This window comes from Lepidochelys olivacea (genome assembly GCF_965140295.1).
Source record: "Lepidochelys olivacea isolate rLepOli2 genome assembly, chromosome: 3".
NCBI lineage: Eukaryota > Metazoa > Chordata > Testudines > Cheloniidae > Lepidochelys > Lepidochelys olivacea.
This window is the reverse complement of record NC_140413.1, coordinates 136,033,825-136,140,773: the sequence shown is the minus strand read 5'-3', so window position 1 is coordinate 136,140,773 and position 106,949 is coordinate 136,033,825. Positions and strand designations below refer to the sequence as shown.

At 41.0% G+C, this 106,949-nt stretch overlaps 2 protein-coding genes across 6 annotated transcripts; one reads left to right on the top strand and one right to left on the bottom strand.

Moving 5' to 3' along the window:
* Window positions 1-1,012: 1,012 nt before the first annotated feature.
* On the top strand, window positions 1,013-53,628 carry HEATR1 (HEAT repeat containing 1). 3 transcript variants are annotated; one of them, XM_084623736.1, is made up of 45 exons: window positions 1,013-1,030; window positions 1,636-1,801; window positions 3,499-3,715; window positions 7,292-7,433; window positions 7,952-8,053; window positions 9,352-9,492; window positions 10,532-10,743; window positions 12,760-12,893; window positions 13,550-13,658; window positions 14,070-14,180; window positions 16,384-16,501; window positions 17,677-17,784; window positions 18,161-18,256; window positions 19,292-19,380; window positions 19,703-19,914; window positions 20,594-20,715; window positions 21,404-21,601; window positions 21,974-22,157; window positions 22,701-22,849; window positions 24,591-24,783; window positions 25,375-25,547; window positions 26,725-26,892; window positions 28,236-28,478; window positions 29,128-29,259; window positions 29,792-29,898; window positions 32,960-33,103; window positions 34,154-34,272; window positions 34,428-34,549; window positions 36,258-36,386; window positions 37,859-38,089; window positions 39,877-40,003; window positions 41,302-41,468; window positions 42,617-42,663; window positions 43,440-43,563; window positions 44,747-44,887; window positions 45,106-45,395; window positions 46,075-46,225; window positions 46,844-47,002; window positions 47,696-47,830; window positions 48,137-48,241; window positions 48,330-48,498; window positions 49,392-49,546; window positions 50,440-50,598; window positions 52,567-52,675; window positions 53,332-53,628. In XM_084623736.1, exons 2-45 carry the CDS (start codon window positions 1,660-1,662, stop codon window positions 53,418-53,420), a joined length of 6,474 nt encoding a protein of 2,157 aa, XP_084479862.1. In that variant the 5' UTR covers window positions 1,013-1,030; window positions 1,636-1,659; the 3' UTR covers window positions 53,421-53,628. The 3 variants fall into 3 exon arrangements, with proteins under 3 accessions (XP_084479862.1, XP_084479860.1, XP_084479861.1); XM_084623734.1 differs by having other exon boundaries at window positions 1,021-1,061; XM_084623735.1 differs by lacking the exon at window positions 1,013-1,030 and adding an exon at window positions 1,072-1,111.
* Window positions 53,629-55,691: 2,063 nt separating this feature from the next.
* On the bottom strand, window positions 55,692-81,192 carry LGALS8 (galectin 8). 3 transcript variants are annotated; one of them, XM_084623016.1, is made up of 10 exons: window positions 81,048-81,192; window positions 78,347-78,489; window positions 74,572-74,660; window positions 73,105-73,315; window positions 71,625-71,744; window positions 69,217-69,273; window positions 69,113-69,139; window positions 67,144-67,232; window positions 58,747-58,912; window positions 55,692-58,218 (listed from the first exon to the last, which is right to left on the bottom strand). In XM_084623016.1, the coding sequence occupies exons 2-10, from the start codon at window positions 78,383-78,385 to the stop codon at window positions 58,069-58,071; spliced, it is 948 nt and encodes a 315-aa protein (XP_084479142.1). In that variant the 5' UTR covers window positions 78,386-78,489; window positions 81,048-81,192; the 3' UTR covers window positions 55,692-58,068. The 3 variants fall into 3 exon arrangements, with proteins under 3 accessions (XP_084479142.1, XP_084479143.1, XP_084479144.1); XM_084623017.1 differs by lacking the exon at window positions 69,113-69,139; XM_084623018.1 differs by lacking the exon at window positions 69,217-69,273.
* Between the last annotated feature and the right edge of the window lie 25,757 nt (window positions 81,193-106,949).

Sequence of the window (106,949 nt, the reverse complement as noted above, 5' to 3'; positions counted from 1 at the left end):
GGTAGCATTAGTGGGCAATAAATTTGTCACGGTCTTAATTGTAGAGGAAAATAATTTCACAAAAATGTTCTCAGACTTTCAAAATTAAAAAAGTAAATCATTTCCATTGTTTGTTGAAAAATGGGTGAAAAATCAAGCAAAACATGAATTATTTGCTTTTGGGGATCAAATTTTGATTAAAAACAGAATCAAAGTTTTAAATTAATTTTTATTGGCTTTAATTTTGATTTCCCCCCTATTTCTCCCACTTTCTCACAAAACACATTCTCATTTTGGTTTTGAGTACATTATCCCTGAGTGTAACAAATAAGGGTTTTAAACTGGCCGGTGGCTTTATATTACACAGCACAGGACCTTCTGAAGCTATTTGGTAGGAAGATGGGTCATTTTTCAGCATTGCCAACCCCAAGCACTCAAAAATCAAGAGCCGTTCTTAAAATTAATGAGATTTTACATTAATAATTATTTTCAGTGGGGCTTAGAAGACCCTGCTGCTGTGCTAGGTGCTGTACAACCCCAAGGCAAAATAATGGTCCCTCTCCCAGGCAGCTTCTAAGCTTAGGAAACTGACAGATTATGGGTAGTTCTTATTTGCCCTCTGGTTTTGGGGCCTTGGGGCTTCACAGCTGCAATGGTCCCGGCACCACCACGCGAGCTGGAAGCTTGCTTCAAAACATCCCGCAGCTCCCAAACCACAGAACTGGCCGCGCTACCTCCCGCCGCTAGGGGCGCCCCGCCCCACAGCCAAGGCGGAGCAGGGACCGACGCCTGCTTACACACAGCGAACCCCCGGCAGCGCGGCTCAACCCCGCCCCATCCCACGCAGCGACTGCACGCGAGAGGCTCGAGCGCTCTGCTGTCGACTGCGGCGCGGGTCGCGCGCACTCCGAGCCAGCTCGCGGGCCCCCAGCCCCGCCCAGAGCTCGCCACTTGACTTGGGGCGCGCATGCTCAGTCTCCCAACTGGCCGTGCCGGGTTTGTTGTTGTTGTTTTTTTTGCCCCCTTCAGCGCTACCGGTTCCGGGTCAGAGGTGAGGCTGCTTGACGCACGTGGCCGCGGGGGTAGGTCGCCTCGCTTCTCTGCCTCTCAAGGCGCGTGCGGCGGGAGCTCGGTAGGGACCGGCCCTCCCCGCCCCCGCCGTGAGACGGGCAGCGCCACCCCCCCCTCCCGCCAGCTCCCGGGTGCTTGGGCGGCGGGGACCCCCCATGAGGCTCGGGCAGAGCCAGCGTCCCCCACTCCCGCCCCCCTCTCGGCCCGGCAGCGCTGGGGTGTCTGGCCCCCGCTGCATGGAAACACCCCGGGTGCTTGGGCAGAGCTTGTGCTCTGGGAAATTTTTCAGCGCGCTGGGCCCGGCGGCCGGGGGGTGATGAGTTGCTCTGTGTCGGGGTGGTGGCGAGTCACCGGGAACGCAGCAGTGTGACCATACCAGAACTTGGTATGTCCCGTCCCCGCGCTACACCCGCGTGTGCCCGCTGAACGCCTTGGTACCAACTCGCCTTCAGTCAGTTGCTCTGGTATTTTATTGTCGGTAAACTCAGGCCCTGCTGAAAACTAGGGCAGAGATCAAATGCAGTTTGTTGCAGGGTTGCTTTGTTGGTGTGTGGTGAGTTTTATTTTACTTATTTTAACATTTAGGCTTTTGCCAGAGAAATATAAAAAATGACGTCCCTCGCCCACCAGCTGAAACGGCTCGCTCTCCCTCAGAATGACCCCAGCCTTTTGTCTCGAAGTGAAGCAGCATCCTTGCTGTTTGATTGCAAGGAAGCTGCCAATATTGACAGAGACACCTTCTTTGCAATAGGTAAGTGCCACGATTGAGACACTGTCAGCTTACAGAGTAACAGCCATGTTAGTCTGTATTCACAAAAAGAAAAGGAGTACTTGTGGCACCTTAGAGACTAACCAATTTATTTGAGCATGAGCTTTCGTGAGCTACAGCTCACTTCATCGGATGCTTAAACGCCACATTTCTGTCAGAAAATGTTATGACCTTCTGTTGAGGGTAACACTATGACTGAAAGTGATTAGAGGAAAAAATTGTCCTATTTTTCTTTGTGCCTTTGAAAGCACTTCGATTTAGTTAGTTTTCTCTTTCTCTTTTATAGTCTCCCTATTTGTGTAAGTCTTTCCCACTGGAATGTAGGAGAGTAAAACTTCTTAAAATAGAAAAATGTGTTTGTAAAACCTCAGAAGTTACGAGAGAGATTCCGGGGCAAGCGTAGTACCTGAAACTACTTTTAACCTAGTTTATTAAATCGACCTCGTTTTAACATGATGATGACCTTTTAGCTTATCTCAATCTATATCTAATGTAACATAGGTATCTGTTAACTTTGAATTTAAGCACCAAGAGAATCCATGTATTTCAGTGGATCTCAAACTTTTGAACTGGTGACCCCTTTAACATAGCAAGCCTCTGAGTGAGATTTTCCCCTCCCTCTTTATAAATTAAAAACACTTTTTAATATATTTAACACCATAATAAATGCTGGGTGTAAAGCGGGGTTTGGGGTGGAGGCTGACAGCTTGCAACCCCCCCCTATAATTACCTCACCACCCCCTGAGGGGTCCCAACCACCAGCTTGCGAACCCCTGATGTATTTGAACATTTGTTTCTCTCATGTCTCCCTCTGTTGGTTGGTTTCCTTGCTTTACTTGCACCCAAAGTCACTTTGCACTTAGTTTGTAGTATTTACAAGCCTGTCTACAATAATGAAATAGTTTTTTTTTTTTTAATTTTATTATGCTGTAAAAGGAAGAACAACTCATTGGCTATATACGCTGTTCTTTGCATCATGCCTATGTATCTCATAGATCAGAAAATAATGTATTTTAGTTTAGTTCTAAAAAGTTTTTAATTTCTTATGCTTGTGTTTTGGTGAAAAGTTATGTTGTACTTTTCCCCCGCCAATTTAAAAACTGTCTAAATGCAGCAAAAGCTCCGCTCCTAGACATATTCAGTGATCGTCTGTAGAAAATTCCATTTTGGTTATTCTGCTGTGTGTTCTGTACATAGAAGACACTTAATACTTTTTACCATTGTTATAGCATTTTGCTCCTTGTAACATTCCTATAAGGCAAGAGCAATAAGTACTGATTTTACAGATGAAGAAACTGAGGCAGAGGGAGGGTATGATTTGTCCAAATTCACAGATAGAACTTTACTGTCAGAGTGGGAATTAGAATTACAGAGTTACTGGTTTCTACTCCTGTCCCCAGATCTCTAGTAAAGTATGCTTGCCTGCTTGAATTGTTGTGTCTATCTCTAGTGTGGCAAAATATACTTTGTGTAACAGTATGACATTACAGTTATGGGAGGGGGGAAAACATTTGACCATAATAGTTTAGTTTGCATGACTCATTCAATGAAAGTGATGTACAGGAGTGCAGTATGAAATAGCAGACTAATGTTGATGATTCTTCGATGGGTAGGAGAAGAATGTTTTGAGGTAGAGAACTTGTGTTGTGTTAAGCCATTTTCACCATTTTCTCTCCTAGGGTGCACTGGCCTAGAAGAGCTAATGGGGATTGATCCTTCTTTTGAGATGTTTCATTCTACTTTGTTCAGTCTCACATCAAAGGGCTTGGAACGCAGTGTTCAGACTAAAGCAGTAAATGAGCAGCTGGATGAGAATATTTCATCATTCCTGATTCATTTGTCTCCTTACTTCATGCTTAAACCAGCACAAAAGTGCTTGGAGTGGCTAATTCACAGGTAATCATATAAATCGCATGCATGTCAATAGATAAGTTTGAGACACACACCTTTTTTTTTTTTTTTTTTTGTTAGAATAGTTTGGGTGTGATTTGAACTTAGATTCCTTGAACTACAGGTTCAAATCCTGGCACAATCAACTCAGATGTTCATCTTTACTAGGCAAGATAAATTTAGTTCCTTGCAAATTAGAATATGGGTCTGTTACAAGAGAATTTAACAAGGGTCTGTATGCTCTCTGGGACTATTAAAAATTCCATGGCATTCTGTGTATGGGTTTGTCTAATTGTCCTTTACCAAAGTTTCCCAGTTCTGTGGTTGGCTCTTCTGGGACGGAGAAGCAGCTGTTACATTTTGCAGGATTTTATGAGGTGTTATACCAATAAAATAAAAACCAGCAGGATCTTATTAAAGGGGAAAAGGCAAAATGCCACATTTATTGTGTATACAGGAAGAATCATAGTAAGCAGTTAGTTATAACTGTAACATTCCATTCAATTTCATATTTGTTCACACACACACGTTCTGCAAGGTTGTTATCATAGTTACCAGCCTTAGAGTTGCTCATGCCAAGCCACTGGCCAGGTGGCCTAGACATGAGGAGGGAGCAGGGCCTTGTCAGAAGCTCATCTGATGCTCCTGGAAGTTGGTTTGCAGAATCAGACCCCAAAGTTCTCACTTTCTAGAGTCCATTTTTATAGGAATTTCTTCCTATGCCAGTCTATGGGAATTGCTTCATCATGCTGTTGCTGAATCAGTCAGCAGATGGCACAGTCCTGAAGGCTCCATGCTGCCAGATGTTATCTTGTTCTTTGGTTCTCCCGTCCTTGAGGCTGTTGGGTGGATTCCAGTCTTCCCTCCGGGGGTCCTCTGGTTATTTCCACTTGAAGCTTTCTTCAGCTCATGGACACTACATTCTTAGGCTGGCACCTCCCTGATCATTCAGTTATTATCCACACCAAGCATCCATCCACATACATCCTCTATCTCTATTTTAATCACAATTGTTAACAAAGCGAGATGAATACGACAAAAGGGCGGGGAGTCTCTGGGTGCTGTCTCTGTTGTTACAGAGTATTGCTTTGAGTCTCTCTCTGTGTGAGTAGTTTGTTGTTACAAAGAATTGCTTTGAGAACAGACTCTGTCTTAGAATGTACTAACACAATTAGCAGCTTGCAAGTTTCACTCATAGAGCGAGAGAAACCGTACCAAAAACCAAGAGATCTCTTAATTAGTAATACCCTGGAATTTAAACTATGGGGAATCAAACTCATTTGTGATTTTAATACAGAACTTCTTTAATATGATCCAACAGAGGCATTTATTTGATAACGTTCAGAATGAAAGAGGCTATGTAAAATTGATGTATTTTCAATGTAATATGTGAACTCTGTCCGGTATAGTCTAGTGTAATATATTGGTATGTGCTAAATATTTTTTAATTCCAAGGAACTGAAAAGAATGGGAGATAAAATGGACTAAATATTTTGTAATATGCTACTGTCCTTATTTACATAAGATGTTTGCAAATATAGAAAGTGGAAAATATTTAATAATACTGAAGCACGAATGGCTGTTACAAATGCATCCATTGGGTTGCAGAATTGCTCTGCCCTGTTATGCTGAAGCTCAAACCAGGTTATCATAATGATCCTCGCTGGCTTTAAAATCTTTGAAAATGAAATGTTTGTTTCCCTTTAGCAAGAGTTGTCAATTAATCACAGTTAACTCACGCGATTAACTCAAAAAATTAATCATGATCAAAAAAATTAATTGCGATTAATCGCAGTTTTAATTGCACTGTTAATAGAACACCAATTGAAATTTATTAAATATTTCTGGATTTTTTTCTACATTTTCATATACATTGTATTCTGTGTTGTAATTGAAATCAAAGTATATGTTGTTTTTTATTACAAATATTTGCACTGTAAAAATGATAAACAAATAGTATTTTTCAATTCACCTCATGCAAGTACTGTAGTGCAATCTCTTGTTGTGAAAGTGCAACTTACAAATGTAGACTTTTTTTGTTGCATGACTGCACTCAAAAACGAAACAATGTAAAACTTTAGAGCCTACAAGTCCACTCAGTCCTACTTCTTTTTCAGCCAATCGCTAAGATAAACACGTTTGTTTACATTTACAGGGGATAATGCTGCACTCTTCTTATTTACAATGTCACCAGAAAGTGAGAACAGGCATTTGCATGGCACTTTTCAGCTGGCATGGCAAGGTATTTACCTGCCAGATATGCTAAACAATTGTATTGGCCCTTCATGCTTCGGCCATCGTTCCAGAGGACATGCTTCCATGCTAATGACACTCGTTAATTAAATTTGTGACTGAACTCCTTGGGGAAGAATTGTATGTCTCCTGCTCTCTTTTACCCGCAATCTGCCATATATTTCATGTTATAGCAGTCTCGGATTATGACCCAGCATGTGTTTGTTTTAAGAACATTTTCACAGCAGATTTCACAGAATGCAAAGAAGGTACCAATATGAGATTTCTAACTGACCCGAGATTTAAGAATCTGAAGTGCCTTCCAAAATCTTAGAGGGACAAGGTGTGGCGCATGCTTTCAGAAGTCTTAAAAGAGCAACACGTTGATGCGGAAACTACAGAACCTGAACCACCAAAAAAGAAAATCAACCTTCTGCTGGTGGCATCGGACTCAGATGATGAAAATGAACATGCCTTGGTCTGCAGTGCTTTGGATTGTTATTGAGCTGAACCGTCATCAGCATGGACACATGTCCACTGAAATGGTGGTTGAAGAATGAAGGGACGTGTGAATCTTTAGCGCATCTAGTACATAAATATCTTGCAATATCGGCTACAACCGTGCTATCTGAACACCTGGTCCCACTTTCAGGTGACATTGTAAACAAGAAGTGGGCAACATTATCTCCTGCAAATGTAAACAAACTTGTTTGTCTTAGCGATTGGCTGAATAAGAAGTAGGACTGAGTGGACTTGCAGGCTCTAAAACTTTACATTGTTTTATTTTTGAATGCAGGTTTTTTGTACATCATTCTACAGTTAAGTTCAACTTTCATGATAAAGAGTGCACTACTGTACTTGTATTAGGTGAACTGAAAAATACTATTTTGTTTTTTACAGTGCAAAGATTTGTAATCAAGCATAAATATAAAGTGAGCACTGTACACTTTTTATTCTGTGTTGTAATTGAAATCAAAATATGTGAAAATATAGAAAACATCCAAATATATTTAAATAAATGGTATTCTCTTATTGTTTAATAGCGCGATTAATTGCAATTTAATTTTTTTTAGTCGCTTGACAGATCTACTTTTAACTAATTAGAGTAGAAAGACAATTTCCCTGTGAGCAGGTTATTCCATAACTGCTGAGTGCAGGGTGTCTTGCTTTTTGGACTGAGCATCTGGTCCTGGATGCTGTCGGAGACAGTATACAGGTCTAGATGCACTTCATGCCTGATTCAGCATGGCATTCTATGTTTCAGGTTTTTATTTGCAACCTGTGTTGCAAGAATAGCATGTATGGACCTCGTGCTATGAAATTTCTGATTGTGTTTGCTTTTTTCCTTAGGTTTCATATCCATCTTTACAACGAGGACAGTTTGGTTGGTTGTGTCTTGCCGTACCATGAGACTAAATTGTTTGTGAGAGTTATTCAGCTGTTAAAAATTGGAGACCCAACTCATAAATGGAATTGGTTGCATCCAATTAAGGTAAAATAGCTAAAAGATACAGTTCAGAGGATGTATGAGAAATAGAACTTAGTAAGGTCCTGGTCCTGATATTGTATCTATTATCATGCACCTCCTCCCCCCAATCCCCTGTTTGCAGCTCCATGGATGTGGGTCGTGGCTACAAGATTCTGTTGCAGCATTGGGACTACAACGTCCACATGTTGTTCCTGATCTCTCTCTTTAAAGGAGAATTCATTACAGCCCTGGTTTTGGCAAAGGAAAAAAAAATCTGCTTTTTATTATGCAGTATGTTTGCAGTCAACTTGGAAACATATAAAATTATATGTACAACTAATTGATATAAAATTAAGGGGATGAAATGAAGTCCAGTGAGAGGAAACCATTACTTGTTTCAGTTTAAATCAGGATATCTGTGATCATTTAATATGGTTTGGAGAGATGAATGAAGTTTGTGTGTGTGTTTGATTTCACTTTAGCATATTCTAATTTTATTTATATTTTTTAAATCCTTTTTCTTTTATTTTTGTCTTGGACAGAAACCAGGAGTCCCCCTTGCTAGGGGTGCTTTGATTACACACTGCTACAAAGACCTGGGTTTCATGGATTTCATTTGCAGTCTGGTGACAAAATCTGTAAAGGTTGGTAAATTGTTCTAGTTCTGCTTTCTGTCTGTGTGTCTCTTCCCCCTCCCCCCTTATGTATTTGCATCATGGTGTGCTATTTTGGCACATTCTGAATTGTGTAGCACTAAACGTACTCAATACACAGAAGCGTCTGAAAATCTTTTTTCTTTGCGCCCACTCTGATTTACAGAGATGTTAGAACCTAATAGAAATTAGTGTAATATTGTCATTGGGAACAGTATTGAAAATTCTATGGATCAGACCATTGGTCTTTCTGCTCTGGTGGTGGCCAATATCTGAGGCAAAATTGGAAAAATCCCGAGTGGGAGAGACAAAATGTGCAGTTGGCTAACTTCAGCACTGTATATACAGTGAGAGGTGAAGGGGAGAGGGCACTTTAGCTGGAGGAGGCTGGGGCAAAGGAGATTTGTTTCTTGGTTAATGCAGGAAATTGACTGGCCCAGAGTGACTCCAGAAGATTTTTACTGTAATCCTTATGGAGAAAATTGAGATGCTTTAAGTTTATTTAAAAAAAAAAAAAGAAAAAAAGCCACCTGATTCCTGTCACGCTGTTTGAAAATAATTTTTGCGCTTGGGCACCTCTTCGTAGTTGTCATGGCTATTTTAAGTTTGTGCTTTGAAATGTTAACAATAGTTTTAAATTGTGGATGTTAGACCCATTGATCTCAAGGTGGTAGAAAGAATCATAGTTTTAAATCACTGGCCCAAAAAAACCCAAAAACCTTGTAGTAATAAAATCTTAGAAGAAAGACAGATGTAGCAGTTACATTTTCTTAAAATTTTGGAATATGCCAAGATAAGCAAAATGCAAATACAGTGGATTACGCTTATTAGCAACTTCTCAGTTCCTGACAAAGAGTTGCTGTTATTTCGAAGTTGCCAATAAACGACAAAGTAGGTTTACCGGGCTGCAGCCAGGAAAGGAAGCTCTGGGGCTTGCCGAGCATCAGCCGTAGGCATGTTTGCAGAGTTGCAGCTAGGAATGGCACATCCTAGTGCTTCGTTCCCTGGCTGCAGCCCCTCAAACCTGCCTGCAGTCAGGGCCTTTCTTTCAAAAGAGTTCAGTCAGTGGCATGCCATTGCCAGTATCCAAATCTCATTAACAATAAAGTCAATGGGCCAGGATTGGTTCCTGGTGAAATGTTGCTGTTAATCAGAAGTTGTTAATATCAGAAGTGCTATTAAGCAGAATCCTGTAGTAACAGGAACTCTTAACATGAGACCTTAAATACTTTAATTATGTTTTTGATCATCATCCTAATGCCTAAGTAACTATTTCCCCTTCATTCTAGATCTTTTCTGTACATGATGGCAGCGTCTCTCAGTTGAGGGTCCTGTTTACTTTTTACGCCTCCACCATTGTGTCTGCTCTTGGTGCTGTAGAGAAGATAACAGACACTATAGTCTCCAAACTGCTCCCTTACGTACAAAAGGTACCCAGTATTTCATTCTCTTGCATGATACAGTGTGGCTTATTTTGCCAGCTAGAATCCTGTAATTAGCTTCCTAAAGGGATTTTCTCCCTGGAATAAATTAGAAAAGAGACGAGGTAAACAAAACATAGCTCACTTTTCTGTGTTCCTGTGGCTGCTTCTGCTAACTATGAAAGATGTACAATACCTGTTTACCTCACAATCCTGCATGATGGAGTAAACCTTGACCAGTTCAGGATTGCTATTGTTGGACTGTATAAGGAGCTGTGTCCGCCTGGCTTTGATCTGATATGCTTCTCGTAATACGGCACCTCAAGGCTGAGGGAGTCTGGATAACCATAGCTAAAGCCCTCCCAACTTCATTGGCCGTGAAAAACGCGTCATGGACTGTGAAATCTGGTCTTTTGTATACTTTAGTGTACAGATTTCATGGGGTAGATCAGCCTTTCTCATTCTGGGGGTCCTGACCCAAAAGAGAGAGAGATGTGGGGAGGGAGGGGGAGGTTGCAAATTTATTGTAGGGGGAGTGTGGTATTGCCACCCTTACTTCTGTGCTGCGTTCAGAGTTGGCAGTGGCAGGAGAGCAGTGGCAGCTGGCCAGGCGCCCAGCTCTGAAGGGAGCACCCTGCCAGCAGCAGCGGAGAAGTTAGGGGGCAATACCATACCTCTCCACCCTCACTTCTGCACTGCTGCCTTCTGAGCTGGGTGGCTGGAGAGTGGTGGCTGCTGACTGTGGGCCCAGCTCTGAAGGCAGTAGCGGAGAAGTAAGGGTGGCAATACCATAACATACCATCCTTCTGCGCTGCTGCTGGCGGTGGCTCTGTTTACCCGCTTTGCTACAGTGTTAATGAGCATATGTCTTTTTTTCTCTGTCTAGATTTGAAGTTTAATTAGCTCACTAAAGCTTTAACATGATGAAAAGGGGATAATGCAATTGCATTAGTGTTGGCCAAAGAGTATCCTGTACCATTATTTAGACAGACTTTTTTTAAACTTAAACTTGGCAGAAATGCACTTTGAATTCTTTCTCTCTTGGTAGGGTTTGAAATCCTCTCTAGTGGATTACAGAGCTGCAACCTACATGATCATCTGCCAGTTGGCAATGAAAGTGACAATGGAGACCTCCTTGGTGCAGTCCTTGACATTACAGATCAGCAAGAATTTGACCAAAACACCTTCTCTAGCCAGAGAAGGATTGGCCTGCCTGCTCGTTCTTCTTCAGAACCAAAAGGGAGAGGGTCTTGGGAAAAAGTAAGTATACATGAGTTGACAGATTCCCTCTTAATAGTTGAGTCCTAAATATCATTAGTTTCCATCTTTAAAAGGATTCTGTCATTACCATAGGGTGGTCACAGCACTATAGTTAAGGCTGAGACTACCATACTGTTTGACAGTCAATATTTCAAAGTGCTCTAAAATCCACCTGCGTAATCAAGATTGTTTTGAAGATTTCTGTGTCTCGTCAGGGGTAGAGTTAGTGGTACAAGTTTGAGGTCTTTTTGTCCAGGTGTTCCTCAGATATAGCTCCTCCCCAGAAATAAGCTGCTTGTAATATTCAGGTATCAATCGCAAAAGCATGAGGAGATTAGCTTGAAAACTGGCATGGCACAAGAGAGGCTAGGGTAGAGTCCATAGTGCACATTTGGGGTAACTTGGTCAGTGGTTTTCTGAGTTACAGCCCCACTAAAATGAGCTGCTTATAATATCAGGTTCTTATTTTTTGATGCAGAGTTAGAAAGAATTTTTCTTGACATGTATAGCATGGGCTGCTCCTGGGAACGGATATTGACCAGCACTAAGAACCAGTTCAAAAATATTTCTGAAGTTACTGCACTCTGGAAGCTTTATTGCTAATGCTTATTCATCTGTGAGAGCTATTGTTTCCTCAGAAACTCCTTAGAGAGTGAAACACAGAGTAATGTGTTCACATGGTGGCTTAGAGGAACAAGCACTTGAATGCCAGAGCCATTAGTTAGAATCCTCTTCTCTGGAGTTCTGCATTCGGAGTACGTTAGTGTGGTCAACCCACCTTTCCCTTGGTGTCCGGGGCCATTATGGTGCTCCTTTTGGAAGTGTTAGTGGTGTATGCAATTCTGAGGAATTTCAGCATCTACTTATCTGCCCAAGTCCTTCCCTGGGACGGTTTGGTGGGCAAGACTGTGTCCAGGATGTGAAGCCTGGGGTGGGGACAGAATGATACGGAGGAACTAGTTGCCACATTGCAGATGATAGCAGAGAGGCCAGAGCAAGAGTTCCAACCAGAAATGAATCAGTTCTCTGGTGGGATAGGTTTGCTGAACTCCTGCTGGGCACTGGGAACAGACATCCTTGGTGCTTGGCACAGGAACACAATGCTCATGCAGTATGGAAAGCTGGTAAGATGCTTAATCAATGTGTGGCACAGCACCCAGGCACTGAGGCGGGGGTGAGAATATCCACTCAGATGAATGGAGCACTTTGCAGTAGCTCAGAGCTATTGTTTCAGGTCTCATTCATTACCAAAAGGGTGTCGTCCTTCCATCTGACCACATCCCATTGAGATGAGTATGCCTCTGCAATCCTTCTGCTCCCTTTCCCCTTATATCAGCCCCAGAGGCCATGCAGAACAGTCTGCCACCCTGATCAAAACTTCGGTGTGCCACCCCCTCCTCATAGGCCTCAGGTGGCAGATTTGGCCTGGCTGCCCCAGGCAGCTGCCTAGTTCACATGTAACTAGGGAGGCCTCTGCCAACCCCCTTTTCCTCCCCCCTCCCCTGAAGTGGAGTAGAGATTCTGGGGCTCCCCTCCCTTTAGCTGGTAGATGTGCTCTTTGCAGCCCACAAGTTACCACCTTCCCTTCTGCCCTTGGATCACCTGTCCTAGCCCAACTGGGCACTGGAGGAGGGCGGAGCTAGTAGTTGAATGGTGGTGAGGTCTTCTAAGGAAGACCCACTCATCTCTCCCCAACACATACAAGTACCCCTCAATCTTTCCCTTTTCCCTACCACCACTACTTCAAGAAACAAGGGAAGTAGACTGCCCAAAAACAAGGCACAGTTATGGTTGATTGGCAGTACCTTGTACCTTTGCAGAATGTGAAATGCACCAATTCTTAAACCGGTGAAAACTGGGAAATGCATCCCCTGTAACCCTTTTTATTTTTTTCATTGAGGGTGAGCCACTTCACAATATGATGTGGACAGTTGAAAGTTCTATATAATAGAAGGTGATGGCTAAGCTATAACCCAGAGCAATATTCAGTCTTTCTTTTGGTGTTCTCCTTTGCAGGCCATTTCGTTACCTGTGTAACATTCCAGACCTGGTTACTATCCTGCATGGCATTTCAGCTGCATATGATGTCACTCCCCTTCTGCGTTACCTGCTGCCGCACCTGGTTTGCTCCATTATTGACTGCGCTACTGGTATATTAGCATGTGCCCAATGTTCTTTCTGGGTAAACCCTTGTAGCAACTTCGCTAGATAAATCAGTTTTAATTGTTCCTGATGATAGACTACTCCAAACTGTGAGGAACTGCTCGTGGTCTTCTTTCTATGAGGCTTGTGGAATAGCTTTGTTTTTTTTAAATGCAACAGCAGATTAGTGATGTGCTAGGCACCTAGATATTCATTTGCAGTGCTCCGGTGAGACTAGATCTAGTGAGAGCTAGTCTAATTTTACGAAGATCCTTGTCAAGTGCTGCACATAGAACGTCGCTTGAGAGACCATATGTAACAGTTGCCACAATTTTTACTCCAGCCATATAGTGATAATACTGAGCAGCTCGTAATATTTAATCATTGAAAGATCTATAGGAAATAAATAACCTTTATGGTCCCCAGTTTACAGGTTGGGAAGGTAAGGTACAGCACATGGTTACTTGACTTGACCAAAGGCACATAGCAGGATAGTGTTACTGATGGGGTACGTTCCAGTCTCCCATTTATGTGCTTAATCCACAAGAAACTGCTGTCTCTTTTTTTTTCTGTGGTTGTTGGTGTAATAAATGTAGAGAGTTTATTTTAAAACAACTGTTCATCTTGCTTTTAAAAAATGTCTAATTGTGTGTTTCTTCTTAAGAGGAGCATGAGGAATCTGAAGTGACAGATAACCAAATCTGTAAGAGACATCTAGAAGCCATACTTACAAGTGTAGCACTGGAAAAGGATTTAGATCGCCTTTTGGCCTGGTGAGCTAATTTCGATTATTTTCCACAATGTATGTTAACTTCAGCTACAATAGCACCTAATTTGTGACAACATAATTAGCATTGTGTCAGAATGTCTGTTACCTTCCCAGCTTTCATGGGTTCCTGACGCGCCCTGATCCTGCAGACATATTGGTGTTTGAACTCTGGGTGTTTGACTTCACTGGGATGACTCCTTTGAGCAGAGTTAAATACATGGATAAGTCTTTGTCGGCTTGGGGCCTTACAAAGAGAAATTTACTTCGGGGATGAAATTTAAACTCAGAAGAAAACCTGTATTTATAACATATGCTATGAATCACAAAAACTATTCTATTCGTCTCAATTAATAATGCTGACGATTAGTGTTGTCTTGTCTACATGTCTGTTTTATTTGTGTTTTTGTCACTTTAGTAAATTTCTTGAAGAGTTTATTTCCTATGGTGTGGAGAATGAATCTGATTCCACCAAAATGGCTGTGCTCAATAAACAACTTCTTCCTCTCATCAGACTTCTTGAAAGAAAGTAAGTTACTTTTTATTTCCTATGCATTTTGTGCAGTATGAAAGTATGGTAAGTCAACTGTGAATCAATATATTCTTCTGTTAGTAATTTGTGTTCATATGGCATTTACCTAGGGTACCTTTATCCTAATTGTGACTTCATACTTGTCACTTAGGTATGCTGAGTGATCTATGTAAGCATAATTTTGGTCTTTACAGTACATGTAATTAAAGCCAAATCTATCCTTGTACATTCCCCATCACCTTAATAACTGAGCACCTCAGCTGCTAGCCTCTCCCAGCACTCTTAAGTTATACTGAGCCTTTTCTGTTAATCATTTATACTAGTGGTTCTTTATATTCTTGACCAGCTTTATGAAAACACGATCAGATTAATACCCTTTGAAGAATTACTTGTAAGTGGATGAAGCTTTTTTTAAACAACTAACAAAATCATCCAAAGCACGGGACATGGTGGTGATGGGGGACTTCAGCTACCTAGATGTCTCTTGGAAAAAAAATTATTACCACCATAATAATACCTTGAGTATTGCTCATTGCATTCACTGACAGTGCTATTTTAAAGGTGAAATTAGCACTGTCAGTGAATGCAATGAGCAATACTCAAGGTATTATTATGGTGTATTTTTTATCCCAACTGCATCTAAAATGATAGTACCATAGAGTAACAATTATATTTTTTTTGCTCAAACATGAAAATTCAAGAATAGTCCAGAAGGAAGACAGGTAGTCCTTAAGAAAGGAGTATGAAATAAAAAAGTTCACCAACATGAAGATCCTGCATGTTCAGACATGTTCTGTTCATCATCTTCAACGCAGCTTCCTCCTGAGAAGGAACACTTCTCATGATGTTGTTTTATTTGGGCCACCAGGCCTTGTATTTCTGTGTTGTACTGTTTGCATTTTGCACACATGCCGGTCTTACCCACAGGTAGAGGAACTTCATTTAAAATATTCCCAAACTGGGTTTCTTTTATGGCTTGCTGCCATTATAGGTTTGCCCTTCTAGTGAGAGAATGGTACTGTAGATCTCAAATCAATGAAGGCTATACTCAGAAAAACCTCAAGACTTCGGGAATATGCTGCTCAAACAGTTTCACTTTTGTTTCTATTGCCTGTCCCTCCCTTCTCACATTTTCTCCAGACTTCTTCTCCTTGTCCAGATCTATTCCGCCCCCAACCGTCTTCTGTTCATTGAACTTTTTGAATCTCTGCACTTTCAGAGAGAAGTAAGGGTTTGACTTTGTGTACACAAGTTTGCAGAGGGACAGTAGGGTTGAGGTCTGTTGTTTCTCATTTCTAGGTATTTATTTACAAACATTTTTGCTATTAATAAAGTATGTTATCTCTGGAGACACAAATCCACAGTTTGAGAACTGCAAAACTAAGCATCTCTGGTGGTATCTTCTAGACTGAGTACTGAGTCCCATTGGGTAGATAGAAAGGTTAACCTAAATAATCTATACAGAAGCCCCTGGAACCCCATAAGATTGGGTCCCTTAATCTGTGAACTTTTGGAACTCATTTACAAAACCTTTTTAAACATTACATGAATATATTGTCTCATACTATAGAATTAGAATTTATAATCCCTATTCCATGTTGAGATACATTATAGCTCAAAGATATCTTAATTAAAACTATCTTTAGACAGGCTTTTTCTTCAAGAAGCATTTTATCCCAAAAATCCAATTTTATTTATTTATTTTTATTTTATTTTTGAAATTATTGATATCTATCCTGGAGAAGACTGAGAAGCGACATAACAGTTTTCAAGTACATAAAAGGTTGCTACAAGGAGGAGGGATAAAAATTGTTCATATCCTCTGAGGGTAGAACAAGATGCAGTTGTCTTATAAATTGCAGCAAGGGCAGTTTAGTTTGGCCATTAGGAAAAGTTTCCTAACTGTCAGGGTAGTTAAGCACTGGAGTGAAGTGCCATGGTAGTTTGTGGAATCTCTGTCATTGGAGATTTTAAAAAGCAGGTTAAGCAAACGGATGGTCTAGGTAATACTTAGTCATGCCTTGAGTGCAGGGGACTGGAATAGATGATCTCTCGAGGTCCATAGAATCAGTCCTATGATTCTGTGATTCAAACAAGTGTTCCAACATTCTGTATCCTCTGCATGTATTTCTGTTGTAATTGGTGCATAACTTCTATAGTAATTCTCTGTGCAGAACCTGTTTCTCTTGGTTGTTGGCAGATATCCTAAAGCCTTAGACTTGGTACTGGAAGAGTATCTGAAAGATGTTATAAATCAGAATGAGCAAGATCTTTTCCACCAATTTATCTCTCTCTCAGTGAGTGGCAGTAAATATCAGGTAGGTAAGGACCCAATTTCTGGACCTAAATCAACTCTGGTATGCTGCCTTGAAGCCAGTAGTATTATACTGGAATGTATCTGTCGTTTCTTGTCTCTCTCTCTCTCTTTTTTTTTTTCCTTGCATTGTGACTGATTTAAGTGCCATTGTGCTTGATCAAAACTGTGATAATGTCTACAATTACCAAATGTAAAGAGCAACTTGAATAAATGGCTAGTAGCTTATATTGTGCTGCTTTGGTCATGATTTTCTGCTGTGTTGTGACAAGGTCACATGTGCCCCAGTGTTACTTTGGGACATTGTCAATGTCTTGCAAGCTGGACAGAACTGTCAAAATTAGAAAAGGTGGCAGCGGAGTGATGACCATTATTCTAATCAAGGAAGGTTGTGAAGACATTTTTCATAATGTTATCGTGTTGCTTTTTACTCATTTCAAAGGCTGATGATATTCAGTGACTAGAGGAATTTAGTGACTCCAAGCTTCCTAGCATGCTGTCTCCAAAGAGAAATAAAGCCTGGGCATATCACATAACAGTGCACAGCAAAATCATTTGTACTCCACACTTTTTTTGTCAAGAAAACATTAATGTGTGGTTTTTTTTTTTTTTTTTTTACATTCTTTTATAGCTAAATTTCTTCATATTCAAAGCTGGCTACCTCCAAATCAAACATGCAAACTGGTAAAGATTATGGGCCATTAAAAGCCGTGTTTCAGACACTTTAGGCCAATTCAAGAAAAACATAGCTGCATAAATAGCGCAGATTCTATAAATGGGTGGCCAATTGATGAAATCATGGTATGTAAAATTAGGACACAGGACTCCGTGTTCAAGCAACTTCAGGGTTGCTGAGATAAGCTGCGGGCATCTGGTCTATTCGAGTTACCTTCTTAGCTGCCTCTATCTGGGTTCAGTCATTCAAGTTTTCTCAGAACCCTTAGATAAATGCAGTGTGGGCGCTTCCTTACCTTGGCAGAGTGAGAATTTAAGGCTTGTTCACACATGGACAACAAGGAGTCCGGTGGCACCTTAAAGACTAACAGATTTATTTGGGTGTAAGCTTTCATGGGTAAAAAAAAAATCACTTCTTCGGGTGCATCTGAATCGCAATTAATCGCAAAGTTTAATTGATTAATTTTCAACATACATTGAGCAACTGTGCAATGTACATTTCAGTTTCTGGAAGACTCGGATACCTCTCTGGTGCTTAGCCTGAATCATCCACAGCCACGCGTCAGAGTCTTGGCTGTTCAGCATTTGAAGGAGATCATTGAAGCATCAAAGGTTGGTACCTCTGTCTCTCATTTAAAGAAGTTAAATGATGTCTGTTATCTTCAGAGGGTCTTTTTATAGAAACTTTAACTGAAGACAAGACAAACACATTATCCTTAATGTTGTTTTCAATCAGTTCAGTTGTTGTTTCTTTAAACTTGGATCCTGTCATCCAGAGTCTGGGTTTAATTCCAGTTTACGAAGCTGCTTGTGGTCCCACAATGGAGTCTGATACTTCTGTTTCTTTCTTCCACTGGTATTAGCAGTTAACATCTCCCTAACTGAGGCTTTTATTCTCCTGTACTTGAGTTCATATGTCATGAAAGTTATACTGCCAAGAAGGCTTTGGAAACTAATGTTCCTTAACTGCTTTTCCCTCTTTGTTCAGGAGGGCTTTGACAAGTCCTTCATAGAAGAAGCCATTTTTGCACGACTTATGGATGACAACATGGAGGTTGTTATGACTGCTCTCAGTGCCTTGGAGGTAAGTCAATGTTTCCTGATAGGTCAAGTGAGATTTTAGCTATTTCTCTATATTCAGAAGCGGTCTGGAATTAATGCTTTATATTAATTGTGCCTTCCCTTCCACTGACCCCACTGGCATTGATGAGAATTTGTGTGTAGCTCTATCCTTTTAATAGGACCAAGAAGCAAAAAGCTAGCAGACTATTCCTTACTTTACATTTTTTTTTTCTCTTCTTGGAGACTACTAAACCCAGGGTACTGTGTTGATCTGGTCACTAGAACATATTTTAATCCAGAGTTCTGCTCATCCTATAAACTACTCTGTCCATTTTATGCAAATAAATAAGAGGATCCTTCAGCCCCCTCCCAGAAAAGCTCTAGGTGTTAGGAAAAGACATCTGTATCAAAGTTTTTTGGTCTTGGTAGGGATAAGCATGCATGCATTCTTTTTTTTTTTTTTTAAACACAGTTGATTAGAGACATACTTACTAAAGTCCTGCCTACTATTTCTACATCAGGCAATACTGTATGTTGTGGGAGAAGAGATCATTACATAAACTATTTTTAATTATTACATCTATTAGTATTTCTGGTAGGATTTTTCCTTGTGACAGTTGTAGAGTGGTTGATTTTAAGAAATGGTATACCAATGACCACAAAGAGAGATGAACAGAACGCATGAATGATCAGAAATAAAACTTTTTGTTAGCATGTGTTGGGTTTTTTTTATTTGCATTTAACAAATACTACATAGAGGAAAAACTTACTTCATTATGAAACATTCTGGTTGTTTCAAAATCAATGCATTTTCCATCCAGCTGTGCATTCAGACCATATTCTTCATGGATCTAGTAAACCAGAGCTTGCTAGAAGTTACTTTAATTTTCTTTTTCCTTATAATAAACATACTAGCTGATCAACATAAGTTCACTTATCAGTGTTTAATTTTTCTACTTAATATGATTGGTGATGCACTTGCTATCACAGTTTCATAGATTATCTTATATCTTGTATATTGGTCATTTAATTTTTGCATCCGTTGATTTGTTTGTAGATTTACAAGGGACAGATCAGTCCAGAAATAACTGTTTCAAGTCTGTTGACTCTATTTCAAAAAGTTGATCTTTCAAAGAACGGGAAGTGGTATGTGCCTGTGTTTCTTTTGTCTTCCCCTTTCTCCCCCCCAAGCTTTTAATATTAATGGATGGAGCTTGGGTTGTGAGGTGGTTGTTGTGGGTGGTGTGTGTCATATCTTAACTTTGGATTCCTTTAGTAGTGGTAATTTTATATTGAGAGAGATTTGAAATTACTTGATATTTTTTGTGACTTTCCTTTACTCTCTGGCTTGCTATTCAAACTCTAATTTGAATCAATAGGAAATAGAAATAATTTGGAGAAATGTTATTGGTGATGTAATCAAGTGGTGCTCCTTCAGCGTTTTTTTTTCTTTTTTCCTGCGTTCTAGGTATAAGGTTCTTGAGGGAGCAGTAAACATTTTATTCAAAGAAGAGATTCTGAATGAGAGGGAAGAGCTATTAAATCAAATAGTAATGCAGTTGCTACCATTTATGGTAATCACTAATAATAATTCAAAATCTGCAGAATGGAAAATGGCAGTTTGTCTATCAGAATCTGGCCTCTGCTCCCTACATCCTTTGTTGAAGGGCTGGCCAGAAGGTAAGCTGTTAAAAACAATTGGTTTGAGTAAAGAAAAAGTATTGGACATTAGAACTTGATACTCATATAGGTGGTAGAGAGCTGGGCCACCACTAAGAAGTTATCACCCCTAATGTGTGTCTAAAAGCTTTGGAAAGTGGGTTATGTATTCATACATTAAACTCTTGTGATTTATTTATTACTCAAATTTAAAGAAATACTTTGATCTGAAGTGGGATTTTTTTTCTTTTGTTTCATTTAACATCTATAATTGTAACTGATTTGAGGAGACTTTTTTTGGGATTTTGATTTGCCATGTTGAGGCCAAGTCATCTGGACTTTAATGATGCAAAATTCTAGTTGAATTCAGGTTTAAAAGGAACTTTAAACAATAGAGGAAACAGTGAAACGGGGGTGGCTGACATGTTGAGTAGTGGGATCTTTTTTATTTTTGAAAGAATAACATGTTCTTAGAATAAACTCTTCTGATGCAAACAGAGGAGTGGGATTAAGCAAGGGAGGTCAAGAGGCAATGCACATGGAAAGCTTCAATAGTTTGAGAGCTTAGTAAAGAAAAGCAAGGATGCTGGTGATAAGAAAATTAATTGCTTAAAGTGTTTAAATATTTCTAAATATTGTCAAGCTATCAGTGTTTTCACTTGTGATTCATGTATCCACCTTTTCTGTTTTATGGAAATAGCTTTTGAAAAAGTGATAAAATCCATCAAGTCTGCAGATTTGGTTGGTATGGCCAACCAGAGGATGATCCTGCTGTTTTCTGATAACATAACTTCAGGGGATCCTTCCTTAATGTTACAGATGGTATGTGCACAATTAAAATACATTCTTTTTAATGGTAATCCACACTTCTGTATGTACTTATAGATGATCGCTATAGCAGACAGAATGAGATTCGTGGGACCGTGAAATATGCTGTTTGTTACATTTTACAGCAACTGCTGTACATTTTATCCAACTGCTGATACAATATATTTATGGCATAGTACCAAATGTAATGATCAGAATAAATTTAATGCCCATTAACTCTCTCATAAAAAGGAAAACCTTGTATACGACACACAGAATACTACATTTAGGTGCCTTATTAGTGTAACCATAGCAAAACTATTTTATGGGCATTGTTTCCCGCAAAACATTTGCCAATCAGAGAACAAATATGTAATGAGTTTAAAGGTCTCTGTCCAGTTTGGACAGACAGATGTCCATGGGCAAATGTTCACATTGCCTATTGCAATGGCATTTTCTGTATTGATTGGTACCCTTGTTGGAGGAGAGACCAGTGACTGAATTGGCCATAGAAACTGACCTCGCACCAATAGAGGTGTTAATATCAGGTCATAATTAAGGTAGTTGATAAGGAAGTGTGGGAAAGTTTAGAACTTCTGCTGCCTGTGACATTGCTGGAGCAAGGACATAAAAAGAGCATATTGTGATGTCTCTTACACTGTTGTGGCTTTTGGGGTTTGTTTGTTTGTTTTTTTTTAAATAGGTGGAAGGTCTGATACATGTAGCTGAAAATGAATCTGACAGCATGAGGCAGAAAGTAACTGCTCACGTAATCAGCTTTGTGCTTGTCCAGTGCTGCTGTAATTCACAAATGGAAGAAAGTTATTGGTCATTGGCTCTCAGAATCTTCAGTCTTCTGGAGGGAAAAATAAGACAACTCGAAGGCAGTCATTCTGCAGAGGTAAGAATTAAGTAATTTTGTAGATGATACTCCTTTTGTTGAGAGTAAGGTCTCTTTCATAAGTAGAGTAGCAAGATCAGCAACGTTGGGATGGACAGAAAATCTTGTCTCTGTTCCTTTAAAAAAAAAAATACACTTGTCAGCATTTTCTTAAGACTGGTATTAAGACTTCTAAGGGTATGTCTTCACTTCCCGCTGGATTGGCGGGCTGCGATCGGTCCAGCGGGGATCGATCTATCGCGTCTAGTCTAGATGCGATAAATGGACCCCTGAGCGCTCTGCCGTCGACTCCTGTACTCCAGCGCCGCAAGAGGTGCAGGCAGAGTCGACGGGTTGTGTGGGTGTACATTCAAGTTATGTTTTCATTCTCAGATGATTCCTGCAAAATGGCCTATTGAGTCAGTGCCTGGAGGCTTGGTGTCAGTCGAGTTGTTGAATAAATACATAGAAAAGCTCAACTGTGGTCAGGCTGTTGATGTAGAAGATTCAGCCATGCTCATGCTTCTCTTGAAAAGCTTTGTTAGTGGCCTGAAGCCTCCCATATCCTTTATGAAAGGTAAGCTTCAGAACTCAAACCGCGAACCTTCACAGACCATGTGAAGTAAGGAAGAAAAAATTAGGTCCATGGGATTTTTTCCCCATTAAAAGTTGTTCTCCAAAACACAGACTTTGCTTTCTTATACTATTTTGTTACACTAAACAGATTTCTAGAAATTTCCTTTCTCTAGACTTGAAAACGGCCACATTTCTTAGATTCTTCAGCTGCAAAGTTGTTGGGGGAGTTGTTTCAGGGGTATGGCTATGCTACTGACTCGGGATTGGGTTGCAAAGCTATAAAATTGCAGGATAGATGATTGGGCTTTCAGCTGGAGCCCAGGCTTTGAGGCCCTGCAAAGGGGGAAGCTCTGGGAGCCCGGGCTCCAGCCTAAGCCCAAACGTTAACACTGCAATTTTACTGCCCCGAAAGCCTGAGTCAGCTGACCTGGGCTGGTCATGGCCATGCCTTACGTCCTTTTTCACAGGGTGGACATACCCTGAAGGTACTTTATACAACTAATAATGGGGTTTTTGTTTTTCTCCGCCCTGCTCATGGCCATAGATGAAATCTGGTGGAATCCTGAAAGTTTGAATGAAAAGAGCAGAGAGTATTTACACCTGTTGTTGGGGCTGTTTGACGTCATTGTCAGTGGAGCCAGTGAGGGAGCTGATGCTCTTCAGTTCAGAGCACTGCTGAGTCTTTTGTTCAAGGTATTTTTGTGTGTGTTTTTTTGTTCTTAGTGAATATTCTGAATTATTTCTTCATTAACTTGTTTTGAATCGCTACATAAAATTTAAAGAAAGCTGAGAACAATTCCAAGGGATCCTGCTTAAATATTTATTTGCTTCATGGTAACATCTGAGTGAGAATGGAAGACTGTTTAAGCACTAAGCAATGTATTTCTGTAAAAGGTTTGGTTGTGGGTTGCCTGAAGTCCATTACGATTTCTAAATATAATCTAAGACTAAATACTGTATAGTGCAATTCAGGTATTTTAACATAGCTTTTTGTGCACTAGTCTTCATTGATATACAGCAGAAAGCATTTAATAAACATCCTATAATGGTTTAAAATTTGGTCTCAAGGTCTTTTTACAGAAGATTTCATTATATGGACAGTTTTTATAGCGATTATGATTGCCTGAATGGAGAAATGTTTAACACTGCAAGGCAGATCTGCTTCAAATAGAGAAAAGTAGTTGTGCTTAACTATGTCCAGTTGTATATCTTGATAACATAACCCATGAAATCTAGTTAGCTGTTTGGTTTACCATATAACATGGTAAGAATGCATGTAGTATGTTCGGGGGGGAAAATGACCTGGGGGCCTGGCTGCAGGGTATGAGTGGGGTGCCAGAGCTTGGCTGCAGGGAGCCAATCTCCTGGGCCAGGCAGCCCCTATCCCTCCCTGGCTGCAGAGTGTCCTGTGAGCCAGCAGGTGCCAGGCCCAGCCAGGGTGTGCTCAGTGGCCAGTCTGCATGGAATGAGAAGGAGCCAAGGACGTTATAGACAGGACTGGGTGGAACTAGGTATGGGCCCACCCAAACAGTGGAGCCCCCCATAAGGAGCAGGAGCCAGGCACAGGTAGTGGAGAGGTGGGGATCGGACAGGCTTTGTGCGGGGTCACTGCCTGATCCCCTGTCCTCCCCCATTTCCTCACTGCCCCTATTGTCCGCCCAGCTCCCCCTCTCCTCCCTACCAGGGCTTCCCCCTGCCCAGCTCTCCTTTTCCACTGGGACTCAGATTTCCCAGGGCCACCTACCTCCACATACATCTTTTGTAGTGACCTCTGCTACTTAGCGCATAACCTAGTCTCCCTCCTTAGAAGAATTCTGGTTGCGCCCCTGAGGATGGTGCCAAATTGTCTTTCAGTACTTTACTCTCAAAAAAGCTGTTTGAGGTAGGGGCTGTGTTTGTACACCACTTAGCGCAGTGGGGCCTCAAACCAAATTGGGGCCTTGGGCACCACAATACTCATATTTAATAATAATTATAAGTTAGAACAGATCATTAGATGACAACCACAAATCAAACTGAAAAGATAAGGTTCCAGTTTGTATTAAAAGTACAAGAGCTTCAGAAATCCTTGTGTCAAATGACATTGATTTCAATAGTCTCTGAAAGAAAAAGTTAAAAAAAAAAAAAAGACTTCAGTTGAAGTAAAATTATAGAAAGCTCTCAGGATGGCATAAAGAATGCTGCATGCAGCAAGGGGTTAACAGCTGCCCAAAAAAGGACAGAGTCCTCAAACAAGGAATAAAAAATTCTTAATGTTAGCTTTATATTATGCTCAACACTTTTAGTCTCAATCTAAATGAAATGGGTGTTTCTGTAAATACCTTTTCAAGCTATAATAGAAAACATAAGAGAGAAAGTACTTTGCATAAAAGAATGTAAAGGTACACAGGACAAAGAGGTAACAAATAAATATATTTAACTTTTTATTTTAAAGGTACATTTAGAAGATTCAGAGGATCTGTTCAAATTCCTTTCAGTTTTATGGACCTATAACTATAACCTCTCAAATCAGCTAAACTACACAGTGAATGCGATGCTACAGACTCGAGCTTTGTATATAGGGTGTGCAATGCTTACATCACAGGCTGCCCAAAAGAAAAAACAGCTGGTATCAGCCTCTTCCCCAGGTACAGGGAAACCATATACTTCTGTCTTGCTAAGGCTTAGTCACATGTTAATAAAAAGTGATATCTGTGCTCTAGAAAAAGTGTTAAACATTCATTTTCTTGTCATGTTGTTTCTGTCTGCATTATGAGTGCTACATTTCTTGTTGAAACCATACATTTGAATTTCCTAATGTTTTTGTCTTTGACAAATCAAAACTATAACAGAGCTGTAGTGTTGTTTTCATATGTAATACTTGTGCATGCAATTGTCAAATCACCACCTGCTTTTGAAATTTGTGTCTGAGAAATCACATCATGTTTTTATGTAGAGCGTAACACAAATTTTAAACAAGAAAAGGATGCTACATAGGCTTTAGTAGTAAAACTTAAGTCCTTCATTTTTAAACAATAATATAAGCATCTTGGTGATGAAATTTATGGCCAGATTTCCACATGGCTCATATTAAAAATAGTTACTGTATATCCCTCAAGATTTTTAAGGAAAAGAGCACACCCTTTAAATATAAAGGAATCTGTTGGTATTGCTGTAGATAATAATGTAAGAATTCTAACTGCTCAGTTTTAACAAATTTTTTCCATTTTCATTTTTAGTGGTAATATCTCTGCTGATTAACTTGGGGAGTCCCGTGAGTGAAGTGCGAAGGGCTGCTCTTAATTGTCTTCGTTCCCTGACTGGAATAAAGGAGTCTCCATTTCATCCCATTCTTCATAATCTGGTACAAAAAGCGGAGGAGATCTTAACTGATCCCCTTTATGTGACTCAGGTAAGATTTTTGTTGAAGTGCATGTGAATGAAATAAATTTTCAGGGACCTACTTGGAATTCCATCTTCTCTATTGGCTAGTAGAGATCATGTTACAGACAAGATGCTTGTCTATTCTCTCCCACCCCTATTTGGTTTAGGAGACCACTCATTCTGCTTTCTTGAGTGTGAAGGGAAGAGCCATTATTGGCATTGAGAAAGTGGAAAGTCTGGTTTTGGGGAAGGAACTATCAAAATATTTGCCAGGAAAACCAGAATGCAAAAGAAATTGCAGTGGAGCTCACTTAAATACTTGAGGACTGAATAAATATGTTTAAACCACTGTTCATATAGTGAAAAATTAAATGCGACTTGAAAATCAGCATGTGTGTCTATAACAAAATTATATAATTTGCAGATAATTTGTATTTCAAAACATACTGACTTTTAAGATTGATTTTTTTTTTAAGAGATCCTCTGTTGAATAAATAGCCACATTTTCTTGGACAATAATTACTAATAAAACTAGATGTGGAAGGCAGGGCGGCAAGGCTGTTGGTGAGAAAGCTAGCATTTATTGAAAAATTTGGTGGTTCTCGCCCTGTGTCATTTTTCCCCTGGAATCCAAGGCAATTTCTGCTGGGCCATTGGGGTGGAAAAAGAGGCCACAAGCCACCAACCCTCTTCTCCAAAAGTTGCGCTTGCTTGGAGGAAAAAGGCCCAGGAACTTGTCTGTTTTCCCCTAGAGAAAGCTTGTAAAGGGAAAAGTAGACATTTGAAGCCTCTTCCCACAGTTAGCCCCCTGGATGAGAAGGATTGCAGAGAAAGGCAATCCCAACAATTTTAAAACACACACTGAGTTCACATTATTCTTTCAAGCAGTGAATGGGCTGTTTTGCTAATGTCCTGTGAACCAGCCAGATTTTGTATAGAGCAATAGATTCATAAAAGCTTGTATCTGTACAGTACACATTATTTGAACGTGGAGTGTTCATACATCTGTCATGTAAGAGAGTTTGATTTTTCTCTTTCAGTCAGAAATAAACTTAAGAAGGACTTAAAAATGAATAATATATTAAATTTACTCACATCTGCCTCACATTGCATTCACTTTAAAATGTTTCAGCTTTCTGGGGCCCTTAACTTCTGTTGGAAGGACTTGTTTTTCACTTTTTTTTTTTTTTTTTTTTATCAACTAGAGTTTGGGAAGCTTGTTTGAGGAACTGCAGACAGAAAGTAAACAGAAATCTCAGCAGAAGAAGCTGTTAGAAGCTTTGGAACACATACTTGATTGTGTACAAGACCCTGGTTGTCCATCATATGTTGCAAGAAGCTTGATGAAGATTCTTCAGCAGGTCAATGGTGAGGTGCGTGTGGGCTTTCTGGTTTTAAATTTATTTTATGGATAGGATGTAAGATTTGTTGGGCTTTTTGTTTAAATGATGGAAGTATCTTGAAATGTAGAGAACTCAAAAGATGCAGCTTTATTTAGCAACGGTAACTTTGAGTAACTGCTGACTTTATGTTCTAGTATTTTTGGCAGACATTTGGATGATACTTTAAGATGGTATGCAAATGTGACACATCTGCAAAATATAACTCAAAGATTATCACAAACATTTCCATGCTCCGGCCATGCACTTTTTCTATTGTAGGACCACTGCACCAGAGTCCTTAGGCAAATTTAAAGTCCTCCTGGCTCTGGAACAAGGTCTCAAGAACATTTTTCTAGAAAGATTTCACAGAACTGCAGTAACAAATGCTCTGTGCATGTTCAGTATTTTAAAATTAAATTTATTTTGTGTCTATTTAACTCCCTTTTAAGCAGTGAATTTGGAATTCCTTGCTTTGTACTGCTTCCGAATGCATTAGTTCACTGCATTAAAACAAGGGATGGTGATAGATGTCCGTGTGAGTTTTAATACATTATAACAGGCTATCCTATTTAAAAGGATTGTGAATGGCATACTGGATGATTGCCATTGTTGCCAGAAACTTAGGGTTTGTAGGAGCTGTAGTAATCATAAATATTCTGAAAAACCGAGCATAGATTTTATGCAGTGGTGTTGTATCCATGTCACTCCCAGAGTATTAGAGAGACAGGGTGGGTGAGCTAAATCTTTTACTTTGAGTATACGCAGAGCTCTTCAGGTCTGGAAGAAGAAGAGCTCTGTGTAAGCTCAGAAACTTCTCTCTTTCACCAACAGAAGTTGGACCAATAAAAGATATTACCTCACCCACCTTGTCTCTTTTTAATATCCTTGGATCAACACAGCTACAACAACACTGTATAAATCCAGTCTTTCTGTTTAGTCCAAGATTTTTAACGTCTAGCATAACTAATTCATAACTTTGCTAGACACTAAAAATCATGGACTGAATAGAGATACTGGATATATGGCTTATCACAGCAATCTATAACCCTCTTAACAGCCCCGTCCCCCAGCTGTCTTTACCACCCTTCCTTCTCTTCCTCCCCCGTTACTGGAGGGGTATTAATGGGCAAAGTCCCCTGCAATGCCACGTTCACATTGGAAGGCGCATCCTAGAGGTAAGGACATGCCCTGACATGTAAGTATAATAAAAAGTAACACACAGTGTGATGTCAGTGATTGATATTGCACTAAAAATGAAACTGCTCTTCTGAAAGTTTGTTAAAGCAACAGGTGATTTAAAAAAACACCCTCTTACAAATGTTCTTCACTTGTAGATGATACTGTCTCACCTGTTGCCTGCAGTAGATAGATTACTGGAGAAAGTGCTAAAGGAACCCGAGACAGTGTTGAAAGATGAAGTTGTTCTTCTGTATCTCATCCTTGGGAAATACAGTGAACATTCAGCTGCCCTCTTATGTAAGGATCAGCAGAGTCTGGATTTGTTCATCAGAAGTCTGCACATTGCAAAGGAGCTTTACAAAGGAATTCCAACTTTCCAGATCACAGCACTTGGGCAGGTAGGTATTTCTGAACAAATTTTTTCATTTTTTTTTTTTTTTTTAAATTCAAATAGCAGATGTGAGTGTTGATGAGTGAATTTAAACAGACTCTTTCAAAGTTAGAAGGCCCTAAATTCTGAATGAAACTATTTTACGTACCAGCTTCCCAGATCCAGGTAGCTCTTTTGAAGTGTTTTCAAAACAGATACCTCAAAGCTCTTTGTCTTTAAAATGTTGAAAGGTAAAAGTGTTTTTTCCCTTTTATATTTTTGTTTTGAATAAGATAAGTATCCAGGGTTGCTTGTGGCGGCGGCTGCTGCTGCTCCATTTTCTTTACTTTTCACCAGCTACTGCAGGAGCTTTACCTCAAATTTTTGTTTTTCAAGAGACAAAAAGAAAAGATATAATGTCAAGTAGTAGTAATAAGATAAGTAAGAAATAACTTTGCTTGGAATAGAAATCAACTGTTTGTTTCAAATATTGTATTACAGTCACAAAAGTGGGACAATGTGTACATAAATGTGACTGGCGTGTCTGTGTGTGTATATGTAAATCATTATATATACAGATATAAAAATAATTATATTTTCCCACGTTTCACATTTTGCCATTAAAAAGTATATCTGTTTTTGGCTTCGTATATATATATATTTTTTTAACCTTGCAGATCACTAAACCATTCTTTGCTGCAGTGCCAGATGGGAAGGTGCAACAGAAGCTACTGAGAGTTCTGTTTGATTTATTGTTAAATTGCAAAAACCCACTTTGTGCCCAGGCAATTAGCAGTGTTTTTAAAGGGGTAAGTTGCAGACTGTTGGGACTTGGGAATCTAGTCAGAATTGTTAAGATATTTGAGGTTAAATTGCAATCAATAATTATATTTATTGCTTATGAAATTCTTAACATGATAGTCATCAGAAGCCATACAAACCACATTAAAATATAATTTAATATGCATTAAAGATGCATTAAAATAGTATTCCTAAAAGGTAAGTATCACATCTGTATGAATTCATTATGTTGTAATAATGAACTTCAGAGGAAGGAGGAACAGTCCACTCTGCTTCATTTTTATTTTCTGTATGAAAAAGTAATTTGTCTAGAATCAAAAAGTGTTACTCCAAATATATTGAGAGTAACTGTTGCTTTAATAGTAATTTGTTTGTTTAATACATAGATGAAAACTCTTCTTGCATTCTGATTGACATAAGAAATGCAGTTAGGACAGGCTTTCATAGCTATTATGATGACCAAGGCCAGATAAATACTTGGGTGGGTGGATAGATGTTTGTTGCTCATATGTACTTAATTTATTTTATTTTTTGCTCTAGATTTCAGTTGATGCTGAGCAGATTAGTGTAGAGCTAGAACCTCCTGAGAAAGCCAAAGCTCTGGCTACCGTTCAGCAAACTAGGAGACAGAAAATACAGCAGCAGAGGTAATGGGCATAGAGATGTTGAAGCTACAGCGTTTGTCTGTATACATTTAGAAAACACCACTTGTTGAGAGAATGTCGTAAAATATATAGAAGGCATAGGAACTTCTCTGACTACATCGGTAAAGAAGAAAAAAATCCCAAGGACTTCAGAGTTTAAAGCCTCCCCATATTATTTAAAACAGCTGATAGAGTGCTTGATACAGAAGACCGCTATCCCTACCCAACAACCTTAAAATCATATATTGAACTTGCTGTGCACCGTCAGGCCTGAGCTTATTTTTGTGTGTCTTTACTATTAACATATATGTAAAGAAAATGCATGGGTGAGTTTTTAATGGATATTGACAAAATCTTGCCATTCAACTAAAAAGCAATTATTTTTATTTTATTTTATTTTTAGTAAAAGCTTCAGTCATATTATTTTTATAACCTCACTAAGTAAATTCTGGAGAGAGAACCTTCATTCAGTTAGTCAGTCCTTCTCTTTCTATCTCTTCCTCTGTATGCAACCACTTCATCCACTTGATTTACAGAGGGTCTTGCTCATTAAATTACTTCTTAGATTGTGTTTGTCAGAGGACAACTTATAGAAATGTATGCTGGAAGGGACCTCAAGAAGTCAGTTCCAGCCTCCTGTGCTGTGGCATGACCACGTAAACCTAGACCATCAATGACCAGTGTTTGTCTAAAGTGGTGTTAAAAACCTCCAATGACGGGGATTCTACAACCTCCCTTAAAAACCTATTCCAGAGCTTAATTACCCTTATAGTTGGAATGTTTTTCCTAATAGCTAACTTAAATCTCCCTTACTGCAGATTGTCCATTACTACATGTCCTGCCTTAAGTGTACATGGAGAACAGTTGATCACTATCCTCTTTATAACAGCCCTTAACATGTTTGAAGACTGTTATCGAGCCCCCCCTCAGTCTTTTAATAATTTGTTCTAGTATCTTTCCAGGTATCTAAGTTGGGCCGACAGGTCTATAATTCCGCTGGGTCCTCTTTGTTCCCCTTTTTAAAGATAGGTACTGTGTTTGCATCTCTCCAGTCTTCTGGGACCTCATCTGTCCCCCAAGATTTTTTAAAGATAATAGTTCTGAAATTGCGTCATGTAGTTCCTAAAGTACCCTGGGATGAATTTCATCTGTCCCTGTCAAATTGAATACATCTAATTTATCTAAATATTCTTTCCCTATTTTGGCTTATGTTCCTTCCCCCTTGTTAATATTAATTGTGTTGAGTATCTGGTTACCCTTAAACTTTAGTGAAGACTGAAGGAAAATAGGCACTGAACACCTCAGCTTTCTTGATGTCAGCTGTTATTAGCTCTCCTTCCCTTCCAAGTAGAAGACCTACACTTTTCTTCATTTCTCTCTTATTTGTAATGTTTTAAAGATCCTCTTATTGCCTTCGATGTCCTTTGCTAGGTGTAACTCTCACTTTGCACCTTAACCTTTCTGATTTTGTACCTACTTGCTTGTTCTATTCTTTGTCCTCTTCCTTTCCATTTTTGTCCATGTTTCCACTTTTTTGTAGGATTCCTCTTTGATTTTCAGGTCATTAAAGAATGGTTGATAGAGACATATTGGCCTCTTACTATTCTTCCTATCCTTTCTTCGCATTGGGTAGTTGGCAGTTGTTGTCTTTAATATTGTCTCCTTGAGGAAGCTGCCAGCTCTCCTGAACTCTTAGATTTTCCCTTAGATTTCCTTTTCCCTTAGATTTTCTTCCCAAGGGACCTTATCTGCCAGTTCTGAATTTGTTTAAGTCTTCTGTTTTGAAGTCCCTTGTCTTTTTATTTTATTGCTCTCTCTCCTTTCTTTCCTTGGAATCATGAAATCATGGGATTTCATGAAGACTTTCTCCCGAATTGGCTGCCATCTTCAGATTTGCTACCAGTTCTTCTCTGTTCATCAGAAGCAAGTCTATGGTTACTGCTTCCACTTTCTGGAACAAAAAGTTGTCCCCAGTACATTCCAAGAACTTAATTAGAAATTTTGTGTTTTGCCATATTACTTTTCCAAGAAATGTCTGAGTAAAGTGCCCCATTATTACCAGATCTTCTGTTTTGGACACTCTAGAAGTGACTCATCCCCACCTTCTCCAGATTTGTGGTCTATAGTAGACCCCTACCATGGTGTCACTCCTATTTTTTTAACCTCTTTTATCTTTACCCAGAGACTTTCAACTGGTCTGCATCCCACCTCCTTCTGGACCTTAGAACAATTGTATATATTCTTGATGTATTATGCAATACCTCCCTTTTTACCCTGCCTGTCCTTCCTGAACAGGCTACACCTCTCTGTACCAATATTCCAGTCATGAGACTTATCCCAATGTTAAGTTAATGATGCCAATTAAGTTATAGTTTAGCTTGTGCACAAATGTTTCCAGTTCTTCCTGTTTGTTCCCCATACTCTTTGCATTTGTGAATAGACATCTAAAATGTTGAGCAGATTCTCCCACTGATTTTCCTCTTGTCGCTTCTATGACCCTGCTGTAATTGTCCATGTCCTTCCCCAGCTCTCAAATATCTAATCCTCTGCTGAAGTTACCTTCTTATATCTCATCTGTGGGCTTTTGTCACCTACCCCCTTTGAACCTGTTCTAAAGCCTTCCTTACTAGTTGGAGTCAGTGCATGAAGATGCCGTGCCCCTTCTTGGTCAGGTGGACCAAGTTCAGTCAGTGCCTAGCCACCCAGAAGTTAAAATGAGACTATTGTCCATTAGCTGGATGCCCAGCGGGTCAGCATTGAGACAACTGACTAATAACAGAAAAATAATTTCAGTTGCAGGAACCCATCTTGGAATATAGAGTTGTGTTTTGGGGGTGTGTCTGTGTAGTAGGCATGCTGTAATTTTACTTTTTTTCTTTTTTTACAATTGGGTCTGTTTTTTCTTTTGATAAATCCTGAGGTTCTATTTTTGTTTGAAAGGCCATGCAAAACCTTTGCAATCTCTACCCAAGTGGTGGTGGTTTCTTTTCTAACAGTGAGCTGTGCTCAGTTCATTTTCTTTGAATGAATATATCTTAATTTTCTTGAGTTGTAATCTTTTTAGAAAACCCCAAGTTCTGGAATCAGTACCGGAAATCAGCAGTGTGAACTGGCAGAGAGTTACACTCATTCTGGAATTACTGCAGCACAAGAAGAAGATCAAGCGTCCTCAGGTGCTAGTACCTGTACTTTTTAATCTGCTGGCCAGGTAATGACACTTAATTAAAAATTAGTAAGAAACATCAGTCATTACCTGTTCTCTCCTCACTAATAGGGGATGTAAAACATTAGAGTGTGGGCTAATACCTAAACATTGTGGCAGCAACGTATCAGTGCACCCTTTGTTTTAACTCCTTTAGTCAGGAGAGCAGGACACAGGGCTGCTGTCATTATTGTATACTGTACTGTGGGTCTTTGAGAGTGGTACAACACACACAGCTTGTCAGACATGTGCTTTATTTCTGTATTAAGGGGGTTGGGAGTGCTACGGTTTCCCTAAACCCCGATTTTCTGAATGGTCATGCAGATCTCCACTGGTGGTTGTGGTGGCAGACTGACCTTGTGGTTCCTAATTCAGGGCTGCTGAAGGATGATTTACAGAAAGTAGTAATATTGCCCTTTTTAAAGCAGCCTAATGAAATTATAGCTATTCCTCTCTTGCCCCATTTCCGGATGTTTACTGGTTTTTACATATACCTCTCCCAAAGAAGTACTCAAAGCCAGATGTTACTCAAACATCTTGGCAGGTAGAGCCTTGCTGAATTGCCTGTCTGCCTTCCTGTCTTGGGACCTAATCTGTAAAAATTAAATCCCTAAATTTCCCTTTATTTTGTAACTTAAATTTTTAACAGATTTGGTGATTAGTTTTCAAACCTTCAAATTTACCTTTTACAGTCAAGGGAAGATGGATATTTCAAAGGAAAGTGGGTGATTCAGTGAGCTTTTCCTTTCAGTGACATTAAGTGTTCAAATGACATTTCAGTGCACAGTGATTATTTTCTGAGGGGCCTGTAATGAAGAAAAAGTACAAATTGTTCGTAGTTTGAAACTTCTGGCAGCTTTTGTAAAAAGAACACTGAGATAAAATAGGAAATTTCTCCACATACTGTGTAAGATTAGTGATGTTTTTATGGAAGTCTCTTTGTTTGAATATTATCTCTGGTTTGAATTTTTAAGATGTGACTAGTCCACTAGTTTATCTGAAATTTATTTTTCATCCTTCCACTTCCTACCCCTGACTACCTCCTGAATCATTTAGATGCCTGGAAACTTCAACAACAGAACAGGAAAATATGGAATATACAAAGCAGCTAATCCTAAGCTGTTTGCTAAACATCTGTCAGAAACTGTCCCCAGGTGGCAGCAGGATCCAGTCAGGTAAAAATTACAGCTTCCAGTTCGGAGCAGGAAAACTTTCCCTAGCTTTTGTACATTAGCTGCCTTTTAGGATTGCAATAATATGTCTGTTTTTAAGACTAGTGATCTTTTTTTAAAAAACAGTACTAAGCAAGATATTTTTCCCCCCTCTGCAGATATCCTTGATAAAGAGAAATTTAATGTGGAGCTGGTAGTTCAGTGTGTCAGGGTATCAGAAATGCCTCAGACACATCACCACGCGCTGCTACTGCTTGGTACTGCTGCTGGCATGTTCCCTGTAAGTTGTGTGTGAGGTTTATTAACAACTCTTCTCTTTTTTGTCTCTGGTTTTAAGAGAGGGGAAGATAGAAAGCTAAGATAGAGGGGAAGATGTAGAGGACTTCAGGAGAGAAAACTACTGAAAGAAACGGGACAAAATTAGATGTCCCTTACGTTCTTTTGAAGAGATTCCCACTCCCATTTATTTATTTAAAAACAGAAAGATACTTTGCCATGGAGTTGTTAATCACTAATTATCAAGGGTCTTATTATCCCTCCCACAGAAAAACCCTTGGGGAATGGAGAACTTATTACAAAAGGGCAATATGGTTCAGCATGACATTATCCCCCTCAGGTTAAATGGCTCACCCACCCTTCTGTTGTGTTCAGGGCCTTTTGCACCTCCTTTCCTTCTTTCTTCCCTCCATGCTATGCAGCATAGTGGAGCGTCTGGCCCAGATATGACCATGAAAGGTGGTATTAGTGTGTTTTATCTCATGCAACAGTGTAATGATTGTATTTAATAATGTTTTAAGTCTTTGAAACTGCTTCTGAAATAGGAGTTCTCTTCTGTGGGCTGAAATTTGAATATGCAACCATTGTTAAAATAAGTTACGCAAGTGGTGTTGAAAGTGTATCAATATATAGAGGCATATATTTGTTGTTCAGTCTACCAGTTGAAAAGTTGAAAAATAAAGTGCTCCTCTCCATGATTAAACTGAAATTTATTCAACAGGTAGCTTTTAATTGCTTTAGGGGAACCCAATATATAACATGAAAACAATTTTCCATCCTTCTTTAATACCGGGTCAGTGGCTGGTTTTCGTGTTTTAAATAAAGTAAATATTTGCCTGGAATATTAAATACCTTCCTAAAACATGGCATATTTATTCTGCTTGTTAAGCCTGCATGGGAAACCTGTTCACAGCTCTTATAAAACCAATAATGCACAGGCTTTAGCAAGATGGTGCCATCAGCAGTACTCAAAGAATTGTCAGAAGTTATCTTTAGAGCTTTCACAGTGCTAGGCTACATTAAACTGAAAAGTTTCAAATTGAATTTGTGTTTAAGTTCATATTGTGGTTGTGAGGTAGCCTAAAGAAGTCAGAAAACTAAAAATTAAAGCAGCTGCTCAGTCATTACCTCACATTGTGTCACCTTTGGTATTGCAGGTATTTGAAAGATAGAGGGGCAATTAGGTGTCCAACTTCCATTGAGAGTCAGTGGGAGTTGTGTACCTAATTGGCATTTGTGTCTTTGAAAATCTACTCATAGGTGATTTTGCATACCACAGTACTGCATTATCTGGATATAAGAGCATGATAGACTTAGTCTGCCTTAACTCTCAATTCCTTTTCTTTACTAATTTACTTAGATTTTTGTTTTGATGTCTAACTATTATATTCCCTTCAGCATAGTTGCTCTCTATAACTTCAAGAGACACCGTCAACTTGAAATCTAGTCAGTTCAAAAAAAAATTGAATAAAGAATTGTTTTCTAATTTCTTTCAGTTATAGTAAACTTTAAGTACTGTTTCTAAAAAAAAAAAAAAAATATTTCAGATAAAGAAAGGGTCAAAAAGCCTTAAAGTATATTGACAGGTGGGGAGGGAGAATGGAGGAAAAGCAAAACCACAAACACATACACGCCCCTTACAAAAATTAGTAGCTTTAGTATCTAAAACTGAAAACACTAACCTTTTAGTTTTTTGGGGCTTTGTTTTTCAGGACAAAGTTCTCCATAACATCATGCCCATTTTTACATTCATGGGGGCAAACGTCATGCGTCTAGATGATACTTATAGTTTCCAAATAATTAATAAGACTGTGAAGATGGTTATTCCTGCTCTTATACAGGTGAGATGTTTTCTTTCATTAGAAGCAGGAAGAAAGCTCTGAACAGTATTTTGGGTGTGGGTTTTTTTTTTTTTTTAAGGCACTAGTAAATTATTTATAGCATGTTCCTTGAGATTTCTATTGGGTATAACAGACATGACCAGCCCTAAGGTCCAATAAAAAGTAGTACTGAAAAAGCATCCTCCTTATCGAGGGAGCGGAAATGGATTTTACAGAAGGTGGAATGAAAGTGATGACTTACATAGCTGGTCTGGAGCATGTATTTTGGTGTACAGGTCTCAGTGACATACTTAAAAGCCGAGTAATGATTTGATTAAAACACCATATGTTATCAGATTGTATGACTGAATGTGGCCTGAAATGTTATAAAAATATTTTGTAACTTACTTAGCAAAGAAATATTAGGAGTATCAAATCTGGCCTTCGCTGGTTTTGTTGGACTCATATAGTATTTATTTATGGGAATGGGAATGTCATTTCTTTTCTTCTAACTCTCTTTATTTCTGGCCATTTGAGCTAAATGAATATAAACCCAAAACAAACACACACAGAGTTAGAAAAAGACGTAATAAAAGCACTTTCCCTGAATCTGCTTTCACTTGACAAGTCCCTAACATTCTTCAGTAGTCCATGGATTTTCATGAAAAACATGGGTGAGATCTCAATTTCTAAAATAAACACAAATCTCTGGTTGGAAAACCTTTCAGGCCCCCTTCATACATCATAAAGAAACAAAAAAGAGAGAACCCTTGTTTTACTTTCTCTGCATGTCACTTTTAGAGAAATCAGGCTGTTCTCCAGTACATTTTGAAAAGTAACTTGTAATTACTGACTAATTGAGCCATTATCCAATGTGAAAACAAATCTATGTATGCATATATGTGTACACATAATTATTACATATAGATAGTGGTCTGTTAGTGAGCTGATATTCTCTAGGTCCTACCAAAATTATTTTTATTAAAGTGTAAAATTTGACCAAGAATTAAAATGCATGCTGAGGGTGAGATTTTCAAAAGTGCTCATCATTGGTCTCCCTTGAAAATCTCCTGTTGACTTCATGGGCATAAATTTAGATTGTTGCTGAGTAATTTTCAAAATCCCAGTCAACTTGAGAGCAATTTAGTAAAATACTTTCCTAAAACTCAAAAGAAAATTTGACGACTGAAAACTGGTTAGAAAAACATAGTCTTTTGTTAGCCCCATTTTGCACTGGTGCAACACATCTACATTAATGGGGCTCATACACCGTTATGCCAGCGCAAACTTTTGTAATATCAATAAGCCTTACATTTTTACAGGATGAAGCCTTTAGATGTTTATCTTGTGATCATAATGTTTGGCAATGGTCTTGCTTTATGTGCCTCACAAAAACAATTCCCACCTCTTTATTTGCTTTTATGTGCATAGAAAATCCTCATTAGATTGTGCCCGTGTAGGATAATTTGTTGAACTCCCTAACCTGTTTATAGGCTGAAGATGGTGGCGCTCCAGAGGCTGCAAAGAATGTGGAGGAGGTAGTTATTAAAATCATACATGTGTTTGTGGATGCCTTGCCTCATGTGCCTGAGCACAGACGCCTTCCCATCCTGGCTCAGCTGATTGATACGTTGGGAGGGGAACGATTCCTCTGGGTTCTTCTGGTGCTCCTGTTTGAACAGCATGTGACCAAAACCGTGACTGCAGCAACCAATGGAGAAAAGGTCAGAACAATGAGGGGGTGAACTCTTTAACTGTAAAAATGTCCAGACTGAAAATAACAGCATGTTTTCGAGGTGGTGGTGGTGTAGCCTCATCATTCCCAGGATATTAGAGACAAGGTGGGTGAGATAATATCTTTCATTGGACCGTCTTCTGTTGGTGAGAGAGAGAGAAGCTTTTTAGTTTACAGTAAGCTCAAAAGTTTCTCTTTCACCAACAAAAATTGGTGCAATAAAAGATATTCCCTTACCCACCTTGTGTCTCTAGCATGTATTCCATTCAGTTGTGAGATAAGACTTTTGCCTACCCTACAAAAAAACCATCTGTGTTGCTGCCAAAACATGAGGATAATGTTTATTATGTGTATTGTGGTAACACTGAGGAACCCCATCATAGCCTGGGACCCATTGTTCTAGGTACCATACAGACATGGTATAAAAAGGTAGTCCCTGCCCCCAAATTGCTTACAGTGTAAGTAATTATGTGTTAAAATTTCTTTTTCCTTGGCTGTGTATCTTACTGAAATGAGATTCTCTGGTGTCGATTTTATTCTTCCACATAGGTGGGAATAAACCATATTATATTGCAGAAATGTATGTGTTTTTGTCGTGTAGCCAGGATCTTCATGTAAAGTGTTAAAGGGAGACTGTTAGAATAGTTTAAGCTGAAAATTCAGGGTGTGTGTTTTATTTTTTTAAAGGAGGTGGTTACATTTTTTTATAAATGGAGATTTTTCTAGTCATAGTCCCCAACCACGTTGTGACCCCAAACACAACAGCACTTTGCTATTGCAGGGTACCCGGGAAGTGAAATAGATCAGTCTAGTTTTTGTCCAGGCTGAGTGACCTACTGAAAGTATTCAAACATTATTAATGGGGAAAAGTTAGGTAGATTACAACTTTCAGTTTTAACTATCACATTCAATGTTAATAGCACAGCTGTTGTAATATTTCATAACCTATTGGGCCAAATTCAGCCCTGCCTAGGTTGCTGTGCATGTGGTACTCCAGTCTTGGCTCAGCTGGGCCCATATTATTTGCTTTGTTTGTTTTAAAGACCAGGTCAGGTTTTTGAGGAGTTTTTTTTCTCCTGTGCAAAAATCAGCAAATACAATAAGTTTCCTACTGACTACTTTTCTAATGCATTTAGAGGTTAATTCTAATATTCAGTACATGGTACCTGTCAAAAATTGGAAAAGGTTCAGTCTGTGCTGTAAAAATCATTGTCATCATCTTATTTTTGCTCTTGTTTAGCTGACATTTTTGTGGGGTTCTATTCTCATGTGCCAGTTCTGGCCATCTTTGTGGGATGGAAAAATCAAAATAATCTTTGGCTCTAGAAATCTAGTAGTTTTCTGTTGGGCTTAAAAAAGACAGATGACAACAAAAAATACCCCACCAAACTGACTAATGCAGTAGCAAAAGAGATTTGTTTTCTCTACCTCAGATAATTTTTTCAGGTGCACACTAACTGGGTTAGAGGATTTTTAATAGAATATTGTGGAGCATTTCACTATTGATCAGCTGGATCTGAAATAGTGACGTTAGTGGTAAGCCATAGTCATTACCACAGTACGGCTTTTCGATAGCCTTCAGTATGTGGAATGAGCTGTTGGTCTCTGCCCATTCACAGGGGACATGAGTCCAATACATCTTGCTGTTGTTATCATTAATAACAGTTCCAGCAACATTCCCTAGGACCGTACATTCATACACATTCAACAACAAAAGTTTTTTCTCTTATTTTTAGTTCTTGAAATAAATATTTTCTCTGTTTAATCCCTAAACAGGATGCTGTTTTGGAAACAGACGTTGAATTTTGGATTACTGTTTGTTGTGAGTTTAGTGTTCATCATCAGTTCCAGAGCTTGATGAAAATAATCCAGTACTTAACAAAACTGCCAGAGAACAAAGAAGGTAACCACAAAACGGACTTGCTCTGCAGTTGCTTGTGAATCTTAATGTTACTTCTGTTGTTCAAGGTTTTGGGCTGCAGGATTACCTTAACTGCATCTTTCCTTCTCATTCAGTTAGAACTACAGTTAAGAAGTATATACCTTTTTTGTGCCAAAAAATTTCATTTCAGAATGCTATGAATTAGCATTCAGGGCCAAATAGTACTTTTCCTTCATAGAATACAGTAAGATTCTCCAAAGTAGTTTAGCTTAAAATAAAAAGGGACCAACCATAATAATTAGTGTATAGAACATATCATGTGTAATATAGCATATGCTTGTTTGATAAGGCTGTTCTTTAAAGCAAAAAATAAAAAAATAATATATATATATATATATATAGGGACTTAACTCAATTTTAATGCATTTTTTTAAGTGCAGGTTTCTGGTGGAGGCACTCATTGAACAGTATGTCTTGATACTTTAAAAAAAAACAAAAAACAACCATTATTTAAGTGTAAGGAGTTTTCCCTTCCTTGTTGATATTTATATGACTCTCTTTTTCCAGCAAAGGGAGACTGGACAGGCCTGATAGCAACATTTCCAAATATACTCAGTCTAGAATTTTGTGACCCAACCCCTTCCCCGCCCGCCCGCCCTCCCCTTTGGTGCCATCCTATTCATGGCCCATTTCCCATATAGCTTTTTCAGAAGATGCAAAAGAAAATATAAAATATATACAATTTACAATACAGAAAGAATCAGACAAAATCTCAACATATGTATTAGAAGTTAATGAAATGGAGACGTTCCCCTCTCCTGTATTTTAGTGTCTTGCTTCTGACTTAATATAGGGATAATTCTGGGACTTTTGCAAAATGAATAGGACTAGCACAAAACTGACTGGAGTTCAGAACAGTGTTTCCGCTGTTCTGCTTGAGCCCTTGGTTTGCCTATTGTATAATGTCACTGATGATGATGAAAAAATTAACACAGTGGGGAGAGAAAACTGATGACTTTCAGATGGCATTTTGTAGGAGAATATATTGAAAAATATAGAAGACTCTCTTGAGCCTGATCCTTCCATTCTTGCACAAGCAAAACTCCTGTTGAAGTCAATGGGGATTTTGCCATTGTGAGGACTGTAGGGTTGGACCCTATATCTTAGTTACCCAAGTTGACCTCAACTACTGAACAATGCAGCACTTACTTGCCCTTTAACTGTTGCAATATTTTATTTCAGTTTTAGTAATTGGCAGTCAAAAGCTTCTTTCCTAGTCATGGCTGCAAAAATAATTTTTGTGGGGGATGTTTTATCAGATGATCCTGGACCAAAAAAATTAAGAACACGCAAGATGAAAACACAAGATGAAGAAGTGCAGCTTTTTAATGTGGAGTCTCACTCAGGCAAACAACTGCGACATTTTAAATTTTTATCTGTCTCTTTCATGGCACAGCTTTTGGCTTCTCAAAGTTTTGTGAAAAAGGTAATGCAGATTTTTTTTTTGTCAAGTGGTTTGGTTTTCTTTTCATTCTGAACACATCTGTTCTTTTAGCTTTCTGAAGTATATTTGGCTGACTGCCTTTTACACAGTTCTGAAGTCTTTTTGCAATTTATCAGTAAAAGTTTTGGGGGGTTTCTTTTGGTGGTATGTTGTTGTTTTCTTTGTTCGTTTCCTTCCCCCCTCCAGTTCTCTTACAAAGAGATTTAGCCTGCGTGATTGATCATTAGGTAAAAGACAGAGTAAATCCTGGCTACAGTGAAGTCAATGGCAAATAGTGTGATATCAATCAGTTATTGAGACTATCTGGATTCACCAGATTCCAGCATTATAATTCCAAGGTCCCTTTTATTTTGTGATTTCGAATTACATATTATAAGGTATCTTTTGAGTTATAGTGTTGGAATTTGGTGAATCCATGTAGTCTTGGAATCTGGTAAAACTCTAACTCAGAGGTAAAAAATTATACTATTAAATATTAAAGAACCAAAAAGGTTTTGTGTTTTTTAAAAAATATCAGTTATGGGGAACTGGGTGGCTCAACAGAGAAGTGATGAGATGTGAAATTTTTCACATGTAGGTCAATGATTCAAATCTAGCCCTAGTTTGTAGCATTTTTCTATCCATCTGACTGCAGTTTGGTGGCTTACATGAAATGAGTCAGTGTTCTGTCTCTTTCTTGTGGATAAGTATCTGATCACGAATCCACCATTGCAATTGGTATTAGTAGGATGGGCACTGGTAGTCTCAGCAGAGAGGCCACAGCTTGAAAGGACATGGAAACTCAACTCATCTTTTTAGAGGTGATCCCTCCATCTCTGGTTTGAAACATATTGATAGAATAGTGTTAGGCAAGCTTTCACTGCAGGTGCTAATCCTGTGCTTGCCCAGAGGACTTCAGTTACCTGAAGTGTGGTAATCCAGTGTCATTCATCAGCAATGTTACAACAATCTTTAGTTGAGTTTCTTGGGTTTCATCCTGTCATTAGTTTTTGGGGGTTTTTTATGACTAAACTACAGCTATAAAAAAATTGTAATTAAATGTTAACGTATCCTTCATGGAAGCAGCTCCAATGTGTTACTGTAATACAGTCCTAACAACTGTTTGGTTTTTTGTTTTTGTTGTTAATCAGATAGTCGAATGTGGTGGAGCTGAAGAGCTTCAGGAGTTGGAGCAGAGGTACATGTGCGCGTGCACACAAAAAAAACCCCTACAAACTTATGTCTCTGTAGTTTATTACAAGCAGGTTGTTTTTTCAGTTGATTTAGCTGTTGTCTGATTTTGGGGGGTTTTTTGTTCTTGACAAGTGAAGTGCTTTTTTAAAAATTAATTCTCTCCTCTTTGCGTGATTTCATGTATTTACTTTAATGTTTACATGAGCACGTAGCTGCCATGATAAGAGGGTCTCTAAAAATCTGAAATTATATTTGAAATTCTTCTAGCCACAACACTCGTTGCTCCTTCACTCCCAGGAAAAATCCCTTATCGATGTAAGCCCGTTTGTCAGAATGAGAGTATTACAGTCATCACAGATGTAATTTAGAAGAGCTGACTGTAGTAGATGTTTCAGTGCAGCAAAATTTAGGTTTTGGGGGGAAGGTGTAACTTGCATGGGATGACAGTAAGTAAAGAAGGGATGTGTGGCACAAGTGAAGTGCTGCACCTCTTAGACCTGTTTCCGGGCTTTCATACGTTTCCCGAGGTGTTTGGGAGACTCCTTATCCTTTGGAAAGGATGATAAATGGTTGGAGGGCTAGATGGACTCTTCTTAATATGTGCCCCCAGCCTGAACTATTTCCTAACAGGTTTTTGTATTTTAATATCTAGATCTAATGTAAATAGTTTTCTGTACAGGGTATTTTATTAACCCTCATTATTGTCTGTGAAATTTCTTGCCCTCCAGGAATAAAATCACTTTGTAAATGTTACTCATGAAAAAACGTTTCTCCATTTAGATTATTAGAAGAAGTTCTTTGCTACATAAATGTTGTGGCACACTCAGTGGAAGAAAATGCAGACAAACCAACAGCAAAGTTTTGGAGGGCTCTGCTCAATAAGTCTTATGATATGCTAGATAAAGTAAGTTTTCATTACTCCATTTGTTGGCTTTGTTTTTCCTTCTCCCTTTTTTTTTTTAACATGATTATAACATTTGTTACATTTTAATTTTTGTGAGAGAAGGTGGGTGAGGTAATATCTTTGTTGGACCAACTTCGTTGGTGAGATAGACAAGCTTTCAAGCTTACACAGAGCTGTTCTTCAGGTCTGTGTAAGCTTGAAAGCTTGTCTCTCTCACCAACAGAAGTTGGCCCAATAAAAGATAATACCTCATCCATCTTGTCTTGCAAATATCCTGGGACCATCATGGTTACAACAGCACTGCATATAACATTTTATCTTTGCAACGTTTGTATAAGGTTTTTTTGTTGGTGGTTTTATGTTACATAATTCATTAGTAAGCTTTACCAACCAATTTGGGACCTGATGCATTGTTACTTTAATTTTCTAGTGCCAGCAGTATTATTAGGCAGAGCAAACAAAGTGAAGTAAACCCAGTGATGGTTATTTTTCTGTTAAGCGTCCTGGTGGTTGGATAGAGCCATCTAGATATTGTCAGAAAGAAAATAGCCTTCTGGTGTTTTTTCTAGTTACAACTTTTAACGTGGACTTTTAGTTAGCTAATATTTCTGCAGAAGAATTTACATGAAGTGACAAGCCTTGCTATGTTTTTCAAGTCTTTTTTTTTTTTTTTTTTTTAAATCAGAAGTACAGATATCATGTTGGCTTGGTGCCCTAGCAGCAATAGTGGAGCTATGGATCAGAGTTCTCATCAGTTCTCAGGGTGAATGGTGCTGAATTTTCTTCCATTAGCGACTTAGTTGTCCCACCACTCCGAGCCAGTGTGCATGGAGCAATGTCAGAAGGATTATTTTGGTGGCGAATAATATCTAGCCAACTGCAGCCTGGAGTGGAAGAATATTGTGTAGGAATCCTCAGGGTTAAATGAGGCAGAGCAAGTAGAAGGTAGTTTATTTCCAAATTGGTGGCTAGCAGTTACGGTATGAGAATTAAACATTGTAGCAGGAACTTACTTTCTCCTTTTGCTTTCCCAAACAAAGCACTATCAGGACATGCTTTCCCTTCTTTTCTGATCCTCTCTTTGTTCTCAGGAAGTGCACATTTCTATACTTTTTGGGGGGCTTGGATGGTGCAGTACAGGAAAGAACATTTGTTTTTTTTTTTTTGTTTTTTTTTTTTACAGGCCAATGCCTTATTGCCAACACAGACATTTATCCCTGTCATTAGGGGACTGATGACCAACCAGCTGCCTTCTGTGAGACGTAAAGCAATGGATCTCTTGAACAATAAATTGCAGCAGCGCACACGTTGGCAGAAGGTCCAAGTAAGGCAAAGGGTTAAGCCCTTTCTTTTTGTTTAAACTGTTCGCACCTTTCCGCTAATGTAGAAATGAGATGTCGTGTAAGGGCAGGTGTAGAACTTTCAGATGGAAATGTGAGTTTTTGAATACCAAAATGTGGTCCGCCCACCCACATTAACTTGCAGGATCTGGACCTAGCTATGTTTTTAATTTCATATTTGTGTGTTCTTTTGTTCTCTTAGGTTTGGCAGCTCTTAGAACTAATTCCAGAGCTAATCACTATTGTCCAGCGTAAAATCAATGAGGAGGAGGAGCAAGCCATCAACAGGCAGACTGCTTTGTTCAGCCTCAAATTACTGTGCAAATGTTTTGGCACAGACCATCCAGAGCCTTTTGTGCCTGTCCTGAAAGCCACCATTGACCTGATTTCTTCAGAGAGGAAGGAAGAAAGGAATGTGATGGGAAGTGCTTTGCTGTGCATAGCTGAGGTCACCTATACGCTGAAACCACTAGCAGTACCTCAGCTTCCAAGGTATCGTCCATTTTCATAAAAGGGTTCACTGCCGCAGGAACTACGTCAGATGAAACGTATTACTAAAGGCTGGCTTAAAGGCTTGTTAAACTAATTGGCAGTCTGTATGTGCACGGTGTGCTTTGTAGAAATGGATAAAGGCCCAAGAGTCCTCCTGAGTACTTAGAGTGAGAGAACTCCGAAGCAAATGCTGCACTAATTGTGTAAGAATTGGAGATCATTTAATAATCCCAGAAGTTCTTGCAGAATCTGTCAAATGGCTATATTACCATTGTAAGCCTGACTGTATTTAAAACATAGAACCCTTGTTCAGCACAGCTGGAAAATAGCTACGATACAACTCTGTTTGGTCCTGCCTGTTCATATGGAACTCAGGCATTTAATAAAACAGCTTTTTTAAAAACACCTTAGCCTTAATAAGAATGCTCAGTTTCACAATGTAGCAGGGCCTTAAATCTAATAATCTTCACAGCTTTTTGAGAAATAAAATAGAGACGTGAATCCCAAAAGGCCGGGTTTTCAAAAATAGATTCTGCAGCTGTGCACGGAGACATTGTAGACACGAAAGTTGTGCCTGTAGTTTTATAGGCTGGATTGGGGCCTATTTGGAAAGTTGCCTCCCAGTGTGCAACTGGCAATGGATTTACTTCTCTGCGTGTTTTTACTTGATTATTTGCAGGCTGATGCCAGCGTTGCTGAAGACACTAAAAGACAAAAAGGAGCTGGTCTCTAACGAGATTTACTTGCTCAGCGCAGTGAGTGCGCTGCTGAAAGTTGTGGCAACACTGTCACACTTCCTCAGCCCCTATCTGGTGGATGCTTTGCTGCAGGTGAGCCATCGCTGTCTTGAGAGGGTGAGGGGACAAGAATGAGGAAGCTCAAATCATGGAGGTCATGCAGGATTTTGCAGTGAATTAAAATGAGAATTTGGCCATCTGGGTGGTTGGGGGAAATCTCCTGACTGCTTCTACTCAGCCTCCGCGAGTAAATGGAATGATGTAGCTGGTGTTCTCCTCCTGCAACCTTGCAGAGACTTAGCTTGCTACTTTAGGAGGTGGGGTGTGAATTTTGAGGGTTTTTCTCCTGTACCAGTAAGTTGATCAAATGTGTATATATTAATAAAAACTCCAGCTTTTATAAATAGAGTGGATGTAATGATCCTCTGCTTATTCCACTGATGAATCCCCTTTTTCAGTTTTCATGTATTGCAGGAGACAAAGTCTTATATACAAAGTTCATAAATTGTAGTGTTTAAAGTAGTAACAGACAGTAGTGCTTTTTATTTCCAAAATGCTTTGCTAATTAAACTGAGTATAAACCTTTTAAATTAAGTAGGTGATTTCTTTGTTGGTTCCTAGACCGCAATATTTTTCTGGAGGAGATGATTATGAAAACAGCTCTTGAAAGATTTGTTTTACTGGTTTTGTTGTTCTTGGATTTTCTGATAGGTCGTTCGCTTGGAAAGGATTGCAGTGGAAATGGGCCCTTCGTCCCAGCTTAATCTCCGTTTAACATCACTGAAAACTATGTTAGCTACACAGCTTGGTCCCAGAGTTCTGTTGCCAGCGATTACCAAGTGTTACAATGAACTTGCAAATGCTTGGAAGGTTATGATTTTTTTCATTCATTAGTAAAGTTAGTGGAAATGTAATTATAGTTTAAATATGCATTTTTATATTAAACCAGAAAAGTTAGAACAGGGAAGGATCCATCAGGCTCTAGAGTATTCATATGCTAGATGGCAAGTATGGAAGACAGTTCTGTTCATTAAAGCTTTCATTTATTTGCTAGGGACATACATTAGGAATTGCAGCTTTCCTCTGGGCCTTGCTACTATCTCATGCTTGGGCATTTAAAATCTGCTGCCAAGATGGGGAGGGAAAGAAAACTCTTTAAAGGGACACTGCCTATTTAAGTCAAATTGTAAACAAACACATCTTCACCTTTTATTGATAGTGCCTTAGATTACCAGAAGTCAAAGAATTTTATAAAATCCAAGTTATTTACAACCTGTCAACTTTTTTATTTCTCTTAGCTTGGGCAATGAAAATCAGGTTTAAATCAATTTTATTTTGTTTGGTCAGATGCACCTTTTGGGTTCTTAATGGTGCAAATTTTGGGTTTCTAACATTGTGAATGGGGATGTTTATTTGTTTAAAGACCATGATTTTCACCTGTATTTTTTTTAAAAATAAATTGTGGAAGGAATTCAGTTGATCTGATGATCTATGGATGTGACTTTTTTAATTATGGGGTAACAGCTGTCTCTTTTTTTTTTTTTTTTTTTTAATCTTTTACAGAACCGCCTGGGTCCCCTTATGGACATTCTTAAAGAGCACATTGCAGTTATGGAGAGAAACCAGCTCATCTCCCATCAGTCTGAGCTGACAGCATTTTTCATGAAAGCCCTGGACTTCAGAACAGAGCACTCACAGGTGGAGTACTGGCAATTCTTAAAGAGCAAGAATGGATGTGGTTTTCTACTAGATGTTAATTTTAGAAGTTCTTTACAAGAATGTGTCAGGTTGTTTCCTGCTAAATGCATTTTCTGCACTTTTGAGAATTGTGTATTCAGCTAGGAGAGAAGTGAGAGAGTGCTCCTTGTGAATAGAAAATTTTAGTTACACAAGTATCTTGGACCTAAACATAGTAGAGATTAAAGTTAGACTTTGTAAAAGGATGCTCATCAGGCTCTGAGTCTTACTGTATGGATTTTGAATTATACCTTTCACTTGTTCTAGGATGATCTGGAAGAAGTTGGTAGAACAGAGACCCATATTATTAGCTGTTTAATTAGCATGGTCATGAAGCTTTCGGAGGTTTCTTTCAGACCCCTCTTTTTCAAGGTAGGAATTTTAATATAGTCCTTTGGTATTAGCACAACTGTATTTACAACTGCGTTAATGTAGAACAAACCTCTCTCTCTCTCATCAGTTATATGATTGGTCCAAATCAGAGGTCACCTCAAAGGACAGACTGTTGACATTCTACCGGTTAGCTGATTGCATTGCAGACAAGCTCAAGGGTCTTTTCAACCTGTTTGCTGGTAATTTAGTGAAGCCTTTTGCTGATACCCTGAACCAGATTAACATCTCCAAAACTGGTAGGTCTCCAGTTACTATAGTTATCAAAGCAGGAACAGTTGAAATATGATATCACTGTAAGCTTGCTGTCTCTGCATGCCTCCCACCCTTGTCTCCTAACACGTTTTCTTCCCCCTTTTTCTTGCATCTTGCAGCAAGGTGGCTTACTCATTTGGGGGATGCAAAAAGGATGTCTTCAGTTGGGGGGTTTGGGCCAGAAGTCCAAAGAAAGGAATATTCTTCAACTAGGGGAAGTCATTCCACTCATGACGTTTCTTTTGGAGTCAGCCAAAGTTGCAGTTTGTGAGATCAGTGAAGCCTGTTTCAAGACCCTGCTCTCTTACGTTTCACTCATTGCCTCCCCTGACATGGCCATATAGAACACACCAGCCAGGCTTGGGCTCCACAACTTAGTTGATGAAATATCTGCTGCTGTTTTGTTTCATTTTCCTCTCCCCATTCAAAACTCAGGCAACCAGCAAATGCATTGGTGACAGGATGTTTCCATACTTAGGCAGCCTGTACATCAGTAGCACTGATTGTCAGGTTCTTCAGTTAATCCCTAGCACCTTTTCCCACAAGCTGTGTGCTCCCCTTCTTCCCCAGCTGTATGCCACATCCAGCAGCAACAACGTTAATCTAAGCAATAATATTCCAAACTGCAATGAGCTAAAAGGCCGTATTGAACATTGCATTTCATGTGGACTAGATTTAATCATGGGATATCCAGGCCATAGGCCATTTACTACTTACTCATTTCTTAAAAAGAATGTTGGTAACATCGACTGCTAAATAATCTCTCCTTTCATTATAGCCAGTTCCATGAACAGCTAACAATATTTCTAATTCCTGGTGTTTGCAGAGCAAGTGGCTTCTTCATGGTTTTTCCTTTCCTTCTTTTCCCCACGTGCAGATGAAGCTTTCTTTGACTCTGAGAACAGTACTGAAAAGAGCTGCTTATTGCTGCAGTTCATCCTTGACTGTTTGCACAAAATCTTCCTCTTTGATACCCAGCGTTTTGTAAGCAAAGAGAGAGCAGAAACCTTGATGGTGCCCCTAGTTGACCAGGTACTGACACGTACATTGAAAGGAGACTATTGCTGGATTATCCAAGTATTGTATTCCCATTTCGTTTAACAGGTTTATTGCTGACTATTAAATATTCAGATTATATTCCTTGTAATTTGTCATGGATTTGGCCTTCTTTGGATTAATCTCTCCCTGTTCCCATTTTATTTTCAATAATCGTATTATTATTATTATTATTATTTATTATTTATTTTAGTATTTGTCTTCAAAGTACTTCAACGCGTTACCTAAATAACCCTGCACCTCAGTTTTCTCATACTACAAAATAGAGAAATTAATACTTACCTACCTCACTGGGGTATTGGAAGGATTAAGTGACTTGCCCAAAGCTCAGGAGTTTCCAGCTCCTTCTCCTTTGCTCGGACCTTTTAAACTGCCCCATCACACAATTAGATATTCTGCAGTGCCAGCCAACACCACTCCCAAGTTGGATGGGTCATTGCTGCATGAAGAAGCTTTTTCTGTCTCCTCCCCCAACTCCTGCAGGCCAAGTACACTCCCTCTGCGGGCTCTCAGACAGCATTTATCAGTCAAAGATATGGCACCCCAAAGAATTTAAACCTGAATTTTTCATGCGCCAGTAAACAATGGTACCATTAAATCTTAAGCCCAGAAGAGGGAGTTCATAGCTGAAAGATTTTAGGGGAATCAACATTTTAAAATGTAACTTCTTAGATTTTTCATCTTTACTGGTGTTTATCTTCCTTAGTACTCTGGCCTTTGGAATCTCCCTCCATTAGGCTTTGAACTCGTGTGTTGCGAAATGTTAACCTGATGTTGCAGGGTGAGAGGGCAGCAGGATGTTTTTAAGCCTCAGTTAAACAGTTGGGCCTTTCTGTTTGACTTGCTTTGTGATCATTTTACTCCTGCAGCTAGAAAACATGCTTGGAGGAGAAGAGAACTTCCAGGAAAGAGTGACCATGCACCTGATTCCATGTATAGCTCAGTTTTCAATTGCAATGGCAGATGATTCTCTATGGAAACCACTAAACTACCAGATTCTGCTGAAGACAAGGCACACCTCACCTAAGGTATGAAGCTGGATTATCTCCAAGTTGAATATGAGTGTGTTTAAACTGCTGTGCATAGAAAGCAGATTGTGGGTTGGCTGGGTCATTGCTTGACATGAAATTTGCTCTTTATGAGATAACACACTGGTATTATTAATACAGATGGTCCTTTACTATAGTGTGAATGGAATAGCTTCAGAATGGATGCCAGAAGATAATTATGGGCAATTGTTCATCAGTCCCCAAGGACTGACCTATGTTTTAGCAGGGTTTCACTGTGTCTTCCTTTTGTTCATGTTCTACATTTATAGTATATCTAAGTGTGGCAGAATTCAATGTTTATATTTGATAATTTTAAGATATCCATGTTCGTTTTTAAGCATTTTTTCAATTTTTATCTATTTACGTTTTCACGGGGGGGGGTGTCAAGCAATTTATTTAATGACAGTAGATGTTGAGATTCAAAAAGTTAAAACCTTATAACCATTAAAACACAAATTGTCAACACCACATGTCAAAGTATACAAACCAAACTCTTAAGTTCTCAAGCAGCATTTTTCTTTCTTTGCATTTTGATTATCAAAGGAAAAAAATCTTCATGGGTTTGTTTGTGTATGGTGACATCTACATTTATGGATAAAAATCTAATCCTCCTATGCCCAAGTATATTAGGCCCTTAGGATGGTTAATGAGGAATGACAGGTTGTGAGGTCTTCAGTAAATTGATAACACCCAGCTCTATTTCTGCAAGGCTTGCTGATGGAGCAGAACAGTTGACTTACTGTCTTGTGAGTGGGATTGTGATGAGGGCGAACTGGCTAAGACTCGGCTAATTTTGATGGGTTGTGGGGAGCAACTGGAAGAATTAGGAAGTGTTAATCACAACTTCAAAAGCAAACATAGCCTATCTTTTTGAGCCTGGTGTATAATCTATGGATCTCATTGGACCCCAGACTAGTTAGGAGCCCAGCTTTTAGTACAAAGAGAGACCTTTTATTTTGTATATGAACCTGCTACACTTATTTGTCCTTTTCTTATGAAGAGACTAGCCTTCAATAATGCATTCAATTTGGGCTACACCTTGAGACCAGCTGGAGCCTAGAACTGACATAGAATGCAGCAGTCATTTTATTAAGAGGGCTAGTATTTCAAGAGCACAAACACCAGAGCTCTGTAAGCTTTGCTGGAGGGTTATAGGCTCCCTGGTGGGATTCAAGCTGTTTGTCTTGATGTTTAAGGTATGTCTACACAGACCACGGAAGTGAGCCTCCCACCCTGCGTGGACACTCAGGCCAGCGGGGATCACATTAGCGCTCTAAAAATAGTTCTATAGACAGTACTTAAGTTGCAGCTTGGGACTACACTTGACGTCCTAACTGGTTTGGGCTCTTCCTCTTAAAAGACTGGTCTCGCTCCTCCAATGATATTGTCACCATTGCAGTCGGCAAAAGTGCTGGAGCTCCACTGATGTAATGTAGAGGGAGGTGGTGGCAGTGTTCTACATGGGGTCCTTTCACTTTGCCGTTCTGTTGGTCAGAATCATTAACCGTCTGGGTGTGCTTCAGGACCCATTGGAGGTGGAAATGTTTTGAAGACTTCATGAAAGGAGTCCAGTCTATCAGCTAACTTTGAAAATTTCCTCCTCCTAACAAACCCATCCCTCCTTAATGTCTCTATTCACTTCAACCAGGCTTAATTCTTGACTAATATTCTGTCCTTTTCCCCTGCAAGATGTGACTGGCTCTAAATTTTTATGTATATGGGAGACTGAACTACATTAGCCTCTCTGGCTCCAAGTAGTTTAGTAAACTTCAGTTCCCAGAATTCACTTTATTACCCCTCTCCCCAAATAAAGGCACTGGGAGGAGAATGGAAAGGGAACTAAATTGATCTAAGACATGGAGTATTAAAAGGTATGTTTGAGAATATGCTGTATTGCTTGTTTCCCTATATAGTGGCTTAGGTTTGGTTTTGTTTTTTTTATTGTAGGTCCGATTTGCTGCTCTGCTTACTTTGGTAGAACTTGCAGGGAAACTAAAGGAGAACTACATGGTGCTGTTGCCAGAATCCATCCCTTTCTTAGCTGAGCTAATGGAAGGTAATGTCCTACAATGCTTCAGTTGACAACCAGGATATTTGGGTTGTCCATTTTGAAATACTCGTATGATACAAAACAAACTTTAACAAAGACAGTGATCGATCACTGACACATTAAAAATCCACTGTCCTGAGTGTTAACTTCTTTTTTTAAAAGAATAATCAGTGACTATGACATTGGCTAAGTACACCAATTAGTATACTGGGACTTGATACCTGAGGTGTTAATGGGACTTTTAATTTTAGTTAACAAGTGGATGCATTGTTTTAGGAGCCATAGACTAACTGATGGGAATTCACCTCTGTGCACTGGGCCTGTGCACCACTTAAGTCCCAAACAATCAGACTGTGGCACTGGTTTTAGGACAGGTTTTTATGAAGCGTTACTACATTTACCGCACTCTTGTGAGTGGTAAAACCACTTTATTTCAGAAATATTTTTGTTGCATTACCTTTTCAGCTGCAGTAATGCTCAACTAGTAAATGCTTCCCAAACACCATAAGTGCATCCCGAACACCCTGTCCAAAGGAGCATACAGTGTGAAAAGAGACACCCATGAAACGGGGTGTGGGGAGATCGTACAACATAAGAAAAGTGGTGAGGGTGGAGATAGGGCATATAGGTTAGTTACATCTTTGTTAATGTTTCCTTTTTAGATGAATGTGAAGAAGTAGAACACCAGTGCCAGAAGACAATTCAGCAACTGGAAGTTATTTTAGGAGAACCACTCCACAGCTACTTCTAAGAAACACTATTGCCTCTTTGTTGTAAAGTCTCAGTCATGAGATGTGAATGTCTGTCTCACATAAAAGAGCTAATCATATTGCCACAAAGTTACTATGTCGCTCCAATTAAGAGTAACACCTTTTTTTGTAGTAGACTGCGAAGATCTTGCCTATACGCTGTTCAGGGTCATGACAATTTCCACGGTTATTAATAAATTGAAAATATTACAGGATGGCTTTTTGACTTCTGTATACTGTAACTTGTAGAAACCGCTGTATGAATTCAGTTCAGGAAAGACAATGGGGATAAATAAACTAAAATGTGCTGCAAGGTTTTAGAAGGGACAGACTTCTGGGTTTTTTGTTTTTTTTCCTAAACTTAGTTTCTATCCTGTTAAGTTTGTACTGCAGCTTTTTAGTCATTTATGGTAAGCATTTTCTAGTAGCAGAGTCCCTGACTACAGAAGCTACATTTTTGTGAGATGTTTTCTTTACAGTAGTTAACATCACTCTTCCTTTATGCTCTATGGGATTTGAGTGTCAATTATACCAGCCTATAACCTCAAACAGTAGTTGTTAAATTAGTGTTTTCTTTGTAGCTGTTTTCTTTAAAAAGTGATTACTATAATCACCATTATGCCATAAGTCTGATATGTCACAGGGATGTGCACGTTACTAGTGATGTGAATTAGGTTCTTACAACTGTGTGTACCCATTTGTGAAAATCAGGTATTTTGTCTAGATTTGCTAGTTTAACTACCTTGGTTTCAGAATCTTTCATGAAGAATGAATGGGCAGATGTTACCTTTTCTATTCCTGTCTCTTCTTTTTAACTGTGGAAGAAAATAAGTGAAGAAGCCAGCAATACTCCATTTAAGGCTGTTGACCATAGATGACTATACAAGAATCCAACTTCAAAGGAGTTTAGAAAATAAAAACTTTATTCGCATTGCAGGATTTACACTACAGAGCGGAAGTCAAACTTACACAGGGACTTTAGGAGAAAAGTGAAGTTAACTGAAAATAATTTTTACGTAGTGCTCTTTAGATAGCTAGGCAATTGTGGTAAAAACCAACTTTTCTTAGGCTGAGGTTAAATGTTGAGTGAGGAGGCTGTTTACAGAAGCATGTTTTAGCTGGAACGTACTTTTCATTTAAAAGACTTAACAGTGAAAAGTAAATCTAAATTACATGCCAGTGTAACACTGTCTAGTGTGGGCACTTTTAAATGGGCCTGATTGAAGGATTCAGAATAGTTAGTCTGTATCCGGAAAAAGAAAAGGAGTACTTGTGGCACCTTAGAGACTAACCAATTTATTTGAGCATAAGCTTTCGTGAGCTACAGCTCACTTCATCGGATGCATGCAGTGGAAAATACAGTCGGGAGATTTATATACATAGAGAACATGAAACAATGGGTGTTACCATACACACTGTAACCAGAGTGATCAGGTAAGGTGAGCTATTACCAGCGGGGGGGGGGGGGGGGGGACGACGACGAGGACACCTTTTGTAGTGATAATCGAGGTGGGCCATTTCCAGCAGTTGACAAGAACGTCTGAGGAACAGTAGGGGGGAAAATAAACAAGGGGAAATGGAGTGGATGGGTCATTACACAAAGTAAAACTAATGACCCATCCACTCCATTTCCCCTTGTTTATTTTCCCCCCTACTGTTCCTCAGACGTTCTTGTCAACTGCTGGAAATGGCCCACCTCGATTATCACTACAAAAGGTTCTCCCCCTCCCCCCCATTGCTCTCCTGCTGGTAATAGCTCACCTTAAGTTATCACTTTGGTTGAAACAATGGGTGTTACCATACATACTGTAACCAAAGTGATAACTTAAGGTGAGCTATTACCAGCAGGAGAGCAATGGGGGGGAGGGGGAGAACCTTTTGTAGTGATAATCGAGGTGGGCCATTTCCAGCAGTTGACAAGAACGTCTGAGGAACAGTAGGGGGGAAAATAAACAAGGGGAAATGGAGTGGATGGGTCATTAGTTTTACTTTGTGTAATGACCCATCCACTCCATTTCCCCTTGTTTATTTTCCCCCCTACTGTTCCTCAGACGTTCTTGTCAACTGCTGGAAATGGCCCACCTCGATTATCACTACAAAAGGTTCTCCCCCTCCCCCCCATTGCTCTCCTGCTGGTAATAGCTCACCTTAAGTTATCACTTTGGTTACAGTATGTATGGTAACACCCATTGTTTCATGTTCTCTATGTATATAAATCTCCGCACTGTATTTTCCGCTGCATGCATCCGATGAAGTGAGCTGTAGCTCACGGAAGCTTATGCTAAAATAAATTTGTTAGTCTCTAAGGTGCCACAAGTACTCCTTTTCTTTTCACTGATTGAAGGAGAGATCACAGTTAAAGTACTCTAAGCAGAAGAAACTACAGAGTAGGTATCTATTCTTAGATCATTCCCTTTAGTACCTACCACTTAGAAACTACTCCAATAATAAAATCTGAAATACCTTATACCTCTCCCTTTTAGTGTATTTCATAAAATTACCTGGAATTTTGGCCATTGAGATTTTTTAGTAAGGTACTATTACTGAAAGCTAACTTTACTACTTCCTGGTGCTTCTAACCTTAAGCCTATAGAAAAACTTAATCACGAAATATTAGCCCACACCTTTTAAATAACAAAACTTTCGCACACCTTTTCTTCCTCATCATGCCCACTACCAGTGGACATACTAAGACAGTGAATAGATAAATTAATAATGGTGTATAAGCATAGTCAAAGATACTAGTTACATTTCATATGCTGCTTGAAGCATATGCATAATATGGCAAGGGATTGGGTTAGTTATCAAAAGATAATGAACTTGTATACACTTTAAAGACCAACATTAAATATTTAGTCATAGCTCACAAAAATTGAGATTTAATTTTTGGAAGGTCATCTTTGTTTTATACAATTTTACAGCAGTCAACTCAATTAATTCCTACGGCATCTATTATACATTTCAACTGCACTAACTGCCTGTATTTCTGTAAGTCTTGTATTTCACATTTCATATCCCACACCACAGTTGCCATCTGAAAATCATTAGCAAATAACTAGATAGGATATGAAATTATAGAAGTATTGGATCAGAACACTTCCATTTTTAACCTCATGGCCTATGTGAGAAGGGAAATGGTATCACAGACAATACCTTGTAAACTGTTATAAATGCATCATATAAAGATTTCCTCAGGGAAATGTTAATGTTGTTGGCCTCAGGGGGTCTATGTATATGCTAATCAGTATTTTTTACAAAATATTTGTTTCAGATAGCGTATTATAGTGCAACTTAGTCAATGGGGTAGTAGGTGAACACTCTTGCCTGTCAACCTCTTGAATATTGCCTCTGAGCTCAGATTTAATGCATAGCATCCATGGGTCCACACCCTTTTGAAAAACACAGATATGATTACTTCTATTCCTGAGCAACTTGAATCAAAAAAAGATAAGAGCTCTTTTTAGAATCTCTCCTATAATACTGTATCTCCAAAAATTGACAAGATAAGAGCTAGCTAAATCAACCCAAGAGAGGACAGTGTTATTTCACTTTGATCTCAGCTAAAATTACAGAATTCCACCAGAATAGCCAGGGGTTTTTTTAGGGGCTCGACTTAATGCCACTTAGCAGCAGAAGCTGACATAACTATGAGAGTCAAGGAAGTGGCTTAGAGCATCTGTGCTGCAGTGCAGTAGACAAGAAAATAAAATATCACTTGGACCCCAGGGAGGGTGTTTTGTTTTCAAAAAAATTCAGCAAAGCTGACATGCTGTTAGGTAGCTTAGGTTAGATGTTTTAGGTTTGGGGCTGAAATACCTTTTCAAGATGTAGAGCTACCACTAACGTTCACTAGTTTAATATAGCAGGGTTCTGATTCATCATAGCATTATTCCAGTTTATTCTGGTCTAATACTACTAATTTCAAGTTATATTAACATAAAAACCAGATTTCAGAGTAGCAGCCGTGTTAGTCTGTATTCGCAGAAAGAAAAGGAGTACTTGGGGCACCTTAGAGACTAACCAATTTATTTGAGCATAAGCTTTTGTGAGCTACAGCTGTAAGGTCTCTAAGGTGCCCCAAGTACTCCTTTTCTTTTTATAAAAACCAGAGTAAAGCAATGAGACTGCAGATGTGCTCTCCCTAAAATTAGAGTACATTCTTTCCTTACATAATTCCTCTTTAACATTGCATATAAACAATAAGGCTTCAAATATACTTAGAACTTGATTAGATCTCAAGAGGTTGACAGTCCATTTTCAGATACAGATCATATTTCAGTCCAGCTCTTATCAACAGACAATATTGAATTTATAGTTATTAGCATTCCATAGTACAGCCTTCTGTGTTCTAATTTACAAATTATTTTGCAATTATTCTAATACTATAAAGCAAATCTTTATATTGCTAGGTACAGTAATTGAATTCTTCATATAACAGGAGATCTATGCCTACTGAAGCAGATAAAGTGACTTTAGTTTGCCAAAATACTGAAAACTGGGGAAGATATAGTCTAATAGGATTTTGACTCCTGGGGCTCAACTTTGTGATAAACACCAATACAGAAACTTGGATAAATGGGACATGGATCTGGGCTATTCAATACCAGTTTGTACTGAGTAAAGGGCAACAGAGGGTGGAAGAATATGATGCTACAGGCTCCTCACATCCAGTAACTGAATGTCTCCAGTAACCTCCAATACGCTGATCTTTTCAAGTTGTTTAAATCGATGCTTGTAGTCCAGGATGTGCACACCATTTATAGCAACCTTGTACTGATGAACATCACAGAAAATTAACAACTGAAAGCAAGAACAGGAACACAACAGGTTTTCACTTAAGTTTTAATTTGATTAAAATGAAGACTCGGGTGGTCTAATTCAGAATCAGACAAATTCTTAACTTCCGCTCCTAAGTGTAGGACCTTACTAAAAAAAAATATATATATATATATATATATATATATTTTAGTTTAATATTAAAACTGCAAGGGAAAGAATGCAGCTTGGACATACAGAGCATAGTTTACTGAAAATATCACTTGCAACAGGTAAAGGCTAATTCAGGCACTTTCACTTGTTCAAAGGAGAAAGGGGGATTGAATAAAGTATTTTTTTCATAGCAGTAACATACTTTGAATCAATTTTAACTTTTATAGCTGCTTTTTTAGATTCAGTCCCAAACAGTTACACTCACATTTAAGAAAGTTATTGTCCCTGAATCTTAACTCCTGCTAACTACATGAGATAAAAAGGCTATCATTTAACTATTTCCATTCATTAATACACAGGCATTGTTTGTTTTTTTAATCCTAATTGATGTAACCTTACCTCAAAGTACATTCCTGGGCTGAAAGGGAAATTAGTGACATCTTTTTCCTCTTCTCCCCAGCTATCACAAAGATAGGAATTTCTCACGAAAACTTTTGTTTTCATTCGGGGATTCAGATGCAGTGCAATATCCTTTGAGTCACTTGATTTTAGATTAACAGCAAAGCTGAAAAACATTTTAAGATTACCCTTAGCAAGAGACCGCACATACATCCCAGACAGAGTGCAGCACATTTAATGAAAAATTCAGCAAATGATATACAATAATTATCTTAGAGATACACTGAGTTGTGTTGCCCGATTCATAGATAGATTCATAGACTTTAAGGTCAGAAGGGACCATTATGATAATCTAGTCTGACCTGCACAACGCAGGCCACAGAACCTCACCCACCCACTCCTGCAAAAAACCTCTCACCTATGTCTGAGCTCCTATTAGAAAAGGAGTACTTGTGGCACCTTAGAGACTAACCAATTTATGTGAGCATGAGCTTTCGTGAGCTACAGCTCACTTCATCTTAGAGACTAACTAATTTATTTGAGCATGAGGTTTTGTGAGCTACAGCTCACTTCATCTCCTACTGAAGTCCTCAAATCGTGGTTTAAAGACTTCAAGGAGCAGAGAATCCTCCAGCAAGTGGTCGGTGCCCCATGCTACAGAGGAAGGTGAAAAACCTCCAGGGCCTCTTCCAATCTGCCCTGGAGGAAAATTCCTTCCCGACCCCCAATATGGCGATCAGCTAAACCCTGAGCATATGGGCAAGATTCACCAGCCAGATACCCAGGAAAGAATTCTCTGTAGTAACTCAGATCCCACCCCATCACAGGCCATTGGGCGTGTTTACCATGAATATTTAAAGATCAATTAATTGCCAAAATCATGTTATCCCATCATACCATCTCCTCCATAAACTTATCGAGTTTAATCTTGAAGCCAGATGGGTCTTTTGGCCCCACTGCTTCCTTTGGAAGGCTAATCCAAAATTTCACTCCTCTGATGGTTAGAAACCTTCGTCTAATTTCAAGTCTAAACTTCCCAATGACCAGTTTATATCCATTTGTTCTTGTGTCCACGTAGGTACTGAGCTTAGATAATTCCTCTCCCTCTCCGGTATTTATCCCTCTGATATATTTATAGAGAGCAATTGTATCTCCCCTGATTTAGGAGGTTAATAATATACTATCCAAATTAATGGGTTTTAGGCTTGCCAATTTGTTTGATTAGAAGATAAGGTTTTTGTTCCAAAGTAGTGTTGGATCATATTAAAGAAGTTCTGTATTAAAATCACAAATGAGTTTGATTCCCCATAGTTTAAATTCCAGGGTATTACTAATTAAGAGGTCTCTTGGTTTTTGGTACGGTTTCTCTCCCTCTATGTGTGAAACTTGCAAGCTGCTAATTGTGTTAGTACATTCTAAGACAGAGTCTGTTCTCAAAGCAATTCACAGAGAGAGAGACTCAAAGCAATACTCTAACAACAGAAACAGCACCCAGAGACTCCCCGCCCTTTTGTTGTATTAACAATTGTGATTAAAATAGAGATAGAGGATGTATGTGGATGGATGCTTGGTGTGGATAATAACTGAATGATCAGGGAGGTGCCAGCCTAAGAATTCAGTGTCCATCGGCTGAAGAAGGCGTCAAGTGGAAATAACCAGAGGACCCCCCGGAGGGCAGACTGGAATCCACCCAACAGCCTCAAGAATGGGAGAACCAAAGAACAAGATAACATCTTGGAGCCGTCAGGAATGTGCTATCTGCTGATTGATTCAGCAACAGCATGATGAAGCAATTCCCATAGACTGGCATAGGAAGAAATTCCTATAAAAATAGACTCTAAAAAGTGAGAACTTTGGGGTCTGATTCTGCAAACCAACTTCCAGGAGCATCAGATGAGCATCTGACAAGGCCCTGCTCCCTCCTCATGTCCAGGCCACCTGGCCAGTGGCTTGGCATGAGCAACTCTAAGGCTGGTAACTATGATAACAACCTTGCAGAACCTGTGTGTGTGTTTGTATGAATGAATGTGTGACTAAATATGAGATTGAATGGAATGTTATAACTATAACTAACTGCTTACTATGATTCTTTCTGTATTCACAATAAATGTGGTATTTTGCCTTTTTCCCTTTAATAAGATCCTGCTGGTTTTTATTTTATTGGTACAACAGTAGGCTTTACAGAGGACCCTTGGTGGTATGACAGGAAGCTCACACTGAGACAAATATAGCCTTAAAGACTTTTTATTAAAATAAATGAAGTTTTAATTAAATGGTAAAATAATTAGAGTTACAAAGTTAAAATTGTATTACTGCTATTTAAAAGATACATATGGTATAATTAAGCTTTGATTAATATCCTTACACGCTTTTTTGATAACCTGGTGGTGAGAGAGACAGGACCAGTCTCGCCTTTGGCGGTTCAGGTTCCTTAATTCTTGAGTGAGAGGTGCAAATCTTAGAAGAAGCTAGAGCTAAGAGCTATTGAAGCTAACTTAGAGTTTATATAACTAACAAACTTAAAACCTAATAAAACTAAGAACAAAAGCTTAGGGAAACCAAGCTTAGCCTAGTCCCCTTGGAACTTAGAAAGTTTAAGAAAAACAAGTACAGGCCTTCTAGCAAGGCCCTCTTTTATAGGGCACAGGTGTCTGAACCCTCCTTTTATGCCCAAACTTTATTTTTTACCCACAAAAATGTAAGGGTACACTTACTCCATAGGCTAGTATGTTTGTACATATTGATGACATGTACACACACATTAATTACATTAGATTATACACACGTTATTTTTGTTCTCCCGGTTATTTTGGTTCTTTCCTTGTGGTGTACCTCTTAAGCTTGAGGGTATAGACTTGGAAACCCCCTATGCCATTTTACCATTATCTATCTAGGTGAAAGATCCCAGACATAGATATGCCAACTTTCCCTTAGCTCAACATACAGGATATGGCCTGTAGAGCCCTTGCATAACAGCAGAACTTTCTTTAAATATAAATCTATAAACCTATTACAATAAACCAAATCCTTAAACTATAAGAAAAGATATATATGCAAGCAAGCAGGTTAATCCTATAGGCTACAGCTGTTATGTTCATTAGGAACTTAGCAAGCATCAATGCTGTTAAATCAAAAAATACCTACCTTGACATAAATCCTAGTTGGAAAGATTGCAAATCTAGTGCCTCGATCCAGCAAGAGTCACTACACTTGTACATAATTGTTTGCTGGATTGGACCCTTACATTTTTCTCTTAGATCAGTGTTCCTTTTTCCTGCTGCTCATCTTTTATTGTGGATCATTTTTAAAAGAGTACATATACTTGTCTTCTGTCATAGTGTCCAATAGCATCACACTGAAGATTTGTTTCCTGTGACAGGAAGAATTGTTCAATGCTAAATCCAGCGGGCACATATGAGTGTCTTACATTGTTAGTAACATGATGCGTAGCATTGGTTTGATATTGTGTGTTACAAATTAAGGCTAAACTGAGACACTCCCAGTTTAGCTCCCTGTATTCATTCTCCATTCTGAAATACTCAGTTTGGTTGAAATAGTCCATGCCTAATCCTAACACAAAAGGTGAGATTATTCACCTGGAGTTCTTCAAGATATGTATCCCTATGGGTGGTCCACTTAAGGTGCGCATGCACCTCCTGCACTTTTGATCAGAGATCGTCGGTACCAGTGCCCATTAGGCCCATGTATGTGCCCTCCACGCAGCCTCATGCCCCATACTAAGGATACACAGGGCTGCGTGGGTGAACCCCCCTTGTTCCTTCTCTATCACAAAGTTCAGCAGAGGAAACTCCGAAGCAATGGGGAAGGAGGGCTCATGTGCACCTGAAGTGGGGCACCCAAAGGGGGACACATCTTAAACACCAGTTACTACACAACATAAGTAACCTCTCCTCCTTTGAGTAGTGTCCCTATGTCTGCTCCTCTGAAGGTGACTCCAGAGCAGTATTCCTGTAGGGAGAAGTGATCTTTGGAATAGAGTCTAATGCTGAAGACAAAACTTCATTGCCAACTGCAGCATCAACTCTAGAGGCATGAACCAAAGCACAGTAGTTTGAGAAAGTATGTACTGAGGTCCATGTTGCAGCTCTGCTAATTTCAGTAACTGGAACATTGAGCAATGCCATGGAAGTAGATTGAAACCTCATAGAATGGGCTAAAATTCTACAAGGAGACTGAATGTTGAGTCATAACATGAAATGATACACTCAGAGATCCATCTTGGAAGTCTGGGTGGAGACTGTGGATCCTTTGGATCTTTCTGCAATTGACACAAAGAGTGTGGGACACTTTCTGAATGGTTTAGTTCTGTCCAAATACCTTCTGACATCCGGGGTGTGGAAGGCAGCTTCCTTCCTTGTCTGATGCAGTTTTGGGGAGCGGGGGGGGGAAACAAAACAGGTGGTGAATGATCTGGTTGATAATATGAAATTCAGCCAACACTTCAGGTAAAAACTTAGGATGTGATCACAACAAGACCTTATCCTGGAAGAACACTGTAAATGGGGAAAGGTGGTTTCTGCCATTAAAGCCCCCAGTTCTCCAATCCTCCTGGCAGAAGTGTTGGTCACCAAGAAAGCTATTTTCATTGATAGGTCAAGCAACGAACTTATAGTTAGTGGTTCAAAGCAGCGTTTTATAAGGCATAAGGACAAGGTTCAAGTCTCATATAGGAGTATGTTTTCTAATTTGTGGGAAAAGATTCGTCCGACCTCAGCAAGCAATCTTGACAGAGTGAACAAAAACCAAAAAGCCTTCGACCAGTAAATGAAAGGCTGTCATAGCCACCAAGTGTACCTTGAAAGAACTTTCTCCCAGCAGGCAGCTGACCCACCAGGAAATATCTGTACCTACTGTGGTTGGATCTGTGGCATCTCAGGACCCATATGTAAATCTGTGTTACCGATCATCCTCGAATCGAGGGATCGCTGATGAATGAATGACAGAACTCCTAGTAAGAGCTGATTTTTTAAAATTCCAACAGGTAGTGTAGGACAGTGAAAAGAAGAGCAGATACACCAGAAGTAATATCTCCTTCCCTTCTGAAGTTAAGTATGTTGCATGGACTCCTTTCTACTGTTTAACAGCACATGTTGAACAGGAAGTCTCTAACTCCAAGAACCATCAAGGAGCCATGCCTGGAGCCGCAGAACTTCCAGCTTGGGATGAAGTGTCTGACCGACATCCTGCAATAACAGATGGGAACTGATTGGAAGTTGCCACAGTGGGTGAGAAGTAAACCAAATAAGACGAGGATAACAAACTTGTCTTGGCCAAGTTGGAGCAGACAAAATGACCTTTTCTTTGTCCTGCTTGATCTTGTTGAGAACTTTCAAGAACAAGGACACTAGTGGATAAGCACAAAGAAAGCCTTTGTTCATTAAATGAGGAAAGCATCCTGAGATTGATGATCAATACCCACTCTTGAACAAAACTTCTTGCTCTTTTCTTTGGTTGCATTGGCAAGAAGTTCCACTTCTGGAAATCCCCAGGTTAGAAATATGCTGTTGAGGACTCATGAATCCAATTCCCACTCATAATTCTGGGAGAGGTGCCTGCTGAGATCATCAGCCATGGTGTTCTATATACCCAGAAGGTGAGAAGCTGAGAAGAATATCTGGTGACCATGCACCAATTGCAGAGTTTTATTCCTTCAGCACAGAGTGAGGAGGTGTGTGCTCTCCACCCTGATTGATGTAGAACATGCAGGCCACATTGCCATGATCTTGATGGATTTGGCTTGGATCAGCGGCAGAAGTGGAAGCAAGCTGACTTCCCTCAACTCCAGAATGTTGACATGCAGAAGACTCTCTTGTGAAAACCATTTGCCCTGGATGATGCGAGTGCCAACATGCTCTCCCCATCCCAAAAGAAATGAGTCTGAAATGATGATAGCAGTTGGAGCAGCTGGAAAGAAGAGAATTCCTGCACAGACTTTGAAGGTGTTCTTCCACCAACTGAGCAAGTCCAGAACCCAATGAGGAATGGAGACCTGTCTGTTGAGACTGCTTATTGGGTTGTCAACTGTCTTGCGCCATTCCTGGAAACACTGGAGAATAATTTGGCATGCTGGATCATGAAGACGCATGCTGCCATATCACCCGACAGCTGAAGACAGTTCCTTGATGAAATCTGAGCAATAAGATTCTGTAGATTCACAAACCTGTCCACAGCTGTCACAACCTTGAGAGACTCCTATGAAATCTGTTGAACCTGAATCAAAATGATCTTTTTGAGACTGATCTGGAGGCCATAAAGGTGAAACAAGGACTTTGTCATTTGTACGGCCAATAGAACCTCCTGATTGGCTACTCAGGCTGATTCCTATCATCGAGTAAGAGAAGACAGTTACGCCTAAAGGACACTCAGGAGCAACCACAACTGCCGGGGCCTTTGAGAATACCCTGGACACACAGGAGAGGCTAGAAGGGAGCACGCGGTATTTACGTGGCTGACCTGTAAATCAAAGGAACCTCTTGTGAGGGGGTGAATTGCAATGTGGAGATGTGTGTCCTGAAGGTTGAGATATGCAAACCTATCCCTGGAATCTAAAGCGGGAATTATACCTGTAATAATCACCATCTTGAATTTCTGTTTTCTGCTAATATTGGCCTTCATCCCCCATTCTTTTTGGAGACTAGAAAGTACTTTGAATAAAACCCTTTTCCCCCTGTGCTGAAGTGGAACTGGTTCTACGGCTCCTATGCATAGGAAAGACGCAACTTCCTCACTCAGGAACTGATCATGAGATAGGTCCCTGAAGAGGGATGGGGAAGGAGGGCAGGAGGGAGGGATGGACGGACATGACCTTGATGGAATAACCCCAGTGTTAAGACCTCCAAAACCCATATGTCAGATGTTATGTTCTCCCATGCAGACTGAAATTGGGAGAGGTGGTATCCAAAAGGGGTGAGGAGGATGGAATAATGCTGCAGTAAATCTCTGTAGAGTGAGTGGTTCAGACTCTTGGCCAAACAATCAAAACTGATGCTTGGATGACAGGGTGGCTGGGATGAAGTAGCTATGGCAGCAGCAGTCTTCTTTTTTGAGTATTCAGGGCCTCTTGGCTGAGAGTTTCGGTGAACTACAGAAGCTAGAAAAATGAGCTGGGTGAGATCTCTGACGTCTGAGACTAGCTAAACATTTTGTTTGCAGGCGTATAGATCCCAGTGGATCTAAGAGTAGCCATCAAGTCTTTCAAGGTGCGAAGGGAGTAGTTGGTAGACTCCAAAAAACAATATGCGACCATCCAAAGGAAGGTCCTCAAGAGTATTATCTACAGTACCTCCATAGGGAAGCCTGACAACTGGAGCTATGTTGCTTGTTGCATCATGATCCACAGTGGAAATGGACCATGCAGCAGTATCAGTTGCATCTATGGAGGCTTGCAATGAGGTTCTCACTAAGAGCTGACCCTCCTGGCTGATGGTCTTGAATTGCTCACAATGCACCTTTCATAGATATTCAGTAAAGGTGTTAAATTATTGTTGTTTAAATAGTCATAGCTTGACATAAGTGCCTGATTGGTTGTAAGGATTACTCCTCCGCAAACAAAGAGGTTGAGCTTCTTCTGGTCCTTATTGTAAGCAGATTTAGCACAGTGTTGGCTATCGCGCTCATTAACCTCTTCCACTATCAAAGTTTGGTGAATAAAAACTCACTCTCTGGCTGGGATGTAGTATTTTTTTTTATAACCATGCTTTACAAATGGGTGGTACTGTCACTGGAGTCTGCCAGATAGTCTTAGAGGGCTCCAATAAAACTTCATTGATTGGAAGGGCTACACATGTGAAATAAGTATGCAAACTGTCCAGGAATTTATTGTGGGAATCCTGGACCTCTTCTAAGGTGATTGGATGCACTTAATCAGTGATGCATTTCATCAGTTCCTGGATCTGTCTGAAGTAATCTGCCATGGAAGGTGAGGTGTTACGACTGAAGCATCATGCACATGTGTAGAATAGGGCTGCACGAAGAACTGTACTTTCCATCATTTGTATTTGGTTGGTTGATAAGTTGTGTCAACATGTTACACAACTGTGATGGTTTTGTAGAGCTGAACATAAATTTTAAACTGAACAGCTGTGGCCCTGAATATACACAGGGTGCAGATCTTAAACAATCACTTGTGAGAGTAGAACTCCACTTTAAGACTCAGGAGCAGTGCTGATTGGCTCCTGAGAAAACGACATCCAGATCTCTTCAGATGGTCACCTTGAGGTAGGATTGAAGATCTGTGTCCTCTGGGCAGGTGCAGGTAAGGAAGAATCAGACTTGATGACAGAGTAACTCAGATATTAATAGGAGTAATGAACAATGACAGTATTACGTTACAATTTAATCTGCTACTAGAATGTAAGAGCACTGCGATTTACTGACCTGTTTGGGTTTTTATTCACTTCTCCTTTGATGACAACTGTCTGTCCAGGACGAAGTGCAGAATTAAGCCTTGCAATGTAAGGAACCACCTGAAAAGGCAACCGTGCTCAGAGTTATAGCCTGTGGCTTTAAATACACATTCTGATGACCCCCATTAGTCACCTCCCTGCTGACAGTCTCTGCTTTTGTATTTTTTTAAGTAATTTGAACATGTCTACTTGTCTTTTTCAAATTTTCCATGTCTTTTAATTAATTATTTTCACCCACCACTAGGATGATCTAAGTTATGGGTGGGAAGGCAAATAGGCATGTTCATTCCAGGATCCTTTATTTAGTGTTTATAATTAATTTTTAAAATCTTTTGGATAATCAATGGGTCTTTAAAATACTCCAGACAGATAGTACAAGTAGCTTCATCCAGGAGACTTTTCTCTGCAGCCATGGCTACTGCTGGACAATGCAACAGACTAAGTTTCACTTTCCTGAGATAAGAAATTTGTCCTACCTGCAGTAGCAACTGGGTGTTTCCCTTCATGGAATTGACTTGTGCTGTTTACTGAGTTGGAACAAGCCCATTGTTAACATTACAGCCCTGAAGTTGTGAAAAATGTACCAACAACCCTCTGATTCTGCAATCAGCCCCCTGTGCTGGTGTGGAGGGTCCCTGAGGCTTCACATGGGCATCATCATCCGCCTGAGATGATGAGCCTGCAGGCGCAGGGTGTGTGTGTGTGTGTGTGTGTGTCAAAGGATTGATATTAAATTCACAGGCTAAAAACTTGTCGAAGCTGGAATCAGTGTTTCAAAGGCTTCTCGAGCTCAATTTAAAGGGACTTCAGTGCCAGCAGCGTTGCCAACTCTCATGATTTTAACACAAGTCTCATGATAGTTGACATGTCTGTTAAAACCCCAGCTCCTGGAAGCATGTGATTAGGTGAGAATCTTGCAACTCCTCTCCATGCAGAGCTCTTACGTCTACAGCCCTCATGATGTACAGGAACTCCTTAATATACTATTATTCCTCCAGCAGTGTGGGCCCTGGCCATGTTCCAGGCACAGGCCATTGGTGCTGATATCAGAATTAAGGATTTGTGCAAGTAAGATGAATGCACTGAGTGTAGTGTGTAGAATTCTTTCAGTAGAAGGTACTTCTCTGGGATGGGCACCATCCAATTGACAATCATTGATTTCAGGAGTGTGTCACAGGGTATTTCCTTTAAATCCATATTTCCTTGCTTTTAAGGGTTGGAGCTGTAGTGGGAATCTGCACTTGAGCAAGCTTATCTGCCTTTTTGGTAAGTTTTTGTGCACAGGATTAAAATTTCACCCATTAATTCAGGCCATGTCTACACTAGCAAGCTTACAGCGGCACAGAGGTACCCATACAGCTGCGCCACTGTAAGATGGCTTGTGTAGCCGCTCTGTGCTGACGGGAGAGAGCTCTTCCATCGACATATGAAAATCACCTCAACAAGTGGCAGTAGCTATGTCAGCGGGGGAAGCTCTCCCGCCAACATAGCGCTGTGCACGCTGCCACTTAATTTTTTGGTTCAGTGGCAGTTCAATAAAAAACAAAATCGGTTTGGTCTAACCAAACTTTTCAGAATTTTCAGTGATTTGAAAAAGTCCATTCTGAATGTGTTCCACAGCAGGGGTTTAAACCTGAGTCTACCCCATCCCAGGAGAGTGCCCTTACCCACTGGGATAAATGTTAAAAGGGGAGGGAGGGGGGACACCTACTCCTCTGGCCACTTTATGAATGGCCGAAACACTCTGTTTCAAATTTGCAAATAGTTTCAGGTCAGGACTTGATTACAGTCTATAAGCACCTACATGGGGGCCAATATTTAAAAATGGGCTCTTCAATCTCGCAGAGAAAGATGTAACACAATTCAATGGCTGGAAGTTGAAGCTAAACCAATTCAGATGTTTTAATATTTGCAATTTTCATATATAAAACAATACTTACAAGTTGTGAACCATCAGGCACTACTCCCTACAAATAAATAAATAAAGTTAACTAGAACATCAAAGAATGGGAAGATCACATAACCACAGTATAGGCATACGTACATTTTCTGAGTTTATCTTTGTTATTCCTAAAGATGATGGCTGAGAGCCTTGTGAAGACTGCAGAGGAAAGATATTTAGAGATCACTGCTCACATGTTCAAAAATTCTGATTCTAAACTAAGTTTTTTAGAACTATACACGAAGATGTGTGGCTTTAGACTACTATAAATCCTGTGACTATGGTTAAAAGTTATTCAAAAGACTATCTAGTGAAACCACATTGTGCTATCTAAAAGGATCTGGCTCTAGGTTGGACCCTCACTTGACAGGCCTGAGACCTGTCATCTTGTATTGCTTTTGAGTAACCCTTCAGGCAGATCCTCAATATAGTACTGATGGGATTTTTTGGAGGACACCACATTCAGCATTCCTAAATGGAATGAGGAAGACAATTCTGCAGGGCCTTTAAGGGATAGGATCCTAGAGGATCTTGGGATTTCAGTCATCTGGTTTTTTACATTACATAATTCACATGGCGTGTAACTTGAATCTTGAATTTGAATATTGCTAAACGTGAACAAGCTTTGGCCTAGCCACTTTCATATCAGCTCACAACCTCAACCTGTTTGCTTCAGGGCAACCCTCGCCGTTCTTCATTCATAAGCTAGCAGAACTGTCCCCACTAGCAGGGAAGGAAAACAGAAAGTAGAGAAAATGAAACAACTTTGTGGTCAGCCTCAAAACAGCAACAGAGAAACTATAAAGATACAAAAACAGAAAACCTGTGATTACACGATCATTTTCTTCTACGATTAAGAAAACGTATGTGTTTTTCTCTCTGTATTGCACTTGGAGGCAGAGGTCAAAATGTTCAACACTTGCTGGCTCCAAAACTACACCCAGAATCAGTCTTCCAAAACTGAAACATTCAACTTCAGGTTAACATTTAATCCAGGCATTTAGATGTTGAGGGCCATATAAGTACCCAGATATAGAGCTACATACATGCTGCATATATAAAGGAGCTTGGTGGACACCTCTTCAGAGCTCAGTTGCTGTTTCTTTCAGATACAAAAGAATCTGCCTCTCTTCAATACAGTTATTACCCTGGTGACCTGAGTCAGGCTAGAGGTTTGGTAGAAAACAAGGAAGATTTAAGCTGTGATTAGCAGGTAGAAATCCAGGGAGCTTTCACATAGGAAAAAAAATACTTCCGCCTGAGTTTCTGAGGAATTTTACTTCTTAGGCAGACAAAAGGAATGAGTCAGAGTTTGGTATGGAAGGGGAGAGAACTATTGTCCTACCTAACTGCATTTCTGGGCTGTTCCCCTACCCCTTGTGCTGTGCTGCCTTGTTGCACTCACTAGCCACTGTCTGCACTGGTGTGAAGAGGGGCACTTCCCTTACTGTTTTGCTGGCAATCCCCATGCTGCTGTCTACTGCAGCAAGCTTAATCTCCTCATGCTAGGACAAAGAACAGGGAAGCTGTTGCAGTGGACCTGGCTGCTTCACAAGGGCCTCATTTGACTGACAGCCCAGAAGGCTGAGCTTCACCTCCAGAATAGTAAGGGAGGGATGGGGAGACTCTCATCTGCCCCTTCATACCTGAAGAGTCTGTGGGGTTTTGCATGTCTTCCCTGTGTAATAAATAGAAGTCTCGTCTTCTATACTGGGTTGTGCAGGAGAGAGACCGACTGAGCAGTTCCCTCCCATTGGTTCACCTTCAACAGATTTGGCAGTTTGTCTGAATCAATTAGGAGAAAGCACTGTGCTGCTCCATATCATCTCAAAGCATTGAAGCCCAGCCAGTGGGTGACTCAAAGCTCAAAAAGGTACATTCACCATCTAATCAGCCAATTTAGAGTTTGTTTTGGTCGATAAAGTAAGGTCACATATACAAGTAAACACTCTGTAAAGAGTTCTAGCTCTGTCTTAATGCAAGTGTTTGGAAGTAGATTATTCTGGGAAAGATGCTCCAGGGATCATTTTGAAGCACAAGCAGCTGAAAATTCTGGTCTTTGTCTCCAGGGCGGGTAAATTACACATGCCTATTTCTGCATCCAATCTGTTTTTCATATTAACTGTGATGTAAGTTTGTAGGCTGGGCTTCCCTCCCCAACACAGAAAATTCAAATCCAAAATAGAAAAAAAGACATTCGAACACTGAGCAGAGGAATGATTAGCTGTAGCTCTAGACAAGGCTCAGAGTTGTACAATATAACCTTGTTTATCTGACATTTAAGGAACAAAACATTCAGATAATATTTTGGGGGGATGAATAGGGGAAGAAATCATTATACTGGATATGTCAGGAGACATTACTGTACTTCTATATTGAAGTTAATATAGATTTTATTTCTGTGTTACTTCATTTTCACTGTTGATATCTTACTTCAGTACAGCACAATATGAAGTAGAAAGACATAAGGAAAGGCAACCCAAAATTAACTATCCAATTCAGCAACTTACATTGTTAGAAACAAACGCTATAGTCTGAATCTGTACTTTCCCATATATCCCCAGTGTATCTATTCTTTCCAGGTTAACTCTGTGGTTGTACAGCAGCAAATGTTTTTCATTTACAGACACCTAAAGAGGGAGAAAAAGGCAGAAATGTACTGATATCTGAAATAGTATTTATATACTCAACAGAAGATCACTACTAAACCTTTACATTTCTCTCAATTTTAGTCAGTCGTGTTTTGTTTTAGCTTCTTGCTTTGGAACATGCCTTTGACAACAAAGAATTTAGGTTTAAATTCATTTTCTTTTCCTTCACATTTTGAAATTGAAATAGTGAACATGATGGGTAATATAATAATCATGGTTAAGTTGCATAAAGTCTATTGACTGTTTTGGGGTCTGATTTTCTTGATTACCTTGTAATCGCTGACTTCATTTCTTTTTCTTAATATGTTATGTTTAAATATTCCCTTCTCCCCACCCACCCACCCACCAACACTTCCGCTTCTATATATTAGCACCACACCACAATGACCCTACTACACAACCTCACTAGTGTTACTTGAAATGAATATGGTAATCTGTTTCTTTAACTCATGAACTACAACGTAGTCCTCAAGTAGTGTGGAGAAAGCTGTACTCCAGCCACTCTGAAAAGCCCTGGAGATAAAATCAAGAGAAGACTAGATGTAATAACCAGGAATTAAACAGCTGTGGAGACAGAGATATTGTCATCTTCCTCCTCCAGAACAAGGTTAAAGTACACCATGGTTCATGGGGTTTGGTAGAGAAACAGAAATACTTGCCTAGTTATGTTTCTTTACAATAGTGTGGAATGTTTAATGGCATTCAATAACAAAGATAAATTTACTGCACATTTATACTTTGGTTTTGATATTTCATCTCTCATCATATTTTGATTCTCTCAGCACGTCACCATTTGATGGCATATGGACTATAGACTTATTTAGAGCCAGGGCTTTGGAGCCGTGCTCCGGCTCCGCCCCAGCTCCAGGCAAAAACCTGCAGCTCCACTGCTCCGGAGCTGCTCCACGGGCTCAGCTCCAACGCCCTGTTTAGAGCTACACTTGTCTTATCTCAATCTGATGGAGCTGGATAGATATTTGTTTCTCTTTAGTACTTCCTCTGACTGATGCAGAGAGCATTGTCCAGCACTCTTCTGTGTGCAGGAAGGCTGCCGTGTTCAGGAGAAGCCCTTTTGCACACGGGAAAGGAGAGGGGTTGTGTAACAGCTCATATAATCAGGAAGATATTTGCTCCCTCAACACACAACTCTTCAGGTACAAGTATATAAAAGTAAAGGCATACATTACTCCACAGTGCCCCCCTTTCACGGAAAGCCTATAGTTTCTCTTTGTAATTAAACTGTACATAACAGTAAACAATACTGACACTGATGCTTCCAAATAAGTTTGCGTTTATGGCATGACAAGTGGCTAAATATTCACCTTCCTTAGGGACTCACCTGGAATTTATCCTTCAAAACCATAAAGACAATCTTAAATGGCTTTCCTTTTTGAAAAGGCATCTCATAAGTGATCTCCTCCCAACCCCATCTTTCTTTTTCCAGAGTGTTACAGATTATGGAACCCGATTTTTTGAAGCGGGGATTGAAGTGAAAGGCCACATCAGCACGAGGTTTTGTGCTACTGCCACATTGGAAGTCCACCTGGAACCTGACCACAAATTAAAACACACATTCAGTTCAGCTCATCCAGAAGTGATCTCTCAACAGATTCATATATCTAATTACATTTTGGTTGTTAATACAAAAACTTTGCATTAAACCTAGTTATGGTGATTACAAAACAGTTAGAAGTAAAAAACTGAAGTGTTACGTACATAATACTAATTTATATCTAACCAAAAATGGGAAGATTTTTAAAGTCACAATGGACAGTTATGCTCCCAGCTCCCACTGAAAATGAATGGGAGTTGGGTGCCTTACTCTCATGTGTTTTCAAAAATCTTCCCCTTAATCTATTACTGAGAACTAGAATAACTTATAAGCATTTCTCAGGTGCTAATCACCATAACATCTGAGCACTTCATACACTTCAATAAATTAATCCTCATTACCCCTCTAAATAATCCTCATTCCCATTTTAAAGATGGAAAAATAAATTAAATGACCAAATTCACATAGGAAACTTGTGGAAGAATAGGTAATAGAACCTAGATCTCAATTCCCTATCCTGGACCTTAGCCACCAGATCATGCATCCTCCCTGCTATTTGAAGCCTGATTCTTCCAGGTGACAACACTTTTATTATTTCAGATACTGCCCTTAGAGAGAAAAGGTTTCTGGATCATAAGAAGTTGAATAAGATCAAAAAAGGGAGGAAACAAAGGGAGCCAAGCGACGAGACAAAAAAAGTGGGCAGAGGCCAGGGAGCAAGGTGCGGAGTTACTTATTCTCTTTAAAATTTCACCTTGAAACCTTTATTTACTCCTTAGCTTCCTATTAACACACACACAAATTCAGCATTGTGTGACACTACTGTATATATTCAGAGCATTTTATAAATCAACATATTTTATAAGTGTCTATATGGTGGCAGTTCTCAGTTTTTAAATATAAATTAAAGATTTAAGGATTGTGTCACTTTGAAATATAATGTTAATTACTTTTTCAAAACTGAAAAATGTTTGTTATTGAGGCTGTGGGTTTGTTTCCAAAGATCTCAGCCATTTTCAGTCACACAACTTGGGATCTCATCCAATGTTCATTACAGTAATGAGCCTCTCCACTGACAGAAGCAGGATCAGGTTTATAATGCCCCAATTTTATGATAGAAAAATTAAAACATTTCCAGTGAATATGCATCCCACAAGCTATGAAAAGCTGTTTAGTTGGGTTTTGATCAGCTTGCCTTCTCAAAGGCTCATTCACAATATAACCTCTTAAAAGTCATATGGCTTTAGACATTACCTGTCGGAATCATCAGGAACACTTCCCTGTATTACAACTAGTTCTCCAGGAAGGAGACCACTAAGGATTGTCCCAGTGTATGGAATAACCTATGAGAAGGAGGGGAAAATAGAATAAATTCAAAATAACATTTGGGGATGTTTAGGTCAAAAAGAATAATGAAAACAAAACCAATATAGCAAAATTCCCAGTTTTATCTAATGATTTGGAGAGCAAGATTTTCTAAATAACCAACATAACAAGAAAGATGGCCAAACTGCCTAAAAAACAACATGGTTTAAAGGGGGAGTGAAGGCAACTATACAAAATAAAATAAAAAAAATAATAAATGTAAGAAAGGGAAAGTTGATAGTAATGGATATAAAACAGAATCTAGGAATTATAGAAAATTGATAAGGGAAGCAAAGAGACACAAGGAAAAATATATGGCCCGCAGAGTTAAGGACAATAAGAAAAAGGTTTTTTAAGTATATTAAGAACAAAAAGAATCAAGACAATAGTATTAGTCCATTACTAAATGGAAATGGTAGAATTATCAATAATAATGCAAAAATGGCAGAAGTGTTAAATAAACATTTCTGTTCTGCATTTGGGGAAAAAAACAAATGATGCGACAAAAATTATTAGGGATATGGAACGGCTTCCGTATGAGGAGAGATTAATAAGACTGGTATTTTTCAGCTTGGAAAAGAGATGGCTAAGGGGACATATGATTGAGATCTATAAAATCATAACTGGTGAAGAGAAAGTAGACAAGGAAGTGTTGTCTACTACTTCTCATAGCACGAGAACTAGCGGTCACCAAACGAAATTAATAGGCAGCAGGTTTAAAACAAATAAAAGGAGGTATTTCCTCACATAACGTACAGTCAACCTGTGGAACTCCTTGCCAGAGGATGTTGTGAAAGCCAAGACCATAACAGGGTTCAAAAAACAACTAGATAAATTCACGGAGGATGGGTCCATCAATGGCTATTAGCCAGGAATGGTGTCCCTAGCCTCTGTTTGCCAGAAGCTGGGAATGAGTGACAGAGGATGGATCACTTGAGGATAACCTGTTCTGTTCATTCCCTCTGGGGCACCTAGCACTGCCCACTGTCGGAAGACAGGATACTGGGCTACATGGACCTTTGGTCTGACCTAGTAGGGCCATTCTTATGATGTAGTCATTTCATATGCTAACACTTTCCATTCTATTAGTATCTCAGGAGGGTGTTAAATAGCAGCTACTAAAAGTCAGACATTTTTAAAACAGCAGGTCCAGATAATTTGACCTAAGAATTTTAAAAGAGCTAGATGAAGAGCTCACTGGACTGCTAGTCTTAGCACACTAGGAAAGGTCCAGAAGATTGGATAAAAAGATAATGTCGTGCCAATTTTTAAAAGTGTAAACAGGATAACCAGATAATTATAGGCCTCTCAGCCTGACATCCATCCTGGGCATGATAAAAGGGCAGTTGATATGGAATTACAGGAAGGTAACATAATTAATGACAATCAACATGCATTTATGGAAAGTAGATCCTGTCAACTAATTTATTTATTTTTTATTATTGGATTACAAGTTTGGTTGATAAAAGGTAATAGTGTTGATGTAATATAATTAGACTTCCGTAAGGCATTTGACTTGACTTGCATGACATGATTAAAAAACTAGAACAATATACAATTAATATGGTATACACTAAAAATTAAAAACTGGCTAAGTGATTGGTTTCAAAATGTAACTGTAAATGGGGAAATATCAAGTGGGTGTGTTTCTAGTGGGTTTCCAAAGGAATTGGTTCTTGGCCCTGTGCTATTTAACATTTCTATCAATGATCTGGAAGAAAACATAGTATCACTGATAAAGTTGGTAGATGACACTAATTGGAGAAGTGGTAATAACAAGAGGACAAGTCACAGATATACAGCTATCTGGCTCGCTTGGTTGGCTGGGCGCAAGTGCATCACAGAGTCACACAGCTCCCTGTCCCAGTCTTGTCCAAACTATCCCAATTCTCCCACCACACTGTCTCTTCATCAGATCTGTCCCTCCCACACATTTTTCCCAGCTTCCCACTGATTCCCATTTCCAGTCTCTACTCCCAGATTCTTATCTAATCTGAGTCTCCCCCTCCCATACCTACTGGCTCCCAGTCCCCTCCTAAGTCCCAGTGTCCCTACTCAAACTCCCATTCCCAGTTTCCTGCTCCTCTTCATCAGCCTCCAGTCCCAGTTTCTGACCCTGACCCCTTCTGGTTTCTTGTCCCAATCTACTCTCCCTGCCGCTCCACAGGTCCAGATCTTGTCCTTGTCTTGAACTATGCAGCTTCCTCCTCTATTCTGCCTGGGCCCAGCAGCGGGGTCATTGAGAGCACAGGAGAGACAGGCTCCTTGCTCTCAGTTCATGTGCCCGTCCTTTCATAGCCCATAGCCGTAACTGCAAGTAAAGTCCAGATAAGCCCTGAACTGGAGCATGCTCCATGTGCACAGAAATTTCTGGAAATGTAGCAGTTAATATCTAAGAAGTCTATTGAGCACGTTCAATTTGAGATTTTTCAGAGACTCATAACTGGGCCAAATTTGAGCAGATTTTCACGGGGAAGGCAAAGGCACATCAATTACACAAAAGCTACCCCTTCACCCCCCACCAAATTTCATGTTCCTGCTCCAAAGCATGGACTTTCAAAGAAAACAGGATGGCCACTGACACATCCTCGAACATCAAACATTCCAGTATTTCCGCAACAGCGTGGGCCTGCTCCTGCCTGCATGCCCTTGCATGCATGATGATACTGGACAAAACTATGTCCAGTGCAGGACAGGGACAAAACTTTCCAAAATCAGGACAGTCCAGCTTAAAACCGGACGAATGGCCTGCCTAAAAGAAAAGGTCACCAGAATTTTTTAACAAGGGCAAAATAACACTTTTTACTAGCCTCATTCTTGGCAACAACTCAACCATTTTGGCTGAAATTTTCTAGAAAACGTCAACCCGACTTAGACACCTAGCAAGGAAAATTTTACCCCAGTCAACGTATGAGCAAAGTTATAAGCAACTGAAGACAGTGTCTTCTACTGAGAAGTGTCGGGCAACCTTCATAATAGGCAGTGCTACCAGCTTTGCCTGTAATATAGGCTCATATGTATTTTTATTGGAGGGTGCTATTCCCTTCATAGTTAAGTTTGAAACTAGCTTCCCATTCAACTTCTTCCTTCACATAACCAAAACCAAACTGATACATTAATACATCTTCTGCAAGAACAAGGTTGTGAAACCCACACAAACCTAGAACTACCAAATAATAAAGAATAACACAATGCTGGGTTCAGCCCCGAAAAAGAACATGGAAATTATGAAGAAGAATGGGGAAGATACAGGTAGTTGTTCTGCATGCCAAAAAGCCCAATTCTGTCTCCTAAAAAGGGTATAGCTAAGTGCTCCACCAGATTTAAGCCTCACATTTCCACTGACATGGGGCAATGCTGACACAGCACAATGATAAGACTTGTGATACTCCAAATTTATGAGTGCTCTCTCCTTTTTGGATACACTCTACTTTAACTTTGAAGATACACACAGCTCCAAGTCCCCTACCCCTGTTAACAGGAACTGTACTGAAAGCAGCAGGTGTTATTCTCATATACAGAAGAAATTTGGAGATTTCTCAATATTCCTATCACCACACAAACAACACACAGTTCTGACTAGCTGACATGTAAGAGCAAAGTCCCTTGGGGTAAAGCTGCCCAGTGTTCTCAGGGAGAAGCTGTTTACACAATGGGGAATTACCGGGTTATGGATTGTCTTCTGCAGTTGGTCCAAGGGCATCGTCTTCCCTCCTTCAGCCAAGTCTGTTGGCTAGGTGTGACCAGCGATGGATTTTGAATATAGTTAAATTTCTCACTGTTTTGTTGACATTGAAGAAAGGATACCTTTGGAAAACCAAAATTAAGTTTTAATTAAAAAAACTGAATGAAGTAATCCTTGTTCAGCCTTCAAAATATTAAATCTTCTTCATGCTTTTTGACATACTATTTTTAACAAGAATTTGCTGGCTTAATTTTACAGTTTGTACAAGATATGAAAATTAAGTGCTTAGCTGTCCCATTACCCCTTACCATAGGGCAATGTGTACATAGCTACAAAGCTTGCTTAAGAACTCTGGGAATGATTGGTTATATAATCTCTCCCATAGCTCCCCACTGTGCCTGGAAGTGTGGACAATGCACAGTCCTTAAGCATGGTCCACCATTCTCCTTTCTACACAGGTGTCTAGATCTTCTTGTTAGCATGGAAATTGTGGGAGAAGAATGGAGTCACAGTCCCACAGAGGAGCTGAGAAGGAATGGTCCCTGCACCCAGGGACTGCAGTTGTTCCTGGTCCTTATGTGGAAGTGCAAGATGGGAAGGCTCTTTGCACGTTCCTACTTCCTACACAAGAGCCAAGCAAAATCTGGTCTGAAATAAGCAAGAGAGCAATTTTATTTTCTTCTTTTGCTAATTCCTAAATCTCCTGAGGGAGAGTCTGTAGGCTGACCGTTGCTTTCTCCTGACCAATCAAAAGGCCATGGGTTCTCTTACCTTTGCTAATGTGGTGAAAAAACTAGGAAAAACTACAGCTAAGATGCAAAGTTTCTGTTTTCTATGTCCTTCAGCATATACAATCCCAGATATCAATGAACATTTCAAGGACAGTACTGACAGAGTCACTGAACAGATAGCACTGGACAGCAATGAAACTACAGCTTCTTAGCGTATCTTGTACTCAGCAACCCCTCCCTTCTTCGGAAGGGCATCCCACAGTGACCAGAATGTAATACCCAAATGTAAACCAATAAACAATAATATTATTTGTAGCATTCTATTATGCAAATAAAGGCAATTTCATTTAAGCAGACTTAGTGGGGCCTATGTTTGCTGTATTACTGCCTGATATTTGTTACAATATATTTGACCAATCAGAACAAAGTCGACTATTGTACTCATGCATCATGATTTATTTACTTCAGTCTCTCAGTGGAGGTGTGGCGTATTGTAACTTTTTTTATTCTATTTTAATTTTTTCTATATTTTATTATTATGTGGCAACAAAACACTTAGTTTTTCTATCACGTTTTTCACCCATTAATCTCAAAGCAATTTACAAAGAAAGGCAAATATCATTGCCTCATCTTAGAGATGGAGAAACAGAGGCACAGAAGAGATATGATATTCCCAGTACAGAGAAGGCTAGTAGAAGAGCCAGAAATGGAACCCAGATCTTATGACTCTTAATTTGGTAGCCTATTCACTTGACCATGCTGCTGCTTCCCATGACCTGAGACAGCAATCTAGACTTCATTAAAAAAGAGGACTCTGGGACTATAGAAAATGAACAAGCTTGAGAATTCTGTGGCACATGTACAAACTGGCATAGCTATCTGATATTAAGTGTCTCAGCCTGTGGTGCATTTGAAATCTTGGCAGTGTTGCTGGATGCCTTGGACAGTGTGGCAATTTCAAGAAAGTGGGGCATAACATGGAGAGAAAGTTGGAATGTAGGTATTTCTGGAATGAGGGAATGATATATAATTGCTGGGTTCTGCATGTGGGTGGGGATTCACTGATAGAAATGCACAGCAGATGCCCAAGTTCCTCTCTCTGTCAACAGAGAGAAAATTACTTGCAATATTCATTAAACTAAAGCACCAATGCTGAAACTGGTGAGCTGCATTATTTCTATTTCTAAATGCGGAGCGGGACTGAAGTTAGGGTTTTCTGGTAAACACATTTCTGCTCCAAAATGAAAAAAAAAATTGTAATAACCTTCAATGTCACAATGATGTAATAATATCTCACTAACTCCAAAATATTCCTGGTAATAAACACCAAATAGGCAAATAATCCTGCCATTTGCTATAGTCAGTCAGATTATCATTCTCCATGAGCTTTAAGAATTACTTTAAGAGATGTGGTCAGGTCAATTTAAACGCAAACCACAGATATTGTAAAAAACCAAGTTTTACATAAAAACAATAGTAAGAGAAATATCCCCTTTTTTAAAAAAAGCAGTGCAGTAAAATTGTTACTTTTGATATAAAGGTTCCCCCTGTAATGTCTGTTTCCCAAACTTTCCAAGATTGTGCTAGTACATCAGAACTAGAAAGTGAAGACAGACTTGTATAAAGTGAAAGTGACTCATTTGAGAAAAACCTAAACAGTAAACAAAATAAGACTAGTGTAAAATAAATTAGTTTTTAAAGGTTTCAATTTTAATAATCAGAGGAGTTTTTAACAACACAAGTAAAGGCATATTTTTAAAATATGATTTTAACCTTGCAGGGTCCTTTTAATTTTCTAGTTCTTATTTCTTTTGTATGCTCCCCTCAATGGAGTCAACCCTTTTTTCTGCATCTAAATACATCTGCGTTTTTAAAATTTCAAGTTTTTTTTCCCCCTGACAGGACACTGTCACTCTGTTTAAATCATATTTAATTTATATTTAACTTACCTTTGTAAAGAATAACCTCTTCAAAGCTTCAGACTGAAATCTTACTGTAAATCAAATGTATCTGTTTCCATTTTGATCAGTTGTGGGTTAATTTAGCTAGTTACTCTGTTTGCACAGCAAAAATGGTTCCTCCACTTCTATTTCCTGGTTCTCATGCACCAACACAATGACATCACCACATGTACACTGCTCAGAAAGCCTCCTCCCCCAGGCGTTCCTTAAAGAACCAGTGTGTTTCACAGTTCGCTCGCTGATACATAGCTTTATTTTCAGCTGTTCTGTTTCCACCACATGTGTATTACTGTTTCAGACTGTCTTTTTGAAACAAATTGCTTTATTCTTTTTATACTTTATTTTCTTTTCATGCACTTTAAAATAGTTGTTTGAATTTAATCATGGTGAATGAATGAAATTCTTTCTTAAGCTGGATGCTAGCTCTCAGTGCTAGCATCATGGCCCCCGACCATGGCAGCTGGTTGGTATAGGGTGGGGAACTTAAAATCAGCCCCATAATTGTCTTCTGCTCCATTGCTTCCAAAAACTTATCAGGAGGCCTGTCAGGAGGATACAGATTTTGCATGACACTAGTGCCTGCAGCCTTGTCTTTCCAACTCACCACTGAACTGTTTACAGGTAACAGACAGTTGTCTGCAGATGCTCTCCCATGCCACCTAGGACCGCCATGGAGTCTGCTGGGCAGGCAGCCAGGTGACCTCTCTTCAGCTGGAGAATGAGAAGGCCTCAGCTTCAGTAGGACAAGGTAAAGAGGCCCCAATATTGGCCCTAGAGCCTAGACTCGCTACCCTCCAGGTTCCTATCACAAACCCCATCCAAGTAACCCAGGCACCCCTCTGAAGTCCCAGCACAGCCTCCCAAAGCAAACTCAGCAATGTGTGACAGCTTCTTTCCTGTCCCTTAAGTAGTCCTAGCTTTTTCATTACTGTTCTCATTCTCCTTACTTCCCAGCCCCATCACATCCACTCCAAGTGTCTGCTTATCTTTGGGAGTGGTTTATATATGTAGAATTGGGATTTGTTGAGTACCATCATGCAGCTGGTACCCTTTGGGAGACTTCTTTCACACCTGTCTCTCCAGCTAGCCTTGATTATGGGGTGCTGTTTGGTGCTTAGTTTCCTCCTAGTGCTCCTTTTAATACACAGGGAGACAAGTTAAAACGCTGAGTCTCAGAGAGAAAACCTCACCCTACGGGGAGCCTGGTCAGGGCCCGCAGCTCCTGGCACAAGGCGGGATTTCCCCCATTTCCCACTTCCAGATTAGCTGCAGGAAGCCAGACATCTTGCAGACATCTGCTACATTGTGAGAGTAATGCAGCAGGATCACATCCTGTTCCAGATTGTCTCTGCCAGGTCTCAGAATCTGCTGTTAACTTGCGACCCTACTTCCTTCTGCAGCCTGGGTATGGAATTGATGACTGGTGAGCATAGTCTGTTTCCACTGCATTGCCATGGCCACCGTGGTCCCTCTGCACTGCAGCTGGCAGGTGTAATTGCCAGTTTGGGTAGATATACATGTGCTAGCTCTGCTCAAGATAGTGCACTAAATTAGCATTGTGGCCATGGCAGCATGGGCAGTGGCTCAGGCTTGTAACTAGAATCTCAGACGGGGTTCAGAGTGGTAGCTGTGTTAGTCTGTATCATCAAAAACAATGAGGAGTCCTTGTGGCACCTTAGAGACTGATGAATTTATTTGGGCATAAGCTTTCATGGGCTAGACCCACTTCATCAGATGCATCAGACAGGGTTTCTGTTTTTATGATCAGAGCAAGTGCATGTGTGTCTATCTGAGCTGGGCATTACATCTTGAAGCTACGGTTGCCAGGTGTCCGTTTTTTTTACCAGAACACTCAGTCAAAAAGGGACCTTGGTGGCTCCAGTCAGCACCGCTAACCAGGCTGTTAAAAGTTGCCTTTTGCCATTGCAGCGGGGCAGGCAGGCTCGTGCCCAGCTCTGCACAACTCCTGGAAAGTGGCCGGCCTATCACTTCAGCTCCTAGGCGGAGGGGGCCTGGGAGGCTCCGCGCACAGCCCGGTGAAAATGAGCAAGTGAGTGAGGGTGTGGTTCAGCGAACAACAGGGGGAGAGGGATGAGTGAGCAGGATGCGGGATCTCGGAGAAGGGGCGGGGCAGGGAGGGGCCTCAGGGAAGGGGCCGGCACAAGGGTGTTCAGTTTTTTGCAATTAGAAAGTTGGCAACTCTACTTGAAGCCAGAGGTGCTGGAACACTTTTTAGAGTGGGGGGGCTGCACCTCCCCTGATCCCTGTCCGCGCTGCCCTTTGCCCCACCTAGAGTTGGGGCCAGGAGCAGGGCCTTGGCTCTGGGACAGGGGGACATGGACAGGGATAAGGGAGCTGAGGCCACAGCTGGGGGCAGGCGCGGCGCCCCAGGCGCAAGGCTGACAGCTGGGACTCCGCATGCGGGACCAAGACTGGAGTCCCAGGCAGCCTCAGATTAGGAGTGGAACCCTGTGTAAAACCTGGCTGTGCTAAGCACCCCCCACACCCTTAGTTCCTGCACCTATGCTTGAAGCTGCAGTACAGACCTAGCAAATGAGTGGCTGTCTTCTCTATCAGGAGCCACGAATGGGCAGCAGAAATCAGGAATCGCCCAGGTGTGTGGCGCTGATCTGAACCCATGGATGGGATTTCAGAAGCCTACAGTTATGTAAAAATAAGCTCTTCGTGGGGTTGCTGAATGTGTTTGTGCTTTCTCTTCGCTGTGATGGGCAGCAACAGTCCCATATACAGTTTGCAGCAGGGAGGGTCAGATCCTCGTGTGGGCTTAGGAAGGGATTAGTGAGAATGGCAGGCAGGGTATTTGCCCAGAGATAGTACCGGGGAGCCCAGTCCTGAACTGAGTCTGTCAGTTCCAGGGTTCCCAACCTCCGCTGCTAGTCTCAAGAGCAGCATTTGACTGGGCCTACTTAACTGAAAATATCTGTTCTAGGAATAGTGAGTCCCCTCTCATAGTAGGGCTTGTTTCTCTGGAGTTAATCATATTGCTATGCAGCGGCCTGGTTTTCTTTCCCCTAGTGGGGTCTCTGGATCCCCTCAAGGTAGGTAGGGATCCTGAACAAGCTCAGTGCTGACCCCCCAAATGTCAAATATTATAAAACATTCAGTTATTTGCAGCTTGCAAGTTCTAATTTCCTACTTTTAACCATTAGAAATGAAACAAGAATCCACCTGCCCCATCTCATCTGGGTGCTGATGCTTCAAAATGTCGCCAGCTTAAATGCCTGTTTATGTAAATAAATATGCATTACTTCCTCATGTTCACAAAATAGAGTACTAAGTTATTTCCATTTACATTGTAAAATAAACCTCCAAGCACAATATTTAAACTGTTATAACTTGTCCAGATTTTCACCAGGATCCTGAAAGGTAGCTCTGTTTAACACCTCCCCTGTCAAAGGCAGACTTTTTACTTCCACCTAATGAAGTGCTACTGCTGTTCAAAACAGGCTATCGGAATTGTTTTATAACGGATGAAGGGCCCTTTCCTGAAATGATCACAACCAGCCCTAATATTTACAGGGTTTTGCCCCCTTTTTCCTAACATTTGCCAACCATGCCAAAATCCTCAACTGGGACAGACAGGCCTCCTAGCTCCCACATGTGTGGCTTCAGCTGGTAGAGCAGATGCCAGGTGGGGCTAGCTACACCACAAATAAAGGAGCATGGAGGTTCTTCAGCAAAAACAACTCATTGGTGGGAAGTATTATCATGTGGTCGTGGTTTGCTTTAAGCCATTTTCAAATCAGAGAGTTGCTAAAGAGAGGAAATGTTATAGGAAAATATAATACTGTTTATATCTGGAGTGTCTGAGAAGCCATACAATGGTATTCCTGCAAAATAGTGATGACCCTGAGCAAATATTAATAGACAGCTACATACCATCTCCTATCCCACATAGCTAATTACACATCACTACCCTCCTGCTAGCTGTACAACCAACTGTCATCCCCAACTGTTCTGGAACCTTCTGGCTCTAGTATTCCACTACTCTTGGAGTTAATGAGAATGCGTCAAAACAGCCTTTCCACCTCAGCACTGAACTGTGGTATTTCCACAGGTGCAACACTCCTTCCCTTACTTCTTAAGAATAAAAATTAATAAAATTTGGGTTATCATTTTGTTAACAAAAACATATTTTTAAGGAGGATTAGTTGCTGAAATCCTCATAAATCTGGGTCTATCGTATCCACCCCCTACAAACATTCTCTCTGAGGCAAGAACTCCTACTTTGTCTGCAGTTCTTCCAGCCCAGCTAGTGGGAGGCTAAGGTATAACAGAGAAGAACATCATGAACTTTAATATAGCTGCTAAACTCCGGCTTACATGGACCTTTCTCTGCCCTTAATTTGTATATCCCATGCCAACATACCTGATAGGACCCATTTCTTCACCATCAGGCACAACAGATATTTCCATGACTTATGTTCCCCTAATTCCTCAATAGCGTTTCCAGCCAACTACAATGACACAGGCAATCTTGCTAGCCCCTATTTCTATGGCTTCATACAGCTGTGGCAGAATGGATACCTGGAAAGTTTGCAACCAGGGTGGATTTGATTTAAATCAAATTGATTTAAATAATGATTTAAATCACTAGTCAGGAAGACTCAATTTAATCGTGGATTTCTACATAAAAATGCATTCTTGTTGGTTGTTATAACCTTAATACATATTCTTCACAACTCATAGATAGATTTAGGTTTCATTTTTAGAAGGTACGCACTATATATTTTTAAACAATGATTTATTTTGAAAACTTTTCAGATTAGTTTTACAGCTATATTGGAAAATGAATGATTGTTTGGTTATTTGATTTACCAAAGGTAACTGAAGCAGATATTTCTGAAGTCATTGGGAGGTGAACTATCTCCAGTTCAACAGGTTAATCATTAATATTTGGAGGATTTTCTTGCAATGCTGTATTAAGAGGAGAACATCACCAGACAGACATTTAAATTGTTTTATTTAACTAAAACAACGTTATGTATTCTGGATTTTTTTTCTTCAACAGCAAACATAATATTTTAACAAAACAAACATATGAATTTTGGAATGGAGTTAAACTTCAAGTTTTTTAAAATCAGGGTTGTTTTTGTTAAAATTGTTTTTAACTAAAAAATTTAAATGAAATATTTAAAAAACAAAAACAAAAATCAAATCAACTATGTCAGCCAGGTCAACATGAGAAACTTAAAATATTGGCTTCTGCAGCTAACTGAGTCGTCTTCACTTTCATTTTCCTGTTTGTTCATAATCTGGAAAAGAAAAACAAGCTTTCCTGCTTTTTCAGGTCCCAAACAATTTCTCAATTTGGAATGAATTAGTCCAAAGGAAGAAAATAGTCTTTCTACTCCGGCAGAAGAAGCTACTGCTGTTAAAAGTGAGATTATCACTTCAACAGTTTCTGAATCCAAGTGCTCAAGTGACTTCCACCAGTTCTCTGGTGTCACTTTCTTTAAGACATCAGCAGCAAACATATTTCTTGAATGGTTCTTATTCCCAAACAGGGTCTCTTTTACGGTCTACTGCCATTATAGGTTTCCCTTTTTAGTGAGAGAATGGTATGGTAGATCTCAAAATCAATGAAGGCTACACTCAGAAAGACCTCAAGACTTCTGGAATATGTTGCTCAAACAGGTTTCAGAGTGGTAGCTGTGTTAGTCTGTATCAGCAAAAACAACAAGGAGTCCTTGTGACCCCTTGGGCCTGGTCTACACTACGAGTTTATGTCGAATTTAGCAGTATTAAATCGAATTAACCCTGCACCCGTCCACACAATGAAGCCATTTTTGTCTACATAAAGAGCTCTTAAAATCGATTTCTGTACTCCTCCCCAACAAGGGGATTAGCGCTGAAATCGACATCACCATTTCAAATTAGGGTTAGTGTGGACGCAATTCAATGGTATTGGCCTCCGGGAGCTATCCCCAGTGCACCATTGTGACCGCCGTGGACAGCGGTCTGAACTTGGATGCGCTGGCCAGGTGTACTGGAAAAGCCCCAGTAACTTTTGAATCTCATTTCCTGTTTGGCCAGGTGAACTCATCAGCACAGGTAACCGTGCAGTCCCAGAATTGCAAAAGAGCTCCAGCATGGACTGAACAGGAGGTACTGGATCTGATCGCTGTATGGGGAGATGAATTCGTGCTATCAGAACTACGTTCCAAAAGACAAAATGCCAAAACATTTCAAAAAATCTCCAAGGCCACGATGGACAGAGTCTACAGCAGGACACAACACAGTGCCGTGTGAAACTTAAGGAGCTCAGACAAGCTTACCATAAAACCAAAGAATCAAATGGATGCTCCATGACAGAGCCCCAGACATGCCACTTCTACGCTGAGCTGCATGCAATTCTAGGGGGGGCTGCCACCACTAACTATCCCACCCCTGTCCATGGACTCCGATGATGGGGTACTCTCTACCATGCCTGAGGATTTTGCAGATGGGGAAGGTGAGGAGGAGGAGGACAAGCTTGAGGAGAGCACACTGTTCTCCCTGGCAGCCAGGATCTTTTTATCACCCTGACTGAAATACGCCCCCAACCCAACCAAGCCAGAGAAGGGACCTCTGGTGAGTGTACCTTTTAAAATATAATACATGTTTTAAAAGCAAGTGTTTTTTAATGATTAATTTCCCCTGAGGACTTGGGATGCATTCGTGGCCAGTACAGCTACTGGAAAAATCTGTTAACGTGTCTGGGGATGGAGTGGAAATCCTCCAGGGACATCTCCATGAAGCTCTCCTGGAGGTACTCTAAAAGCCTTTGCAGAAGGTTTCTGGGGAGAGCAGCCTTATTCCATCCTCCATGGTAGGACACTTTACCACGCCATGCTAGTAGCAAGTAATCTGTATCATTGCATGACAAAGCCTGGCAGCTTATGGTCCCGGTATTTGCTGGCATTCAAGCAACATCCGTTCTTTATCTCTCTTTGTTATCCTCAGGAGAGTTTTCAGAGTAGCAGCCATGTTAGTCTATATTCGCAAAAAGAAAAGGAGTACTAGTGGCACCTTAGAGACTAACCAGTTTATCTGAGCATGAGCTTTCGTGAGCTACAGCTCACTTCATTGGATGCATTCAGTGGAAAATACAGTGAGGAGATTTATATACACACAGAACATGAAAAAATGGGTGTTATCATACACACTGTAACGAGAGTGATCACTTAAGATGAGCTATTACCAGCAGGAGAGCGGGGGGTGGGGGGAGGGGAAGGGAAGAAAACCTTTTGTAGTGATAATCAAGGTGGGCCATTTCCAGCAGTTAACAGGAATGTCTGAGGAGCAGTGGCGGGGGATAAACATGGAGAAGTAGTTTTACTTTGTGTAATGACACATCCACTCCAAGTCTCTATTCAAGCCTAAAGTTAATTGTATTCAGTTTGCAAATTAATTCCAATTCAGCAGTCTCTCGTTGGAGTCTGTTTTTGAAGTCTTTTTGTTGTAATATTGAGACCTTCAGGTCTGTAATTGAGTGACCAGAGAGATTGAAGTGTTCTCCGACTGGTTTATGAATGTTATAATTCTTGACATCTGATTTGTGTCCTTTTATTCTTTTACGTAGGGACTGTCCAGTCTGACCAATGTACATGGCAAAGGGGCATTGCTGGCACATGATGGCATATATCACATTGGTAGATGCGCAGGTGAACGAGCCTCTGAGAGTGTGGCTGATGTGATTAGGCCCTATGATGGTGTCCCCTGAATAGATATGTGGACCGTTGGCAACGAGCTTTGTTGCAAGGATAGGTTTCCTGGGTTAGTGTTTTTGTTGTGTGGTGTGTGGTTGCTGGTGAATATTTGCTTCAGGTTGCGGGGCTGTCTGTAGGCAAGGACTGGCCTGTCTCCCAAGATTTGTGAGAGTGATGGGTCGTCCTTCAGGATAGGTTGTAGATCCTTGATGATGTGTTAGAGAGGTTTTAGTTGGGGGCTGAAGGTGATGGCTAGTGGCGTTCTGTTGTTATCTTTGTTGGGTATGTCCTGTAGTAGGTGACTTCTGGGTACCCTTCTGGCTCTGTCAGTCTCTCTCTTCACTTCACCAGGTGGGTACTGTAGTTGTAAGAACACTTGATAGAGATCTTGTAGGTGTTTGTCTGAGGGGTTGGAGCAAATGCGGTTGTATTGTAAAGTTTGGCTGTAGACGATGGATCGTGTGGTGTGGTCTGGGTGAAAGCTGGAGGCATGTAGGTATGAATAGCGGTCAGTAGGTTTCCGGTATAGGGTGGTGTTTATGTGACCATCGCTTATTAGCACCGTAGTGTCCTTGTGTGGACTGGTCCAGGCTGAGGTTGATGGTGGGATGGAAATTGTTGAAATCATGATGGAATTCCTCAAAGGCTTCTTTTCCATGGGTCCAGATGATGAAGATGTCATCAATGTAGTGCAAGTAGAGAAGGGGCATTAGGGGACGAGAGCTGAGGAAGCGTTGTTCTAAGTCAGCCATAAAAGTGTTGGCATACTGTGGGGCCGTGCGGGTACCCATAGCAGTGCCGCTGATTTGAAGGTAAACATTGTCCCCAAATGTGAAATAGTTATGGGTGAGGACAAAGTTCAGCCACCAGGTTTGCTGTGACATTATCGCGGATACTGTTCCTGATGGCTTGTAGTCCATCTTTGTGTCGAATGTTGGTGTAGAGGGCTTCTACATCCATAGTGGCCAGGAGGGTGTTTTCAGGAAGGTCACCGATGGATTGTAGTTTCCTCAGGAAGTCAGTGGTGTCTCGAAGGTAGCTGGGAGTGCTGGTAGCGTAGGGCCTGAGGAGGGAGTCTACATAGCCAGACAATCCTGCTGTCAGGGTGCCAATACCTGAGATGATGGGGCGTCCAGGATTTCCAGGTTTATGGATCTTGGGTAGCAGATAGAATGCCCTGGGCCGGGGTTCCAGTGGTGTGTCTGTGCAGATTTGTTCTTGTGCTTTTTCAGGGAGTTTCTTGAGCAAATACTGTAGTTTCTTTTGGTAACCCTCAGTGGGATCAGAGGGTAATGGCTTGTAGAAAGTGGTGTTGGAGAGCTGCCTAGCAGCCTCTTGTTCATATTCCGACCTATTCATGATGACGACAGCACCTCCGTTGTCAGCCTTTTTGATTATGATGTCAGAGTTGTTTCTGAGGCTGTGGATGGCATTGTGTTCTGCATGGCTGAGGTTATGGGGCAAGTGATGCTGCTTTTCCACAATTTCAGCCCGTGCACGTCAGCAGAAGCACTCTATGTAGATGTCCAGTCTGTTCTTTCGACCTTCAGGAGGAGTCCACCTAGAATCCTTCTTTTTGTAGTGTTGGTAGGAAGGTCTCTATGGATTAGTATGTTGTTCAGAGGTGTGTTGGAAAGGAAGCTTGTGTGGAAGTTTGTTTTTTTATGAGAGTATCCAGTTTTGAGAGCTCATTCTTAATCGCTCCCTGTTTGCTGTAGATGATGTTGATCAGCTGGTTCTGCAGTTTCTTTGAGAGCGTGTGGCACAAGCTGTCAGCATAGTCTGTGTGGTATGTAGATTGTAATAGATTTTTTACTTTCAGTCCTTTCGGTACGATGTCCATCTGTTTGCATTTGGAAAGGAAGATGATGTCTGTCTGTATCTGTATGAGTTTTTTCATGAAGTTGATAGATTTCCACTCCATACGGCTAAATGCAGTGCCTTGCATAATGACAGGTTTCAGAATAGCAGCCGTGTTAGTCTGTATTCGCAAAAAGAAAAGGAGTACTTGTGGCACCTTAGAGACTAACCAATTTATCTGAGCATAAGCTTTCCTGAGCTACAGCTCACTTCATCGGATGCATTCAGTGGAAAATACAGTGAGGAGATTTATATACACACAGAACATGAAAAAATGGGTGTTAGCATATACACTGTAAGGAGAGTGATCACTTAAGATGAGCTATTACAAGCAGGAGAGCGGGGGCGGGCAGAAAACCTTTTGTAGTGATAATCAAGGTGGGCCATTTCCAGCAGTTAACAGGAACGTCTGAAGTTCATGGTAACCTGTTGAAATACGGGAATTTAATTAAGGGGACATTCAGAGGTGGCCATTCCTACTGGGCTGTTTGCCTGTGGCTGAAAAGAAATCCTCCCCGCAGTTAGCCAAGCGGGTGCCGGGGGAGGCATTGGTGCTGAGCTGTTTGTGTTTGGCTAGCAGGGATCTTCCCTGATACCAGCCACACAGTGGGGAGAGGAGTAAAACAATAATCCCAGAGAACTGGATGGGGGCTGGGGTTAGTTTGGTTTCTGCTGCTGCACGTTAACATGAAAACCGCAGCACTAAATGGCCAACTCAATGGGCTTTGCTTGGTATAGGAAAGGAGGGCGCTGCTGTTCTGAAGGTTGCAGAAGCTGAAAGACTATGGCTTACCGTGGCCGCCTGCAAGCCAAATTCTGTTGCCCGGCACTGTGTGTGTGTGATCTCTAACACTAAAGCCACAGGCACTCAATATAAGATGCAAAATGCGACCTTGTACTGAAATCACATGTGCTATGTAATGTGAATAGTGTTGTTCACCGTGAAAGAGTATAGCCATTGTTCTGTAAATGCATCTTTTAAAATACTTCACTCCCTTTTTTTCCTCCTGCAGCTGCAGATGTTTCAAGCCTCCCTCCTCCGTCCCAAAGGTTATCTCAGAAAATGCAGCAAAAAAAACGCACGTGCACTGAAATGTTCTCTGAGCTCATGCAGTCATCCGGCACTGACAGAGCTCAGCAGAATGTGTGGAGGGACACAGTAGCACAGTACAGGAAAGCGGCCAATGAACGTGAGGACAGGAGGGACGATCGAGATGAGAGATGGCGGCAGGAAGATCAGAGGAGGCAGGAGGCAATGCTGGGGCTACTGCGGGATCAAACGGACATGCTCCGGCGGCTTGGGGAGGTTCATGAACGGCAGCAGGATCACAGACTGCCGCTGCAGCCCCTGTTTAACCGCCTTCCCTCCTCCCCAAGTTCCTTAGCTTCCTCACCCAGACGCCCAAGAACGTGGGGGTAGGGGGGAGGCTCCGGGCACCCAACCACTCCACCCCAGTGGACAGCTCAAGCAACAGAAGGCTGTCATTCAACAAGTTTTGAAGTGGCCTTTTCCTTCCCTCCTCCCACACCCCACCCGGGCTACCTTGTGAGTTATCTCCCTATTTTTATAATCAATTAATAAAGAATACATGTTTTTTAAATGATAGTGACTTTATTTCCTTTGCAAGCAAGCTGTGATCAAAGGGGGGAGGGCGGGTGGCTTACAGGGAATTTAGAGTCAACCAAGGGGGCGAGAATCGAGGAGAAACAAACAGAAGTGTCACACAGTACCCTGGCCAATCATGAAACCGGTTTTCAAAGCTTCTCTGATGCGCAGCGCTTCCTGCTGTGCTCTTCTAATCGCCCTGGTGTCTGGCTGCAGGTATTCAGCGGCCAGACAATTTGCCTCAACCTCCCACCCTGCCATAAACGTCTCCCCGTTACTCTCACAGAGATTGTGGAGCACACAGCAAGCAGCAATAACAATGGGAATATTGGTTTGGCTGAGGTCTGAGCGAGTCAGTAAACTGCACCAGTGACCCTTTAAACGTCCAAATGCACATTCTACCACCGTTCTGCACTTGCTAAGCCTATAGTTGAACAGCTGCTTACTACTGTCCAGGGTGCCTGTGTATGGCTTCATAAGCCAGGGCTTTAAGGGGTAGGCTGGGTCCCCAAGGATAACTATAGGCATTTCAACATCCCCAACAGTTATTTTCTGGTCTGGGAAGTAAATCCCTTCCTGCAGCCGTTTAAACAGACCAGAATTCCTGAAGACACGAGCGTCATGAACCTTTCCTGGCCATCCCATGTTGATGAAACATCCCTTGTGATCCACCAGTGCTTACAGCACCATTCAAAAGTACCCCTTGCGGTTTATGTACTGGCTGCCCTGGTGGTCCGGTCCCAAGATAGGAATATGTGTTCCATCTATCGCCCCACCACAGTTAGGGAATCCCATTGCAGCAAAGCCTTCCACTATGACCTGCACATTTCCCAGAGTCACTACCCTTGATATCAGCAGCTCAGTGATTGTGTTGGCTACTTGGATCACAGCAGCCCCCACAGCAGCCCACTCCAAATTGATTCCCTACTGACTGGTAGCTGTCTGGCGTTGCAAGCTTCCAGAGGGCTACTGCCACTCGCTTCTCAGCTGTGAGGGCTGCTCTCATCTTGGTATTCTTGCACTTCAGGGCAGGGGAAAGCAAGTTCCATGAAAGTGCCCTTACGCATGCGAAGGTTTCGGAGCCACTAGGAATCATCCCAAACCTGCAACACTATGCAGTCCCACCAGTCTGTGCTTGTTTCCCAGGCCTGGAATCGGCGTTCCACGGCATGAGCCTGCCCCATTAACACCCGGTCTCCAAATTGCCGGGGACCGCGGTTTTAGAGAAATCTGTGTCCATGTCCTCATCATTCTCGTCACTGTGCTGCCATCGCCTCCTCGGCTGGTTTTTCAGGTTCTGGTTCTGCATAAACTGCACGATAATGCGCAAGGTGTTTACAATGGTCATTGCTGCGGTGAGCTGAACAGCCTCCATGCTTGCCATGCTATGGCATCTGCTCGGGCAATCCAGGGGAAAGGGCGTGAAATGATTGTCTGCTGTTGCTTTTACGGACGGAGGGTTCACTGACATTTACCCTTAACCACCCGCAACAAAATTTTGGGCCCATCAGGCATTGGGAGCTCAGCCCAGAATTCCAATGGGCAGCGGGGACTGCGGGAACTGTGGGATAGCTACCCACAGTGCACCGCTCAGAATGTCGACACTTGCCACGGTACTGTGGACACACATCGCTGAATTAATGTGCTTAGTGTGGACGCATGCACGCGACTTTATACAATCTGTTCCCAAAAATCGACTTCTGTAAAATTGGAGTAATTCTGTAGTGTAGACATACCCTTAGAGACTAACAGATTTATTTGGGCATAAGCTTTCATGGGCTAAAACCCACTTCATCAGATGCATGGAGTGAAAAACACAGAAAGCAGTACAAATATTACAGCAAATGAAAAGATGGGACATGCCTTACCAAGTGTGTGTGGGCGGGGAGGGGGAGCGTCAGTGCTAATGAGGTTAGTTCAATTAAGGTGGAAATGGCCAAATAGGGTTTTAGCCCACAAAAGCTTATGCCCAAATAAATCTGTTAGTCTCTAAGGTGCCACAAAGACTCCTTGTTGTTTTTGCTGCTCCAACAGTTTCACTTTTGTTTCTACTGCCAGTCCCTCCCTTCTCACATTTATCTCCAGACTTCTTCTCCTTGTCCAGATCTATTCCGCCCCCAACGGTCTTCTATTCATTGAACTTAAAAGATTATATTGTGTTTTTAGGTCAGTCTCGTGATTTTTGAACTCCCTCTGCCTATCCCCAGGGTGTGTACATGTGACAGTTAGTGTTGCCAGCTCTCCCACATGTGCTAGATAAGGTGATTTTGATCCCTGCTGCAGAGCTCTCATCCCACATCTGCCCATCTCCTATCCAGCAATTAATCCTGTCCCACATCAGTTCTGTCCCCACTCAACCTCCCTCAATTCAGCCCCCGCTCAGTTCAGTTCCCCAGCCCCATTACCACCACCCCATCAGTTCAACCACTTACTCCATCAACCCCCACCAATCTCAGTTCACCTTCCCAGCACTCACCCCATCTACTCAGAACACACCATCAGTATAGCCCTCTCATTCCTCCTCACCCCAGCCTCACCTCTTTTCCCACTTCTCAGACTGGCAGGGGAGCAGCCGCTTTGGGGCTGCTACTCTCAGATGTCAGGCTTATTTTTTCCAGTCGATTCAGTTGCTTAGTTGAGGGTTGGCCCTCCCCCTTCTTTATATCGCAGATGAAGTTTCTCTTCCCTGCTGGGGTCTAACGAGCTTTCTCTTCCCCCCCACTTATTAGCTTGATAGCTTTGTTTATCTGATATGTAAATGAATTCTCATTATCTTTCAAAGTTTTTTGGAATTAACTGCCTGATGGAGAAACCTCATTCCTTGGTTTAGGGTAGGATAACGCCTGTTTGATTGGAAACACATTTGTGCCACTGCTGGGGGAAAACATCCTGACATTTGAGAGTTCTATCCTACTGAGATCATGAGTGAGGCTTAATTTTACTCAGAAATCATGATTCTTGCCATCAGTTCATGAGAGTTGGCTTGGCTGCAGTGCGTATAGACTTTCCTGTTGATCTTTTCTCCTTGTGACAATGCTATTGTTAAAACTGTGACTGGTGGTGGTTGTGAATGGCAAAAAGAATTAGGCCATAGTAAGAGACAGAAAATGCAAAGCTTAATTCAGTCTTTTAGTTACAAAATCAGGACCCAGATGATAAAACTCATGCACCCAATAGAACACTCACAGGGTAGGATAATTTTCCCACTAATGTAGTTTAACTCCTTCCACCAGAGCAATATGTTGCTTGCTCATAAAACAGAACAGTCCTATGTATTTTGTATAAAAGTACAAGGAAACCATTTCAGTTGAACTGAGTTTCATGACTGTTCCCTTTGCCTGAGTGACAATAACAGCACTGCTGGCACCATGAAATTTGAACTTTGATCATCCCTTTCTGCACAAAAAATATGTTGGGAACAGTACCGTCAATTTTTCAATCAACCAATTTGATTGATTCATAGAAAATTGTAGCTGTTGAATTGATAGCAATTTTCCAAGTGGGGAATTGCTGAAGGAAGGAAGGAAATGTTCATGAACAGTGAAACAGGTTGTTATTGTTTATACCTGGTGTGTCTTTCTGAAGGTTCATACAAGAGTTATACTGCAAAATACTGGTGACAACACTGTGTATGCGCTGGGTGCTACAAATGCGCATCACTGACCACCCAACCCAGCTGCCCCAGGCACAACACTCTCGCCTCCTGCTAAGGAGACACCCAGCTGCTGTGGAAAATTCTGGCTCCTACATTCCATCTTTCTCTCAGTAAACAAGAGTCAAAACAGCTGCTCCCACCTGAGTAATGAATTGAAACAATAAGCTGCACATTCAGCTCTCTTCCACTTGCAGCCCACATCTGATTTTAGCCCACTCAGCATTTTAATTCTTACTCTGTTTATAAGAGCAAAATCTCTACGGAGGATTATGGATTTGTTCAGCTCCTCATTAAGATGTGCTTACTCCCACGGTACAAGAAAGTCTCTGATGGCTAAATAAGGGGGGCTTCTTTTCAGAGGTGATGTGCAGCTGCAGTGCCCACGGTTGTCAGGGGAATGCTGTAGAAGGTGCAGGTGTTCTACAGGCGGCCTTAACTTTAAATTGAAAATGCTGGCCTACAGACTTTGTCCACTTGCATCCCTGTGTAAATCTGTTCAACAATAGGCCATGTGTTCCCTTTTCAATACCCAGAGTCAATACATTTGTATGCAAACCTAAAAGATTTTGAAAATTTTAAATAATAAATACAGAATAATATTTTACATGTTTACAATAAATTTTGGCATAAACATATCACCACAATTTACATTCCTGCTAGTTGGAGGCGATCCAACTACTATTAGTTGTAAATTTTAGCCTTTTTCATGAAATATATTCTTCCATCATTCAGCAGCCAGTTTTGCCCCAGTTTCCATGGTTATCGAAGATAAAAATAGGTGATAATGGACTGATTGATATGCTTTGAAGAAGTTTTGGTTTTGTTAGTTTGTTTTAATTATGCTCTGGGTTAGAGTGCAAGTTTAATGCTGGTTTTATACCCTGGGAAGGGTTTCTTGAAAGTAAATGAGATTGTTGGGTTCACTCTTTTTTTTAAGTGATTCCATATCAAACTCTCTCAATTCACACACAATAGTTTCTAAGTACCAGGCTTGTGAACTCAACCTGCGATGTCCAAAGGAAGCTGCTTTTTTTCTGCCTTGTACGTTGCCAGTAAAAAAGGTCTAATAATCAAAGTGTAGTTATTTTGTTGTTATGTAGATATTTTGGCTGATTCGTTAACAGGAAGAGCATGTTTATTCCCCTGCGCTGCCACTGTTCCCCACACGGTTCTTGTCAACTGCTGGAAATGGCCCACCTTGATTATCACTACAAAAGGGTGGTTTTTTTCCCCCTCTCCTGCTGGTAAGAGCTCACCTTACCTGATCACTCTGGTTTCAGTGTGTATGATAACACCCATTGTTTCATGTTCTCTATGTATATAAATCTCCCCACTGTATTTTCCACTGCATGCCTCCGATGAAGTGAGCTGTAGCTCACAAAAGCTTATGCGCAAATAAATTTGTTAGTGTCTCAGGTGCCACAAGTCCTCCTTTTCTTTTTACCCTAGTAACTCTTATGATCAGGGCCCTCCTTAGGCATAATGGAGCTGCGTAGGTCACCATGAAACTTGGGGCACCAAATTGCCCCAAATTTCATGGTGCCCTAGGCAGCTGCGTGCTGCATATGCCTCAGCACCAGCCCCTATCCCTCGCCCGTCCGCGGGCTGCGCCCACTACAAAGGGCAGGGCCCTCCCTAGAGGGGTGTGGGGCCCCGGACAACTCCCTCCGCCCTACCTCTTCCTCTTCCCCTTCCCCCTCCCCTCCCCTTCCCTTCCCCCCTGCTCTGCCTCCGGCCCGCCCCCATTCCACCTCTTCCCCCAGCGAGCCCGCACTCCTCGGCAGCGGCGGGAAGCGGAGTAGCCCGGCCCCAGCCCGCTCCACTCCGCCAGCTCCCAGCCGCGGTGCTTCGCTTCCCGCCGCCGGTGAGCGCGAGGAAAGGACCGCCCTGCCCCGCCCCCCTCACCAGCGGCGGGAAGCGGAGCGTCGCGGCTGGGAGTTGGCGAAGTAGAACGAGCTGGGGCCGGGCTGCTCCGCTTCCCGGCGCTGCTGGTGAGTGGGGGGTCCCTCCCCTCAGGCGCCTTCCCCCCAGCCACGCACGGCTGCGGTCAGGGCGAGGGAAGCGGCGCGGGCTCCTCCAGGCCCCCCGCTAATCTCCCGGGCCACTCTGGGCCTGTGGGGCCCCCAAAAGTGGCACCCAAGAGCTCCTGCCTCCCAGACCTTGGCGGGGGGAAGGCTTGGCACCCCAAACAGTCCCCCCGCGGGGGGGCTGCATAGGGCACCCAAATGGCTAAGGAGAGCCTGCTTATGATTATTATAAATGGATAAAGTCTGCTTATCTTAAACCCAAGCTCCATTCCGCTCTCAAAGTGGAACAAATATGTCTATTTCACAGCATCAGAAGCTTTGGCCAAGTTAGTGATTAAACATTTCCTTTTATTATTTATGTGTGAAGGTAATATTGATTGGTTTTCTTAAACAATAGTTCTAGATCTTCCTTGTATGTGGATTGGTATTTGAATGACTGCCACTGTTTGGTTTTTTCCCACTAGTCTTAATGTTATACAATGTGCCAGAAAGACCAGATCATTATAGAAGAGCACAAGCAGCCTGTAGTCCTTAGTTTGTAAAGCTGTAAGATGATGGTAAGATTAAGAGCCTGATTCTGGTATCCGATGAAGTGAGCTGTAGATCACGAAAGCTTATGCGCAAATAAATTTGTTAGTCTCTAAGGTGCCACAAGTACTCCTTTTCTTTTTGCGAATACAGACTAACATGGCTGCTACTCTGAAACCTGATATCAAAACAGTTTTACACACTAACTTCACTGACTCAGTGGAGTTATTCCTGATATGAACCCGTGTGAGATCAGAATTAATCCCTAATGGTATGTCTACGCAGCAATGGAAGCCTAAGGTTAGTGGGACTCAAGTCAGCTGAACTATGTCCGGAAACCGTGGGCTTGAGCGTCTACACTGCATTTTAACCCTAGGTTAAGATTTTCTGACCCATGTTCGAACATGGGGCTTTGGCGTCCACACTGCAGTGTTCAGACCTAAGTCAAAGTAACCCTATTCCAGAGTGTTTAGCACCACTCCCCACTTCATAGTGTCCACGCTGTAGCCCTACAAATGTGTTGCACTGTAGAAAACTCTACTGCCCACCCTGTTTCCTCATTGTGACAGTGCTATTGATGAGACTCAGGTGCCCATAACGAGCACATGAGTACATAAACTACATAATTAGCTCCTTTGGTAGCTGTCTCAGTAGAAGAAAAGGAGTACTTGTGGCACCTTAGAGACTAACCAATTTATTTGAGCATAAGCTTTCGTGAGGTATAGTTCACTTCATCGGATGCATACTACGGAAAGTGTAGAAGATCTTTTTATACACACAAAGCATGAAAAAATACCTCCCCCCACCCCACTCTCCTGCTGGTAATAGCTTATCTAAAGTGATCACTCTCCTTACAATGTGTATGATAATCAAGGTGGGCCATTTCCAGCACAGACTCCTTCCAGACTCCTCCTGAAGGTTGAGACAGCAGACCGGACTTCTACATAGAGTGCTTCCGCTGATCTGCACGGGCTGAAATTGTGGAAAAGCAGCATCACTTGCCCCATAACCTCAGTCGTGTGGAACACAATGCCATCCACAGCCTCAGAAACAACTCTGACATCATAATCAAAAAGGCTGACAAAGGAGGTGCTGTTGTCATCATGAATAGGTCGGAATATGAACAAGAGGCTGCTAGGCAGCTCTCCAACACCACTTTCTACAAGCAATTACCCTCTGATCCCACTGAGAGTTACCAAAAGAAACTACAGCATTTGCTCAAGAAACTCCTTGAAAAAGCACAAGATCAAATCCGCACAGACACACCCCTGGAACCCCGACCTGGGATATTCTATCTACTACCCAAGATCCATAAACCTGGAAATTCTGGGCGCCCCATCATCTCAGGCATTGGCACCCTGACGGCAGGATTGTCTGGCTATGTAGACTCCCTCCTCAGGCCCTACGCTACCAGCACTCCCAGCTACCTTCGAGACACCACTGACTTCCTGAGGAAACTACAATCCATCGGTGACCTTCCTGATAACACCCTCCTGGCCACTATGGATGTAGAAGCCCTCTACACCAACATTCCACACAAGGATGGACTACAAGCCGTCAAGAACACTATCCCCGATAATGTCACGGCTAACCTGGTGGCTGAACTTTGTGACTTTGTCCTTACCCATAACTGTTTTACATTTGGGGACAATGTATACCTTCAAATCAGCGGCACTGCTATGGGTACCCGCATGGCCCCACAGTATGCCAACATTTTTATGGCTGACTTAGGGGATGAGAGCTGAGGAAGCGTTGTTCTAACGCCCCTTCTCTACTTGCACTATATTGATGACATCTTCATCATCTGGACCCATGGAAAAGAAGCCCTTGAGGAATTCCATCATGATTTCAACAATTTCCATCCCACCATCAACCTCAGCCTGGTCCAGTCCACACAAGAGATCCACTTCCTGGACACTACAGTGTTAATAAACGATGGTCACATAAACACCACCCTATACTGGAAACCTACTGACCGCTATTCCTACCTACATGCCTCCAGCTTTCACCCTGACCACACCACACGATCCATTGTCTACAGCCAAGCTCTGCGATACAACCGCATTTGCTCCAACCCCTCAGACAGAGACAAACACCTACAAGATCTCTATCAAGCATTCTTACAACTACAATACCCACCTGCGGAAGTGAAGAAACAGATTGATAGAGCCAGAAGAGTTCCCAGAAGTCACCTACTACAGAACAGGCCTAACAAAGAAAATAACAGAACGCCACTAGCCGTCACCTTTAGCCCCCAACTAAAACCCCTCCAACGCAGTATTAAGGATCTACCACCTATCCTGAAGGATGACCCAACACTCTCACAAATCTTGGGAGACAGGCCAGTCCTTGCCTACAGACAGCCCTCCAACCTGAAGCAAATACTCACCAGCAACCACATACCACACAACAGAACCACTAACCCAGGATCCTATCATTGCAACAAAGCCCGTTGCCAACTCTGCCCACATATCTATTCAGGGGACACCATCACAGGGCCTAATCACATCAGCCACACTATCAGAGGCTCATTCACCTGCACAATCACCAATGTGATATATGCCATCATGTGCCAGCAATGCCCCTCTGCCGTGTACCTTGGTCAAACTGGACAGTCTCTACGTAAAAGAATAAATGGACACAAATCAGATGTCAAGAATTATAACATTCATAAACCAGTTGGAGAACACTTCAATCTCTCTGGTCACGCGATTACAGACATGAAAGTTGCGATATTACAACAAAAAAACTTCAAATCCAGACTCCAGCGAGAGACTGTTGAATTGGAATTCATTTGCAAATTGGATACAATTAACTTAGGCTTGAATAGAGACTGGGAGTGGCTAAGTCATTATGCAAGGTAATCTATTTCCCCTTGTTTTTTCCTACCCCCCCCCCCAGACGTTCTTGTTAAACCCTGGATTTGTGCTGGAAATGGCCCACCTTGATTATCATACACATTGTAAGGAGAGTGGTCACTTTAGATAAGCTATTACCAGCAGGAGAGTGGGGTGGGGGGAGGTATTTTTTCATGCTTTGTGTGTATAAAAAGATCTTCTACACTTTCCACAGTATGCATCTGATGAAGTGAGCTGTAGCTCACGAAAGCTTATGCTCAAATAAATTGGTTAGTCTCTAAGGTGCCACAAGTACTCCTTTTCTTTTTGCGAATACAGACTAACACAGATGTTACTCTGAAACCTGTCTCAGTAGAGTGACTGCAGTGTGAACAGGCTGGATACTGAACTACCACCTGACCTGAGAATTGGGCTCCCAACCTCTATGCTGAGTCACGTTGTCAGGACAATGCCCATATGCACGTGTTCTGAGGATAATTAGGACATCAGTCTCCAGGGCTGTCAGACTATTAAAATGAAATGTTGCAATTGTTAATTTTTAAAATGAGATATTCAATGATGGTGTTTTTGTTTGGTTGTTTTTTTATTTAAGGTGCCACAAGTACTCCTTTTTTCTTTGTGAATACAGACTAACATGGCTGCTACTCTGAAACTTATTTATTTTTGTCTGTTTTGAAGTTTGACAAATGTAAGTTTCAGAGGGAAAACACACACACACACACATAGAATCATAGAATCATAGAATATCAGGGTTGGAAGGGACCCCAGAAGGTCATCTAGTCCAACCCCCTGCTCAAAGCAGGACCAATTCCCAGTTAAATCATCCCAGCCAGGGCTTTGTCAAGCCTGACCTTAAAAACCTCTAAGGAAGGAGATTCTACCACCTCCCTAGGTAACGCATTCCAGTGTTTCACCACCCTCTTAGTGAAAAAGTTTTTCCTAATATCCAATCTAAACCTCCCCCACTGCAACTTGAGACCATTACTCCTCGTTCTGTCATCTGCTACCATTGAGAACAGTCTAGAGCCATCCTCTTTGGAACCCCCTTTCAGGTAGTTGAAAGCAGCTATCAAATCCCCCCTCATTCTTCTCTTCTGCAGGCTAAACAATCCCAGCTCCCTCAGCCTCTCCTCATAACTCATGTGTTCCAGTCCCCTAATCATTTTTGTTGCCCTTCGCTGGACTCTCTCCAATTTATCCACATCCTTCTTGAAGTGTGGGGCCCAAAACTGGACACAGTACTCCAGATGAGGCCTCACCAATGTCGAATAGAGGGGAACGATCACGATCACGTCCCTCGATCTGCTCGCTATGCCCCTACTTATACATCCCAAAATGCCATTGGCCTTCTTGGCAACAAGGGCACACTGCTGACTCATATCCAGCTTCTCGTCCACTGTCACCCCTAGGTCCTTTTCTGCAGAACTGCTGCCTAGCCATTCGGTCCCTAGTCTGTAGCTGTGCATTGGGTTCTTCCGTCCTAAGTGCAGGACCCTGCACTTATCCTTATTGAACCTCATCAGATTCCTTTTGGCCCAATCTTCCAATTGGTCTAGGTCCTTCTGTATCCTATCCCTCCCCTCCAGCGTATCTACCACTCCTCCCAGTTTAGTATCATCCGCAAATTTGCTGAGAGTGCAATCCACACCATCCTCCAGATCATTTATGAAGATATTGAATAAAACCGGCCCCAGGACCGACCCTTGGGGCACTCCACTTGATACCGGCTGCCAACTAGACATGGAGCCATTGATCACTACCCGTTGAGCCCGACAATTTAGCCAGCTTTCTACCCACCTTATAGTGCATTCATCCAGCCCATACTTCCTTAACTTGCTGACAAGAATACTATGGGAGACCGTGTCAAAAGCTTTGCTAAAGTCAAGAAACAATACATCCACTGCTTTCCCTTCATCCACAGAACCAGTAATCTCATCATAAAAGGCGATTAGATTAGTCAGGCATGACCTTCCCTTGGTGAATCCATGCTGGCTGTTCCTGATCACTTTCCTCTCATGCAAGTGCTTCAGGATTGATTCTTTGAGGACCTGCTCCATGATTTTTCCAGGGACTGAGGTGAGGCTGACTGGCCTGTAGTTCCCAGGATCTTCCTTCTTCCCTTTTTTAAAGATTGGCACATCTTAAAGAAGGTGCACATCCCACCCCCCAGCCTGGCATCTGCGGAGCAATGAAGTGCAGCCACAGTGTATGAGATGCAGCGTGCTCCAGCACCCCCCAGGAATCCCGTATCCCTGTCCCCTTCCCCTGCACCCTAGGAGGCAGAGATAAGGGATCCCTGGGAGGATGTGGGGAAGTTTTGGGGCTGGCTCCCATTCACTGCCTCAGAGTGCATGTTTCCTAGGCAGCCCTCCACATGCAGCCCCAGGGAGATCAGGGCTGGGGGAGCTGGAAGCAAGGGCCAAACAGCGGAGCAGGACCAAGCATCTGCACACACATCCCCAGGGAAGCAAATGGGAGCCAGCCCCAAAACCTCCCCCCAGCCTCCTACAGTCGTGGCTCTGGCTGCTCCTTGCTGCTGCACAGAGCTTGCCTGGAGCAGGGAGAAAAGCTGACAGGCAGCTCCTGGCTGCCAGGATATTGGGGCTCATCCCTCCCTTGGCTGTGCTGAGGAAGGCAGATGCTTGGTCCTGTTCATAATGTTGTGTCTTGTGCACAAAACATTTGCAAGCACAAAACATTTGCAAGCCACTTTATGTTTGGTTTATTCATTAGCAGGAATGGTTTATCTTTGTGCAAACTGGGAAATACTTCTTAGCCAGAGGGTTTTCAGATATCATCTGGCTATAATTACCAGACAGCCCATACCACCTTGTGGTACAGTGTGGTTTTACAGGTTTCAGAGTAGCAGCCGTGTTAGTCTGTATTCGCAAAAAGAAAAGGAGTACTTGTGGCACCTTAGAGACTAACCAATTTATTTGAGCATGAGCTTTCGTGAGCTACAGCTCACTTCATTGGATGCAATTCATCAGATGAAGTGAGCTGTAGCTCACGAAAGCTCATGCTCAAATAAATTGGTTAGTCTCTAAGGTGCCACAAGTACTCCTTTTCTTTTTGTGGTTTTACAGTCTTTTAGTCTTTAGTAGTGAAAAATGTGATGACTTCTTGAAATGAAAAATGGCTAAATATTTTTCAGCAACGTCTCAACAATAAGCTGTGCAACATTTTAAAACCCAAAAGACAGGATGGCCTTGTGGTTAAGGTTCTTCACTGGGACTCAAAAGAGTCTTGTTCAAATCTTTGCTGAGAGCCACAAACTTCCTCTATGACCTTGAGCGAGTCACTCAATCTTTCTGTGTCTCAGTTCCCTAGGTGCAAAAGGGAGATATTTCCTCTCCATCATGTCTGTTTAGATTGTAAGCTCTTTGGGGCCGGGGCTGTCTCTTGCTAAGTATTTGGATAGCATCTAACAAAAGGGAGCCCTGATTTTGTTTGGGTCCTCTAGGTGTTATCGTAACACAGATAAATAAGATACAATCGCTACCATTAATTCTTTGTACTAAGACAGAATACCATAATAAAAATTAGAAGGCTATCTTATACATCATGTCGTTGATTTTTAATTAGCACTCCTCCAGGATTTCAATAGGTAGGTCTGATTTTAAAAGTAAATTATACTATGGCCTATTTGTTTTTAAAAAATAAGGAAGAGAAATAGCTTTCAATATCCTTTTCACTTGAAGTAACATTGGCATTGTATACACCAAGTATATTGGATATTAATGCAGATTAACTAGTACTCCCTGAAGCAACACAGCTATGGTATGATTAAAGGAATAGCAGTTAGAAGGCGTTAACAGCCTCCTGAGGTGGGAGGAGACCACATGCATCATGGTGCCTATAAAGCTCCCTGATGGAACTATATGAAGTAACAGGGACATTTATGTTCTTTCTAAAGCACCTGTAATAGTTTGATGCAGCATCTGATTCACAGGACTGACCTTTTTGAAAAATCATTAATCTATCAATCAAACCCAGAACATTAGTCAGTGCTAAAACATTCACTTACCAAAGAAGAGATGCAAGTGGCCACTAAAAACTTACGATCAAGAAAAGTGTGTGAACCAGATAGCCTATCAACTTATCTAATCAATTCCTAATATAATAAAATTAATGATCCATTATTTAATACTGCCTATCCAGTTAAAGCCTTCAAGACTCTTAGGGTACATCTACACAGCATAGTCAGCCCAGGTTTGAGTCTGGGCTCAAGCCTAACCCACGTTGCATCTACACACTAGTTGTATTAACCTAGGCATAGATGCTGGAACTAGGGGTGCTGCTATACCTCCTGGCTTGAAGTGGTTTCCATTGTGTTAATAGGGTTTACAGTTTGGTTCAATGGCTCTCAGCACCCCCACTATACATATTGTTCCAGCACCTCTGAACCTAGGGCTCAAACCTGGAGTCCCCAGATCCTGCAGAGCTAGAGGGTCTGTGCCGGTGCTAAGTTGGGACCTAGGGTCCAATTTCTATTGCTTTCTTGCATGTATGCTGCCCTGGCCTGACTCGGGTCCCAGAAGTCCTCCAGATGTATCCCAGAGTTCCTTGGGACAAATTTCTTAGTACTGTCAATGCCAACAATCTGTGGTGCAGTCTCTTGCACTCTGTTGCCAATGGCAGCAGCACAGATCAGTGTTAACCCCTGGTCTGCTGAACACCCGTCTGCAAGCAAACTGTCAGAGAGCCTGCAGGGTTTTCAGTGGAGACCAGTCAGAAGAAGCCTTTTGCAAAGAGAGCTGTGCTTCCTGATCACAAGAGCACAGCCAGATTTTGGTGCTTGCTGCCAAGGTGCCCCTGCGCATGCAGCCCCAGAGAGGGAAGGGAGGAACTGGGAGCAAGGGCCAGAGAGCTGAGTGGGGACTAAGCAGCTGGCCTGCAGGGAGAGGGAGCAGCAGAGCTTGGCCTAGAGAGGATGACCCCCAACACCCAACTTGCATAAAAAGCCATTTGGAATTAAGAAAAATGTCAATTTGGATAAACCATTCCTGTTAATGAATAAACCAAACAACATATCTTGCAAATGTTTTGTGCACAAGACACAACATTAAGAGCTTCACATATCATTAAGGGCTTGTTTATGCCAGTATGCCTGGCAGGAGTTGGATCCTCATCCATCCAGTTCCCCTGCCAGCCACATTGGCCACATAAACCAGCTCTGTGTGATACATGAAGCTCTTTTGTATAATTGACATCTAGTGAAAAAAGCATCCCTGAAGCAAGCAACATTTGTTGTATGTGTTAGTCCATGCATGGTTTACACAAACTGACTTGTGTCTTCTCAAGCTTTTCAAAACATGCAAGCATGTTTTTATGCTTTAAACTGTAACCGTTCCTTTTTTTGTAGATACACATACAATTGTATAGCTCACACTGATTATCATATCTGGTGGATCTCAAACACTTACTGGTTTGTTTATTCCTACAAATATAACTTATCTATACATATGGCTTTATTTCTGGGTTCTTACAGTTGAAGTCACTGAATGATGTGACTGTATGGACTAGGCCCGTGTTGACCAAAGAAACTGCTTTTCTGCATACTTCTCAACAAAGGGCTAGTCTACACTGGCAACGTTAAAGCGCTGCATGGCAGTGCTTTAATGTAGCTTGTGTAGTCACGGCA

What these genes read in the sequence shown, in the direction of transcription:
- LGALS8 (XM_084623016.1), bottom strand. Translation starts at nt 78,385, where the DNA reads ATGCCCTTGGACCAACTGCAGAAGACAATCCATAACCCG. An exon ending in TTTTGAAGGATAAATTCCAG is followed by an intron (nt 71,745 to 73,104) that starts GTGAGTCCCTAA and finishes CTCCCTCTTTAG; the next exon opens with GTGTCTGTAAATGAAAAACA. An exon ending in CAAAGATAAACTCAGAAAAT is followed by an intron (nt 69,140 to 69,216) that starts GTACGTATGCCT and finishes ATTTATTTGTAG; the next exon opens with GGAGTAGTGCCTGATGGTTC.
- HEATR1 (XM_084623736.1), top strand. Translation starts at nt 1,660, where the DNA reads ATGACGTCCCTCGCCCACCAGCTGAAACGGCTCGCTCTCCCTCAGAAT. An exon ending in CTGCTCTCAGTGCCTTGGAG is followed by an intron (nt 18,257 to 19,291) that starts GTAAGTCAATGT and finishes ATTTGTTTGTAG; the next exon opens with ATTTACAAGGGACAGATCAG. An exon ending in TTCAGCAGGTCAATGGTGAG is followed by an intron (nt 26,893 to 28,235) that starts GTGCGTGTGGGC and finishes CTTCACTTGTAG; the next exon opens with ATGATACTGTCTCACCTGTT.